At 41.8% G+C, this 130,843-nt stretch overlaps 1 protein-coding gene across 2 annotated transcripts; it reads left to right on the plus strand.

Moving 5' to 3' along the window:
• Positions 1–20,461: 20,461 nt before the first annotated feature.
• On the plus strand, positions 20,462–119,936 carry LOC128797626 (protoheme IX farnesyltransferase, mitochondrial). Of its 2 annotated transcripts, none has more exons than XM_053960363.1 (7): positions 20,462–20,577; positions 21,738–21,862; positions 23,328–23,652; positions 30,811–30,935; positions 85,667–85,737; positions 103,440–103,672; positions 117,672–119,936. In XM_053960363.1, exons 1-7 carry the CDS (start codon positions 20,535–20,537, stop codon positions 118,112–118,114), a joined length of 1,365 nt encoding a protein of 454 aa, XP_053816338.1. In that variant the 5' UTR covers positions 20,462–20,534; the 3' UTR covers positions 118,115–119,936. The 2 variants fall into 2 exon arrangements, with proteins under 2 accessions (XP_053816338.1, XP_053816339.1); XM_053960364.1 differs by lacking the exon at positions 20,462–20,577 and adding an exon at positions 20,871–20,908.
• The last annotated feature ends 10,907 nt before the right edge of the window (positions 119,937–130,843 follow it).

A 130,843-nucleotide genomic window follows, 5' to 3' on the forward strand; every position in this document is an offset into this window, starting at 1 on the left:
TGAGATGCCTTCTCCCCTCTGGAGCATTCCTCTGAAAGGCAGCCTTTGAGCTGCAGCGGCACAAGATCCTCTGTCACACTAAAAATTAAATACATGAGTGGCGTCTCTCCAGATGGGAAAGTAACATCAGATATTGTGTTAAGAGGAATGATGCAGAAACTGAAGATTTTGCTCCCTACTTCCTCTTGCCTCCTGGAAATCTCATAGATACTTTCAGGCATCTTTCTGTGCACTTAATGAGCTCCTCAGCTACAGCAACAGCTACACTTTGTCTAATACAGGGCAGTGACAGATAACACTAAAATCACACCACAAAATGAGCTCATGCAACCACTACTTTGCTAGCAGGTAAACCAGGCAAACATGTGAGATCCTGGCATATGTCCACAGTGCATTGGATTTGCTGCAATTCCTGGTTGTTTCAAGGTATCTACACCTCTTTTAAATTTCTTCAGGAATTATGACTCCACCTCTTCCCTGGGCAGCCTGTTCCAATCCCTGAGAACCCTTTTGGTGAAGGTGTTCTTCCTAACATACAATCTAAACTACCCCTGGCACAATTTGAGACCCTTTCCTCTTGTCCCATCGCTTGTTACTTGGGAGCAAACAAATGCCCTAGAGCCTTTGGTGGTGCTGGGACACCCTACTGAGGCAAAGTTTGTGTCCCTGCTGGAGACATGTGTCCTCTGGACAGGCACAGAGCAACCTCTTACAGCTCAGGGTGTCCTCACCACTTGTTTGGCTCTATCTGACATTTTTCTGTAATTAGCACTCGGGTTTCAGATGACAAATGAATAGGTTTTTGCCCAAAGGGTCAGCAATGAGGACAGAGATACTACTGGGCTGTTTTTTCAGCCCCAACTCTAAAGCTTGGCAAAGATAAAAATATTCATTAGCTTAGCTAAGCTTCCCTTTAGGCTGGAGGACAGTCAGTGGCTTCTCTTCCCATTTTACACATGTGCAGACAGCATGCACCGGAAAAGGGAAAGGCAGAATTAGATCCCAATCCCATGAATTCCAGGCTTCAACTTCCAGACAGCTTTGCCAAACACGGATAAGACCACCCTTTTAGAAGAACTGCTGGGAGAAACAGATTTATAGGTTTTCTTAAGATAAGGTTCCCAACATGATAAATCAGCTTTCCTTCTTTTGAGCAGGGGCTATTACAAAAATGAGGTCAAAACGGAAGTCTGTCCCCTTCCCCTGTTTCTCACTTACTATGCATTGGAATGGCATAGGAAAAAAAAGCCCCAGAGTTAGTGTCTCCGGCCTGGAAAGACTAGGAAGCCTTGCAGCAAGCCCAGTCCTGGCAGTGCCAGAGGAGATTTGGGCACCGTGTTTTTCCTGGGTCCATCCAGGCACACAAACGGTTCTGCAGGATCTCAGCAGTGTATCGTTTCTGGGGTTTGAAATATTCTTCCCCTGCTGCCGAGGAAGAGAAGAAAACAGCCCTTTGAAGAGGCTCTGAAACCCAAGTAGAGCGAGAGAGGGAACATTTACTTTGAAGTACAATAATGTTTAGGTTACAGACCCTAATTCCCGAGCCCTGTCCCAGCAGGGTGTCTCAAAGAAAAGGGCTTTCAGAGTAGGGCTAGTTGCAAGTGTGATGCATGCAAAAGGCTCCCAGGGAAATCCTCTCACATGTTTCTGTACAAAGATATTTTAAAAGCAAGAGTGAGATGTCCTGGATAGGAAATACATCCTAACAGATGTGTAATATCACTAAACCTGACTCTAATATAATCTAAACTGCAGTTTGGGGTATTAATGCTTTGTTTATCTTTAAGCATAGATGGATATTTTTATTAGCATTGCTTTGTTGATGCAGATTATAGAAAGGTTAGTCTGGAGGGCAGATGTTTGTGTATATACAAAGTGTTTATGCTGGGGCAACTGATCAGAAGGATGCAGCTTTTCTGTTACATTTCAATTAGAAAATTAAACCTTATAAGCACAGGCAACTGGGATTTGCTGTTCAGTCCATATGGCCAATTAGAATGAGTCACAAAAGCACCTCCTCCACCAACCCATGCTTTGGGTTGGATATCCTGGTCACCCTTGACCTTCTCTGGGATTAGCTCTGTGTCAGTGCTGTGAGAGGAGGGTGGCAGTGGAATGGGGTGCTGAAGGTGCTGGGGAGCCAGGGAAGAACAGCAGATACTGGCAGAGGGATGGGTGTAGAAAAATCTATCTACTTTCACCTAACTGCTCCTCCAGAAGTGACTTTTCCCATGTACAAAATACGAGCAATCTGCAGAACTAGAGACAATGTCAAGAGGTCTTTAAGGAAAAATATTTCCAGGGGCCCGGAGAAGAGAGGCAGCAAAGTGGAAACAGAGAAGTGATTCATGCAGAACAAGGTGTCCTCATTCATTTATGGCAGTCTGCTCTCCCTGTAAATGATATCCTGCTTGGACAATGTGGGATCTTTCTTTTAATCTGTCCCTGCATCAGAAGAGATCTTGCAACTGAGACTCTTTCATTTAATGTCACCTTCCATCATGCCAAGAAAACCCGCAGGTCGAAAGGAGTGTTTGTAAATACTTGTTTACTGAAACTACAGGTAAACCAGCCTCTGAGTCATCCCCTCCCACAGCTCTGTGTTTCAATTCTTCCTATTCTTAGGCAATAACGTCATGCTTTCACTACTTCCTGATGAAATTAGCAACTAGAAACTGAAGCACTGTGGGTATGTGTGAGCGAGAACAAGACAGGATGTCTGCTTGGGACCAGGAAGAAAATGCTTTGCCTCTTTAACCTCCTGAAAAGAAAGAGATGAAGCAAATCAGTAAATACAAATGATAGTTAGGCCTAAGAGTGAGAGACTTGTTGGCATATTTAAAAACCCTAATTAGCATCACTGCTGCTGACATGTGGGTATTCCAGGGACCCATCTGGTCTGGAGATAACCTTGTGGACTTATGAAGGTCCAAACATTCAACAGGGTATGTTCTTCTGCCACGTTTCCCCTGGAGCCCCTGTCTCTGTGAGCCTCATGCAGCAGCATCTCACAACTTCAAAGCCCATCTTTTGGAGTTAAATCCAGATTGGTACATCCTCCTAAAGGTCAGTACTGATGTGGTCTCATAAACATTAAGGGGCCATTAGGATTATCCAGGACTTCTCTGTACTCATTTCTGTCAGAACCACAGCATGAAAAAGCATACCATCTGGACCTCAGAAATTCCAGTGATGGGAAAATCCATCTTAACTTTTGAAAATTCTTCCAATAATTAATTACAGTCACTGCTAGAGATATTAAAAAAAATCATCATGGTTATAGTCTCTATTTTTTTTTGTTTCATCTTTCAGGCCATCTGAGGAGAGTATTGATAAATGTCTCAGGATAACTCTGGTTGAGAAGATTTTCTACCACTACCAGGTCAGAGAGATTGAAACAAGTCATATTGGTCAGATAACCTGCCTAATGAAGATGATGGATGGAATTATAAAAGGTTAATTCTCTGCAGGAGAAGATAGCTGTCCTGGCGAGGGAAGCAGGGATTCCCTAACTTGAGGGACTCTGACACACAGCTTTGGATGGAGGGTGGCTGAGGTGTAGTTATCATGAAAGAAGGGGTTAGAACTGGGTATCTCTGCAAGGAGACGCAGCAAGGGCTTGTGCTAATGTGCTGTGTATCAGGAGAGAGAGAGTAATGAAGGAAATTGGGCTGGGAAATTGGCCTGTGCTCCTAATTCATGGTGAGTCCTGCCTGCTGCTGCTGGGTAAAGGTGTTTCTATCTCAGCACTTGAAAGCAGGGTACCTATGGCCAAGAGCAGCTGAAGGACCCCCATCTGCTCCCCATCCCAGCTAGAGCACTCCCAGGGACACCAAGTCCTTCAGAGAGGGATGCAAGGACACAGAGAGAGTCCAAGTTGTTAATCACACAGATGTAGAAAACTCCCAACATTTGTAGACTGGAAACAAGACTGAGATGAGCTACACTGATCTCACAAGGCCGGTGGGAGTAGCAGTTTCCCACTGCGTATGGTTTCTGTGGACTCTTGATGCATGCTTACCAGTACCTGAACACACACGCTGGGCTGGTCCCAACCTCACTGCCAAGGCAGAGTAACAAAGGCAAGAGCAGAAAGGGAACTTCCTGCACTTCATCTTGAGTGCAAAATAGGCCTGGGTCCTATGATAATACACATGGATTCTGCCTGCAATTGTTGCATCCAGGTGTCTCACAGATGCACCATAAAGGAAGTGTTCTTTCCAAACACTTCTGTAATTTCTTGACATAGACATTACCACTGTAAGAAGCAATATCCTTTCTAAATCCTTGTTTTCACTACTCTTTACTGTACTATCTCAGACTGATGTTAATTCACCCCTCCTTTGATCTGAATCCTGGACAGTTAATTCCCTTGATCTTGTGGAAGACTTCCCCATGCACTAATTCTACCATGTTACCTTATCCAGTGTAAGAAACAGCTGATTCCGATTATCACAAAAAGTAGCCCAGCAAAAGTCAAAACAGGGTAGCACATTAGACAGCGTAGATTCATTAATTACTCAGTTTTGTCTTTAAACTGAAAATATCACTAATTAACACTTTTCCACTCAAGATGAATATCTTTTCCCCAACAGGCTGCAAGTTCATCAAGTAGGGGTAGAGACAGAGTCTTTCCTTAAGAACACTGTGCCTTCCATTAGTGAAAGTTTAATTATGAAAACAATAATTTGTCCAATGTTGAAAAGCTGCAAGGAAAGAAAGAAAAGTCAATACATTTGACCTTGCTTCTGGGAGAGAAACTCCTGGTAGTCATTACAAGTCAACTGTGGAAGTAGCAGCACATGATTTTAATGGATGTTTCTTAAACAAATTCTTTCCAAGAGCCAACATTCTTCTGTCCTTCAACCCACACCTGAAGAAACGGGGAATGGAGATTGTCTGCCACAGCAAAAGTCCTTTGCTTCCTTGGTTATCTGAGAAGAGAGCAGAGGGATAAGTGGAAAGTAATTTATCAGACCTGCAGGGAAACAAAGCTCATCAGGATTTCCTTGCAGTTGCAAAGACAGCAGCAATATATTCAAATGTGGTTAAATGACACACTCATTTTTCTCACTTAGGTCGTGGTTCTGGAAAACATCTTGGAAAAGAATTTCAGTATGTGCTGATGTTTAAACCTGGGTGTGAACCCCATGCAGACTAGTGAAACTCAAGCATGTACTTTACACATAAGCATGGATCCACTCAAGTGCTGTCCTCATTAGAGCTGGTGTTTAAGTGGCTCCTTGAGCTAGAGCCTCCAGCTTTGAAAAGGCTGTCCTATTCTTCATGTGCAATGCAGAGAGAGCTAACTAAATACTTGCTTGTTGTCTATAGCACTGACCAGAACCACCTCAAGTGCCAGGGCAGCAGACATAAGCAGGAAAATTGACTCTGGTCATCCCTGGAGTCATTTAACTAAAACACACATTTCAGTGGAGCCAAGTGTTCAGTGGAGCCAAGTGCTTTTCAACTCCCATGGTGTCAAAACAATTAGCAGATCACAGCACTGCTGATTCACTGGTGCTCCAAGAAAAGCATCTGGCCAACATATGGAAATTTAACACAAGCACTGAATAACCTCCTCCTCACACCGTCAGCTGGACAGAACCGTTAGGGTGATTCTTATATCACAGGACAGGTTTTGCAATTCAACTTAACCTTCTGAAAAGACATCACTGCAGAATTCCAATTACATATTTATATAATAAGCCTGTTTTCCATGCATTACCCCTGTTAGAATTCAGAGAATATAAAATATTCTGAGTTGGAAAGAACCCAAGAGGATCATCAAATCAAATTTATTTAGCAAGTTGGGGATTTTGATTTAGATTAGATATTTGGAAGAAATTCTCCCCTGTGAGGGAGCCCTGGCACAGGCTGCCTTGAGAAGCTGTGGCTGCCCCATTCCTGGAAGTGCTCAATGCCAGGTTGGATGGGACTTGGACCAAACTGGAATAGTGGAAGGTGTCCCTACCCACTCCAGGGGTTAGAATGAGATGATCTTCTAGGTCTCTTCCAACCCAAAACATTCTGTGATGTTTCTAAATTCAAGACCTTCTGTTCATTTGCTATTGGATACATCCCTATCCCACCTTGACAATTCCAGAAAGTATAATTTGGTACTAAAGCAATTGGTACTCTTGCTGTCTGGTGAATGAGATCATGGCTGTCAGATTGGAAAAAAGCTATAACACAATAATGAGCCTGATCGTTTAAAAGGCAAAGGCAAGGAAGCAGTCTCTGTGTGGATAGCAGGTAGCTTTGAGACAGTTATGCATCTGACATTATAATTCAGAAACAGAAAAAAAGAAATGGGGATGTGGAGGATGCTTAGTGTTCTTTGAGGGTCTTTCATTAGGGAGGACGAAAACCCCTGATGGTAGGATGGTCAGTGTATTTCCAGTTAATGTGCTTGTCCCCTTCAGTGGAACTACGATGTGTTCATCAAAGAGATCCACAGACCCCAGTACTTCTACACAGGGGAATTACCCCAGAGTTCCCTGTGTTTCCAGCAAAAGGTGTCAGATGGGGTAAATGGCAGCACCAAATATGTTGGCAGCACCAACCATGTGTATGGTTCTGTGAATACTATTCCCTCACAATGAAAAGCAAAAGGTATCTCATCTACTTTGGTGTATTGTCTATTTCTTCTGATGCTTGAATTATTATTCTAGCATGGGTGGAGCAAACTCTCTGCACACTTTGCATCAACTGCTGGGTGACTTGCTATGTTGTTCCCATCTCCAAAGGGGATAAAAGGCAGCAGGTGACCTCCAGCATCTCCCATCAAGCCACTTATGAAAAAAGCCAACCAGAGAGCAGATCTTGTCAGACACATCCTAAAAAGCTGAGCTGCAAATGCTTGCCCATCAGGAGTAGGACACAGATGGATTTTCAGATGATTATAAAAGTCCCATTCAGTCAGAAATGGATTTCATTAATCAAATGCAATTTTTTACATAGCTTCAGACCTGGCTGAAAATGTTTCTTCTTATTTTATTTATTTGCATTTATTAACACAGCTATTAGCTATGTTAATGCAACCTCAGTGGTATTTTCATTTACTCCTAACAGACAGTTCTTATGTATACCACATAGCAAACGTGACCAGAAGGAATTTGACACAACCAACCCTTCCTTTGGAATCAATGTGGGATCCAAAACAAACTTCTGGTGATCTCAGCATCACTGCCCAAGGAACCAGGCATCCTATAAATAAATACTGAATTGCAAACTTGTGGCCAGTTGAGAATAAATCTGTTTCACTGGAAGTGGAAGAGAAAGCAGAGTTCAAGGCTGCTACTGAATTGGTGGCCAAATGCCAATACCATTCACTTTAGGGCAGTATAAAATTATTCATCTGACAGGCTGACCCTCCATGCTGGGAAAATAAAGCCATGTAACTATCCTCTAAGTCTCACAACAGTGGTTCTATGCCCTGTTGAAAGCAGCCATCTCTCTCCATGGGCTATTCACTCATGCAGAACCCATGCAGGACCTCAACAACACTTCTAAAATGCTGCTGCTATTCAGTGTTGTTGTTGGGTTGTATTTCCACACCTCTTTCCTGTGCATTTCCTAGAGCTCCTCACTGAGAGCCCACAAGCTTCCTTGCTCACTTTCTCCACTGACATATTTTGCTTCACTCAGATGCTTTTCAGACTGCTTTGGGTTTGAGTTGCTTCCTTCTCTCCCACACCATGCCATGCCACACAGCAGCAGCATGTGTCCATTAGCTGCAGCTCACCAGCAGCAAATGAACTAGCTTATAAAACATGTATGGGGAAGTAAGTCATTACACAATCATATGCCAAAACATTTCAGATCTGGATTTTTTTTTTTTTTTAAGCCACACATGTAAGCACTGCAGTGCTATCTTTGCATGTAACTGCTATTTTTGTCCCCTTCACTGTCCTTGTGACAGGACATCTCTTGTCTTATCACTAACTGTCCTTCCATGGCTTTGGCATCTCTCAAGAGCATCCTGCATCATGCAGATGCTTCTCTCTCTGGTATTCTCTCTGATCCTTCAGTGTTCCCTGAGTTTTTCACCAATCATTGTCACGGACTCATTCATCATCAGTGCAATAAGGTAATACCTTAGAGATGGTGCATGGTGTGCTGGAAAAAACGCTGATATTGCAATTGGGACACCTACCAACACACTGGCACTGGCTTGGGTACCCACAGTCTTGTAGGACCCAGGTGAATAATTTAATCTTTCCTTTCACATAAATTTGTTAGCTCTTGAACACCGCATGTGTTCATGAAGGGTCACTGAAGGGAAAATGAGCTTGAGTTTTGCCGGTGTTCATTGTCAGGCCCTGTGCTACTTAGGCCTTCCTCTCTAAACTCCAGATAAAAAAATATTTACATTATTTTCTTTTGTCTAAATTGTCTATTTAACATTAACATGGAGGGACCTTTCAAGCCTTGGTACAGTAGGGCTACTGAGGCAACTTCAACATGAGTAACACTGTTTTCTTTCACATCACCCTCTATGCAGACACCTTACATGGGTTTGAGGTATGAATTTGGGAGAAGAATTGATATTTCCATTTTAGAGATCAGAAAATTTGGGGTGCTGGAAGGGATTTCCCCTGTATCAGCCATGAGGTGCCTGTGGCCATCAGAAATAGGACAAGAATAATTTGTAGGACCATGAAATATTTCTTTACTGGGAGGGTGGTCAAACTCTGGAACAGGCTTCCCAGACAAATGGTGGATGCTCTAAGCCTGTGAGTGTTTAAGAGGCATTTGGATAATGCTGTTAATAATACTCTCTAACTTTTGGCCAACTCTGAATGTTCAGGCAGTTGGATTTGATGAGCACTGAATGTTCCTTCCAATTGAAACAGTTCTATTCTATTCTATTCTATTCTATTCTATTCTATTCTATTCTATTCTATTTTCTTCACCATTTTTTATTTCCTCACCTCCAAATACTCCTTGCGTCTTGTGCAGCTGTGCCAGACAGTCCCAGCGTTATGCTACCCTGGCAGAAGAGTGTTAGTTTGTCACTCATAGACCCTTTCAGTAGATTTTTAGTTTTCCTTCTGAGCTGCTTTCTTTGAGGTCTGCTCTTGCCTTCTGAAGCAGTTAATTCCTACAGTGGCTTTCCCTCAAAATGTCTTGAACTGCTTCAGAGGATACTCTAGGGTGACACAGGAGCCAGCCCTGCTGTTTGGAGGAGCTGGTGCCCACACGTGAGTGACAGCAGCACTGTGCAGTGCCCCAATACACCCCACATTTGCAGCCCCGTGGTGACACATTCTTGTTGGTCCCTGCAAGACAGGCACAGGGATGGTGGGGCACAAATGTCTCCTGAATCTTTTGGGATCTGCACTTGAACAAGGACCCTGTCTTCCTTCCATCCCTCTCCCATGCCAGGCCCTTGTGCCTTTGTTGATGCCCTGTCACATGCCACTGATGCCCAGAGAATCCATCCCTTGCTGCTCCCTGGGTCTGCTGTACTGATTTTATCATTACACCTCTCAAATACCCTCCAGATTTTGACATTCTCACTCTTCTTTACAATTCCCTTTTGCTTCTATTTCTACCTTTACAGCTGAAGGTTTTGCTGTTAATTTTTTGTGGGCACCAGGTCAGATTTCTCCCTAACAGAAGGTGTTTGTTCCTGATCTGTCCTTATGGTTCCTCTGTGCCCTGCCTATATTCAGGTCTTTGCTGTTTTCCAGAAGTGTTGCTGTGTTGGATCAGACTGGAATCTGTCTAGCCCTAGCATCCTGTCTGTCACAGGAGGAGGCTTTGGAGTTGCAAGAAACCCCAAAATCAACATTTATAGGCCATCAACTCCCATCCCCCCAGTCTTGCAAGCAATAAGAACACATTCAGTGTCTGTCCCGCTGCACTGGTATTTTTGCTCTGCAGTTCACGCTGGTTCTAGTTCAATTTTAAATTCTAATCCTTTCAAAGAGAAGTACAGATGCAGTACTTCTCTTTGAAAAAATTTACTACTAATCTCTCTGGAGTCTGTGACAAAGAACAGTTTCTCAGCATTACCTCAAATGTTAAAATATTAATGAGGGAAGAGTCTGGTATCTGGCAAAAGCTGTCTGCTAGCACTGGAGATGGACTAAATGATCTTGTTGCCTTTGCTACTGAAAAATGAATATCTTACACAGGAGAGATTAGACAGACCTGACACCTTTAGTAAAATAGGATCTCTATTTCTACAGATGTATTTAAAGTCATTTTAATCCTGTAATGTTTTATGAAATAGCAAAGCTTTGAGTGAATCTATTTAGAATGGTCTATAAGCACTGCAGTATGGTTTTTTTGACCCAGCTCCCATTTGTAAAGTGCTGACTCTTTATATCATGTTTATATATATATATATTTATATATATATAATTATTTTCTACCCAGATGACTTTTTGAAATGAATGGCCATAAAAGGTATATGGTTGATAGTGTGACACACCAAGAGTTTGGAAACGGGCTGCCTGTGGGAATCTTAAATCTCCACTTATAAGCTGAAACAAGCAGCCTGGTTTTCCTGTACTCTTGGCATCAGTGATCCCACAAAGCCCCATCTCTGCCAGGTGTCACCTTGTACCAGGACACAGCCACTGTGGGCACAGACACCTTTGAAGAGAGACTGGCCACCTCCAGACAGTGCTTGGTGACCACTCTCGGCCTGAGTCAGTACCCAAAATAGTCCACAGGAGAGCCTGGAGGCCTTGCCCAAGTATCTGTAGTGGTTTCCCTGGTTAGGGTTGAGGACAAAGCTGCTGTTATTGAAAACTCTGAACGCTCCATCTATTTCAAAGGGGGAAGGCAAGGCAAGGTAAGCTCTAGGTTCCTTCTGGCATCTCCCTGCTGACCCTGCAGTCTAAACATGCTTTTGGTGGCACTGGGCTTCCACTGATTCTGTAGCCTATGGAAGAAGTGGTGAGTTCTGGGAGAGGAAGGCAACGTTTGTCTCCAGCCCTGGAATTTGTCCATTCATCAGTCATTCTAGGACTTGTAGATGATCCAATTGCATATTAATAACATTGGCCATTCCTCACTATAAATCAGTTATAAGTAGTTTTTTAAAAGAACATTAATTCATCTTGTTTCCCCACCCCCTTCCCCTTTGCTCTGGATTTTTATCACCCCTAGTGAGAATTTTAGGGGAAATTGTTTTGGAATGGCTATTTTCTAGGGGAGAGAATTTAGTTTTTTTCTGTTAGAAATTCAGGTCAGCCTTTTTAAAAATTAGTATCTAAAGTCAGGCTTCCAAACTCACAGCTTAATTTGCAAGTTGAACAACAAAAGGATATTAAAGAAGCTCAGGAAGTCCAAATATGCCCCAGTTCTTGATGTACATTGCCTTGAACTCTGGAGTTCCCTGTTTTTATTGCTTCAGCTTAGCCTCGACAATGCAATAAACCATTGATAAATGGCTCCAGCCAGATTTCCTGAATTTTCTTTGTGACACTGACTCTACTGCAGACAGTATATCAGGTTACCACTTGGGGTTGGTACTGTTTTATTTTATCTTCCTTATGCAAGTACAAATGGATGCATCAACCCTAAGAAATTAAAGGGTGTATGTGCAGGGAAATCTTTCACAAACCTTCTCATCCCTGTGCAAATGACTGTGATGGGCCTTACACTGGTGACTTTTCCCCACTGCAGCTCTACTGACCTCAGCAAAAGTGTCTTCTAATTTACATTATGGAGATCAGACCCAGCCTAAATTCACTGAAATTTTATGCCCCTATTAGTTGCTCCTGCTCATCCAAGGGGACATGAATCCTCCTTGTACAGGAGGACCTCAGAGAACCAGATACTCCCCACCTCAGGGCTTTGCATGTTCCCGGAGGTGCCAGCAAGGAGCACTTTCTGAGATTTCTGAATTCATATCTCTTTTATTTTGGGCTGCAATGGAAGCTTTCCTAACACTTTGTATGGAAGTGGGAGCTATCTTCATCCCAGCCCCCTCTACAGGGCAAGCAGGGAGTGGTCCCTCTCTGCCACGCACCACAAGAGTTTTCCAGCCAGGAGGCAGGACCCTTTATCTATCTTCCATAGAAGCACCACCATAAAAAATTCTCACTCACAAAGGCATGGAAGAAATCAAATGTTGCACAGTCACTGTCTCCCCGTGCTGGCTCCTGGCCATGGGCATTCACGTGGGGATGTGCTGTGTGCAGGAAAGGATAAACTTTTCAAAACAAATGTGAGCGATGGTCCAGAAGAAAGTAGGACAGATGCAGAGCTGCTGTCTGCTAGCAGAAACCCCTGCAATGGGAAGGGGCTACACTTCCAGTAGCCATTCCATTTCCATCCATAGGGAGATTTTTATGTGGAAAGAGGAAAATACAGTAACTAAGGAGCAGCAAAAAAAAAAAAAAAAAAAAAGAGATGGTGAGGAAGTTGGAAATAGCATGAAGAAGGAATGGATGCTGAAGCAAGCACGTGCCTTGCCAAGGAGGGGAGGTTTTCAGGGAGATGGCAAGGACAGCCGGATGAGTGACTGCTCTTGGAGGCATCAGGAAGGGTTTTAGGAATATATCATGGGGACACAAAAGGCAAGAGAGAAAGTAGTTCTATCAATAAATAAGGAGAAAGATTAAATTAATGGTGACTCTGAAATGGCCAAGCAACTGAACTCTCCTTTTAAAAATCAGTTGTTAACAAGAAAAATAAGGGAAATCAGTACTGTACAATGAGTTTGGAGCTCCCATTCTGGGAGCCTGGTGAGCTGTGGCACCTAGCAACCCCCTCTCTGTTAAAAAGTTAAAAGAAAGCTCTGATTAAACTCTTTATAGGGCAAATCAGAAAGGTTTCTCTTCCCTACCCAGCTAGTAGGGATCTGTTGTCCTGTCCTGATGTCATTTTCTGAGTGTGCTTAGCACCCATGCTTGTGCAGGACAGTGATCCTGCATTTGTACCCTGCAGGAGGGACCTTCAAAATCCTCTTTCACGGTAGCGTATATTTGCTCTTACACTTTGTTCCTCTTTGAAATCCTTCAGAAGTCCATCTGGGTCTCCTTTCTGAAACAGTAATTTCTGTATTGCCCAGAGGAAATAGTGGCATCACCATCCCTGGAAGTTCAAAGGAATGTGGATATGGCACTTGAGGATATGGTTTAGTGGCATTTATGGTGGTGCTGACATAACGGTTGAGCTTTACAATCTTTGGATCTTTTCCAAATCAAATGATTTTGTGATTATGGAGGTGATGGGCTAGACTGCCTTTAATTGGAATAGGGATTGTTTCACTTCCCTGAAGATGCTGATATTTCAGACTATCTCCTGAGCCGGCTAATTAAGAATTTCTCAGCTTCACAATCCCCATCTCTCCAGGTCTCAAAGGCATGTTTGTGTTTGAGAAGCATGTCTTACACTGACCCTTGGACTCTGTATCCATCTCTACATGAACACACATAGTTGGCAGGATGTTTTCATGAGCTAAATTATTACTTCTTACAGGTTGAAGTCCACCATGATGTTTATGAGAACGATAATGATGGACCTTTGGAGGTTTCAGTGATGTGCTGCGACAACACCACAGTCAGGGTGGTGGGCTCCATCCCACCACCACTGCAAGGAGCAGAGTCAGACCCTCACTGGGGACTGCTCTCTCACATCCCCTCCTTCAGCTCCCAACCTCTTACTAATGTGAGCAGCCCCTGGAAAAACCTCACTAAGGGTGGAGGAAACCTGTCTTCTGTGCTTGGGCTCCTGTGTTTCATGCCTGAAGTAATTTAGTGTGAATAGTCCTTTCTCTGTGCCCTTGCTCCCCATCTGTAAAGGGGCAATAACAGACAGCTTTTCCCTCATCCCTTGGTTTTATCTGCTTGATTTTACTTATCTGTGGCCTGGGCTGCATCTTACACTGCATTTATAGAGCACCTAATTCCACGTGGTCTTGATCGTGGCTAGCAAGCTTAATCCAGCTAATATATAGTAAGAATAAAAAAAGCCCTGGCCAAAGTCAGAACATTCCCTCTGCAACACAGCCCACAGACACCAGACTTGGATTTGCAGTGCATTTCATGAGTACTGAAATGTATTTTAAAACAATGTCATGAAATACACTGCAATAAGCTTAGAGAGTTGGTTTCTATTATTTAGAAAGGGAAAGTTTATGATAAAAAGCTGAATTTGTAGAGTAGTTTTAAAAGAACATTTATGAGGATTTTGAAAACCCAGAAAGCTTCCTTAATGCTGTAGTAATGAAGGTGCCTTAAGGGATTTAAGTTATGCAGTAGCCAAATTCAGGTCAGATTGCTAAAGTTGCTAATGTTAATGATGCATCTCCTTCAAGTTTCTCCATGTAACAAAATCAGGCTTAAACTTGACTTATTTTTGCAGAAATGGAAAAGAATTGGTCAGTAAATACCAAATACAAACTTTTTGGATAGCGTGGAAAATTACAAAGGTTTTCTGAAGGTGAATATGTGAACCAAAAATATCACATATAAGTAAGTCATGTTGGCCTGTTTTGAAAACAAAGTGTACCTTGACAACATGATGCAGGACTGGTTAATAAGTGGTGATGGCCAGACTGGTTTCACTCAGCCTCTGCATTCGGTACAGTGGAAAATAGTGGAATTAAAAAAAAAAAAAAAGTGGAAAATAGTTTTTCCTTTATAAAAACCTTCATCTTTGTTGTTCCACCTCTGACCTGTGTGACTGCCCACTGTGAAGTGTGGCTGTCCCTTTCCTGTCTCTTTCTCAGACGTTCAGATAGGGCAACTCAGTGATTATTAGTTCTTAAAACCAGGGTAGTTATACATATGGGAAATGGTCTAATGGGCAGAGCACTGAGGGTTCTTCAGGATATTTTGGGTGAGTCTGATCTTAATTTCCCTCTCTGGGTGATTGGGCTGATCACACTGAACTCAGAACTCTGAGACAAATGTGCTATGTCAGTTTTTCTATTGCACAATCACCAATATCTCCACATCGACAGCTATCACAACATTTTGTGCTCACGCACAAATTCAGTTGTTTTCAGCAGGCTTATTTCTTTCTAATTTTAATGGACACCAAACCTGGTTGCATCCAGGCTCCATTTTTCTCCAAATGACCAACAAACCTCTGAACACATATGTTTTTCTTTTCCGTCTTCTTTTTCCTCCCTCTTACCACTTTGAAGGAACAGAGGATAGTTTTGATATCTTCAGTAGCTTCCTATACTGCTGTGCACTTTTCAGCACAAACTTGTTTTATGCTTCATGCTGCTCAGCACACAGGCTGGAAACCAATATGATGAAAACTTTGTGATTCATCACACTGAGGTAGGGCCCATCAGGTCCCTCCTTCCAGAATGTGGATAGTGAGTCACTTTGAGAAAACAGCTCTCAAGAAGCAATTTTGCAGGCTCTTGCTTTGTTTCAGTGGGCCACAAAACTACCATCCCCTTGTTCAGATGGGGATTTGGTGAGACCCTTTTAACAGAACAAGGCCTGGACATTCCATATTGCTTGTCATGGCACAAAACACAGCATTTTACACCTTATAAGAATCTTTAAATTATGGACTGGTAGACCAGGCAGGGAAGAAATGTCAACCTTGATCAGTGAATTAAAGCATTCAGCTGCATTTACTGTCTTACGTTTCTTTCCGCTAGGTCAGGCCAAGCAAAGCTGATGCTAATCAGTTGAGAGAACTGCAAATGTTTTGAAATACTGTGGATTAGGGAAAGTGCATGATTTGGGCAGACATGAAATACTGTGCATAGATATAAATAAATATTGTTCCCAGCTCAGCCTCTGGCTTGTCTCCAATATGTCACAAATTCATCACAACCTGAATGGGGTAGTGTGTTAACAAATGCCTGAGAGACTATGAAAACTTCCTGGTGGGGTGCACATGCTGTACTTGACCAACTACCATTGTTTGCCAAAATTAACCCTTGGAATATGGCAGCAGCCCAGGGAAAATAAAGCTGAATTTTATGTGTGCTAAGGCTTGTCTCTTTGGGGGGATGTTCAGGAGATGAGGGTGGATGTGATAGCTGCCAGAATTAAATAAAGAGCCCTAGGTGGAAAAGAGCTCTCACCCTGATCAGAACAGCCTACATTGTTATCTGCAGAGCAGCAGGGAGAGATCTGTGATAGCTAAAACTTAACTTTTAAAAACTGTTCTGAATTACTGAAGATCTCAAAATGGCTTCTCGGTAGGCTGCCTCTTTCATCTCTTGCTATTTTTAATAGCCCATTATGAATCATTTTGATATGTTCATAAATGTTATCCTTTCTCCAAGATCTTTGCTATGGTTGTCAGCTGCTGAGGCTAATATGAGCATGGTTAGTTGGGCTGGGATGTGAGCGCTTCAAAAAATGCCTGCTTGGCTGAATGATTTATAACAACTCTGCCCTAAACATCCATAAATAAGGAGAATGTGTATTCTGCTTTACTATGCTGAGGAAATCCTCAGCCTCCTTTGTTTAAGCTGAGGAAGGTGTGCTGGACCTTGTTTGTCTCTCAGGATGATGTACCCCATGGGGTCCAGTTGGAGTCAGTAGAATCGCCACATATTTTTGAGGGACGTGGACCCACTGCAGCAGCCAGAAGTTCAAGCAGGCAGCCTCTGAATGATGTAGCTTGCCTGGCACATAAACGCCCTCCACTGTTGAGTGGTTTCTGCACAGTCTGACGACATCTCCATGAGACGCTCTTCCATGGAGGCTCAAAGTCAGTGGTGAAGGTGCTCTACAACAACTCTGCTTCCTGGAGCAGGGCTGCTCAACCAGCACCCCTGCAGCCTCCCCCCACATGTTATTCCAACCACAGGCTCTCCCTTTCCTGAGGACCTGGTGGGAACAGTCTGCAAACAGATGAATTGTCCTGACCATGACAGCCTTCTCTTGGAATCAGCTTGCTTAGGGGCTTGGATCTGCAGCTTATGGGCCAGAAACAGCTTGCAGAGTTTGCAGTCAACAGGGCATGTATAGTATTTCTCTAAAAAAAGGAACTTGCTATGTCTTAGATGTATTTTGTGACTGGAAACACAAGCAAGGCGCTCATTTACTTTGCCCATGTAGCATCCCAGGCTGTAAAATGCTGGGGAAGGACACAGATTACTGCTTAGAGCAGTAGGGCTGAGGGGTCTGTGCTGCACCTCCTGTTATGAACTCTGGTCTGTTTCTCTTATGTGACATTTTTTTCCTCAGAAATGAAATTGATTCTCCCAAAAACCAGAAAATAGAAAGCATTCCTCCCTTCACAGCAAAGAGAAACACTGGAGTTTCTCACTCTTCTCCCACAAGGACTCATCTAGTTTTACACCCAGGAGCAGGAGGGAAACCAGTCTTCCTCTCCCATGTCCCATTTGGAAAGGCTGTGCTCATTGGTGAGGTAGGTATAAAGAAATTATTGCAAGAAATTATTTCAGGCTGAAAGGCACCTCCCCAAAATAGTTAATGTGTGTGATCAGCTGTTAATATGTGCTCTGTAATTAACATTAGTGGCAGTTGTGGGGTTAAATGCCCCCTGCATCATCCTGAGAACAAATCTATAGGTGCAAAGTTTATAATCAAGGGAAGCACCGCAGATGCTGAACAACTGTCCATCTTGGCAACTAGCAAAATGTTAAAGATGCTTCAGCAATTGTTCTGACCCACAATGGTGACCTTGGAGCCCCGTGACAAGAAATGTGTCTCTGGCAACCCCCCCTCCCCCGGTCCTGTGATAGAAGTACTGGGCTTTTATGAGCTAGATGGTGGGAGCTGAGTGGGGAGGGTGCTGGGAGCTCCCTGGAAGGTCCATGCTCCCCTTCTGTACTCCATAGTTCCTGGTGCTTTCTAGAGTATTTTGTGGGGCCAGCTCCTGTGGAATCAGCACTGTGCAGCGCCAAACCTTCAGTAATGAGATCCAAAGCCTGTGGAGCCCTTTTGGGCTCAAATACAACTCTGACATTTGGATACTGGTGTCCACTAAAAATCCTAAGATTATTTTCTCTCTAGGAGTAGCTTTAGTGGTTCAAACCAAATGGGTATGTGACATTTTGTGTGCCCTAAATCCTCATTATTGTTTCACAAGGAGGTATTGCTCTGTCTCGATGTCCATGGATAACATTCTCTTTAATTAGAAAAGTAGTGTTATATCACCCCTCTCCAGGGGTGCCATTTACTGCCCAAGTGAAAGACAACGAAAATCATTAAACCTTAAATCTCAGCCCTGACACTTTGCTCTCTGACCCAAACTGCCCTAAAACCAACAACCATTCTGGCCCTCAGTGCAACTGTTGTATGCATTTGCAGCGTGATGTTTATTTTATTTTTGCAGGTGTAAATCTGAGGGCAGAAAAAAAAGGCATAAAGTAGAGATGTGGATAGGAACTGCAAAGTGATATATGTTCGGTGATGAGAACTTGAAGCAAAACCGGATATTAACTGTAAGAAATGTGAAGTCCTAATTTCTCCCCAGCTCCCCAAATAGAAGGAAATAAATGCTTTGAAGTAGGATATTCTCAGTGAATTAGAGTGAGTGTTTTCATTTTATCTTCCTAATAATGATTTAAGATGACTTTTGCATGAATTTAAGCACTATAAAGAAATGAAAGCCTGGGAGGAAGATGGTTCTGAGGAATATTTCCATGAAAAAAATATTGAGAATGACTTTCAAAAACATTTAAGTGACTTATAGCCTACATCTTCTGAACTGAAACTCTTGTGAGAAAACATTTTAAAGATGCCTGGGGGTGCAATTACATCTTACAGCTGGAGCAGTCCTAACCATTCCTTTCCCTTTTTGTTCAGACTCTGGTCCAAGGCCCTTCGTCTTTGCCCTGCTTTAGCTTTTCAACCTTTACAACAGTGCCTGTGCAGGACCAGTTGAAACAGTATAGCCAGCAAAATTAGCAATTTCTTCCTTTCAGTTTAGCAAGTTGAATCAGCTTAGCAAAGGATCCAGCCACCCCCAGAACATGTATGAGGGCAGGATGATGTGACAGCTGCAACAGCTCTTCAATGTTACCCTCTGAAATGCATATTTTTACCCAAGGAGTATAGAAACCAAACCTTCAGTCTCAAAAATTACTTTAGAAACGAAACACTTTGTAAAATTTATTTTATCAAGCATTTGGCTTTTTAAAGCTCATGTTCTTTTGGGAATGGGACTCCATAGAATTACGGAATTTATTCATTTTTTATTAGCCCTCCCTTGGCTATTTTACAAGGATTTTGCAATGGCCCAATGCACTCCTGGTCACCTTCTTGCTGTGCCAGACACCACATCCTGGCCACAACTGTTTCCTGGGGATGAGCCTGGGGATGCAGCAGAGGGAACAGCCCCAGTGCCTGGCAGAGGCCATGAGGAGGCTCCAGGCCAGGCTCTGGGCACTTCCTCATGGAAAAGGTGACCGAGGTCTCCTATCTGGCCCTAGCTCCCCCCTGAAAGCTGTTCCCTGTCGCTGTACGCCAAAAATGACACCCCGGTTCTTCACTCAGGCTCACTGGCTGGTTCGCTGGGTGAGAAACTGCTCTGGTACTTGTTCTGCAGGAGCAGTCTCACTCACATCTCCCCCCAAGAACTGTTGTTCTTTGCCATAACAATTTTTATAATAAAAAGTCCTTAATTCAGTTTCAAAACGTCTTGTTTCATTGCTTGTTTCTCCATGGAAACGGTGTGCTGACCACAAAGAGCGTATAATGGTCATTTGCATTTTCATCTCAGTGTTGATGATACATCTCATGTTTTGGACTTGCACAACTGATCTTGTTTGTACATCTAAATTTTCTTCCTCATTATCTGGAGTGTCCAGTTCTGCACTCCTCAGAAGAAAAAAGACAAACTACTGGAGAGGGTCCAGTGGAGGCCACAAAGATGATGAGGGGTCTGGAGCATCTCCATATGAACTATGGGAGCTGGGCCTGTTTAGTTTGGGGAAGACAGGGGGGAAATCTCATTAATGCATATAAATAGCTCCAAGGATGCCAAGAGGATGGTGCCAGACTCTTCCCAGCGGTTCCCAGTGACAGGACAAGGAGCAATAGCCATGAACCAAAAGACATGAAATTCCACCTCAACGTGAAGAAGAACTCCTTTCCATGGAGGGCGGCCAGAGCCCTGGAACAGCTGCCCAGGGAGGGCGTGGAGACTCCCTCTCTGGAGACATTCCAGTCCCACCTGGATGTGCTCCCGTGTCACCTGCCCTGGGTGACCCTGCCTGGGCAGGGGGCATTGCACCCGTGTGTTCCCCAGAGGTCCCTTCCAACCCAAACCATTCTGCGATCCTGTTATTTTAGGTAGTTTATTTTGTACTGGTAGAGAGGTGAAAATCCTTTTGACTCCTTCCTCGCCGCTTTTATATATTGGCCTGGGGAATTTCAACCTTCGGCATAAAAAACCCTCACCTCGGGGCACGGCCACTCGTCACGGGCGAGCAGCCCACGCAGGCGGCAATCCTAACCAGGACGGTCTCGACACGACCGCCCTCCCCGTCGGGACAGCCCCTCAATGGCCGCTCCGCCTCCGCGGCAGCGCCGACCCGGAAAGCGTTTGGAGGTCGCGCCGGGAAGATGGCGGCGCCCAGGCGGTGAGAGGAGAGCGGCGCAGCAGCCGCGGCCATGAGCGCCGCCCGCAGCTGCCGCCCGCCCCGGGCGCTCGCAGGTACCGCGGAGCCCTAGGGCGAGAGGGCCGGTGTGCGAGCAGGGCCGGGGCGGCCCGGGCTGCTCTGTGGAGCGGTCCCCGGAGCCTGTAAGGCCATGCGTGTGCCTGTCCCCGTGTGCGGGGGGGGTCCCGGTGTGCCGCGCTGCGCTGCGTGTCTTCCACACGTGTTTGACTTTGGTGCTGTCCTATGGCAGCTGCTTCCTCTCAGTGCTTATTTAGCAAGATAACCTTGTCGGTAGTGTATATAGTAGTGGGACAATACTATGTTGTATACGATGCTCCATCACCAAGGGTGCCTGAGCTCAAGCAGCGTTTGGACAGCACTTTCAAGGTCAGGGTGGGATTGTTGGGGTGTCCTGTGAAGGACCAGGAATTGAATTCGATGATCCTTGTGGGTCTCTTCCAGCTCAGGATGTTCTGTGAAAATGCATCTTACTGGTGCTCAGGAATTTGGAACAAACACCTGAAAGTATTGGGACATGCCAACAGTTCAGTTTTGGGCCCCTTGGGATAAGAAAGAAAAGGAGGGGTTGGCTTGTGTCCAGGGAAGGGAACAGAGCTCAGGAAGGATCTGGAGCACCAGAAGCAGCTGAGGGAGCTGGGGGGCCTCAGCCTGAAGAAAAGGAGGCACAGGGGAACTTCCCATTCTCCACAATTCCCTAGCAGGAGGGTGCAGCTAGGTGAGGATTGGGCTCTACTCCCAGGGAGCAAGGGACAGCATAAGAGGAAGCGGCCACAAGTTGGGCTAGGGGAGGTTTGTGTTGAATCTTAGGCAAAATTTCTTCTCTGAATGGGTTGTCAGGCACTGGCACAAGCTGCCCAGAGCAGTGATAGAGTCACCATCCCTGTAAGGGTTAAAAAAACATATGAATGTAGTACTTAGGGACATGGTTCAGTGGTGGACCTGGCCATGCTGCGTTAATACTGAGACTTGATCTTAAAGGTATTTTCCATCTTTAATGATTCCATGATTTTGCACTGTCAGGTCTTTCATGTGGAGCAACAAACATTTTCCATTATCTGACTCTGGTTCCCATTTGTTGGGGAGTCCTGTGTCACAGCTGACAACAGGCACTGTAGTCTTAATTAGAAGCAAACTCAGTGGCAGAGAAGAAACTGGAATCTGCTGTTAGCTTTTTTTCTTGCTTTCCTTTAAACAGGATTATTTCTTTGGCATCTGAGGAACACTGGTGCACAGAAGATACCATGCCGGTTTGTGCGCCTTTACCATGTGGCCAGCAGCAGATTGATTACCTTTCAGTACTTTAACTTTCTCAAACGAATGGTAAGTCAAGGAGTGTATCTATACATATTTCTCATTGGTCCCATGTGATAAGTCAAAATGGAGATTAGTTGATAAGAGTAATATTTTTCTTATCATCCAAACTCAGGCAATTTTAAGCGTCTCCATTTTTCACTAAATCAGAGTTAAAGCACTTGGTATCCTAAAATGTCTCAGGCTGGAGGAAACCTTTTGTGGCAAGGACAGTGCCTTGTGTGGTGAAGTCTCCTCCACTTGACAGGAGGCTTCTGTACCCTTGAAATAGGGCACTCATCTCCTGTTGAGAAACTTGACAAAAAATTATTTTGAAATCATAATTTATAAAAATGCTAATAAAGTCACATCTTGGCTAGCAGTCAAACAAGTGGTAGATGGAACTCATTTGTGGAGGTGGTGTGTTCTCAGTTATTTGGTTTATTTGAGTCAAAATTCCTGAGCTCATTAAGTTAATGGGTTACATTTACAGTGTGCTGTTAGTTTTAGGCATTAAAAGAGCTGAGGTTTATCATTAAACCCCTTGAAATTACATCTTCTTCTTTGACGAGTTGTATCATATGTTAGTGGATGGTAGTAATTTTTTTTAATTGTGCTGCTGATTTGAACTATATTCACATTGCTCATTCAGAGTTGCAGACCACTCTTCCTCAATGTAATTATTACTGCGTACTTGAAATCAGGATTTGTTGAAAGTTCTGTCTTTCTATGCTTCTGGTGCTTGAAATATATAGAATATTTGGGGGTAGAAAATATGAGAAGAGAATCTAAATGCTCTTTTTCTTATTCTGTGTTTATTCTGTGAGCTCTAAAAGAGAGCAAACAACTCCATCCTAATTTATTGTTCAATATATGTTCCTTTGAAATTTGTTGACTAATTAATTAACAATAAGTTTGGCATAAATAATAATAGACTAATGTGGGAAATTATTTTATATCATAAGTGGTAGATTGTAGATTTTATATCATAAGTGGTAGATTTTTTGGCTTTTTTTTTTCATTTCTTAAATATGCATAAGTTTAGTACTTATGTTTGGAAACTGAAGTTGTGTGGGAATTTGTATATTTTGCTGTTTAAAGGTGAATTTTGTTTGGTCAAAGGTTGAGCTTAATGACCTTTATTATTCTGTGAAATTGATTAGTTGTAAGTCACATTGTATTACCTGGTGGTTTTGAATATGAACAAAGAGTTTGCTGTTGTAGCTGTGAGGGAGGAAGTAAACATTCAAATGCAATTCTGCAAGCTTACATAAACATTGATTCAGTCGTGAAAGCTGCTTTTGTAATATCTTAGCCAACTTCAGAAGTCTTTCTGTGTATGAAATAAGTGTCTGAAATTCAGACTAACTCAGCTGTGTTGTGGAAGTAATTCTCCTAACAAGAATAAAATAGCAATAGTATTCTTGGTGTTAATTAAGTGAAATGGACAGAAATATCTTTATCTATTTGTTTTAACACTTCTCGTTGTATTTAGTATGTAACACAGTGCAACAAAGACCTCAGTCAACGAGCCAAACCCAAGTCCGATTCAATTGTGTCTCCTTTTCATGAGCTTCATCAACTGGATCACGAAAAAAAGGTTGTACACAAAATTAGCCCAGTTTCACCTATTCATCACTCATGGTCTGAGATGTCAAGCAGAAATGAGTTGACAGAAATGAAATCAGCTGCAGAAACTGAAGACTCAGTCATACCAGTGGGAGGTGAATGCAAGGAAGACAGACAATGGAAAGAAATGAAGCTACAGCTGGATGATTTGCCAGGAATTTTGGCACGCTTGTCCAAAATCAAGCTTACAGGTATTACAAATAATGTGTTCAGTGTTTGAAGTTGTCTTGCTTAAGTTTACTAGTGTTTTGTCTTATTTACATACCTTTCACTGTAGTACTGCTGGTTGTGAAATTAGCACTAGAAGTCCCAACGTAAGATAATCCAAGTGGTTTCCTATATTAGAAAGCAAAATGTTTTAGTCTGACCAATTGAATTTTGTAGAAGGAGATCCAATTTACTTTTCAGTCAGTGATAGTGTTGTCTTTTCAAACCAGCAATTTGCTAATCAATTGCCTTGTGGCCTTAACTACATTTTGTGTTGTTCAAGTAGTAATACTTAATGACTTTAAGTAACTCCTTTGCCAATAGGAACAATTACAAATTACCCCTTTGCCAATAGGTAGTGCTATAAATACTTTTATTTCTAAGGAGGCTCTAATTATCTGACCAAAGCCTTACATCTTGTCTATGATGTAAAGTCCAAGAACGGAAATGTAATTTCCTAAGTCCGTGCCTCGGTGCTCTCCAGTCAGTCAAGTGAATTCCTGATAACAAGACTGTTCCTTGCCCTAAAAATTTGTTATAATGAATGTTCTGAATTCAGTTAACTTTTAAAAACTTTTTTATCTTGCAATATATACGTTTTCATTGTTTGTTTTTCTGTGGAAAAATCTTGCTGACCACATAGAGTGTATAATGATAATTTACATTTTCATCTGTGTTACTGATACATCTTGTGTTTTGGATTTAGCACAACTGATCTTGTTTGCGCATCCAAATTTACTTCCTCATTGTTTTTAGAAAGCCTGAGGGCATTTATTTTGTGCTGGTAAGGAGTTTGATGAGGTGAAAACATGTATTTTAATATTTTACTATGTCACTTTAACATATTAGACTTGGAAATTTCAAACTCAGATTACATAAATCTCTCACCAGCACGTTCAGCAATTATCAGGATTATTTGCAGCAACTTTGTGGTACATACATCCTTAATTATTGTCTCATCTTTCTTTCTGCATTATACAGGTTTTGCCTTTTTCTCCTTCATGCTGTTCAGTTTTAGTAATAATTTGTTACTGTTGAGCTCACCATGGGTAACAAGGAAGTGCTGTGTGAACAACTAGTCCTTCTGGCATATTTTCATTGAGGTGATTTGATTGAAGTGTCTTATGTGAAATAAAATACTATGATAGCTGTTGAAGTAGAACTAAATTAAAAAAATTTCACTAGGTCTGGAAATGAAAACTTACAATGCTGTGATTAAGGGACCAGAGAGAGAGAAAACTGACTATTGTTGAAAGCACTTGAAATGTTTTTTTTATGTTTGCTGATGGGTAAGATCAGTGCTTGTACCACACCTCAGTGTTACTGGTGCTTCTTGAAATGGGAGTTTCAACAACTTCAGCAAGATGGAAGAGTGCCATTTTCAAGAGAAAACAATTTCATGTGATACCTTTTTATGTGGCCTCGGAGTTGCTGCAAAACTCTTCAACAGTTCCTGATAGCCTCTTCTAACTAGGCAAGCACCACTCTGGATTTAAAATAGGGTATAGAAGGCAAAGGTTAAGAATTTAATTCCCTTCAGGACTGTTGTTTTCTATGACAGTGCCTTTTGAAGTGTAAGCTTGACTGCTCATTTCTGAACACCTGTACAATTTTTAATCCAGCTTGCAAGCCTGTTGGGAAAGGGATTGTGATTTTAGTTTATCTCTGTATTCTCCTATGCCTGGAGGAGTTCTTGATCCAAGGTAAATATGGTAAAATTTACCTATTGAGAAGTTATAGGGAGATATAGGAAAAAACCTTACCCTCTTATCTCGTTGTCATCTTTGTGTTTGGTGTGCAGGTTTTTTGGAAGTGGAAAGTGTAAAAGAGTAAGGTGGACGAAGAGGACTTTGTCAAAGGGGAGTTCTATTGTTGGTCTTTATTGGTCATGGGACAGGGTAGGACATAAGCAGGAATATGATTGTGTGTAATACGTAGAGCAAGGAAAATTTTTTACAACTTGTGTAATCATTTAGACAAATTATATATTCTGTAAAGACTGTAGTGTTGTAGGTCTTTGATTTTTTTTTTAAAGAAGAATAAATTCTCTGAGGTCAGATTTTAAGTTGCAAATGTCGTACAACTCAGTTCCTTTCACCCGTGAAATTGTGATAGATCTCATATCCTCTGTGGTTTTTTTGGCAGACACTTTATTTATACTTTTTAGGGTATGGAATAACAAAAAAACAAACTCTGCATGGTGCCAAAATGGGACTTCCTTATGCTCTGTTCTTTTCCTGCTGCTGCTGGAAAGAGATTTTTTGTTTGTAGTATGAACTGTACTTCACCTTGGAAAGGAAATGAGTTTTGCTATTTCCATACCCTCCTGCTTAATGTAAACTGCAGCTTTTGTGACTCTGCCATTAGAACCTCTGCCTTAAAAACAGGAGTAGATTTTTGTTTATATTCTTTTGCCATAGAAAACAATTAGGGAACTTTTCATTGAATGTCACATAATCTACCTTTTTGGGTTCAATCTCCATCCATTCCCATCTCTGTATCCTACCACCCAGGCACTTGGAAAGCTAATGCATCTGTCTGATAGATTTTCAGAATTATAAATGCATTGTTTTCAACTTGATCCTAAAGTTGCTGTGTAACTGAAATTAGGTGAGAGATAAGGGAAGGTATGGGAATAAGAGGAAATTCTAATGATTTATAATGCGCACACACACTAGGAATTTCATGTTGTCTCATCTTCTTAAATTTAACTTCAAATTTAGAATTAAGTAATGTTTTCTCCAAGGATTACAGATGAAAACTCAGATGAACTATATGTAAAACCACAGGAAAATCAAAGTTCAATTTTTAGTTTGGGCAAACTGAGGAAAGTATGATATGAAAAATGCCGAGTATTCCTTTAGATAATGCTTTAGGTTTTGTGAACATTTCCTTGTTGTTTCCCCTGTAGCATGCTGTTTTTTTCTGTGAGAATAAGCAGCTGAAGTGGAACAGACTGTTGCATCCCTGGAAGTGTTCAAGGCCCGGTCTGGTGGGGCTTGGAGCAACCTGGGATAGTGGAAGGTGTCCCTGCCCACAGTAGGGGGTTGGAAGCAGATGATCTTCAGGGTCCCTTGTAACCCCAACTGTTCAGTGATTCTATCATTCTGTGATGTACCGCACCATGTGTCTTCAAGAAAAGACTGAACATGGCGCTCAGTGCTCTAGTCTGATTGGCAAAGTGGTGATCAGTCAAAGGCTGGACTTGATGATCTTGGACGTCTTTTCCAACCTACTTGAATCTGATTACATAGCACCTGTCTGAGAAGTGGATCAACATGTGTGGACAAATATGCTAATTTCTGGGTATTTTCAGTTTTGAAGACTAAACTAGAATTTTTTTTTATATATCTTGTTATAAGAAAATAATTCTGTTGTGTGTAATAGCAAACAGCTGGAATTCATTTGATGTATTGCTTCTGTATGGATTTGTGTCTGTGGAATAATGATCCTCTAGCACAAATGTGCTGAACCTAAAACCAGAAGCCTGAGATACTGGTACTGATTGAAGGTGTGGTTGTGAACATCCTGCTTCATCTCTTGTCTGTTGTGTATTGGTGACACGAAGATGATGAAGATCCAGTTTTGCATAATGACTCTTGACTCTTACCAAACTGCATCAAAGACTAAATAAGGGGCCTGTGTTGTGTTTGTAGGCTGAAAGTCTGATAACAGCTGCTATAGTAAAAAAATGCATTTGCTTTAGTGGAGCTCCTGTATGTTCCCAGTTGATTCTGGAATAATAGCATTTATTCTTTAAATGGTAACTTCAGTATAGCCAGAAACTTTGAAAAATATTTATTGGTTGTTACTGTTCTGAATATTGCTAGTTTACCTTTATTAACAGTTCTAAATATATTTCATATACTTGTTGAACTAGTTCTTCTTTTGTGATTATTGAAGAAGTAACTATTATCCCATCAAAGAAACTAAAGCTTTCTGGCAATTGGTTTTCCATGCTACAAGAAAAACAAATGAAATAAAAATAAGCCATTATTACAGTTCATTTTTAGCAAAGTATTTTAAAATTGTTTGATGGTAAGAAGAGGTTATCTACTCTGTTTGTAATATTGCACTTGCATTTTTCATGATTTGGTGCAGACTTGTTTCAGATCATTGTCCCAAATTTAAGTTTGCTTCAGGAATGTGGCCTTTATTAGTGTGCAGGTTATAATCTGTATCAAAACTTCGACGTGCCCAAACAAACCTGGATTTACAAAGGACATGTTGGTTAGGTGGGTAGCACTAAGCACTGCTGCTACAGTTGGCTTTCCAGAAACCAAAGTGTGAATACTCAGGAAGGAATATTTCTTCAGCTTTTGGAAAGCAACTTTCCTTTAAGGGCTATAGAAACTTTTGCAGTAAAGCAGTGAAATTGTTTATTGAAAAAAAAGTACAAATGCATTTGCTTTTCTCCTTCCTTATGTACTGATATATCACCAGTACAGGAGTAAAAGGGAATTCTAGAGTAGGATTGATTTGCTTTGGCTTTCTGTGCTTTTATTTTGGCTTGGCAACTTTTTAATTGTAGGTAAACAACATATGGCATAATGATTCACATGCTGTAAATACAAAGGATTTATAAAGGCAGAGCACATTGTGATGAAGTGGAAAAGGAATGTAAAGAACACACTAAACTTTTGGACTGTGTTTTTCTGCCAGAAACATTATAATTCACTCTTTGTCACCAATCCATCAGCATTTTCTTTTTCATCTACATTGACGTGGGAGACAAATGTCCCCTGTTAATTTTTGTTAAAGCTAAAAATGTTTAAAAGACTGAAAATAAGGCTTAGGCTGAGATCATCAGTTTAAATCTTGGCTTCTTTTTGAAGAGTGTGTATAATGCCAGCTCCCATCAACAAGTCTTGAAAGCATTGATTCCATCTATTATGCAATCAAGTGAAGTTAATTTGGCCCCTAACACACTAAACTAACAGGGATTAAAAAACAAACAGAGTCAATGATCTCATTCCCTTGATGTAATATCAATTAAATACACTTTTCCTCCATGAGGGAAGTTGAAAAGTAAATTATTGCTTCCACAGTTAAAGAAAATAAACTTCCCACTCCAAAGGGAGCATTTTCCTATTTACTGCTAATGTGTTGTATTGGAATATCTGGGCAATGAGGGACGCAGGGGATGCCTGGTGTGCAAACCCTGCCTAAACAAGAAAATGTACCTTCCTAAATGGCATATGGGAGAGGATGTACTGCAGCCTTTTTAAATGAGATCCTGATAAGTCATGCTCAAATGACTGGCTAAAATTAGTCTGGAGAAATCAATGGGAACTTTAATTAGTGCTGTAACTGTACAGTGTTAGAATTTCTTTGGGGTCAGGGTAGTGGTAATGTTACACTGACTGTTTGCCAATCCATTCCACCTTTCTTCTCCAGTAAATGAGTCGGTGTTTTCCCCTAATAAATTGGTGTAAAGTGCTGTCTAAGATAAGTTTTAATTAAATTCTTGTCTAGAAGTGAGCGTGTGATTTATTATGCAAAAAAAAAAAAGAATGTAATCAGTCTTGGAAATGCAAATGCCACTGTTCACTGTCATTTTCAGTGCATTTTTTTTAACTCTCTCAGTTGTACCAATGCATTTCATGTTTTCTTGTGCATTCCTAAGGAGGATTCAAGAGTTTGGAAACTAACACAGTTGTAATTATATAATAAATAAGATCTAGTCTTTCAGAATGATCAGTATTTTGATGCTCATTTTTCTGGCGAGGCAGCAGAATCTCTGATTCTTTCAGAGCTGCTCAGAGGGGTGAAGTTCTGTCATAGATCCACTGTATTTTAGAAGTAGCCTGTGAATCCATAACAAGGCTAAATAATTAATACCTATTATAATATGCATGTTATTATAATAATATTCAGTCATCAATGGATTTTAATACTTAGAGAAAAGTTTTGATGAGCAGCAAGTTTTCTCCACTGTGTTTTCAGGATTAAATCCTAAGGTTCTTATGCAGGCACTGTTCTTGAAATGAGCACTTTGCATGTGCATCCTTACTGGCAGGTCTCTGCCATGACATTTAGTTTTTCATTTCAAGCTGCTTAATACATAATCCAGGTATTTTCAGTCAGCAAAGATTATTTATTTGTCATTTAACTTCAGACAAAAAGGAGGCTTCATAGGAATCAGGAAGATAAGAACATTTTGATGATCTGATTTAAGATAGCTGAGGTCTAAACATGTAACTACATCAGAACATAATTTAAATACTTTCTGTTTAATAACTAATAATTTCAGATTGTAAGGTTCAAGGTCATGAGCGAGATGTTCCATAAGTGTGCTGACTTTTATAGTATAAGATATTTGTCATGTCATACTATTTCTTGCCAAAAGTGAGGTTTTTGAGACCTATTATTTGGGTAATTACAATGCCCAAATTGTATTTGGATATTGTATTTAATTGGGATTAAAACTTGGGTAATTTTTATTTTACGGATGTGATTTGCGGTACTGTACTAAAGTTACAGTTTTGCATGACAAAACTGAAATGGATTTTTTATGAGCCCACTCAAATTTTGAGGCCATTAAGTGTCGTTGGGTCTCTGTGATGATGTGATTGTTCTTTCAGCCCAAAGTGGGCATGTCAAATAGGAGCAGTGGGGACAGAGATTGTGCAGTGAAATTACTGTAGCTACATGCCCCAAATCTCTTTTTGACTCTGCACTGCTATATAATTCCTGCTATAATTTGATATAAAGCATATATCTCAGTGTGGGATTTTTTTCATACTGCTTTTTCTTCTGTGTTAGACTTTGCAGTGATGTGTGAATTATTAGAACAAATATCTGTTCCTGTGCATGTTGTGTGGGGCAGTTTGGTCCTGTAGCAAATCCATAAAATAGGGAATACAGAGACACGAGTTGTATCCTCGCATGTTCTGCTAATGTGCTCCTGCTTTTGGATTTCTTATTTCATCTCTGGCAGTTCTCCTTCGCATTTTTGATTTCTTTATGTACAGTGTTTATATTAATTCTACCCAGTTCCTGGAGCTAGTGTGAACCATAAAGATAGCAAAAAGTTAATCTGCACAAGAGTTCTTTCAGGGTTTGAAAGCCATAACTCTAGTGTTATGTACAAAGATGGTTTTTCGTTGATGCTTTGAACTGTGCTCTCACTTGTGTTGCAGCTTTGGTCGTCAGCACTGCGTCTGCTGGCTTTGCCATGGCCCCCGTCCCTTTTGAGCTCACCTGTTTCCTGCTTGCCTCCCTTGGAACTGGCCTGGCGTCCTGTGCTGCCAACTCCATCAATCAGGTCAGTCCATCTCTTCATCTGTACAGCAGACTGGTGTTGTCCTGGCTTCTGAAACGCTGCCAGGAGTGTGACTGGATGGCCAGGAGTGCCTTGCCTTCAGCTGCTGCCTGAGCTCTGAGCTGCTAAAACTGGCACCACAAAAGTAATATAGGCCTGAGAATTCAAGTGGAGTTGCTAGGCACAGTGTGTTTATGGAGAATGGATTTGATGAGATTTTAAGCCTCCCAGTGATAATGTTTATCTTGATACTACCCAAGCCTGGGTCCCTGGAAATGACAGGAATAATTGGGTAATTGGAGTGTAAGAATACCCAGTGGGGCTCCAGTCTTATGGGCTAGATTCTTCGGTTCTGTTATTGTATGACCTTGTTGGATCTGTCTTAAGAGTGGCTCAGATCCACTTAAAACATCTGTAGTGGGACTTCAGTGGGATTTTGTGCAGGCTGGGATCATGGTATCTCCTGCACATCTGCAGAATGAACTGAGAACCTCCATTGTGTGGAGGTTGTCCCATGCCAGAGATGTTCCAGGTGCGTGAACTTGAGATTCCCTGTGTTTGTCAACATGCCTGTGGAGCTTGATGCTGATCTTGGCTCTCCTGCACTCAGTTGTGAGGCACAGTGGCCCTTGGGCTCTCCCTACCTCCCAAAGGAAAGCCTAACTAATGAACAGGTAGTAACACTTGTGGTGCTGAACAGAGTTTCAAAGTGTAGTAGCCATGGCCACTTTCAGTTGTAAATGTGGCCTGGAAAAAGAAGGAGCAGTGCCACTATTGACAGCACTTCATGGTTTCAGCAGCCGCTTGTGACTGCTGGGACTCCAGTAGTGGAGGTTTCCTGGGATCCACACCCTGGAGTCAACTTGGTTGAGTTGGGCTCTTTGATGTTTACACCTTGTAACACCTCAGTTGTAGTCACGAGATGTGTTTTTTGGGATTGCACCCATCAGCACACATTTTGCTCAGTCTGAAGTAAGTTGTATTTATTGTTTTTACAGGTTTTAGTGTTTCTTTCATTGAGCTTAAAACGGAGGCAGGCAACTAACACTTTTCTCTGCAAAATGGGAAGGACGATGCATGATTTTTAATGGCTTGGAAATGTTTAGGTAGCCTGCCTAACTTGGAAACACATAGATAGCCTTGAAAAATAATTTTAAATAAGTCACACTATTTTCTGAAGAATACATTTAGTTATCATGAACGTATTTTTCACACAAAGGTTGGGTAGAAAGGCTGTCATAACTAAGGTGAAGTTTGATACAATTTTAGATGTACCCTTTTTTCCTCCCTTTTTTCCTTTACTACCTTTTTAATATTAAAAAATAAATTTATGGGTTATCGTTTGAAATATTTACTGTCATATGTACCTTCACTTTTGATGTGGATACTACTGGACGAAGATAATTAATGATGGCTTAGCTAGAGACTCCTATGCAACTTGTCTTGAGATTTTGCTAGATCTTCTGAGAGATGACATTCCCACACAAATAACTGATTTTCTTTGTCTTCAGCTTCCATGTATTGCTTATTGTATTTTGTCCCAAAAGTAGGCACTTTTTAAACTCTTGTAAGCCATTTCTTAAACTCTTGAAGTACTCAGAAGTACAGGAATTCTGTGCTGTAATTTGGAATCGGACACTTGGAATAGGAAAGGGGAGTTAAGAGGAGTGCAGTAACTTTGTGCTAGTTCTTGTAATTCACTCTTTACTCACTGCAAGTTACTCCAGCCTCACAGTGTGTCAAACTGCCTTTCACAATTTCAGCTGAACACTTTAAGTTTTCACACTTGCTCATGTTGACCCACTTTCCTGTGTAGAGAGACCTTGAAGGCAGATTACTCCTACTAAAAAAAAAAAAAAAAGGAGCAGAGTTGGTAAGGAAGCAAAAGGAAAGAGCTGTGCTTGGTGATCTGTTGTTTGTCAATGGATCCTTTCAGTCGTTGGGTGTCTTTTTCCCGGTGTTACTGTGTCTGAATTGGCTGGGAATTTAATTTTCCATAAATACTTAAAGCTTGGGTAATCCATCTCAACCGTTGGGAAGGAGCACATTTGACTTGGAACTTCCTTTATTGCCACTTTGCTCTGTCCATTGCTCCCCATACGCATCTACTTCTCTGGCAGCTCATGACTCATGTTTCCCCTGTTGCTCCTCTCTATCCCTTAAGGACCTTTTTATATGATAACCGTCTTTCCGCTTCCCAAATTGCTATAAATCTGTACATCTTTAAGGGCAACTCATCTTTCCCACTTCTTGTTTCTCTTATAAATCTATGTGCACAATTTACAGTCCCCTCATATGTCGTGGGAAGGTGAAGTGTGAATTGTGTAAGATTCTTCCCTGTGATTTAGGACAGGATGTGAGAGGCCTAGTCCTGTGAAAATGTAATGAAAATTCTGTAAAATTCATGGAAGTATTGATAGAAATTTGTAACTGGTCAGGTTCTGAGGTTTGAGGGGGTTTTCCCTTGTTTTTTTTTTTTTTCCCCTTCTCTCAACTACCTGATTTTAGCAATCTGATAGGAGCTGAGATGGTTTTACCCCCAGTGAATTAACCTGAATTAACTAAGTTGACTTAAGTCCTGGGGTGGGAGCCAGGCCTGTGCTAAGGCATACACAGACACCAAAACATTGTGTTTTATTTCTTTACAAAGTTGGTCTGAAACAATCTTCTAATTATCACTTCCTCCTTGTTTTCAGATAGTTGTATGTCATACTTGAAACTTATTTTTTCCTGCCTGCAAGAGCCAGAAAGTTGCAAAAATGTGCTTAAGTGGAGATCCTTGCCCCACTTTCACTTTTTTTTAACAAGGAAAAACAGCTCGATGGTGCAGATAGACGACTTTGTATTTTTTCATTGTTTATAGAAGTACAGTCTGAATATTTATCCAGGTATGTGTTTAGAAAAAAGTTTCACAATTCACAAATTCTAACGTTACTTTCTAAGGCAAATAGAAAGAATGCATTTTGATGGTGATTCTGTGAAATTGGATTTCACAGAATTTGATTTTTAAGGAGCTTGTGACTTACTGTTTTGTGACTTGACTGAAAAAGTCGTATTGGAAAATACAGACAAAAACTAAAAAAGGGAGATGTGGTGCCTGCAGTACAGCAAGGTCATTCTAGAAACATTTGTTTAGAATATGTCAAGAAAAGTATCTTGGAATAATTTTTGGCAGACAGAAGTTGTAGAGAAACAGACTCGGGCTGGTAGAAAATGTTATGAATCCTGGGGATCTGGATAAATATCAGAGGGTCCTTGGGTTTTCCGGTGTAGGGTCTGTGAGCTGTAAGGGAGGAATCTCCTATGGGAAGGTGCCAGAGAACAGATAGTGTTTTATTTCTCTTGTCCTCCACCGGTGTTTCTACCTCTGCCACACTCCTTCCTATCACAATACTTCAGAGTTGTACCTCACACCTAATCCAGCATTGCAGTGGCTCCCAGAGCCAGTGCTCCCTGGTTCTCTTCCACATCATCCAACACCACATTATGTCCTCTGGCCCTTTGGAATTGTACTACAACACGTCACCACTTCTCAGTCCCACCTGCTAAAACTGCTTTTGTCTTTTTTTTCCCCTCTCTTTCTAACAGCATTCTTTCTTTTTTCCATCATTGAAGTAACTTAAAATTATTTCAGACAGGTGTTCTTTATTGGTATTCTGTCTTTTGAAAATAACCCTTATTTTACAGTAGGTTTTGATTAAAAAAAAAAAAAAAATCATGCAATGTATTTACCAAGGACTGGATTGAGATACATTGTGTCTATAACATTACTAAGGTAGCCAAAACCTCCAGAAAATCTCATAAGAAGGGATCAGTCTTATTAGTTGCAGTTAAAGTAAGGAAATGGAAATATATTCTGGGGTTTCGTCTTGTAAACACTGCGTGTTAATCTTGAATCAAACAAATAAATGCTTTAGTGTTGTTGCTTATAAGTTACAAATAAGTAAACCCTTGGTTTTCTGATTAGTGAAGACTAAGTTTGTAACTTCTTTTTTGCTGTACTCCAGGCTGTCATAGAAATGGAGTGGGAGAAATTTATATGAAGTTAGTTAATAATATTTTGCTTTTTCATAGCTCTGTTTTTTGATGATTTTTGAAAGCTCACTCAAGCTTCAAGGAGTGGAGAGAATTTTATATTAGAGAGAACACATGTAATTTTTGAGACTTCTAAGATAGTCACCTCTGATTTATGGAGAAAGAGATGAAACATGAAGAGATGTTTACAACACAATACACGGCATTAAAATGTTAAAGAAATCACATGCACGTTTTATATGTCAAGTACATTCTTCTGTAACTGCAGCATGGTTAAAAAGTAGGAGAGAACTATAAAGATGAAAGCAGGATGTTTAAAATGGCTTGAATTTACTAACCAAGAGATAAATGATGTGCTTGGGTTTGACTGTACCTTGACAAGGGCTGAATGTCTTAGCTGAAGTTAAGAGAGCTGAAAATGAGGAATACGGTAAATACGTTATCCAGCATGAGAGAACAAATGTAAGTTAACATCCCTGTCCCTTCAGAGTCTGATCTGATGGCTGTGTTCTGCTCCTAAAGTCTCATCTTCTTCTGACAGTGGTGATTCCTTAGAAGTGTAGCTGTAAGGAGTGGGAAGGATGGGTTATTGTTAAAATAGTGGAGTGAAATTTTCAAGGTTTGAGTTCAGTTACCAGGCCAGGGAACCTTTATGTGATCTTTGATGTAAGACAAACTATGAAGGTAATTTAGATGTTGCACAAGGCTGAATAAAGTAAAAATAGAGCAGCCTTTCCTCCAGTTGTCAGTCCGCTCAATGGATTATCCTCTTTGAAAAAAAAAAAAAAGTCTGGTCTTCTTTTATCTAGTCTAAATCTATTGTCTTTTGAGTTTTGAAACCATCGCCTCTTGTCCTGTCACAACAGGCCTTGCTAAAAACGTCTGTCATCTTACACATCTTCTTTAAGTATTGAAAGGCTGCAATGAGCCTTCTCTTCTCCAGGTGAATGCCCTCACCTTTCCTAGCCTGTCTCCAGAGCAGAGGTGCACCAGCCCTTGGAGCATCTCCATGGCCTCCTCTGGACTTGCTCCAGCAGCAGCTCCACATCCTTCCTGTGCTGGGACCCCAGAGCTGGAGACAGCTTGGCAGGTGGTATCTCACCTGAGCAGAGCAGAAGGGCAGAATCCCCCCCCATTGACCTGCTGCCCAATTAAAAAAGAAAAGAAAAAAAAAAGTTTCAAGAACTCTGTTGCAGTAAAAAAACCCACCACCCCAAGGGTTAAAGTAATACACAGAAAGTGGTGGCTAGTGATAGATGCCTGGGTTATTGGTGAAGTGGAAAATAAAAAATAGCATGATTCTGGTAGTCACTCTGTTCCCTTTCTCTTTAATCCCAGTAAAAGAAATTCAATACAAAAGAGAACAGCAATAGTTCTGTTCCCCAAAACTAGCTATGTTTTTGGCATTATCTCCGTACCAAACTTCTCTTACCAAAGAAGTCTTTTATTGAATGTCCATGGAGTGGGAACTTTTTATTCTGATGCTAATGTTATTAATATGCTCTGCTCCAAGTAGGAGGAGCTGACCTCTGTCACATCATGCAACCCACCTCCACTCAGTGCAGGAGGTTTTTGCTAAGTAAACTCCTCAAAGTTCTTTCTTGCCCACTTTTGAAATCTCTAAAATTTTTTTTTTTTGCTCCTTCCTCTCACAGATAACTGCACTGTCATGCTGGAATGAGGGAACCCACTTTAAGTGCCAATGAGATTTGCTCCATACAATATATGTAAAAATTATATAGTTGAATGATTGAAGTGATTAAGAAATAGTCTAAAACGACTTTCCAAGGTTTTGGCTTTAGCACGTTTCCCCTCCTGCCTCTGAAATGATCCCACTGGCAGACACTTCCCTTTTCCTGGGAATGACACTCGCAGCGTCAGTCACCTCAGTCAGGCCACACTCCCACACTCCCATTTGCTCATTTGGGATTCACACCTGATGCATCTCTGTCTCTCTGTGAAGTGCCTTTGTTTTGACTGAACTGATAGCCTGCAGCAGTCGCCTGGCCTTTCATCTGCCCCCCCTCCCCATTCCCACCAGTGATCAAACAACTGGCAGGAGGGGTTATTAAAATCTGGTGTTGAACTCCACACTTCAGGACTGTCAGTGGCAGAGGCAGCCTGGGATGTAATTTACAGTGAATAATAAATATAAGAAAAGTCCAACACTGGAAGTCTGTCTCATGCTCTAAAGTGTGTTGATATATGCTGCTTTGATATTTTAACTGCTAGGCAGTCTTCATTAGTGGTCATTGAAGCATAACTTACAGCTCCAACAGATGATTCATAATTGCAGTGGTTGGATCAAGTTAGCATGGTGGAATCGTTGATATGGAGTAGGACTAGCTTAGCTTTTGAGGTTGTATTTCATGAGCAGTGAGAATGATGAGCACTAATGAGAACCAACCTCTGAAGGACCGATAAATTTTAAATGCAAAGATTATCTTTGCAAAACATGAATCATTTGACCTACAACTGAAGCTTGATGAAACGTCTTAGAAAAATACTATAAATTAATGCATATCATTGTTGAAAGAAATTCTCTTTGCTCACATGCATATTGTGTGAGTATGGTAGGCAAAGAGTCTTAAAGTGGATGGATTCACATGACCCTTAAGGACTTAGACCCCAGTCACCTCTGTGATGTTCAGCAAAGACAATGAAAATTAGTAAAATGACACCTTTGTTAGTACTTTCTGGCCCTCTGTGGCTGTCACTATTAGCATAAAGCTTCATATTCTAGGAGAGTTTGATCAGTTACTCTTGTGTTGCATCTCATATATATTAAAATCCAACAATGATATAAATAGTGGATAAAAAAATGAATTTAATACTGTGCCCCCATTTTATGGATCATCCTGTTCCTGATTTGGTAAAAACAGTTTTCTGTGGATGCACAAAGTAAGTATGTGCCATTGTTAACAGGGCAGACTCGCTTTCTCTCACTGGCTGCATTTCTGATGAGCAACTGATTTCCTAAATGAACACCAGCAAGGTGGTATGGTGGTAAAGGGGAATTTTTGGAGATGTTAGTGTAGGGACTGCAGTCCCCTTTGTCCTGCTGGGACAGAGCAAGGGAAACAGCCTCGTGGTCCTCTGTTTTCTCTCCATCTGAAATCATCCTTTCATCTGCACAGGTGTTGATAGTAGACATGGGCTGGGAGTGAACAGATTCCTATTATTCTGAAATACCAATGTGATGGACTGGAGCTTTCGGGTGCCAGCTTCAGAAGCCCATTAACTTCTGTGCATCCAGAGATCCTCGAGATGATGCATTTGGATGCAACAGGATCATTAGCACCACACTCACAGGTTCTGTGGAAATACTGGGTGCAAGCAAGGTAGGGGGTAAGAAAGAAATAATTTATCAAGTGATGAATTGTCAGGAATATTTCAGTGACATGGGGTTCCCTTTAGATCCAATGCCAGATTTTCCCTGGAAACCCTGATCAAGGCAGAACAAAGGAATTTCAAAGGGCTGAAATGAAGGAATATAAAGAGAGGACTAGACAAAAGGGAAAACGTAGTACTTAATGAGATTTATCTGGCCTTTTGATCCATAGGGGTATTGCCTTTCTAAGCTTAGAAGAGTGAAAATAACTTTTTTTTTTTGCCAGTCTGTAAGTACATTTCCAAATAGCTCAGAATTCCTTTAGCAGTGCAAGTACTAAATTCTAACCTTACTAGATAAGTAGTGAAATGTCATTTTCTTTTTGTAAATTAAATGGTGCCATATTCAACTTGTTTATTGCTTTGAATTAGATTTCTGACAGTTTCAGAAACAGCAATACAGGACCTAGTGTACTGTGCTGTACAAAAAATAGCAATAGTGTGGCAAAGTTGATGCAGGAAGGGTTAAAGAAAATTATTTCCTGATTCCCTGAAACAGCCTACCAATACCATTTCTTTGGGGAATAGCTCATTGAAACACAAATCCAGAGCATTCTTGTAGTCCTTTTTCTTTTGAACTATTTTAGGGTTCTCTTCAAATTTCCATAGTTAAAAAATACTACATAAATACCATGAGTTCAGATTCTACTTTGTCATCTTAGGAAAGGACTTATGTGAAGTAAAACCGAGTGAAAGTCCTCTTGCTTTAATTTTCCATGACTGTTGTCTCTCTTAAAGTAAAATTTAATTCTGCTTTGACTTTTAACTTTGTTCCACACTCTAGTTGTCAACTGCCTGTGAAGAGTTGACCTGCCTTGGAGAGAGCTGATTGTGCTTTGCTGCAAGCCTGGGCTGGAGCAGGCACTCGAACACTCATTTGTATGGGCTGCAAGAAGTTATCTTTTGTGGCTTTTGACTTTTTTTTTCCAGAGCTGCAAGGCTTTACACGAAAGTGTAGTGCAATGTTGGCTTTTCTGACCTGATCTGCCACAGCTTGGGACAGTCAGGTGTCCCAGTCATCACTTTCTCTGCTGTAGCTTGTAATAGAGAGAAGGAAGAAGAGGTACCTCTAGGATATGAGAAAAGGGACAGGGAGGGTCTTGGCACACCTTGTCCTAGGAAAGAGTGAAAGACCAAATGGTATAAACGTTCCCCACTGAAAAGGGAAAGGGTCTTTCTTGTGAAGTTCCTGGGACTGCTGGAACTGTGAGGCTGAAGAAATGAAACTCTTGTTTTCTAAGGATCTGTCATGTGAGGAAACTCAAAGTGACCATTTCAGGTTTCTGTAGGGGTCTGGTATATATGTGGGTAAACGTCTCTGTAGCCCATGCAGTAATCACAGAATCATAGATTGATAGAATATCCTGAGTTGGAAGGGACCCATCAGTATAATGGAGTCATATACAGGTGTGTTGGTTTTACACAGCCTGATTTTTGGTAGCTGGGGGGGCCACAGAAGTGGCTTCAGTGAGAAGCTGCTGGAAGCTTCCACCATGTCTGGCAGAGCCAATCCCTGATGGCTCTGAAGATAGACATGCTGCTGGCCAAGGCTGGGCCAATTAGGGATGGTGGTAACTCCTCTGAGATAACATATTTAAAAGGAAAATCAAAACAAAGTGAAGCACAGTTTTTTTTTTCCTAGCCAGAGAAGATGAGAAGGTGAGAACATGTGAGGGAAACAACATGAAGACACCACAAGGTCAGTGAAGAAGGAGGGGCAGGAGGTGCTTCAGGCACTGATGCTGAGATTCCTCTGCAGGCCGTGGTGAGACTGTGGTGAAGCAGCTGTGCCCCTGCAGCCTGTAGGGATCCACAGGGGATGCAGAGATCCATCCACAACCCTTGGGGATCCATGGGAGATGCAGAGATCCATCCACAGCCCGTGGGGGAGGTGCCCATGCATGAATGGGTGGATGGTTGGAGGAGGCTGTGCTCCAGTGGGAGACCTGGTGGAGAGAGGGGGCCCTGCTTCCAGGGGGCTGGAGCAGCCTGTCCTTGGAGGACTGCACCCTGTGGAACAGTGACCCATGCCCAAGCAGTTGTGGGATGACTGTTTGCCCGTGGGGGGAACTCTCGTTGCAGCAGATGTGGTAGGACTGTTGCTTGTGAGATTGGACCCACAGCAGAGAAGTTCATGGAGAGCTGTCTCCCCTGGGAGGGACCACATGGCCTCATAGGGGAAGGACTCCTCTCCTTGAGCAGAAGAAGAAGAACTCGGGTGACCAGACCTCCCATGCCATGTCTCCCTGTGCTGTTGGTGTGAAGGAGGGAGGTGATGGGGGAAGAAAAGGTGTTTTTAAGGGCTTATTTTAGTTCTCATTATCCTCCTCTGATTTTGTTAGTAATAAATTCATTTTGTACCTCTAAGTTGAGCCTGTTTTGCCCTCGGAGTGTTTTCTCCCGGTCCTTAACTCATGAAGCCTTCATTAAATTTCTCCCTCCTCTGCCCAGCTGTGGCAGGGGAGGGTGAATGAGTGATTCTCTTGGGAGCCTAGCATTTGGTCAGTGTCAAACTGCAACAACTGGACACCCCAACCATCCCATCCTGTGCCTGAGAGCTTTCTCTAAATTCTTCTGGAGCTCTGGCAGCCTTGAGGCTGTAGCTATACCCTGGGGAGCCTGTTCAGTGCCTGACCACCCTCTGGAAGAAAAATGTTTTCCAGATATCTAACCTAAACCTCCCCTGACTCAGAAAATGTGATGACACTAGTATGAAGTACTTAATTATTTCAGTTTTTCTTTCTTTTGTTACATTTATCCTTTTTTATCTTTATATAAAATTTCACTGTCCTGGTAGTTTGGCACAGATATCACAGTGATATAATTCTTTTGATTTTTCCTTCAAACTCTGTAAATGGTTTGTTGAAAAAGCCCTTCTAGGGGGTTATCAGAGTGGCAGATCATGGAGAGCATGATAAGGCGCTCTCTGACAGAAGGGAGGCACCGGTGGTTGGGTTTGGTTTCAGTTTTAAAAACTCCCTGTCATATGTAATAGCAGTTGTCTGCTCCTGTGCCAGTGTTCATTTAAACATTTTTGAAGGCACTGTAACAGGTCTTTGAAGTAGAGTGTGTGCGTTACAGCAGATACAGGTAACAGAGGAGCCTTCTCTTCATGTCCATGGTGGTAGCACTGAATTTTCTTATTTATTATCTGAATTGCAGTAGAGTCTCGAGAGTCTGGTGGTTTTCCAGCATAAGAAGGTAATGATGTGTGTCCTGCAGAGTTTGCAGTCTGGGGAGTTATAGTGTGAAAGTATGTGGGTTTGCCTCTAAAAACCAAAACACTTCTGCAAGTCACACAGTTCAGTTTTTCAGAGGGGCATAGAGGGAAGATTGAAAACTGAGTTGATTAGTCTGTAAAAATCAAAGAAGGTAGTTATTGTTGTGAGAGATATAGTCTTGAATAGAAACAAGCTGCTTTAAGCATGTAAAAACTCAAGGACCATCCATCTTTTTTCTGGACATGACTTAACTGAACCTTGGAAGTGTTACAGGAAGCATTAAGATTTGTCAAAGGTTGTAAGTGTTGGTATAGCTACATGACTAATGCAGCTGATAGTTGACTGAAAATCAACACACATCACATCCTACAAGAAGCAAGAAGCTCATGGAGAGTTGATATCTGCAGATTAATATTCTTGCTCATAGAATGTTTTTTAATTTTTCCCTGTATTGCTGCTCATGGATTGGGTTGGATGTTGCTCTAGGCACGAGCAAGGTATGTTGAATCTTCAGTTCGGGCCTACACTGTGCAAGAGCTTTCCAATATGTGATCTAGCTAATTTATGGTAGGTTCAGCACACATGGCGTGTACAACATCCATGTTGCCAATTCTTGGGGCATTTGTCAGTTGTCCTAAAAGGATCTCTTGACCCGTATTTGCTGTTTTAAAATTCATCATTTATGACATGTAGATGTGTAGATTAAATATATATATGTATAGCCACAATTTCTTGGGTTTTGGTGGGAAATGGCCATCCAAATTGCACAAAAAAAATTCAGCAGTATCCCTGGTAGGATTATAACACTGGTATGAAGGGGAAGCTGAAGTAACTTTTTTTTTTAGAAAATTTTTATTTGTAATGTTAAATTGCCATTTGCCACTAAGTGGCTTTTTAAGAGGATTCTAAGCATAAGCTGTTTAATGAACAAGTGAACCACAGCTCTGGGCAGTAATCCATTTCTTCTGGCTTTTATGAGATCTGTATGGAAAGTGAAGGAGGAGGTTAGTTTTCAATACCAAAATCATTAGGTACATCATCCAGATTAAAAAGCTCAGGGCATGTTGGAAATATCATTAAACTAGGACAAGAAATAAAATGGGACATGTGGATGGAGAGGTTAGACTTATAGCAGCTTAATAATATAAGCTTTGACTTTAAACCAGACATGTCTGCAAATTTTGGAGGTTTGGTATTCACTTCCTTCACTGAAGGCTAACTTTGCCTGGATCTGTATAGATTATGTAAATTTTTGAAGTAAACCAGACTTCTAGAAGATGAAAATCTGTCCCTATAATTCTCCTTTTAAAACTTCTTATTACAGTTGAGATTTATGTTGGTGCTCCCAACAGAGACATGACAATATGTTGTAACTTCAGAGAGTACTATAAAGGTGCTGGCATTTGAGAGCAGGCTGGATAGTTCAATCTCAAACTCATTTTTATGTTCTGAAATTAGATACTTTTAAAAATAATAACCTTTTACAAGCTGCTTAAAGGCTTGGAATGCCTTGTGTTTATTAAAGGGCATTAAAAGCAAAATATTATCTTTGAAGGGCATCCATTATAAAAGTGTTTATCTGAAATGGCCTTAGGCAGCAAGGGGGCAGATTTGTGAATAGAAAATAAAGTTCCAATGAAGAGAAGTCTCTGCTGTGTTTCTCTTGCTGCTTGTAATGGTTAGAGCCTGATTGCCAAAGTTTTTTTACCATGATTCTTGGCCTCTTCCTGGCAGCGGGAGCATGCAGCAGAGCCAGCCCTGCTTCAGGCAGACTTCTTCTTCTTAGCTGAGTTTTCCACAGTGAGGAAGGTTCCTGTTGGTGTGAGGGTAAGTAGCAGAGCCGTGTCTGGAAGGGACAAATGGAGAATATCACCTGGCAGAGTTCCAGCTGTAATGGGGAGATGTTGAACTGTGATCTGTGTGTTGAGTTCACATTCTTCATCCCTGATTAAAGTCTTCAGGGCAAGGACTGCTCCTGGTGGAAATCATTCGTGCCTCCCCTGTAAAATGATGGTTGACTTCAACTCCCTACTGGTCTGGATGTTTCTAAAGTTTCTTTTGAAGTGGAGCCAAGAGGTGATGCAGAGGCTTATGAGCAGTGCAATTTTTGTAGGGAGATTTCTAGCATTTTATTAGAGTTACTGCTAGAGTCAGAGAAAATGGATAACCTGTAAAGCACACGCTTTGTTCAAGTCGCCATGCAGATGTGATTCCATAGCTCTGGTCATATCTAGGATTAACTTGGACTAAAGTTGGAGTAGGGTTGGTTTTGTGCCAGGATTGTGCAAGAATAAATCAGTAGTATTATTACAATGTCATAATTAGTTTCTTAGTAGCATTAAGTAGGTGACAGTGAGGCAGTGTCATGAAGAGGTGTAAAAACACAACTGGCTGGAAGAAGATGTTTAGGAGATGGTTATTTAGTGTCTCTTGAAAACAAGAATGAGAAAATTTAGGTAAAGGCAAGTTAGAAATGAATAAAAGAGTGTGGTTGGGCACTGAACAGGCTTCCCAGGGAATGGTCATGGCCCCGAGGCTGCCAGAGCTCCAGGAGTGTTAGGACAACGTCTCAAGCATGGAGTGGGATTTTTGGGGTGTTTGTGCAGGGCCGGGGCTCCATGATTCTTGTGTCTCACTTCCAACTCAGGATATATTCTGTGACTGTGATTCTTCAGACAGTACAGTTACAGTGCAACTCCTCGCTCCAGGAGGTTTGGTTGTTCAAGGTTTTGGTGATGGTGCTTATGTCACATTTGAGATCTTTGGGATTTGCTTTGTTTATTTTTCAGTTTTAATTTTGTTACTGAACACTTGAATTACATTAAGACACAAAAACTGAACACAAGATCTAGAAAAAAAATCCCAACCAACCAGAAACTGAAACTCCCAACAAATCCCACCCCTAACAAACTGCTACTGAAAATTAAAGGTAATGGGCAGCAAATAGCTTTTCTATCCAGAAGTCCAACCACTGCAGTCACTCGACTCTCAAAATCTTTACTTCTGCTGCTGTCACTGCTAACCTTTTGTTAGGTTAACTTGGAAAACTGTAACCTTTCTTTTTAAGTCTGGATTTTGCTGCAAGTGCTTGGGTGGCTTTTTTTGTCTCTTCTACTACAGGTTGGGCAACTTTGTGGGGTTTTTTTGTGGTTAAAAAGAGAGGTAGGAAAGGCTGATTTTAAGTAGTTGTCCCAAAGAGAGAAATAGAATAAAGAGCCAAGTACTTAACTGCTTTGAAATGAAACATACTTATCACAAATGGCTCTTTATGTTGCTGGAGAATGTGAAGAAGTGGTGCTTGGGGATGTGTTTGGAAGATCTGCCCTATTCAATGGGATCTAGAGCAGAAGGATGAGTAGAAATGATTGATTACATCTAAAAGTAGGTTTTCTCTCTGTTTCACATTTAATTCTCTGTTAACTGCTGAGAATATAAAATTTTAACCTTGCTTCAGGCAATCATAGTAAAAGCTTCCCCCTTACTGCTTTGCCACTCTTTCCAAGAAGATCTGTCCATAGGGGCCAAAATTGCAGAGTATTTCCTTAAGCCACTCTCTTCATGGATCAGATTGTTCTGGTGCTGCTTTGGTGATACAGATTCCGTGTATAATTGTGACTGCCTGCAATGCTTTCAAAGAAACCCCTCAAATAAGTTATCCCATGACCTATTCATTGTATAATTTTGCTGACTTTGAATTTGCAGCTCAAGTGCAGAAGACTTTTTTTTTCTATGTCTCCAGACACTGGAGATATACTGGACACATATCCTTAGATACGTTTTTTTAAATGCCTATGAGTTCTGTGTGAGCATTCTTTCTGCAGGCGACAGTCATTGTATTTCAGAAAGTGGCATTAATTGTAATAATGTAGCACAGAGCTCCTCTTTGTGAAATTCAAGTCTTTTTAACATCACCACCTTCAAAGACAATAAAAATTCCAGTCTACATTTATCTATTCCCATGTGAGGAGTTACTGCGCTGTATATTGTATCATTCCATATGAAATTCTTCTGCTTAATAGTCTCATTTATACACAGTTGTCTGAGGTCAGTTTTCCATTTTGCAGTTGTCAAACAGCTGTCAAATTAAGAGACCAGATCCCAAAGTTCATTTACATTTTATGCCATTCTTTGGGTGCCTGTTTCACATCTTAATAAAACTAATGATTTATCTACATATCTTAATCTTCTTACTGCACTTGTTTTTCACAGATGTTGACATCCTCTCTTTCTTCAAGAGCAGCCCTTAAAATAAAACTTGTGTAACATTTCATTTGGTGAGGCTTAGTTATACAGCAAAAGGAAGATGGTTCTGTATCTTCAGTGTAGGCAATGAAAATGAAAACGGTCTAAATTCTGCCTCATATTCATGATGATTTGAATTCTGAACTGAGAAATGGAACAGTAAAAAGAAGGTTTTGAAATGTGCTGCTAGAAATTACAAAAGAGAAAATCTCCATTTCATTCATTCATTGTTAGTTTTGGCTAATAATTACCCCAGCTATTGATTTCCTCCTTTAGCTTTAGATTTTTTGTACTTCAGTAGGAAACCAAAATAAAAAGGACTTTGTTCACAAATCATCTTTGTAGTAAAATGTATTCATTTTTCGTCATGGGGAATATCAAAGGCTATCACATGAGTGAGAACACAGAGACTGAATTGAATACTCTTTGTGGTTTTGTGGTATGATGATTCTTAACGTCGGTGAGTTCCAAGCATAAATTTTTATGATGAAGATTTAGGGGTTGTTTTCTTATTTATTTCCAGTGGTGTAATGATCAAAGGAATGTCTCTATACATGCCATTGATGTCTTACTACAAAGTACTTAACTAGCCCAAGGTAGCCATCTACTTTATAAAAATTCTTTAAAGACAGGTAGGACTCTTGGGTGTTAAACAATCATATACTTTTGAGCTCGGTGTGTTGTCAGGGGAGGAAGGCAAGAGAGGTTCTTTTACAAGCCTCAGCAGTTCTCCATAGCGCTGAGATTTAAAGAGCTCTTTTAAAATGTTGCCTTAAATTATGGTCACTGGGGGAAGTTTGTCTGGGATATGCGGGGCTAGAGAATGTTCCTGTGCCATTTCAACATCATTCACTAATGTATTCAAGCAGTCTAACTTGATTAACTCTTTCCAGGTTTGGGAAACATTCTGGTCTACACATATGTATTTGTAGCTGCTTTCCATTCTGGAAACAGATAGTTTCAAGGCTGTCGATCGTCCTTTGTGCCAGTCGCCTCAAGATGCTGTGCTTTGCTAAGGAAGGGGAAACAATATCTGCACTATTTGCTGCATTTCGTAGGCATTTCATAGGCAATCATTAGTCTTTTCAGTTGATGGGATCCGCATTGGGATTGTAATAAAACACAAGTCAATGTGAAATTGGATGCAGACTAGGAGAGAAGATAAAACCAAGTGAAAATTAATGACAGATGTAAAAGTTACTGGTAATAACGTAGTCATCTTCTTACAATCTTCTTCCAAACTACATTTTTATTTCAGCAGATGTCACTTGAAATCTTCAGGGTAAACGATCTCTGTGATTTTGATTGCGGTCTTTAATACTGAAAGTAGCTTAATTGTAATGGGTTCTGACTTATTTATGAACAGGTTTTTACATTTGAGGGCAGCTGCTGAGTTGTTCTGAATGGCAGGATGCAGAGTGCTCCAGTGAATGTCTGGAAGTCTCTTTTAATGGCTTCAGGTACCACTAGCGTTAACTCCAGAGTCCACAGAGCATCTCTGAAGCTGGGGATCTGTCTTTGTCACAGTTGGGACATGGGGAGTGGTAGGGCTGATTGCCTAATGTTCTCTAAGAAAAATTTGGGAAAGCTCAGTTTTTTGGTACTTGTTCAGCATAAACAGCACTTCTACAGGTAAGTGCAAAAAGCCTTCCCCACTTGTTTTAAATCATAAGCAAGCTTTGTTTTCTTAGTTTCTCATATAAGAAGGACCATGGTCAAGCCAAAGGCTGTCTGGTGCAAGGATTCTCTATTCAGCTGGATTCATGGATGAGCCTCTGTCTCAGACCCATTGAGTCTTCTCATTAATCTCTTTCTGGCCCTGTTGCCTATTGGCAGCACTGGAAGGAGGATGCTGGACATGGGAGTTTGTAGAAGCTGAGACTTTCTTCTTGTCCTCCATGAAGCATAACTGGGCAGCTCCCACCCACTCCCTGGGTGCCTGCAGGAATAGTGGGAATTCTTGGGGAGTGAGAGCCTGGAATAGTCTGGTTGAGGCCTCCAGCTCTTCCCCGCTTCTGGAAGGTTGAGGTTGAGGTTCCTTCTCCTTTTCATTGTCCCTTGAGCTTACCCTGCAACACTTGTTTGGAGTGGAGATGGAAAAGGGTATTTTTCTTTAGAAGGTGAAATTCCATAATAAAATTGTATGGTAGTAGATACTTAAGATGTGTACAGACATGAGGGGATAAGTCTTCAGAAGACTTTCTAGCAGGTCCTTTGTCAAAGACAATGATGGTGTCTGTATCTGTGCAAACTTCCCTCCATGGATTTGTCCAATTCCCCTTTTTAGCACTGGGACAGGCAATGGCCACTCACCTCCCAGTTGGTTCTCCATGCCTTTTACGATTTTCTGGACATCTCTTATATTCTTCCTCTCTTGTCCTTTTTCAGGCTGCTCCATCTTGGTTCTCCTATATGGAGCTGTTCTGTACCTGTGCTCGTCTTCCTCTTTGCTTGGTTTGTGAGCTTCTCTTTGGGAAAGGTGGACCCAAACTGCATTCCCAGAGGGTGGAGGCCCAGATACAGAATGATGCAGGAGGGAAAAATAGCATATCCATTGGTGACCTCGCTGACAGAGCAAAAAAATGTAAACATCAAAAAAGCTTAGACATGTTAGATAGTCTGGCTCTATTTGTTATGCTTAATGATTGAAATTAAAGGTCTTAGAAAGGCAGGAACGTTTTTCTCTCATGATTCATTTGGTTTGACCCTGAAAATCCGTGCTACAAACTGGATGCTGTTAAATTATTTTTGCACAGATCATAAAATTAACAGTAAATTTATATAAAAAGGTATAAATTAGAGTGTTCAAATGTTGTTTTTATGGCATATTAGGTTGAATTATTTTAATGTAAATGGTTTATTTCAAGGAAACTGTGAAATTGATAAATAAATCTACTCTGTTCCAGTGCTAAACATGTGAAATGTAATCTTCTTGAGTCTGACATCCCCAGGCCCACATCCTTGTGTTTGGAGTAGGATGTAGGTGCTACTAATGCGTGCAACAGGTGCATGTAATTTAGCTGTGGAACTAGTCAAAATACCTTTAATCAGTTAATGTTAAGTCAAACCATATGTGTCTAGGCTAGGCTGTTTTTCTCGTGCTCTCCTGTCAGTACTTTTGTGGCTCAGCGTCCTGCACCATCCAGCAGTGGGATGGAGGCAGGACTGGTTGCTGAAATTTTAATCTTTGTGCTCCAAAGTAACAGCTGTAGGTACTAGAAGTACACAGTGATCTGTTTCAACTTTTCTGCTTTTATGTAGGCACTGGTTTGGGAAACTGTAGGGTTGTGAGTGATGCCCTGAAAAGTACAAAGACCAGCGTGCTCCTGGGACTGGGGAGCTGTTAAAGATGCTTCAGCATCAGTCTGTGTGAGAAACATAGCTGAGACTTGAATTGGAGAGAACAGGACATTCATATGGTCAATTGCTTTCAACACCGAGTTTCTGGAATATTTTAAAACAGATGCAGTGAAAACAAAGCATGAATATCATGGAAGATGGGACCACTCACCAAACAGGCTTTTCCTGCAATGGAAATGCATAGCAACCAGAAAAGAGCTTCAATGCTTATCCAAGGCATGGATATGTTTTTACGCATGTAAAAGGCAAGTTGCTTTCTCAGTGTGGAATATTAATTTTGCCAAAGACCACTTCAACTGGGACAGAAACAGATTTGCTGGTGGACTGGGGTAGTGTGAGCATCCGACAGCACTGAGAAGTAAGTGGGTCTAGTTTGTCTTTTTGTAATTGGTGCATTTCTGCTTGAAATTATTTGCAAGGATTTAATTTTTCAGGCAGTGTATTTGGTATGTATATTCCATGTTAGCTGGTGCTACTGGAGGAGAGGTGTTCCATGGAGTTGTCTTTCTGGGTGGTCCTTCCAAAGCCATAATCAATGTAGGCATGGTGGGTCTTACCAGCGTGGGGCTCAGTGCCACAGATTTGTCATGTAAGATAGCACCAGCCAGAGCATGTGACCAAGGAGCCGTTCAAGGATCCTGTATATAATTAATACAACTAACTTTTGAAGTGGCCTTTTTCTTTTCTTTCATTTTATTAAAACAATTGGGAACATCAAGTTTTCCCTTTGAAGTTTAGTTTCATCGGCTGTACTACTGGCCTTTATTTCTGTGGATCACAGATTCAAAAAAATCAGATTATAAATTTACTCCTGGTATGTTTGTAGAATTTGTTTTCTGGAAAGCTAACCTTAATTAATGTTTAGCTTCATCTTTAGAGTCTCCTCAATGACTAGGTGCAAGCAAATGCACACAAATAAAACGTTCATTTTACAGGTATTTAAAATAGCTATGGTAGTAAGTACAGTATTAAACACAAAAATACTGTCAAAAAACTTTTAAAGGGCATTTTTATACTTTTTTTTTATCCTTTTACTTACAGTAAGTATTTTCAAGTCATTAATTTAAAGACTTACTCTTTTTTTCTGTTAATACAGTCTAAAAAGCAAATGTTGGTTACCGTAAAACTATTTTTTGGAAAACCAGCTTGGGAAGCTTGAGAAAATATATTAGGTGGCATACTTAGGCAGGGTCAGAGCAACACAAAACCAAAAAATAATTCTGATTAAACAATTACAGGAAAATAGCTTTTTTTGCTGGTTAAAGAAAAAATAAGCCAGCCCAGCAGAAAACAAGGCAGAGCTGTACTACAGACAGTGTGTGCAAGAATATTGGCATTTCTTTTATGCCCCTTGTGAAAAGATTTCATCTTTATTCTCTGCCCTCTGAGAAGACTTCAGCTCTAATGTTCTGGGTAGCAGAAGACATCTGCTCTACTTTCAGCTTTTAAAGCACGGTCGGCGCTTAAGTTGGGTAGACAGCAGCACTAATCACGTTAAGCACCGTCTCCGAAGGCCGGGCGAAGGCAGAATTAATGCATTGTTTTAGGGTGCGGGGCTGGGGCGCAGGGCAGAGCGTGCAGCTCCCTGGCAGCGCCGGCCCAGCCTGGAGCTCCCTAAATCTTGTTGGTTACACCTCGAGCAGGAGCCAAGCCGTCAAGGAGTCCCCATTCAAGTGTTTGCCACGCTGGGCTCTGGGGTAGTAAATGCTAATTTGGTGTCAATTAGAAAAGTGCCAGTGACCGGGGGTGCTGCAGTTAATCAGAGGTGCTTCTGTTGATTCCTGGCTAGGTAGGTTTATTCCCACTCCCTGTATTTTGTGCATCTCTCACCACTTTGCTCTTTCAGTTTTAAGCAACATCAGTACATTGTCTATTTCATCTCTGTTGTAGATATTACTCCAAGTTTACTTTAAGCACTATGTCCTTCAGTCACCTTATGCAATAAATGGTTGTACACCCCCTGTTTAACCATTAAATGGCAGTATAACCCTTGTATCTGAGGGTTGTTTATGGTTGTTTTTTTGAAATCAATTACAGGATTGATTGTTAAAAATGTGTAGCAGACTGTGCTACATGAACGTGTGTGTGCTTTGCTGATAAATTTACTCCAAAGTGAATCCTGGTTTAAACTTTTATCCCCACCTTAACTTTCAAAAGGTGTAAAATGTATGTTGCAGATATGTGGTTGCAGTGTTTTTGATTTTCTTTGGTTTTTTTTTTTTTTTTTTTTTTTTGTTTTTAACATTCCTGTGACAACATTGTTTCTCCAAGTTAGCCAAGTGTTAACCTCAAAAATGTTAGTTTTATGGGCAGTGTTGCCCTCATAAGACAGAAATGAATGGTTAACACTTTAAAGAAAGTCTGCAGAGGAGAAGGAGTTTGAAATAACATTCAGCTCTGGGTTTCTTGACTAATTTAAACTACTGTTATATTTTTGGTTAAAGGTTAATGTTCCTTTAATTGGCCTTTTAATCGGACATCTGTGTTTGGCTGGGGGGTGGGATCGCATTGAACAACATGCCCTCACCATTCCCATTTCTCCCTAGAAATCTCGAGGGATTCTCCAACCTTTCTGAAGTGTGCTAACAGAGCTAATTGCCGCCATGCCTGGAACGGCTTTCTGCCAATAAATAGGATAATATTTTAGAAACTAGATAAATTCTAGCATTGACTTTTGAATCCTTTGAACAGCATGTATCTGAGCTTTCGGATGCTCTTTGGAATGACTTGGAGAAGGGGAATATAAAAGAAACTACTTTTAGTTAGCAAAATAAGATTTTAATAGAAAAAGTAACCTATGTATTTGATTGTATCATGTGAAAGGTTTGAGAAAATGATTTTTTTTTTGATGTTTGAAGTTTATATATGCCTTGTGCTCTATTCTCTTGCTCAGAGTAGTGTTTTAGTTCATTGTATTTGCCTTTGCTTTAGTCGAAGTCTGTAAGAACAGAAATCAGTGGAAGATTTGTGCTGCATTTTACAGGCATAGGATGATCCTACAGAGCTAAATAGGAATATTTTTATCTGCTGCTTGGAAACAGGAGGGCAGTGACCCTCAAAAGGAGACATCTCATAGTGAAAGCATATTTAATTCATCCGCCCATTGGCATCACTGCAAACATGGGAATGGCTTTGATTTTATAATTGGAGTAATCAAAAGTGCTAGGAGACAGTCAATTTAATTTTTAAATTTTTTTTTTAGAACTCTGAATAGTGATTTGCTTGGTGTGTAGCCAATTTCAGTTTCCTGTTGAGAAGTATGTACTGTATTTTCCATTTGATTGTGTAGGCCTTTCTTACATTAATAGAAGTTGGAAACGAAATGAAACATGTTAGCAGGGAGTCTCAGTAATTTTGTAATGCCTGAAGTAACTTCTAACTGACTTAATGCTATTTATCTGTTACAGAATAATAATCTCTCTGTAGCATAATTAAAATGTGAATTAAATAATTGCTTGTCCAAAAAGATGTAAAACTTGTGAAAACTCTGTGGAAATTGCTAAAAATAGAGCTTTTAGTTATAAAAAAATATTTTGGGGTGCCTGTAGTTTTATGCCTGGTAAACACCAAGTGCTTTTTGGTTTTGAAAACCTAAATGGTTCTGCTTTGTCTCACACATTTATGATTTGCATTATGCCTATGCTCTACATTTCTTGTCGGAATAATGATTCATTTATTCTAGTGAATATGGGGCCTGTAAAATAAAAAGTTATCTTCAGTGCAATAAATAATAACAGGGAGAAAGATGCAAATCAAAGACCTGGCTTAAAGCTCTTAAAATTTTCCTCCCCAGTAACATGGACAAATACAACTATATGTGAGTGTTTTTGCCCACACTGAAAAATCTGCTTTGTGCCATGTGAGGCCATGATTTCATCCTACATGTTTTTTCTGTCCATGGCACCATGTGCCTGACAGTGGCTGGAAGTCCTGCTCCGCGTTAGTTTATTACCAATCTACTACCGTGTAGTGTCTGATTTTTCACCAGTGCCAGAACAGCCTCCAGGAAGCCACATAAAAGTTCAGTTCCCCTTCCCACGAGTGTTCTTAATATATTCCTAAGTCACATTTCTAATAGTGGTCTAAAGCTCCAGCGCCGTGTGTGGTTTTGGAATTACAGCAGCAAACCACAAAGACAAAAAGCTCCCAGCCCAGATCCTGCTGTTCCTGGATGTAAAGCTGACTGGCTTCCCTCCTTTTCTACAGTGGAAAACTTTTTAAAAAGATTCTGTCAGAATAACGTAGGATCACAATCTGGGTTGTGGAGTGTGGTGGAAGAAGAAATTATTTCCTGAATAGTTTGGAAAACTTGGTTAAGTAACTGTTGTAAGTCGCTGGGGTGTGTTGTCCACTATTACCCGTGCTGTAAGTGTGCAGAGGTTTGTGGAGGTGCCCACACACCTCTTGCTGTCTGGAGCTGGGGGGGGGTGCATGTTGTGCTTACACAAGCTGGATCCAGGCTAGAGCTTATTTCAAACAGAGAAAACTGCCCTGGATCCAAAATCCAGGGATTTTGGAGAAAAGTCAGGGCTTCTAGCAGTGTTTTCCCTATCTGTGTTAAAATACCCAAACATATTCTGCACACACTGCCAGAAACGCTCTGTTGAGTATTTAATGTCTGGGGTTTGTCAATATATTTAAAACTTAAAGTATATTTCAAAATTATTTTTTTGAAATTAACACTTGCTCCTTCTGGGAGAGTGTGCATCTACTGCTTGAACTTCATCCTGTGCTGCTGGAAAGCCTCTGCTGTAAAAGGCAGCATGACTTTATTATTTCAGCAGTAAGAAGCAGAAGTTGTTACCTGATCAGTAGAACTTGCATGTAGGACACTACACTTTTAGAAAACTCTTATGAAGATTACTTTTTTTATATCTTAAATTTATTTTTATTAATAAATTCATTTTAGAAGTTTTTTTTTTTTTTTTTTAATGTATATAGTGGCTTGTTAAGACTATGGCAGAGCTGTACTTAGCAGATGAAATTTGTTTTCTCTTGCTGTGCTGGCACTGTTGTGATCCCCACGAAGCCCAGAGGGGAAAGCTGCAGTGTCCAATCCTTGGAATTTGTCCTCTCCCATCCCAGATACCTCTTGCCTGGAGCAGGGCAGACACCAGTGTCAGGATGGGCTCAGGGATATTTTACTCTAGCAGTGTGAGATGTTGAATCCATTCTTGTGTATTTTTCTTTGGCAGCCCCTTCTCCTTTTGTGGTAACGCTGACAACTGTGCAAACCAGCCTTTCTCATCTGCACTTTGATACCAGTCAATGATTTAAATCTCTGAGTGAGCACTGGAGGATGAAAATCATGAGCTGGCTGGGTTAGAATACCAAAGCTGTTGCCCTACATGGTGATGATGCCTATGTCCTACACCTCCAGTGTTGTGGCAGGGCTGGGGGCCCGGGCACAGGGAATGAGTGCCGGGGAACGTGAGCGAGACACGCTTCTGTGGGCAATTATCCTGCTGTTGGGTGGTGTCAGCTTTTAATTCAAGTTAACAGGGTTCTTGCATGACAGTTGCAAAGTTATATTTAGACCACACTGGTGTATATTGCTTACAGGACTTCATTTTTCTATTTTAATTTATAGAAGTGCTCATCTTCACATATGGTAACATTTTTTCATTTTCCAGTAATATAGATAGCAGTTTTGACTATTACATTATACAGGATATTATGGATTATGTACTTTAGTTGGTACTTTTCATAAGAGCCAGGATTTCTGCATTGACTCTGACTATTTTGAATGGTTAATTTGAACAGTCTTTGTGTGTGTTTTTGAGGCTGCTGGGAGGGACAGATTACAGCAAACCCTTAAATCATAGGTAGCTCCATACAGAATTAAGTGCACGGCTTCAAATTAACCATGTTAATTATCAACTTCAGAAGAGAAAGTTGTTTTGTCTGTGCTCTGACTTTTTTTTATAAAGTCTGTTTTCTTATGTGAGAGATAGTATTTTAATGGATAAAAGATGCACCAAAGTATTTACCATTCAGGCTTCTGTGGTTTTGCTTCACTGGCTGCTCGCTGAAACAGGACTGAATTTCAGATGAGAGCTGGGTACTCACCCAGATTTCTTTACAACAGCCATGGTGTAGAATTAGAAACAGACCACCTTGTTTATATCCTTATATCAGCTCCGTTTATTAAATCCTTATGAGTTTTAATTTACAAATATTTAAGAATTTAATCATTTAATCACAGAGGAGGAAAGGAGAAATTCTGAAAATGGTTTAAAGGGGATTTTAAGGGAGCAGGATGTGTCAGTGTAAATACTTGGATATGTGTCATTGGAGGTCCATACATGTGGGATACAGGACAAAGTTTCCCTTTGGTTTCAGGTGAGCACACACTCACCTACCTACTGAAGAACCAGAATGCTGTTCATCCTCTTTCTTTCATATCAACTTTTCTAAGGGATTGTCTGGACTGGGAAACTGAATCCCATCTGGAAAATATTCTAGATTTTAGGGCTGCACAGGCAGAGTCACACATGACTGACCGCTGGAAGGACAGTGGTGGCAGGAGTTGAGGTCCTTCAGCATGTCTTCCCTGGAGCCTGTCCCAACTTCTCATGTGTTGTGCCAACATGAACTTTACCCACCTATTTTACAAAGGGAGAATATTAAATAACTTGGGGTTCATTGCAAACTTTTCAAAACAGCCTTGAAGTTTCATGGGTGTGGTTCAACACTGAGGTCCAGGATGTCCAGTGACAATTTTGAAACAAATCCTTTAGAAAACTTTTCCATTTTAAGTAACTTCTACTGAATTTTTGCTCTTTCCCTTAACTCTCTTTCACATCCTAGCTTGATGTCTCTGGGTTGTGGACAATGAAACCTCTATCTCTGCTTTGTGTAATTTCTAGTGAGAAAATGAATCTATTTATGGGAAAATTCTGCAGAGAGAATGTGTAGGGATTGGTGAAGTTAATTTAGTTTGCGCTTTAATAATTGTGTTAAGAATGAATTTGCTTCAGATTTTAAAGTACTTCATAAACTAAGCTCTCATTTTCTTGGCAAGGAGGCAGCTATCTAGACTGTGTTGCACATCAGAGTGGGTATTTTCCCTTGGTGATTTTTTTTTTCCTCATTTGGGAAGAATTATTTGTTAAGCATGAAATTGCATTTAAGCTGAGAAATGTTTCTTAGAATTAGCTTAAAATGTGTGAGTATGTTAGTTCTTTTTAAAGGATGGCATTATAGCATTTTTAATTAATGTAAAAGATGCATCCCATAACTCAGAGTGCTGTATGGAGACTTCAGGTTCTGACATCTGTAAAATATACAGAAATGACATTTAATCAACCTCAGCTGTATTCTGTATGAACATCTATCTGGAAAATGGGTTTTGTTCTTCTGCAGCCGTAGGCTGGGAGGTGGTGTTTATGCATTCTCCTGCTAAAGGTTTATAAGAAGTAAAATTTGAACATGAGGGGTCTTGCTTGGAGCAGTCCTCTGGTGAACAACCACAGGTCTTGTATTTCCCCTTGATTAAGTGGTGTCAAGATCAGTTAAGCAGAACAACTTCAGAATTTTCAGTGTTGACCTAGCATTGGATGCCTAACTTCCACACCTCCACCAGACAGGAGCCATTTTCATACTTGGTCTGTAGTCCATTGAAAATTTGGGATGGAAATACTGCTGGGCTTCAGGGAGCTTGGAGAGCATCTCCTTTGTCATGCCCCATTGTGTATGTGCAGGCAGGTGTGAGCTGAAGGTTTCTGAGAGGGAGTGGTGTTGAAAAAGTGTTTCTTGGCTGTCCAGCAATGGAGATGAAAAGCCAGTTCCTCTCCCAGACATGGTTTCCAAGCACACTGGGGCTCTGCAGGGAGCCTGGGTTTGCTCTCTGTGTGCCACAAATACATTCAGCCCTGGAAAAGGAATGCTGCTGCACCCAGGAGGGCATCAAGTTTGTGGAACCTCTTGGTGCTGTACCTAGGGATCGGTTTAAAAAACTCAACAAGCTTAAAGCTCTGAAAACCAGCTCTGAATATAATCACCTGTGGCTTAAGCATGGAAAAGTATGTTCTCAGTGGCAATTTGATAGCTGAAGTAATTTTGCATCTCTGGGGTATAAAATATGCAATGCTGAGGGCCCTGTGCTGCTCTGCAGAGGAAAGAAGAGTGTTTTTTTTATCATTCAGGAGGAAAAGATATGTCTAAAATCCATATAATCATGTTAATAGCTACTAGCATTTAATAATTTAAAGGTTTAACCCTATAGGTGTGACCTGGGTAAAAGAGAAGAGTTTGAGTCACAGAGCTGCTGTGGCAGCCCTGGTTTGGCAGCCCAGATGTGTTTGTCACACCTGGAGTAACGCATGGCTGTGCCTGAGCTTCTCTGCAGTTCTAGGTATGAGTATTTTAATCACAGCTAATATGCTGTTGTGCTTCAATTACTCTCCTTGGAAGCTTTTGTTACTGCTCTGGAGTAATAAGGAATTTTTATCTCCATTCCTGAAGTAATGCATTTATGACATTATATGGAGGCATTTGCGTAATTCAGCTATTCAACAATACTTTTTAATCACTGAAATCTCAATTTTTGCAATCAATCCTCTTATCCTTGCTTTCTGTTGGATTGATGTAGCTGTTACTTTGGATACTGGAAGCGGAGGAGTTATCTTTTGGGTAGACAAGTGATTGATTTTAGGCATTAGACATTCACTGCAAAATTATAAATATTTACCTTTTCCTACTTCTACTCCAAAGTGACCTAGAGGCTTTCCCAAACAGGTTAGTTGCTTCAAAAAGCTATTAAAAACATCTTTATACTTTCTTTGCCATAATATTTTTAAAGAAGGGTGGCTGGGCAGTTGGCTGTGTGGAGTAACTTTTCCTCTTCACCATATGTGCATAACTCTCATTATACGCGTAGGAGAACTACATGTGCGTTGAGGAGAAAAATAGGTCCCGAGTGTCAGCACTGTCAAGAATTTTTTCTTCCACTACATTGCTTTGCTTTCTTTCTACCTACAGGAACTTTGCAGCTTTTGCACCTTGTTATCCGCTGCCAGTCAAATGTCACATTTTCTAATTGCTTATTCTGAGCTGCCATGGTGCTGTGAAGGTTTCAGGAGGATTTCTCAGCCGTGTGTATGTTGCTCTGAAAATCTTGTGCCACAACACAGAATTTCAGCTGTAATAGGAGAGAGAGAAGTCAGGAGTACAGCAAATACAACATTATAATTTGGTCTTTCCTTTTCTGATATGACACACCTTTCTGATGCCCGCCTGACACCAAATGTGAACAGCAGAGCTTCGCTTCCTTCTCCCCTTTGTTTAAAAATGTGACACATAAAAATCTAAGCTATAAATAAAAATCATCTCTCCTACAATGTTTTAAGAGCTATTTTAAACATTCATATAAATAAAAACCAATCTAGTGTTTATTCAGCATCTTTGCCCTCATAAGAACATTGGGGTCTTTTCAGAGAATCATGCATTTGTGGAGGCATGTAGAGATAAGTTTCAAAAAAATATTTGGCTTAGTGAGGATCGAGATTCAGTAGGAAATATGACGCTTGACAGAAGAGTAGAAATATGTTTCTGTGATTGAAGGTTCAGTAAGAGCATTTTGTAATGCACAAAGTTCAAAATATTTTTTTTTCAACAGATGTGGATTAGTTTTTTAAAAGAAATGTGAGTTGTGGAAATCAGAGCTTTCCTTCTGTTGTCAGTTTGCTCCGTTCTGCTTAAAAATGTTGTTAATATGTCTGACACAACTTTCATATTTTTCTCTCTTGCTTTCTTTGTTTCCTCTTGCTTTTCTTTGAAAAAGGTAAAATAGGATTGCTTAAGGAAATACATAATATTGATGACTGTTCGCATTGCTCAGGAGAGTTTAATAGCTTTGGTGGTTGTGCTGTTTGCTCTGGTGACCTTGGTAGACAAAAATGCAGTGGTTACTTCTAAAATGTCTTTAACTGGTTTTGCTGATTTGACTTTGGAGTTTGGGGACTTAGGTGATGGATATGAAAGGTTTTTCTTTCTTTCACCAGTAGCTGTGATTGCCTGTGGAGACATGAAACCACCATATTTCCAGTTAAATCCACTATGTGGCTTGTAAAAGAATTCCTCTCATTTGGAAATCGAGATCTAGGGAAAAAAAAATCAGTTCTTAGTGGTGTTATCCAGGGCTTGGACTCAGGGATGGGGCATAAGGTATTGTTTATTAAATGCCCAATGAGTTTTGAGCTCTGCATTAGTATGACTTAATCCTGCCTTTTGTCTGGTTTAACACTAAGCTTTTACACTGACTGCTTAGCTTCAAAATCAGTTCTAAAATGTGGCTGTAATTTTATTGGGGGGAGAAGTGAAGGTCCTGCTTTTGATGGCAAGATTGTCTAGACCTGCCTATGTATGTGCTGCTGGCAGTGCTGGTGCCCATTTCTAGCAATAAACACCTAAATGAGCAGCATAAATTTAACTCCTGGATTTCTGCAAGGAATCAATAGCAGCACAGCTTTGTGTTGTATAAACAAGTATTCCTGGAGAAGCTGAGGTTCCTTGGGTAGTAAGCAGGATAAGGAGCACCATTCTGGATGGTGAGATAGCTGCAGGCAATTGAGCTAACAGAAAAATCAATACAATTTCTGGCCCTTAATCATGGTTTGCAAAGATGAGAGGTGCCCCCCTGTGTAATAGTGCTAATTGCTGCAGAAAGCACCTGCATTAACATTGTGCAAGTAAGCTGTATTGAGAGGGGAGTAAGTCTGACAGGAGGTTTTATGGAAACACAGCAATTTCATACATACAAAATGTTAGGGTTTTTTTTGTGTACGATAGTGTTGTAAGGCTATCTTTTCAGTGTGAGGACTTGTCAGGCAGGTCATGGCAGAGAGTAACCCTGCTTGCAGAAAACAGCTCTGTTTGCTCATCCCTGAGTGCTTGCAGGATAGAGCTCCACAAAGGTAATGCCTTTAAGCCACTGTTAGATCCCAGCAAGTTTTGGTGGTTTTATTTAGAAGTTAAATCTGTGTGTTACTCACACATGCTCTTATATGTGAGATTTCCTTTAGGTTTTACTACCCATTGTTTATTCTGATGTTTTGTGAACACCTAGAAAACACAAATACATCTTTTCATGTTTGATTCCCAAAAGTTTGCATAAGAAACTAGATAACGAATAAAATTACTTAAGCTCCCTTCCCAGTCTGGCTAATATGAGATTATTTCTGTTGGTTTTCACTAAAACAAAACTTGAAAATTATAGGTTCTGTAGCTCAGAGCAAAAAAGCAGATAGTGTAACTTCAGCAGAACCTTTCCTGTCATCTGTTTTTCTACTTCTCTCTTTTCTATCAAGGCATGGCTTAAGAAATTCCAAGAAGAAAGCGTGGATGTGAGGGGGCATAAGCATGTTTGCTACGTCAGTGATATCTGTAAAATTTATAATCCTGAAAAATCAATGCAATTCAACCCAGAAATATTAGCAGATTACAAGCTAAATTATTTTACTGAGGGGAAAATTACTATTGCTGTCTCTTCTAGACAGTGATTGAAAACTGTGTGCAAAGTTGTATTTTAAGGCTTGGGTTCTTAGAGTGTACAAAGCTCTTGAAATCAAGGGTTTTTGTTGCTTGCAGTTGAATCATCTGTCGTGCAGCTTTAGATGAGTTAAATCAATAGCCAAAAAGCTATATTGCGGTGTAATTTAATTAGAATTGTAAATAATTTGGTCGAAATTATAATTCATTATCAGCTCATTAGTGTACGTGCTTGTAGGAAAAATGTCTATAGTTAAAGTTTTTTAAATAAACCAAACCCTTTCTGTTGAGCAAGAGCTCTGGGAATTCCATTAACTAACAGGAGAATCTTGTTCTGTATCTTCTCTGTCAGCAACTTGCAGTGTTTCTCAAAAATATGTGAAAATCTACTGTTCCTGTTAACATCTGCCACTTAATGTTTCACATGTTCTGCTGTGTTATAAATAATTTATTATATCTGTATATTTTTATTTCACTGTAATGATTGTATGCAGGGGATTATACTGTGAAGGTACTATGTGGTGCAGTAGTGGAGGGAGTTTGGGTTTCTAGGATTTGTAATAGTGTTGTAGGGCATAAATCCCAATCCAAGTGAGTCCAGAGTGATCTTTTAATTTACTTTTGAGCTGATATTTTAATTGCCTCCTGTTATCTTTGAATTATTTTATAAAAGATCATATATTATTGATAACTCTTCGTTCTGCATCATTTCATTGCTAGTCTGTAACTGTTTCCAGTTGACTACAAGAAAGAATTGCTTAATGTGTAAGCTGCTGTAGTTCTCCCCTATTATTTCTTGCAATGACCATTTTTTTCTTTGGGGTGTGCCATATTGAACATAATTCCTTTTTAGCTTGAAACCAAGGTTTAAAACTATTGCAGTACCTACAACTGAAAAATTTCATTCATCCGTTTCCCTGTCCTCATAAAACTATTTAAGAAACCACAAAGACTTGGCCAAGAACTCCAAAATTATAAAATTTGTTGCAAGATTAGTGAATTTATATAAATCTACATGTTGATTTTTAATACTCCTAAATTAGATCCATCTCCTTGAATTTACAAAGAGAAATCTCCTTCCTCACCAAAGCCTTGGCTGTAAATCACTTTCCTTCCGTGTGGCCAACACCTGATTGCACATGCCATCACCAGGAAGATTTCGGCACTGTTCTTTGTTATTTAATGATTGAAATACTTTTTTTACCTGCTTCCAATGGCCAGAAGATTTATAATCCTTCGGGGACCTCTGGAGCTACAATATTTCCTTTCACAGTTGCTCCTTCTCCGATTGCGAATGGTACTTGCAGGGTAACTCAGAGTATTTCCTCCTCCTACACTTTCCTTTTCCTGAAGCCTGTTCCTTAACATCACGTGTTCTTTGCATTTTTCGAAAGTCTTTCAAAATGAGAATGAGAAAAAAGAAAATGGAGAAAATATGAAGAAAAGTAATATAAAGTATTATATTAAACTTGGAGATTATCTCTGGGAGTGAAGCATCACCTCTTGGAAAACCTCATGCGATCAATGAAATTATGCAGAGTTGGAAATCTTAGGTGAAGCATTTTAGGAAAATGAGTTCCAAAGAAATCTTTGTTTTGGCTGAACAACCGATGAGATGTCCTTTAAAATATCTTTAATCGTCATCTCAATGGTTGAAGACCAAAATATGTTAACCGTAAACTGAGATGGTTTTGAATGCACAGGAGTGGATTTAAGAGTGTGTGGTACTTCATTTCAGGATGTGGGAAATCATGTGTCTGTAATAAGGACTGTAATAAGGAAAAAAAATCAACATTGTGTTTTCTATATCATAAGCATATAATGTTTTCTTGAGGGAATGAGCTTTCACAAAAGGGCATTTTGAATTCAATCACTTTTCCCTTCTTCATCATCAAGAAACATTATTGTTAGAATCCTGAATCTCGTAATTTGCCTGGTGCTGTTTTACTCCTCTTTTTAGTTCACTTTTCAACTTGAGTAGTAGTGCACATAAATTTCATTTATTTTTAGTATTTTGTCACTCTGAAAATCTGTTCTGTTCTCCTTCCTTCCACATTGTGACACTGATCCAATCTAAACCTCACTCGTGCAGGTTTTTTTGATTTGGGTTTGAAAAACTGGAGTCCTAAATATTATTTTGGGTAATTGGATGACATAAAAAGCATAACTTATTAAGCACTTCCCTTCCTTAAATTGTTACACTAATATATAGGATTTAATATGTTTTTTCCTGTGTATTTTTTTCACTGCTTGTAAATTTAATTGTTTCAGTCAGTAAGCTGCTGGCTGCTGCTGATAATTCTGTTGATTGTTTTAGGCAGTGTTTGTATTTAACTCTTACACATAGTATTAAATTAAAAGTGGCTATGCCTTATTTTGAAGCACTAAAAAGCTCAGCATGTGACCTCAAGATCTGATCCATGGCAGTGGCACCAGGACTGGTGCATCCCTTCCTTGGACAGGTCCCACTGCAAATGGAACAAGCTTTCCCTGCCCTCCCTCTTCTTTTCCCATTATTCTGGAAGATGGCAACATACAACCAACCCTTTCAAAACATAGCACCTGTTCTGATACCATGTCATAGAATTTCACAGGGATTTTTTTTTCTTCTTCTTTTCCTCCTTTTTTGAGAAGCAGGCATCAAGTAGTACACAGGTCAGCTAAAATACTGGGAAAATACTCAGCATCCTATTCATTATGCATGGCAAGTGTCCTTCATGCTGTGGGACTTATCAGCAATTTCAGACCTTTCAGCAGCTCCTCCTGTGGTCCCAGTCCTGCCCGTCTGTCATGCAGGCTGCCAAGGTTGCCCCATCTCTCTATCATTTGATATGGGCTGAGAATGACAGGCAGGGGAGCGAGGGCGGCCGCAGGCAGGCGGTGGGACTCTGAGTACAGCTGCCGAAAGCTGTCAGGCTCTTGCCAGCTCATCCCCTAAATGAAGATCTTCCATTATGGTCTTTCTCTGTGGCTAGAGACTTTTCCAAATCCACTGTGTGCTTTTCCAGAAGCCCTGAACAGAAGTTGCTGTTTGTAGGGATGAAAAGCATGGCAGAGGTTTTCCCTTTTGTGCCTTCAGCATTCAAATGCATCTTAGCCGTCTCATCCCCACACGCTCTAGCATTGTTCAAAGCCACTTTTGTGTGTCCCTTTACATCATGTTTGCTTTTCTGTTGTTTATTTTATGCCATCTCTCATGTTCTGGAAAGCTTCCCCAGTGCTATTGGACAGCCACACCCTTTCTCTTTTCCCCCATCTCCCCTGATCTCCCCAGACTCCCTTTTCTCAAAGTACAGTTTGAAATGAGCTATAACATTCCCCCATATCCTCCTCCCATTTTGGCTTACCCTGTTTTGCCTGTTAGGGCAAAGCCCTCCTCCTCCTTTTTAATAACAAGCAGAATGCTTCAATTACAAACCTTTCCAAGTTGCCAAGAGTCACAGGATTAGTTTATAAACCACTCTGTCAAAAAATAAAAATTAAAAAAGTGGTTTGTGTTGATGTAGCATTAGAAATATATATTATTATTTACATCATAATCCAAGGCAGTAGTAGCTGGCTCCCAGTGTGCAGTTTCCTTTTAAGCTTATGATATAGGCACAGGACTTTTGAGTTGAAAAAAAAAAAGCCTAAGGAAAGGCCCCCAGAATACCCAGCCTATGGGGTGTGCTGGGAATGTTAGTGGGGCACCCCCCTAACAGCCTGGCAGGGTGAACCCAGACCTCACATACCCTTATAAAGAAATATCTTGTCCTAAGACATTTATTCATTAAACTGTGTTTATCTTGCCTCCCCTACTCACTCTGCAGACTAAGCTACTACACAAGTAGTCCTATTTTTAATAGGAACATTCATAAATAAATTAGCCTCAGGGGAGGCCAGGAAGAGGTTACATCTGCAGTTATAGATGGAACAGCTCCAGGAGGCCAGGATGATATTATTCACTGCTTGGTTCTCTATTTCTGCTGACTGCTTTGAAATGCACAAAAGTCACAACAACTTCAGCATCAAGAGCAGCTTGTTTTGCAGTTGGAAATCCTGATTTAAAATAGCATCAGTACAAGTCCTGCATTTTGCTGGAAAATGGGCACTTGGTAGAGCCTTTTTCTTCCCTGGGTGCCCCAAGGAGGTAATGCATGTGCTGATGATAAACCCAACAGGTGCCAGGGTTGGTGGGTACTGGAGCCAGTTGGCTTTGTGCCGGCAGCGCACAGTGGCTATATTGTGTCTCTAGGTTTTTGTGTGCTTCCATGTCCTTGTGAGGGATGGTATAACCCAGTTGAAATACATACTTAAACTCCTGAGGGATTAAGTGTGTTTCCTTTGCTTTACAGTTCAGAATTTTACAGTTTCTTTGTTTGGGGGTTCTCAGATTGCTTAATGATTTTTTTTCCTCCTGGTTTTGCCCAGATGTGTAGAATAGCTGTATTTGAACCTTACTAGGTTTGCCAATTTTATTACTCAACATATGGTATATCCTTTTATTTTTGTCTAGTATATCATTCCTCTGCTGACAAATCCCTTAGTATAGGCTTTTTCCTTACTATTCTTCAATGGTTCATTTTGTGACTTGTCTGTACTCCAAAATTCAGCTTTTTGCTAGTTATTCAAGGAGACAAAATGTCAGATGTTTTGCTCCTGTGTGAAAAGTATTGTTTAAGCTGTCACTTACTAGAAGTACCACGGTCAATTACTGTTAAAAGAGCCCTTTTTCCCACCTCCCTGGGAAGCTGTTGCTCTCTGACATAGGAGAAGCACCAGGAGAAGGCCTGAGATTATGTGGGTGCTGCATCAGCTCAGGAGCACAGGTTACATCCCAAGCCCACGAATGGCTCCTCTGTGGGTCTGCTATTGACCGTGCTGGAGACCCCAAACTTCCTAGTGAGGAAGATGAGCCCACATGGGTCTGCTTAGCCAGGGCTGCTGGTGTTTGAGATGCACCATCAGCCCCAGCCTGGATTCTTGCAGTGGTTTGTGAAATCAGTGTTTATTTCCACTTCCAAAGCATTCCCAAACCCAGACTCTTATCTGTTCTTCTCTTGGCTGTATAGGGGGGTTAGAAATGCAACTGACATGGGTAAGTTGGTTTCCCATGGTACAAAGATACATTCATTGCTCCAGGCATTATATCTGTACTTATGAGCACATTATAGTCCATCCAAATCCCTGCATCATACAGGGATGGCTCATCCTTACATATTTATTCTGTATTTATAGTGACCAACATTTGCAGAGAATGTGAGCAGGGATTGTTTTCCTGGTAGGCTTGGGAGCAGATTCTTTTGCGGTTTACATCTCTATAAGTCAATTAAATGACATTAGGATATTCTTACATCAGCTTAGTTCTCTTCCTGGAGTCAAAGTATAAGTCTTAATAAGGATGGTTTTACAAGTGATTTTTCTTTATAAAATTTTATTGGTGTTTTCTTCTGAGTAGTTTCTTAAGCTTTTCTTCCTTTGTAGCAAAGTCTGTGTGTAAGAGACTTCAGACTATTTTGTTTGAGAGTCAGAGACTCAGAATAATTTGTAGTCTGCTGAAACTATCCCCAATATCCTATTTTCATAACTCTTGTATAAGCTTCCCAATTCAGTTGTAAAGGCACAGATCACTTGAATTCTAAAATTTATTTCCTGTGCAATAGAAATAAAACATGGCTTTCTCTTAGCAAATTGTTAATGTTTGTATCTGAGTTTGAAAGTTATAAATTGCTGTCTGGTGCTAATTGCCAGTAATAATAATAATAATAGCAACTGCTCAGGTAATCTTCCATATAATGAGAAATAAAAATTACTTCCTTAAATCATGCCTGATACTCACAGTGGAGTGGTAGATGCCTTGAGAAAAGGAATAAAATTCTGCAGCTACCAAATATGTCAGTCATGTATCAGACAGGAAGACCCAGTTAGAAAAATCCTTTTCTTTTCAATCTCTTTAAAGAACAGACAGAACAAGTTGTGTTTTGTCATTATATTATATATTTTTCAAAGCACTAATAATATCTGGCCTTCCCTTATCTGGAACTCAACTGTTGAACTTCCCAATAAGTCTAGTTATTTGTAGCTGACACCCAAACCACTGAGCTGTCATTCCAGCATAATTGATTCCTGACCTTTCACTGTGATTAGGTTGGCTGAGCTTTTGGTTGCTGTACTGGGGTTATCCCATTGGTGATACCTATTGGGATGTCTGCTGGCTCTTTCTGCAGTTATTCTCACAGCAGACACTCAGGGTTAGTTTTTTTGCCAGACTTTTCTTTCCTACAGGCATTTAAATTAGGAACTGTGAATGAGGGTGAATACTGAAGACAAGATGAGCCATAGATACAAGTGGTGGGGAGCTGGACAGCTCTTTTTTTTAGCCATATTTCAGGGCAATGTGTTGTTGAGGCAGACAACTGGAGTCCAGCGTGTATTTTAAAATCAAATAGGCCTTTCACAAAGGCACCAAGCTGTGGCAGTGTGACTGAAATATGGGGTTTGTAGGAGTGATAAGTAAGAAGGATCAGGAACAGCCGTGTCCTTCACTAAAACCTTGCATTGAAATTTCTCCTTAAGCTTCTTTCTCAACGTTCCTGCCATCCTGAGAAGTTTTATTTTGCCATTGGAAAGACACCCAGCCTGTGTTGCAGTTGTACCAGGCACTGTGCTGCTGGAGCTGGGCAGAGTTGCTGGCACCTCATGCTGCTCCCACCAGGAATTCCTCAGCCTCTCCAGTGTGTCTGGGCTGAGAATGGGATTGGACCCATTGTTACAGCTGAAGCAGCATGGCATTAATAGCACACAGGATAAATTTTTGCTCCAATAATAAGATGTAAAAATCTTTTAATATGTGTTCTGTTTTTAATGTGTCATTTGGAAGTCCTCCTGCCCAGCTCTGTGAGTGAGGAGGGTTTTTCCAGCTCAGATTCTTGGGAAGGCTCATCTTCAGGTGCTGGTACAAGTGCCAGCAAAACCTTGGGTAATCCCACAGCTCCTTGCTGTCTATTGCCACTCAACTTGTGTTTTAAATGACTTAAAAAAACCCCAAAGTATTAGCTCTTAAAGCTTTATCTATTCAGAAGTGTTTCTATTTAGTATAATTATACATCTCATACTATTATATTTTAAAATAGCAGTATTGGAGGCTGCATTTGGTGGAGACCTATTTTAAGTTTCAGTTGTCTGAATTCTGGGGGGTTTGTGTGTGTGTGCCTAAATTACAACCTATATGAGTGATGGTAGTGCTGCACTCTCCTAGGAGACGTTAAATTCCTATCTGGGTATTGGTTGGTAGGACATAATTTGTCTCTGATAAACTGTTCAAGGCCAGGTTGGGTGGGGCTCTGGGCAACCTGGTCTTGTGGAAGTTGTCCCTGAACATGGCAGGGGTTGGCATGAGATAATTTTTAAATTTCTTTCTAACCCAAACCATTCTGGAATTCTGTGATTACTAATAATGCTTAGGTCTCCTGTGCCCTATGGCAAGTCCAGAAGGATTGGTTTCCTCTCCTCAATATACCTTTGGATGAGGGCTTTTTCTAGTGCTGAGGGTTTTTTTAACTTTTTACATATTTCATTGTGATGACTGACTGACTGTTAACTTATGTAATTTATAAAAACTTCCGAAGAACATCCAAGAAGATAATCCTCTCTTCACAATTTTCATTTTTATGATGGGACAGCATGCTGGGGGCCTGGAGAGTAATCCTGACCAGCACTGTCCCTATCTCTTCTGGTTTTACAGCAGACATTGCAAAGTGCTCAGTGGATTTATATCTCCCCAAATCCAGCTTGCCTTCTGATTTTCAGTAAATCTCACAGCCACTGCAGTCCCTCAAAGGTTGCTCAGTTATGGGAACATTCTCAAAAATAACAGAAAACTTGCAAGGTCCCGGAAATGCCTTTGGATTTTGCCATAATTCAGTGAGCCATTAGCAACTTGCTTTTTATTTACTAACACCACCTTATTTACATATATTTGAGTGACTGTGCATTAAAATATATGTCTTTCCAAACAATGACAAACCAGGAAAATAATTGAGAGCTAGATAGTTTCATGAAACTTTCGAGCTTGTGAGGCATGAGGATTTTTTCCAGCCACAGGCAGAATCGTTTTAAGGCACTGGGGTAATTTAGATTAAGAGGTGATGCTTGGCCTCAATGAGTTCTGGATTTAAATAGGTAAGTGTGGGAATTAAATAATAAGAACATGAAATGACTTCTTCAGGATCACTCTGTGGGTATTAACACATGACCTGGGTTAAAAGCCAGGATTTTGCTTTTTAGTTCAGAGTTTTATCTACTCTTGGATCAAGCCTGAAGGTTTCTCAGGCAGAAGGAACAGAAAAGGAAAAAAATCTCATTTTCTTAGAGCATGACTGTGCAGCAGTGAGAAAAAGGCAAATGCAATCTTGACTCAAGCAAGGCATTTCCATGGAGGCTGGGAACCATTAATGCCATTAGCAGATAGCCATCTGTAAAACTGCACTATTCTGGTCTCCCATATGCAAGAAAAATTAATTCAAATGGGAACAGGTGCTGAAAAGTACTTGCTGGGATGTGGGAGGGAACAAGGAGACAGACTTACGAGAGGTGGCTGAAAGAGCTCGGCTTGTGTGGCCTGGCAGGACAAAAGCTGGTGTGGATCTGATTGCTCCATAAATATATCCAGCGTATAGGACCAGGAGGGAAAAGACCTTGCTGTGGATGGAGAGCAGTGTTTGCAAAATAATTAGTGGGTTGAAATTAGCTGTATGTAAATTTAAGCTGGAAATAGGATGAAGGTTTCCAGTTATCATAAACTTCTCTAGCAATTTATGAACCAGTGATCCCTTGTGTATCACACAGATCCCTGTGTTCCAGAGGCAGCGCAGCCCCATCCCCTTATTTAGAACTTTGTTCACCCTCTCTTTGTTCAGCCTCCACAGCAAGGCTGAGTGACCTGCTCAAGCTTTACACCCAGCTGTTTAAAACAAAAAACTCCCATAAAAGCGTAGCTTGTTGTCTTGTCTTTTGATGAAATTACCAAAAAAGTATGAAAGTTGTTTAATAGGTCCATTATTTGCTTGTTTATTCCTCTAATAAGGACTCATTCCATTTAGAAATCTAGTTTCTGAGGATTTTTTCCCTATGAGTGGCTCTGGACTGAATTTAAAATGTGGTATATTTGCATCATACAGAACAATAGCTATTCCGTACAGCTAAAATCTGTCACGTTTCTTCAGTCCAAAGAGCTGATGCACCTGCCTGGACCAAGAGAATTAACTAGATAGAAACTGGGAGCTTGGGGAAGCTTCCCTTGAGCCCCTTTCTTGTGCTTGAGGTTTTGGAGTTTGCACATTTTCCAGATCATCACAACTGCTGTGTGTGAGGAGCCCTGCTCCCTGGCAGAGCTCAGAGCATCCGTCTCGTCCGTCTCCAGGGTATCCCTGGTGCCTCCTCCACAGGCGCCGCGGCTGCTGCTTGCGCAGACCCGAGTGATTGATGGTGCCACCTAATTTTAAATTGCAATTGAAGCCTTATTAGCCTGTGATTGCTAATCAGAATGAAAGTTGGCTTTTGTTGGCTTTTATTACTCATTCTACTTTGTCCATATTAGTTACAGGCATAATGTGATTTCTGCTCTGCTTTGCTGATATATGGCATTCCCAAGGGATCCCCTTCATTAAAATCTAGACTTCTCTTTACAGCTTGACAAGTTGCTGTTACAGCCACAGAATGCTTTTTAATACTTTATAGTTCTCAATGCAAAGAAACTTTATGTTGTTTTCATAGGTGAGGGTGACATAAATGTTGAAGTGCCTCCTGTTACTTGATATTTAATTATGAAAGCATCCGCTGGAAAAATAGTATGAGCCTGGTGTAATCAGCACTGGGGCAGCCCTGTTAATCTTTTCATTTGGTCTAGACATCAAGGATGCTTTGTACTAGTCTGGCTGTAGCCTGATAATCTAAGACCTTCTGGACTACACATTTCGGTACTCTTTATGAAGGGAAAAACTCCTCCATAAAACCCCTTAGGTTTGTGTGTTCCTCAGGCTGATAAATGCCTGTTTGATTAGCTCATGGAAAAGTTATTTGGATGAACCTGACCATGGAGGCAGCTTGGCTCTGTGTTAGTGCCTTGATGTCTGAAAGGGCAGCAGCCCCTGGGTGTCAGGACAAGGGTTCTGCTTCTGCTTCTCATGGCTCTTTGAGCTCAGATAATTCTGACTAAACAGCATTTCCATGTTACTTAGAAAATATTTTTGTAATTAGTTACATTCCTAAAGAGATCCACAGTTCCTGGCAATCGCTTGGAAGCAACAAATGGGTTTCCTTGCTCTTTTCTTCTCTTTCTGTTGTTAAGTAGCAGCAATTCTTCTTGTTACCTATTTTAAAGCAATTTAAAGATTCAAAATAAGCACCATAATAATTTCCAACAGTCTGTTTTCCAAAACCTATCCACATACTTACTTCTCATGTACCACAGTCCAGTTTTAATCTGTAACATGGTTTATGTCAGACCTCTGCATCTTTAATTAAGGAGTGGGTGGGAGGGCAGCAGCTGGAACCCCCTTACCTGTAAGATGCATTGAGAAAGTCATTCAGGGTCAAAACAAGGGAATTCTTTCTCAACAGTGGCCAAAACTGAATGCCCGAGGAAGAGTATCAGAACATAAATGAGGTCTTGTGTTTTTGATGAGTATTTTAGTTCTTTGCATTGAAAAATTTAGATTTTATCTAGCCTGGAAGAATTCCAGTACTGTTGAAAGAAAACTCACTGTCTGAATAAAACCATTGTCTGGTCTGGCACAGTGCTGGGAAGAGCTGGTGTGGCTCCTCCTTGGGGAAGTAGTGATGATGTGTGTGCTGGGATGGGTGAAACATGATGTGCCTGAACTCGCCTTTGCTGGAGCAGGAGCAGCTCCCGGTGTGCCTGTGCCAGTTGTGCTGACCTGCCCCAGCCAGTTTGTATTGAGATAAAACCCAAGTCCCCTGTAATCTGATGTGACCCTAGAAATAGATAAGTGTGAAATTAAGGAAATACAAGCTGGGAATGCATAGTGGAATTACTTTTTGTCCTCTGGATAAGAAGGCAAAGCCTGGCTGTGGCATTTCTGCAAATCTGTCACCATGGACTGTGCCCAGGGTGAAAATCCAGGCAAGGGAAGAGAGTTGGAACCCCACAGGGGTGAGACGATGCTGCATTGCCAACTTTGCTGGTTCATACTTGGTTTGATTTTGTGCTGCTTTCTGTAGTACCGTGGCTTGATGGTGCTGGAAATACCAGTGTTCTGTGTTCAGAGAGTTCTGTATTCATTGTTCTATGTTCAGAGAGTTTCAGGGAAGGTGCAGATACACATCTGCACTCCTGGTCCCACTTGCCTTTTTTTGTCTCCCAAAAGAGTATCTTCTGTAAAATGCAGATCATAATCTACTTATTTGTGGGGAGGAAAGACAAGAGGATACAGCAAAATTAAATAATGGTGGGTTTTTTTGTCTTTGCCTTATTTTAAACAGTCAAGCAGGAGAAACAGCCCTTCTAAAATACATTTATATAGAGAAGGTGAGGCCCTGGCACACATTTCCCAGAGAGGCTGTGGACTCCCCAGCCGTGGAAGTGCCCAAGGCCGGGTTGGTTGAGGCTTGGAGCAACTTTGTCTAGAGGTAGGTGTCCCTGCCCATGGTAGGGTGTTGGAACAAGATGGGCTTTAAGGTTCTTTCCAAACCATGCTATGAGTCTACAATTCTGTATCTGTAAATATGGTTTGTTTTGCAGTCTATGACTTCTTGGAGCAACATTATCTTTCTTTAATCAAAGGCTGTGTTTGCTAAGAACCAAGTGGTGCTGGGCAATGGGATGGTTGACTAAGGTGAGGTTTGACTGAAGTACTCTGGAATGAGAGGAGAAGCACCTCAAGGAGGGGCTTGGGGCTTGACTAGGTCTTTCTGTGGCATCTCAGTATTTGCAGGTCATCCTGCCTCTCCCTCTCCTCTTTCTCTCCTCTCTTCTCCTCTTCTTCTCTCTTATTAGATCTCAGTGCCAGATTATCTCCCTGCCAGCTTTTAGAAGCTTGGCTTAGTTGTCAGCAGCTTGTCTGCTAATAGGCACAACTGTTCTCCATCAAGGCTGTCTGAGCAAAGCATCTGGTAATGTGGAAATTCAAAAGAAATATCGCTGGTGAAACCCAACAGAGAAAACCTGTGCAGGTTTGGAGAGGAAGCTGCCAAGCTATAAATATTTATATACTAAATGCATATGCTGCTGTGTAAATGAAGTACTTGTAAATCCTATGAGAAATCTTCCAAACCTGCCTTGGGTATGGTTTAGTTTAGAAAGTCTATTTTAAACCTTTATTTGTATGAGCATATGTTTAGACAGACACTGCCAAGGAGTGTGACAGCGGTGAGTGCCCAGCGTTACCCTAGGACAAGGCACGTGGCACAAAGTTCCTTTTTCCTGATGGCAACTTTTATTTTTCTAGTTGCTGGTCCTGGGACCACAATCTTTTGGAGCTATTTGTGTAATTTCTGATTGTTTTTCAAAACTGGAATATTTTTACATAGTGAAACTGAGTTTACCTCAACTTTTTAGACAAGCTCCTAAGGACAGAGCTAATAAATCGTATTTACTAAATCACACAATTCTGTGAGTTATTTCCATGATTTGTTCAGTGTTTAAATGACTTGTAAAATGCACTTAAGTGTCTTTTTAATTTTAATACTTCAATTAAATAAGTAGGTGGGCTTAGCATTACCTTCTGCAGCAGTTTTGGTAATATAAATATTTGTGCCCAGATATTTATAATTTTCAATGATTATTTAATTTTTTTTTCCTCAGTATAACATACATAGTAACCATGTCCTTTGATCTTTTTATTTCTGCTTCCTCAATAAATCTTAGTTCATAAGGAGCATTACTGAGTGTTGCAATTCATTTCATCGCTGCATATTTAATGATTATCATGTAAGAGCATCTTGGGACTTGTCTACACAGGAACTACAATGTAATTAAATGGGGGTATACATTTAAGGACTTGCCTACATAGGGAAATTCATTTGAATTTTAATATGATGTGAATTTTTAAGCATATTGGTTTTTTCTTGGGATGTATTTTATGGGTATTCTTATTTTGGAGTAAGAACTCCTTGTTACAAGCTTGTTTTGGAATTGCAAAGTTAGTGTTTCTCACACACTTTCCTCACTGAAGAACTTGAAATCTGGTCAAAAGTAGATGTTTCACCATGTATTTTTGGTTGTAGAAGTATGGCAATATTTATTTGAGTTTCAGTTTGTAATATTGTTTTTTTTTAATTGCAAGAGTTTCCATTAGAGCAAACAATTTGATTTTGCAATTCTTTTTTCAGAGGACCTAATAGCTTTTTATGTTTTGATTTTTGTAAATTTTCCTTTTTCATAGGTGCATATATGTGTTGGGTGGCACCACATATGGATCTGGGCTTGAGGATAGCAAATTAAATTCTTTGTTTTATTGTCTACTTGCCAGCAATGATCAGTGTAACCTTGATGCTGGACTTCCAGTCCTTTATTTTGTTCTTCTTCTTACACAGAATCTCAGGATAGTTTGGGTTGGAATGCACCATAAAGCTCATCCAGTTTTATCCCCTGCCATGGTGGGGGACACCTTCCACTATCCCAGGTTGCTCCAAGCCCTGTCCAGCCTGGCCTTGGACACTTTCAGGGATGGGGCAGCTGCAGCTTCTCTGGGCAACCTGTGCCAGGGCCTCCTCACCCTCACAGGGATGAATTTTTTCATAATATCCTAGGTGAACCTACCCTCTGGCAGTGGGAAGCCATTTCCCCCTTTCCTATCACTCCATCTCCTTGGATGAAGTCCCTGCCTTTCTTTATATATGTATCCTTTCTTGCCTAAATAAAGATGTTGATCCAGGATGAGATACTATAATTCACTTCCATTACCAGAAAAAGACTTTTCATGATTCTGGGTTTAGTTTCATGGAAAAGGAACACAATGTCCAAAACTCCCATGGTGCAGTCTGGCTTTAATGCCTTGCACAAAGTGCCTCAGTCAAGTGTCCTGCTGAATCCAGATGGTTTTTTTCCTTTTTTTCTTGTGATTGAGCAAAGCACTAGTCCCAACCATTCAGCTTTACCAAGACCCGTGTAGTCAAAGCTTCCACATCCCTATGGTGGCACCAACAGGAAGGAGTTGGAAATACTCCCCCCAGAAGCTCTCGGATGGATGAACACTGGCACCTGGGGGAAATCAGACCGCTGAGATGCAAGGTTGGTTGGTTTTTTTTTACCCAATAGATACTCAGAAAACTTCATATTGGGCTAACACTTAGCAAACAAAGGTGACATTTGAGGCACCTGGAAGACAAACCTGACAAGAGTGGCATTTCCATGTCAATATTAAAAACTGCTGGGAGTTCACTGCTGTGGTAATATCCATGGCATGAGCTGCAAGAGCTTGAGCCCTTTGGTTGGGCAGGGAGTTCCTGCTTTAATAACCCTTTTCTTGTGTGCAGTTTTGGACACTTGCTTTGATGTGGAGAAGTGCTGCTGTAACAGCACTCATGAGCAAGAAGCTGCAGTGTGGCGGAAAGGAACAAAAGCTTCCCCCGGTTTGTGTGGAAAGCACTAATTTATTCCAACATATTGATGCTCATGCAGTGCTTAGAACGAGTCTTGCATATATGTCATTATGTTTCTTTTTATGCTTATATTTTAAGAATGGCCTTTTAAAATAGAGAGAGTTATCCTATTTTATCCATATCTTTGTCTGCCTTTTGGCAAAAATCTTCCTGTTCCCAGAAGTCAGATTAAAATTAATGATGTTTTTACTTCTAAGGTTTTTGAAAGGATCACTGGCACAAAATAAATAAAGTAAGTAGTGAGTAGGTCATTATACCTTAAAAAGAGGGGAGGTAATTTAATTTGGTGTCTTAATTGGTTTCCATGCTAAAATTAATAGTGTGTGGAATCCCTCTTAGTAAGATGACTCAGAACTATTTATTTTTCAGCTCCTCTTTTCAGATTGATGGGTGTGTTATCTCAGCATTTGAGAGATGCAAGCAGTACTGGAATGACAAACATTTCTCGACAGCTTTAGAAAGATGGATGGTGTGATGACCCTGCAACGGGTTTGGGTGTTTGTGTTTTCCAGTGGGTGATTGTGACTCTTGCTTCACTTTCATTCTTAATGAAGGGGGAAGGAGAGGTGAGACCTAATAATGGGTTTGAGATGTCTTTTGTAATCTGACCTCTCAGTGTACAGGTTTGTCATCCAGCCCTCAACAGAAGAGCATAGTGTTGGTCATCCCCAGTTCATGGTCCCAGTTGGTGCATTTTGCTTTTAGAAAAGAAGATGGTTACTTGATTCTACTGCAAAGCTGGTATGAAGTTATTAGCTACACCTTGGATATTTATTATTGTATTGTTATTGCATTGTTACTTTATTTGGCAGTTCTACACATTCTGCATAAAATCATGTTTTAATGAAGAAAAATCCCTTACCAAAACTAACCTATTATGGCCAAAATCCTTACGCTTGACCAGAATCTTTATATCTCTTCCATGTCTTATAATCTGCAGAGTTGTGATAGCCCTAGGAGGAGAGAGAATGCCTTGAAAATACAACACATGTGGTTTACCACATCAAATATCTGTGAAATTAATAAGAAAAAAATACATTATTAATATATTGATAGCTTTCTGGTAAGTTCTATACAGATGGAAGAGAGTGATTTCCTTTAATTTGCTTTATTGCTAAGATTTAAAACTAAATGAAACCATTGTCATACAAATGAAGTTACAACATTGCATTGATCAATGTGCCTGTGATATTCTCCCCTAACGATTAAAACTCTTTAGTGTATTAGAAACTGGGCTCCTTTTGGCTCTGGGAGCACACAGTGGAGGGAAGAAATGGGCTGTTCTGCCAGTGCAGTGTAAATCCTGAAATGCCCCTCAGGGTTCCTTTGCTCTCTTTTTAGATCAGAGAGTAGATCAGATTTAGAGCAATAGGAGAAAGTTTGGTTTAAATTTTGTTGCAAAATCTCTACTACAGACTTGATGAATTCCTTAAGTGTGCTGTATATAAAAATATGACTTGAAGTTCTCCTTGGTATCATCTCCTAATATTTAAAAGCAATAATTCCTGAGGAATTATTTTATTAGTAGGTTTGAGCTATGGGTAAGTGGAGCAGGTCAGCTCTGTGACATTTGGACAATGTTAGTATGCTGCATTGCTCAGGCACGTCAGTAAAGGCCTATGCCACTTCACACCCTGGTTCACATTTAAACTTTTTTACTGATTCTGTTGCAGCATTCCTTCATTTCATCCATTGTGGCTTTTGGGGCTTTGAGGTTTTTAATATTTTGGCCAGAATGAGCAGTAGATTTTCATTTTGCCAAATATGGCCAGACCAAAGCAAATTCTCTTTCACAGATGCCAGGAACTTCAAGTATAAAAATTAATTTATTTCTGAAACTAAAAGATATTTTGAACAAGCAGTTTATATGTTTGCACCAACTGAAATAACCTCTGCCTCCCCAAAAGCAGACAAGCCTGCTGCTGTATGTACAATGCTACTTTTGTCTGTCTTGTTAAGAAGAAAAGCCTCACTAATAGGATGTGTCAGCCATGAGCAGTTAAAACCAGCACATCTCCGTGTGATATAAGAGAGCAGTTTATGGATTAATATTCAGATTCCTGGCAGGAAGTACATTGCAATGGATTAGTATTCTTATCATTTGAGTGACAATTTATAAAAAGCTGATTAAAATGACCTGGATCTGGGACATATGGGTTGGAGCCAGGAGATGTGTGGAAGTGATTTAAATCTCACCTTCCTACTTCCCTGCTCTAATCTCCTGGGCAAGAGCAGAGCACAGCATGGCTACTTGATTTTATAGCTCTCTAGTAGTCACAGGGGACTGAAAGCGGCTGATACTGATGGTCTGGAGGGCTCTTGAGTGATCTACTCCTTCTACACCTGCCCTGCCTAAATCCAGGAGCTCAGGACCCTGCTGTAGTTACTAGGCAGAAATAAAGTGTTTGCAGCTCCTGCCTCTGTTCTCACTGGTCTGGAGGAGATCTGTGTCTCCTGGTTGGCTCGGGATCTCCTGCTTGACTTAAGTACTGCATTCAGCAGCAGAAATACTTCCCCAAGAGTTCCTCAGTAACAACTTTATTCCACCACAGGAATTTGTCTAAGCCATCTTCAGTATCAGATTTTATCTGCAGTGTTGCTCAAAGCAGCTGCACTGTGTCCAGAGGACCTGGCCTGGTGTATTTTAGGATATATAGTAACTTAAACCAGATACTGACCTTGTGCAATACCTATCTTCAGCAAAGAGATTGTTATTTGAAGTTTTGTTTATTTTTTAAATTATACGTTGGACTCATGGCATGCAGGCATTGTGACAAATATGATTTAATGCAAAGGAATCTTTTGAAGCAAATATTTTTGCAAAGTGGTTCAGGGGATATTTTGGTAAGGCATAAAGGTGGTATTTTTCTTCGACCCCAATAATGGTTCCTAAAGTACATAGTAATAAAGTTCCTGAAGAAACCATGTTACAGATGTCACATGCTTCTGACATCCATTTAGTGATGATAATTCATCATTAAAAACTAGCAGGGATAGGGAACAGATGTGGGGTGATCAGAGCTCAGTTGTGGAAGTATGTGTAGGGAGGTGAAGTTGTCCTTTTTATTCCAGGGCAGCGCAACACAGATAAATGTTGCTTCATTGCCTTGTCTCCATAACCCTGGAAAGAAAGAACACTTTAACCCCTCAGTGTGAGACACCATTGTGGTGCTGCTTCTCTTCTGGGGTACATGATGCACCACACAACAGTGGGAGCTGCATAACAGCTTCCCTCTCTTCTTTTTGTGTCCAGGGTGACCTGACCCAGAGATGTAGATCAAAAAGTGGAAAGATCCAGAGGGAAATTAGCTGATTTTTGGCCAGATCAGGTCATTCTGTGTGTGCAGTTGGTTTGGTGAGCACCAGGGAAGGGCATGTGTTGTTTATCTAACTGAAACCCATTTTTTTTGATTTTAATTTTAAGTTGAAAAGGGAGAGCCCAACAGCAACAAAATCCAAAACGATGGGAAGATATTCAGTGCAGCATGTCTTGCACTTGGAAATTGCCTCCTTTGATCAAGAAGGCAAAAAGCATTGATGGGCAAGTGTCTTCCTGGAAGAGGGGCTCAAGAAAGGCTTGGAGAAAGGAGCTTTGTTTATGGATGCATTAATTGTGTGCTAAATAAAAAGGACTTGGTGCTGGTAAATGTTATTAGGTTTTTGCAGCTGGCCAGAAAGCAATATTCCAATAACAGAGGTTATTTCTCCAGTGTGGATCACATGAGGTGAAGCCTGTCTGTGGTATCCAGCTTTCATTTCCCCTGAAGCCACGGCTGACCTCTGTGAGGCCTTGGGAATACACTAGTTAGGTGGCTCATGAAGTCAGCAGTTTTCAAGATGGAACAGCTTTTAAGGGCCTGCTTTTATTTTTATTATTTCATTTTTGTTACACTATCTTCCTAGCAAAATATGATTTTAATAAGAAGAGCTAGGCTCATTGGGGGTCACCTGACCTGCTTCTCATTTACTAAACCAGGAGATTCATGTCTTTTCTCCCATTTCAAGCTATGGGCTTTGAAAAAATTAGGTTAAATGAGCTAGTTTTTAATGCATTGGTACTAGAAAGCTTGATTCAAAGATGAAGACGAGAAAATTTTTTATGTGGAGTAAAGTAGATAAAGAATTTTGGTACAAGTGCCATGTTATTTAACTTAATTATCATTAATTTCTAGCTCCCTGCAGCAGGCTTGGACACAGCAGGCCCAGGGTCTTTCCTTCCATCCCCACTGCTTTTCCTCAAGTGAGTGCTACAAGCTCATCCATACCTGCAGAGCCAGTGGTTTTTCCAGCTGGGCTTCCCTAGTTACCAGCAGTGTATTTCAGGATGTGTCCATCATCCTCTCCTCTATCCTGACTCCTCATCACTGTGACAAGCCCCACAGATGCAGCAGCGTTAGGAACATGTTGCTGTGACACTCCACATTATCACAGCCGTGATACAAGGAGCTTTTCAAGCTCCTTGTAATGGCACTTGTGGTATCAGCAAAGGATGTTGTTTGGCCAAAGTGCTGAGGAAGAGCCCAAGCTGCAAGAGCTCAGTGACCACTTGTTTTGTCGGTCAGAGCCACTAAAAGGATTTGGATGAGCTGAAAACAAACGTGGAGCACTGTGCCAGGCATGCTGGCAGCTCCAGCTGCTGCTGCTAGTTAGGGATACTGAAATACTAAATGCCATGTAAAGCAAAATGCCCAATTCTGCGGACAGTGTCTCTGGGAATCCTTGGAAAGCCACACTTGTGAGTGGTCAAGAGAATAACAGCGTCACCTCTTGAGCACTTAAAAGCAGAGCTGGCATGACAAGTTGTTAGTCAAACTGGTCAGATGGGTGCATAGCAGTGAGTCTGCCTTCTCCATCCCGAAAAATCTCTAAAGTCACAAGTATCAACATTAGCAATTTCCTCCTGTTGTATTCCCTGTACAGAGCAATGGGCTTTTAAATGCTGGCTAATAATAGGAATGTGTCTTTTGTGGGGGAAAAAAATAATAAACTGTGTCAGATCCTTTATGTGGCAGACCTTTCCACTTTTGTGGGACATGACGGTCTGGGGTTTAGCTGCCCTCCTCTGTAACATGTAACAAGTAACACTGTTCAGGCTTGCATTGATCTTGTTTTTAATTAGAATCCTCTTTGAGATGGAAAATATCAGAGTAGATCTATAGTAAGACTGGGAACTTCACTGCCAGAGGGTTTTCAGATACGGCCTTAAAAAAAAAAAAAAAAGAAGAAAAAAAAGCTAATTCTAATCCTTAAAATATTTGCCTTGCTTTATTTTCATATCTTGAAGACAAACAGGTGCTGTGTGCCCTTTATGATTCTCAAATATACGATCTCCAAGCCAGCAGTCTCCAAAGCCTTCCCTTGTTTGTACAATTAGGGTGGGATTTTCAGAATCACTCAGTGTTGGTCTGTCTCTGCTCTCATTGAAGTCAAACTGCCATTGACTTCAGTGAGAATCGTGTTAGATCAGCACATGAGTGCTTTTGAAAATCCTTCCCTCCATTTTTTTTATTCACATCTGTGTACAATTGAGTAAAAAGACTTTTGTAATATGCTTTAATTATTCTTTGTCATTTTCATATAAAAGTGATTGAAAAGAAACCATAAGGAAACCTATAATAATCTTGACTTTGATCTTATTTGCCATGACTTATATGTTATGTTTTTCTTCTCCATTTATGTAATTATATATTACTTTATGACAACGTAAGATAAATCACTGAAAACATGAGGAACAGAAATAATTAGGTAATACGGAGAGGAAGAACAGTCTCAGAGGAAAGTACTTGACTCTTCTTGGTCTGGTGGGTTTCCAGTGTTGCTTGAAGCTACTTTCTTTTGCCTGCGTGAGAAACGTTGGAGACTTTGTGTAAAAGGCTAGTGCTGAAACCTGATGAATTTGGAGGCTGCATGGCCAGCTGCGAGGAATGACTTTCTGGATGTCATCTTCCCAGGAAACTGCAGGTTATTGCCCAGGTCTCCACAGTCTGCTCTGCCACTGTGCTTTCCACACAGTTTTGGTCCATCTGCTCCTCCTTGGTTCATGCACCTTTTTGGTTTCCAGCGTGTTTCAGTGGTGTTTCTGGTTAACTTTTTGCTCTTGGGCAATACCAAAGAAAACCAAAGAGAATCAGAGCTTTCTGTAGCTCAGTGGAACTGGGAGAACTGCAGAAACACCTAATTCAACAAGATCAATATTTGCAAGACTTGCCCTACACAGCCCAGCTTCACCTCTGGCTGTAGATATTCACTGAAGTGCTCTAGGGGGCATCCAGCTGTAGTGGTTTTTATTTCTATTGTATTAATGTTTGCTTGGGTCCATAGCAAGAGTTTTTAGCTGAGGAAGAGCTTTGGACATCACCTATAGCTCATCTCCACCTCCCCATGTGGTACATAGCAGGGGGGATGTTGGAGACCACCCGGAGGAGGTGACTGCTTCACTCATTAGAGCTGAAAATTTACTGGAACTGCCCTTCTGGGAGGCTTTGAAGAGAATTATGTAGATCCAGAGGGCAATTCTGTTGGCATGGAAGCCTCCTTGGATTCAGGGGTGGTTTTGCAATGGGAGGACCCCAGAGTTACCTTGAATTAAATTGTCTTCTAATGGCAGGGTTCCATTCCATCTTCAGACTCCTGGGATTATCGCTTCTGCTGTAAATACGTGTTCAGCATTAGAGTAAAACGTTATGTCAGTACATGGCACACTGGTTGCCTGTTTCAGCTGCCACTGTTTCCACCACATGTCACCGATTAGAGCTGGGCCAGCAGCCAGGCTGGTCCGTGATACACTCGAAATCCAAAGTAGTCTATGAAAGATGTTTATTAGCTGAAGTGTGGCAGATCTGTTTGATAAACTCTATGGCATATTGTTCCTCTTAGTGTACTCTGTTGGTGTTTTCATGTGAACAGGAGTCAAGGTGTTGGACTGTTGTAATTCAATAGATGTGATCTCTCCTGCAGGACCATGGATGGCAAATGCAGAATGTGCTCAGGGCTCCACTGGCCTAATTAACTGAGAACTGTCAGGCCACTGTCTTGTGAACTAAATTGGTGGTCTTGATGTTCAACATCCAGAGGGTGTTGAGGCACTGAACAGCCCTGGAGGCTCACCAGGGAATGGTCACAGCCCAAGGTTGCCATAGCTCAAGGAGTGTTAGGACAACGATCTCAGGCACAGAGAGGGGTTCTAGGCATGTCTGTGCAGAGGCAGCAGTTGGACTTGATAATCCTTGTGAGTCCCTTCCCACTCAGGAGAGTCTGTGATTCTATGAACTGATGGAAGGAGCAGAAGTCACCTGCAGGGGCACTGGACACACTGTCCTCTTTCCCTGTCAATAGTCCTGAAAGTGCCAGCATCATGTTATCTGCAGCTGCAAGGTGTTGTTACAGAAATCTTGGCATAGTCTTAATAAAATTATTAATCTGTGAGCCCTCCAGAAGGTCTGAGTGCTCAGCCACCCTCTGCAGGCACTGCTGGTTCCAAGAGGTATCTTGAAATTAAACTTTCTTTAAGGTTTCACTTATAAACAAAATGGAAATCAACGTGAAGAAGCTGAAGGACAGAAACGCCATGGGTGTAAACAGCTTTGAGCAGTAATGTGACAGCTGTGCAAGGAATTGTGAGATGCTTAAGATATAATTACTCTATATTAATGAGATGAGATCTTCACAAAAAGCATGATGAGCCTGCCAGAGAAATAAACCACAGAGTACTGGCTAGCCTGATTTTTTTTTTTCTTTGCCATCATCATGTTTTAAATGTTTGTGCATACTGATTAAAATTTAGGTTAGGTTCTTGAGAGCTATTGCCAAGTCTTGTCACTCAGGGCTTTTTAGATGCTGTAGATTTAACCCTCAGTCTGCCCTTTTGGAGGCCAGTTTCCCAGATACTGAGGGCAGATAATATTCTGCCATGTCCAGCTGAACTGATGCATTCAGACTTCCTGAGGAAAAAGCCCCTTGAGTGCTTCTAAAGTATTTATTTATCTAGGCTTCATCTTACTGAATTTACTGTTTGCTGAAACAGGCAAACTCTGTTGGCCTGGCATGAGATAATATGTTTGACTTCACTCTTTCATTCTTATGGAATGATATTTGAGATGCATGGCTTTTTTCATTTTTTCTAGAATATCAGGGGAAAATAATTTTAAATGGAGAGAGAATTCTGCTGAACATCTGGGAGCAAAATGGGGAAAGTTTGATAAATGACATCTTGCTGACATGGAATAGCAACTAGCTCAGTGAAGGAATCTAGGGCAATGCAAGGAAAAGGATTTTATTAAGTTTAGTTCAGCTGGAAGTACAGCGCCATGCTGTATGCATACGCTTGACAGTAACAGATTATTCAAATTGTCAGATTTAAAAACGTGAAAAAATTCAGTCTGAAGTCATGCAGTAGTCTTAATTTCAGGAGCAGCCGTGTCTGTATACAATAGACACAGACATATTTGACTACTTAAGTCAGCAGAGGAGATCCTTGTTCAAAATTTATTATTTATTCAGAGGTTGATTGCTATATTAAATATATGGAAATATTTGATACACTAAGCATGGTATCATCAGCTTATAATTGATAACCCAACTGCATAAGTTTAAATTCTTTCAGGTGTTGACTATTCAACTGTTCTTCATTTTAACCATTTTGAGTCTGAGACACATTGAGTTTAAAACTTGCACATTATTTTGATTTTTTCCATTGCACACAGATACCTTTATGTATAAGCTTTAATACTGTCAAATAAGCAAAAATCTCTTTGCCTGCACAATTTTAAACTAGAAGTAACTCAAGGCAGTCAGACCTTTGCAAGTAGAAATAAAACCTGTGACTTACAAAAAAAAAGTAATCGTAGCCCATATATTTTCTGGAGAACAGACTTTAGTCCTATAGAGTTTTTTTCCCTTGTATTGCTCTACCAGTCTGATGTCAAATGTCTTTTTTTCCTCCATTTATCATAATTGCCTCTGAAATATAACAGTGAAACAAACCATTAGCAAAACACTGAGCTGTCAGAAGCAATCACTAGTTTCAGATCCAAATGGGGTGCTTTACTTGCTCCGAAGAAACTTGTGTCTGTATCCTACAGAGGTTCTTTGTGAAGTATCCAACACTTCCAGGTTAGTGTTGAAGTTGAGAAGATCTGACCTGTCCCTCCAGCATGAGGTGGAGGGCAAGGACCTGTCAGTGCTTTCCTTCCACACCAGGGTCTTCACCAGCTCTGGTGGTCATTGGGAATGACCCTGACCACTCCACATCGGCCATAGCCCTTACTTGTATTATTGTTTTGCACACATAAAACTGACTGGCTTTAGATTTGCCTGGATGGCAAAGTGCATTCAGTTTTTCCAGTAATATTCTTGTAAAACAGATACTGCAGAAGCTTGAAGGAATTCTGAGTGGGCAGATAGTGATGCCTGAATTTTCCCATAGGCCATGTTTAAAGTCAGATTGGGGTGTGACATTAAATAACACCATATGGTGTGTTCACTCCCTCCTGCTCCAGCTGGAGGCTCAGAGGAGTTTCAGTAGCATTTTATAAGAGTTGATTGATTTTAGGGTAGGTTACAGGTTTTGGCAAGGTAGGTGATCTTGGAAAAACCTTAGTGTTTGTCTTTTAAAGACCAGAAGGTCTTTAAAGAACATTTGCAGGGACAATTTGTACTAATATAAAACTGCGATCAGGAAGCTGAGGGGTGCTCAGCCTGAAGAAAATGAGTCTCGGGGGTACCTTGTGGCTCTGCACAAGTCCCTGACAGGAGGGTGCAGCCAGGTGGGGGTTTGGCTCTCCTCTCAGGAACAAGGGACAGGGTGAGAGGAAATGGCCTCGCCTGGTGCCGGGGGAGGTTTCGGTTGGGCATTAGGGAAAACTAAGTCTTCATTGAAAGGCTTGTCAGGCGTTGGAAGGGGCTGCCAAGGGAAGGTGGTGGAGTGACCATACCTGGAAGTGTTTGGGAAACCTGTGGATGTGACACTTGAAAATGTGGTTTAATGGTGAACACAGTGGTGGTACTGGTTGGACTGGATGATCCTAAAGATTTTTTCCAACTGTAACGATTCCGTGATTTCCGTGTGTGTATGCAAATGTAATTGCGTATTTCTAAAAGATGTGTCAGACCTGTTGAGAAAAGAACTTGGAATCAAACTGTACTTCAAATGATCAACTTTTGGGGTCTTGTACAAACTATTTTTGTCCTCTGGGTGATTTTCTTTCTAAGGGGATGCCAAAAGCATCAGTGCAGACTATGAGAGCTCCATAAAACCCACTTACCATTTTCGTTGTATCCTTGAACCTTCAAAAACAGAGATTAAATCACCTGCAGATGGAGACAGGACATTCCATGCATGGCATGTTTTCCAGTATCCTTTCATTGTGATTCTTCCTTTCTTTTTTTTAATTACAGTTCTTTGAGGTTCCGTTTGACTCAAATATGAACAGGACTAAAAACAGACCACTGGTGCGGGGACAGATCAGGTAAGGCAATGCACACCTGCTCTGGCTAAGGAGGAGTAAACCTTTTATCTATTTCCAAGTTTCTCTCCCTCTTCAGATGACGAAAAGCAGCACTTTAAGACAAAACACTTAAGAGAAATGCACCTCTCTGTTCCTTGCTATTTCTTCATGTTTATAACTTCCATGTCAGCAGTTTGGACACTCACAGCTGTAAAATACTGAATTTCTCAATACAGTAGAATTTCCCTCCATATTACATATTTCTTCATGTTTGATGATTGTGTATGGTGTGGCAGCATGCAGTTATGTTCCATTGAACTTTTGTTTTGTAATAATAAATCTTTAAAAATTCCCAATTAAGAACAAACACAAAAATGTGTTGCTTCTACATGTTTAGCTGGTTGAAAACTTATTGTGGCATCTTAGGAAATTAATTTAAAAATTTGTTATCATAAATTTTGTCATCATCTACCAGTAAATTCCTCCCCCCACCAAAAAATAAGTCCTTCATTAGCATAGGAATTTCCTTTAAAAAAAGTCCTCCATTCCCTCTGTTTTCTGGATTATGTATCAGTTCAGTTTCTTTAAGGCTGTTTGGCAACTAGAAAAGCAAAGTGAAAAAGAACATCAATAAAAATGCTCTAACTTATTTGCAAACTGAAACTGAAGGTCCAATTCATAAATGATTCAACAAACAATTTTAGTATTGCATTTCCATGATATGTGCCAAAGAGTATTTATAACAAAATTATGTTTTCCCCTAGGCTTCTGTGAACAGAATAAAGAGTTGGTCCTCTTTATTTCTGTGTTTTATCCATCACCTTTGGAAGGCTGAAAAAAAACATGATAGATGAAATTACAAGAAAATTGAGACAAAATATTCAAGTGAACCTTGGGGGTAAATTCAGTCTTGTGGTAAATAGTTAGAGCACTTCAATAAACTTGTTCTGATTTGTTCTCAAAGGTGGTGCTAATTGCAGATTCCTCAGTTAATTTTACTTAAAAACATATTTTAGGGACCACTGCAGTGAGGGCATCTTTTGGATATACAATAAGTCAGGCTTAATTGTGTGGTTCAGGACCTGCACTTCTGCCTCCCTTGCATGTGGCCCTTAGGCCCTGGGAGAAGGAAGACTTATTAGGAAAAAAAATGATGGGGGGATTTTCTTTTTATTATTATTATTTTATTTTTATCATAGTCTGCTAACATGGCTTGCAGTGCTTCTGGAGTCAAAAATATAACTAGGAAACTTTCTGTCAATTTCTGATTCAGAAAAAGCAATTTATTTTATGTTTCCAGTGTCCTTAAGTGAACTTCACTGTCATCTGAGTGCACCACAAATTGGCAAAACCATATTTAATGGATTTTCTTACTTCCCCCCTTTTCATATTTGCTTTCACCACAAAATGGCAATGTTGGGGACATTGGGCAATCACTCATCAATCTATCTACCTGCCTGTCAACAGCTAATTTAAAGTTCTTTAGTGTCACTTCCCTTGAATAATGCTGCTCTTGCTCCCTGCAGACCATGGAGTATGCAGACCTTGACTGGGGTTATTTCTTCTGTGGTGTGCCAGAGGAGAATAAACCGTTGCAAGTGATCTAACCTTGTTGTATTTTGCCACATATTTCTTGGTGTTCCTTGAACTCTTTCCTTCCTGGCCGATAAAATCTGTAAATGGTTATGCTAAAACCAGTTGAAACCAGAAAAGAGAGAGATGGACAAATAATACATAAGAGACTGGTGTCTTGGCTCTGGAAAGCAATTCAGAGAATTTGGGGAGTTCTCGCCCAGAATTTGTCTGACATTTGAGTTCTGACATTTTCTTCTCTTTAGCTGCTTCATTTAATGAAACATTTGCTGCTTTTTAAATTCTGCTGTGTTACAACATCTGTGCTATCCAGTGCAAATGAGACATTATTTTCTAATCCATCTTCATTTGCACTCTGTAAATATATTCTCTTTTTTCCTTGCTTTTCTTGCCTTTTATTTATTCGGCATAGTCGTTGTTACAGAACTGGACAATATGGGTAGCAGTTTTTGTCCTGAGTTTGAGATCCTTTTTAAAGAGAGAAGGCTGTTAACTCTCCATCATGTTGGCTCTGCAGCTCCTTGGAAAGGCTTTCAGTGGTGGCTTTGATGTGACTCCTGCCCACTGAAAACTGCACTGAGGCCAGTGAGAGTTTTTCTAGAGGTTGTGCCATCACAAAGAGAATTCTTACATGCTTTGAATGTACCAGAATCCAAGTGGTAACCCCAGTAAGGTTCTTGGAGTTACTGAGTCATGCAGTCCCTGGATGAGCTGTTGTCTCCATTTTAAGTAAGACAATTCACAGAGGTGGCTCGTTAAATGGAAATGTTAAGGTTTTGTAGAGAAACTATTTCCATGTGTTCTGCTTTGTTATCTCTGCTTACAGCTTCAGCTCCCAGTTTGTTCAGGGTTAAGACTAGCTGTCCAATCCAAGTGATCTTGCTTCCAACAACATTTCTCCCCTTCCTTTCTGCTTGAAGTCTTCAGTTTGAGAAAACACAAGTCTGCCTTGGGTTAATTTTGCTGCATATGCATTCATGTGGTTCCCAAATCCCCCACATGTCACTGTGGACTTGCAGTTTCCTTTGGCATCGATGAGGAGCATCAGTAGCTTTCAGAGAAAGGCTCTATGGCCCAGGCTGCACTTTGAGGTGTGGACATCTGGCTGGAGACAGTATTGTTCTCTTACTGGTAACATTCAAGAAGCATCTCAGTTGGGCAGCTTTGGCCTGTCCATCATTCCCTGTGAGCCAGGAGCCAGTTCTGCAAAGATCTCTGGAAGGGTGGGGTTTGGAAAAGTTATTTTCCTCCATCCTTTGTGAAGTCCCTGTATTGCATCATCTTGATGGCTGAGAATTACTTAGGGGCTCAGTGTGCCCCTGCTTTATATTTTATATATTTGGGCTGGACAATCCATAAAGGCAATGGCACAGACTGGTTCTGCAGAGCTGGGGCTGCTGAATGTAGGGAAGACAGCACATTTACCTTATTTGCCAGCCCCCAAACCCACCTCTGGTGCCCCCAGGGAATCTTCTGACACTGTTGGGACATCTGTGACAAACAATACCAGATAGTTCGTTGACTGCTTGGTTTACAATGTTCTATTTAATTTGTAAGGCTCTGAAAAAAATGTTCCCTTTGAGCCATGAGATGTAACCATCCTTATTCTCTAGTCAGAGAGTAATCAGAGACATCCTGTTGCAAAAACAAGAGTAGACCCAAACACAGCATGCCACTGAGTGCCATCCATCATCCTGCCTGCCCACATCTTCCTGCCTCCTCTGACCCCTCAAGTCTTGTTTGGAAATGCAAACAGCTTGAAATGTTCTTTATACTTGGACTGCAGTGGTTAAGTCCTTAAGCATATTTGTGTTCTGCATTATAATAACAGCTGATACTGTTTCCTTCTATGAATTCATTTGGTGTCATTGACAAGGAAAAATTTCATGTGCTCACACAATCTTAGATTCATCTAAGTGGCAGCAGCTTTTTCTGATTTCCTGTTGGGTGTGATTTATTCCCTTGCTTTTTAAGGTAATGGATTTAATTTTCCTGCAGATTAATTTTAACAAATTCCTGGTATGAGCTGCAGTAGCTGAGTGAGATCAACTTCAAGGGTGACCAGTGTTGTGGTCTGTTATGTTGTGCAAAGTGACAGGTTTGATCACCCTTTACCTGCATACACTCCTAAACATTGGCAGTTGTATGAACTTAGGGTACTGCTGGATCCACTGTGGTAATCGCTCATAAAAGACTTCATAGTTGTACAAGGATAGTTTTTAATCTTAAAAGAAAAAAAGACCTTGAACGGTATGTTCTAAATAACCAATTCATGGCCGTGTAGACATTGTTCAGTTCTGCTCCTGCGCTACTTTGCAACTTAGAGCTGTTTTCTGTACCCAGTCCTTTGGCTTCGGACTCAGCAGTGGCTGCCTGGAAGTGGGCCTGGGGCTTCTCCTTTGCTTACCTGGACCATGAAGCATTGTACAGGTAGCTTTAGAGGGTGATCCAGGCTGAAAAAGACCTCAGGAGAGATGAAGACCCATCTCCAGCTCACAGCAGTCTCGTCTCTGAGGAGGTCAGACCTGATTCCTCCAGGTCTTGTTTCAAAACCTTTCAATATAATTGCTTCAAACTGCAAAAGAGTAGGTTTATATTAGATCTTAGGAGGAAATTCCTCTCTGTGAGGGTGGGGAAGCCCAGGTCCAGGTTGCCTAGAGAAGCTGTGGCCAACCAAGGCCAGGTTGGACAGGGCTTGGAGCACCCTGGGATAGTGGAAGGTGTCCCTGCCCATGGCAGGGGGGTGGAAAGAGATGAGCTTTATGGTCCTTTCCAATCCAAACCATTCTGGGATTCTATGATAAAACTAACATGCTGTGGAATTTATTGCTATTCTCCTTATGCAGATTATTTGTGCTCAAGCTATACTATACACAGTATATAGCTATACTATACACATGTAAGAGGTTTAAGTCTATTAAAATGGCAGAAGGCAGCACAACACAGCTAATGCCTTGAATGCTTCAACACAAATGCTTGTGTTGTTTGATAAATATTTTTTCCAAGAATCCCATTAACCTTTTCCCTTAGCAATGCCCAAGGAGCTGTGTTCTGTCTGTGAGCTTTCCACTTCTCATGTTCACAGTTGATGTTTACTGCAGTTAATGGAGACAGTAGCACTTCTACTTATTGATATTTCTGAGTGCAGTGTTGACTTGGCTCAGTTTGAACTATAAGTCAAACTCTTGAAGAATCTGACCAAAAAGGGCTCCTGCACTAGTACTGTTTCTCACTAATATTTGTGAATTGTAGTCACAATTGCATATATGGAAGTTGGATGTTCGTGAACTAATAGAAAACTGCAACATGTGAAATTTTATTTATTCAGAAGCACATTGTAACTCTAGACTATTTCTATGTAAAGCTGAGTTTTTCCACTCTGCTGCCTGTAGCAGACCTACTATTACAAGTGTAACAAAACCACTCCACGCTGAAAAAAAATGTGTGCATTTTAAAACACAATTTTCCCTGTAATCACTGTGGATAACTCAGGGTAATTAGCTTGTTTCTTCGCTTAACACTAATGTAAGTCAGGAGCATTCCTATTGATGTTAGTGGAGCTGCACGGATGTAAAGCAAAGGAAAATCCATGTCCTAGGCTTACATTGAGACTTGCATTAAGTGTTTTGCTAGCTCTGGTTAAGCCAGAGATTTAAAAGCGCCCCAGGGGTCTTGGTACAACTTTGGGTCCCCTTTAGAGATCAGCCCCTGCTTAGGTGGTGGCTCTGCTCCCTTGGGTGGTCATTTCAGACAGGTTTCATTCTACTTAAGTTAAAACAAATAAAACAAAAACTCCATAAATCTACACTTCTTCAAGAATAATAATTTTTAAGAGATCAGATGCTTATTCCCTGCAGGGGAACATTCTGATGCTTTGTTTAGAAAATACCTCATTTTAAAGGGACTGCCCTGAGATCTTTTTAAATGATAAAAATGTTTCTTTTTTCAGTGGGAGGCTTTCCTCTTGTTTAAACAGGGCACAATTCAAAGCAGACACCATCACAGCAGCCTTCTCAAGAATTTCTTATCCTGCTTGTATTCAGGCTTGATTATTTAAAAGCAAGTAAATGCATTCCTTCCCCACCACCACCCTCCTGCCTTCATTTTTTTTTTCCTGTGTTTTCCAGGAGCTGTCATTGACTGTGTTTGGTAAACAAGAAATTAAAAAGGCAGCTTTATATTTTTGACATGTACAGTTCCTTGTAAAAATGTACTTCTTGCCTTTTGAACAGCGGGGTATTTAATTTTTTTTTTTCTGGCTTGGCCATGTCACAGAGAGGTATGGGGGGAGAAACCTTGGGGCTAAAATATAGTTTAATGAGAATAAGGCCCACATCAAAGGATGGTCTAATGCAATGATATAATGCTTACTGTGTCTCTTTCCCAAAGGGGATGTGGATGACAGTACTTATATTTCAATTATCTATTCACTGCCTGCATGGGATGTTGATTAAATGGTTCTGAGGTATTAGAGGCCTTTTGTAGAATGCACAGAAAAATAGTGATATTGCACATTCTCCTCAGATCAAAATGTGTGTTAGGAGGAAATTATGTGGCTCTAACTACATATATATTTTGTTTCTTAGGGCAATAAAGAAGGTTGTTTTATTAACTCCACATTTAAATTTGCTTCAGTTGAATTGAAGCAATTGCTGGTTCTCCAGCTCACTCCTGACCAGGCCTCATTCTGCCACAGCTCAACCCAGACATTCCTTTGCAGGCAGCTCTGTTTGGTAAATACATATCCTGCAGAAACACTTGACCTCTCGTGCCTCGCTGCTTTTTAGCTCAGTCTATGGGTCTTTACCCCCAAATTATTTATCTGAATCTTTAATTGCATGCAAGACAGTTGATAAATCGGAGAACATTGTGCCTTGCCCCACATTAGGAAACATCCCATATGCTCCTGTATAAAGCTGGAGTCACGGTGCATTTGGCTAAATAGCTGCTCCATCTGCTTGTGGAGAACACTGCAGAGAAGTGATACGGGCTCCTAATGGAGTTGTCTTATCCTCTCACGTCAGCTCCTCGCCTGGGGGCTAGAGCTACAGGAACTGGAGGGAATCGAGCCATTGTGCGCTAATCCTGCCATCTCTGTGTCTGATATGAATGGGCCTCTTGGACATCGATTGCAGCCATTGCCACTTTTCTTCTTTAATTGACTAGCAATGAGTCATTATCTCCAAAGGTGATGTTAAAGTGAGTTTTTACAAACAAACAATATTTAAGCTTGAAGCCCAGGATCCTTCCCCCATCCTGGGGGCAGTGTTCTCCTGATGGCTTTTCTTCCAATATCTGTCAAACATTTCAGGTTCATGTTTGTAAATTCTGGCTTAATGCAGTCAAAACCCCAACACTGTTCCCTGTATTAGTATTGAACCTTGTCTGGTTTGACCACAGCAGCATCATCGTTCACCCTGTGCCAAATGGTGTAGGAAATGTCACTGCTCAACAAGTCCATTGTGGAGCTGCCTCTGATTAGAAGCTGCTATGCCCTGAGATCTGTGTACAGTGAGTTGGAAGTGCATTTCCCTCTCTGAAGGACAGAGTTTATCAGGTCTCATGCAAGTTATAACTTACATGTTACCAGCTTCGCAAGTCAGATATAATAGAGGTTTTTCTTGCACTTTAATCAGCTGTGTGAACACAGATGCTTGCTCTCTGGTCTCTATGACTAGAAAAGCTGCATTCCTGAGGTTGAGATATGTGGAGAACCACTTTGATATGTTTTATTCAGTTCTTTTTTTGCTAGGGATGTAAAGTCACAGGGAATATAAAATTATAAATCATGCTAGAAAGAAGCCACAGGGACTCCTATTGCTGCCTGTGTGACAATAATTATGTTCCATTCATGCACTTTGATTGTAGGTGAAGGGTTTTCCATTTTGTTTTTCCACTAAAAATGCCATAACTCTAGATAGAACTGTAGATAATCTACCTAGATAGTAATACAGGAATCCCAAAATACAGTCATCCTCATCCTCTTCACCTCTGAGATGAGACTTGGCAGCTAAGACTTCTCTATAGAGTGTTCCCATGATGTGGGTGTCAAAGGCATGTTTGCAGTGGGGCAGGGGAATCTGCAGATGGGCAGAAAGGATATGGCTGAACTTGAAATTTGTCAGGCTCAATCTGCTTCATTGCTCATCCACTGGCTGGTGTCTGGAGACTGATCCTCTTCCCATGGCAGACCTTTGCATCTTGTCCTGCTCTGTTTTGCTGTAGGGAATAACTTAATTCCTTCATTTTCATTGCTCCTTGAAATGTATTTAGAAGCAGTGTTCCTGTGCTGAGATGACTGGACTATCTCTCTTCTGTTTTTGAAGAGCAGGTTGATAAATACCGTAGAACATCAGTTTTCTCTGTCTTAATGGGATTGAGATCTGGCCTGAGACTTCTTTACCACTGCTTTCCAAATCTTGGCTGAGGGCTCAGCAGAAGCACATGTTATATTTAATCATCCTAAATCAGAAAAATATTTCTGGAGAGACCAAATTATCTATGTTGTTAGTCAGGTGGTGTCTGGCTCTTAAAGAGAGAACTGAGATTTTGAAGTAGAATAAATGGATCACTTAACTGCCATACTCTAAGGTTAGATCAAAGAGGAGGATTTAGTTTAAGTATTATGGGGGACATTTTTCAGATTTACTGTAGGTTTGTCTTGTAAGCACTTAAAAAAATATTTACATTTTCATGACTGCAGGGAAGCTGTGAATATAATTAGTCACCCTTTCACTCCTACCTCACAAAGCCATATACCACAAGCGTGTTGACGCTCCACAGGGTTGCTCAGGGTTGTTATGATTAACATTCTGGTGTGGATATCAAGTGTAATAAAAGCATAAACATGTTGTAAGTATAGGTCCTTTTCATTTGTAATTCTTTACTTCCAAGTGAAGTGATGAGGACCAATTGGAGTGTCTGCTTAATAACAAAGGGCAGCATAAAAGTTCTAATTTTGTCTGAACAACAAGTCTCCCTATGGTGCACTGAGCTATCTCATTCCATACCTGGGCTCAGACCTCAGGGCAGGTGCATGAAAAAACAGATCCTGGTATCATTTACAGGGAGTTAAACTGAGAGCAGGAGATGTATAGGAGAAAGCTTGATGCTGAGGGTGGGACTCTTGATCTCCTTCCTTAGCTGAGTTAAAATTCTTGCATCATCTTAGTGAAACCTTCAGCAAAATTAATCAAGCCAATTTTGCTTTACTCAAGCATAAAAAAGAGAGATGTGTCCCTTTCAGGATGAAATGATTCTTTTAAATCAGCCGTGTTTGTTTATGATAGTTTTAAAGCACCTCGATCTGGCAGGGGAGTCAAAACATCTGCAGCCTGGGCTCTTGAGCAGTGAGGGGAACAAATTGCCCCCACTTTGTGTAAAATACAGTTTTGATCATGCTTTTGTACAAGGATACACGCCTGTGGCAGGGCGGCCTGGGCTACATACTTAGTCTGTTTCTTCTTTGGGAGAGAACTGAATTGAGGCAGACGGGCAGTATGTTATCCTAGTCTGTGTTTATTTATACTAAATACACTTCTGAGCAAGTATATTTGATGGCAAAACCAGAGCTGGTGACAATTGAGAGGCAAAGATTATCCACCACTCTCATACTTCCTCTTAACATTGAATTCTTCCTCAGCTCAGATTTTATGTTACAAGTTAGTTTTAGAACTTTTCCATAATTTTCCTCTTTTTTTTTTTTTTTTTTTCACATCTGGGGAAAAGTACTGTCCAGTCTGAGATTAGCAACATCTTTATCATAGTCATTACCAGAAATCAAATTACAAAAAAGACACGTACAAAAACACAGGTAGACAGAATTGCAACAAGTGTTTTCTGTCAGTCTTAAAAATTGTGGTATACCCAGTTAAAGGGGATTTGATACAAATTTGATATAAAATTCAATACTCATTGTACTTGTAGACCACAGCAGCATGTTTTTGGGGATGAAATACCAGACAGACAGAAATACCAGACTGACAGAATGTAGATACTACTTAACCTGTGAAGAAAAAAAATTAAATAATTCACTAAGAAAAAAAAGAAAGACTTGACAAAGCTCCCCATGTATTTGTCTCTCTTCAGTGCTAAATGCTAGACAAGCTGTATTCTGATATTTGCAGTTGATGGAGAAAAATTGAATTCCCAATTAAAAGTGCAGTTTACTCTCACATTTTAATTTTAAACTGCATCATCCTTCATCTCTTCTCATGAACTTTCTTGCATGACTGAAAGAGAATAAGTGAATATCTATTAAGATCTTTCTCAACATTTTCTCCTTTAAAATAGTACCATTTTAGCTCATTGATACATATTGTTTGGTTTAATGTAACTCTGGTACTTTGTGACTTTGAGCTTCAATCAGCTGGTTCTTGGGCTTTTCATAATACTCAGCCACAATGTACCTGTAAAAGAGAATATCAAAAGTGAGAGCATGAATTGCTTGTGTTAAGTAAAGCTTCTGACTGATGCTGAAATAGAACTACATGAAAGAAATAGAGGTCTGGCAGTATGTCCATTCTGCTGGTGTTACAGCTATTTTTTTTTTCATTTAAATTGGAAAGAAATCTTCTCTTGAGACTAATCCAATCTATAATTGAAAGTTGTAGTTGAATGTAAAAATATTTTGCTTTGAGTCCTTAAAAACCGCAGCCTCAAAACTATACTAATTAGGGGTCATGATGTATTACAGAATCCCAGGATGGTTTGTGTTGGGAGGGACCTTAAAGACCATCTAATTCCAGCCCCTCTGCCATGGACAAGGATGCCACCCACTAGATCAGGTCATTGTATAACCACTTTGATTCAGAATCTTACATCTGAATGTGGATGTTTTTTCTATCAAGTAGAGCTCTCAGTCTGTCTGTAGAGCTCTTTGAGAGTTTTATCTAATTTTTTTGTAAAAAAAATTTAGAATCATTTTAGTAAAGTCATCAGCAATGAAGCTACTGATCCACTCAAGTTAGTAGTGTTGTTACTATGATAGAGCTTTTACAGCTGACAGTGGTCATGGATATGGTTTTCATTACTAAATTTATAAATACACAGCCTGAAAGGATTTGTGTGGAAAGTTAAAATTTCATTTCAGAGTTGGTAGATTGCCATCATTCAGCATTCTGCCATGATTACTGATTTATTTTGAATGCTCTGGACCTTACCTTGAACATAGACAATTTTTTAACCTTCCATCAAAAATAATTTCAGGGATGCTGCCGCCATTGCTATTTGGGGCAAAATGTCTTTTTCCAGCCTTCTAGCTCCTTTCTTGCAGTCAGCTGAGTTGTCGGCACTCACGCCAGCAGATGACCCCATTGCCAGTTCCAGGCATCTGTCCATCAGGGGAGGCAGGGCTGGAAGTGACACAAATGCAGTCCAGATGTGTGCTTGAAGGGGATGGGCCTGCATCCCCGTTACCTCAGCTGTGGGAGCAGGAAGGCTTCTTTTAGTCTTCGTAACACCCTCGGCGCTTTTCTGTCTTCTCCAGATGGGATGGGGTTGCCTGCTCTAACTCCTGTTGTTGATGGCCTTTCCCAGTTTTTCTGGTAGATCTCTAAAAGCTGCTGAGCAGAGTTCAGCAGTTCTTGGGTGCTGATCTTAAAGAAAACAAATACAAGTTAAAAAAAATATTTTTCGCTGCTGCTCCTCCCACTGAGGGAGGTGATCAAGGCATAGCCCAGTACTGTAGGACAGTCATGCTGACCACAGGCACAGTTCCTGACCTGGGACTTGTTTTCAGCAACTCTTATTGTTGCCTGGCTGCAGGAATTGAGAAGATGCCAGGAGATGAGCAAAACTAAATCAGCAAACTAAATCATAGGGAGGAGTATGGTTTTATGCATGGATGTAGGTAGAAATCTCCATGGACATCCTTTCCCCTTCATGACTGTGGGCTTCTGCAGCCACAGAAACCATCAAAGGGGTCGTACTTGAACTTCTGTTTGTGTAACCTCTCATTGCTGTTGGAAAAGAGTGAAACCTTCAGACTGATGCTTTTGTCTGAATTTGTAAGTGGCTTCAGAACCCTTAAGAACTTACTGCTGACCTGGAAAAAATTAGGGAAAAGAGGAGGGGGCTTTCTCCAGCAGCTTTGTACTGATGAGTAGTCTGGGGACATTTTTAGTACCTAGAGATTCCAGAAATAATAAGCAACTTATGATGCTTCCTCCTGAAATCTGATTTTAATTATGGTTTTGGAACAGCACTGGACTCATATCTCAGCTTATGATGGTGAAATGTAGTTGCAGATGAGGATCACACTTGTGTTCTTTGTCTGCCAAAATACCTTCTCTTGAGCTCCTGCTATTTTCAGCCCATCTGTGCAGGAACCTGGTTCAGGCTGTCCCTCTTCTTATTACAACAAATTGTTTTGACACTGTATGCAGATAGAATTTGGGCCCAGAGTAGCAGTATTGAAATTAATTTAAGTCATTTGTCTCACCTCTGTTGTCTCAGCATTGTTTACCTGCCACCGTGGAAGATGCTGAAGTCAGGGACAGTTTAGTACCATTCCTGTGGGTGAGCGAGGGGAAGAAGCACAGTGGTCTTACTGAACCTGTGTCTTGGATGACACAGAAAACTCACCAAAACCCAAACCCAGTTTTTGTCTCATCAAAAAGTGGGTAAATTGCAGTTTATTTAAAGGGCAGAGTCTGTGCAGAGTATTTGCTATTACTAAAATCCCGCACAGAGGAACACAAGGGTATGTATTTGGCTTCATTTGGATATGGAAATTACTCTAAATAAAGTTTCTTCTCTTTCCACCCTCATTGTCTCACAAGCCCATGCCTGGATTCTTCCTTCACTGTCCCTACTCTGGTTATTTTAGAGCATCACCCTGCATTTGGCAGAATGGATCCATGCTCTTGTGGCACGAGGGACCATTGTCAATACTAATGAGATCTAATTCAGAATAATCAACTGGGAATTCAAATGTTCCAAATCCATTAAGGTACTCCAGGCATGCTGCAGCTAAATAAAAGAGCATTGTTGTTTGTTTTTTTTTTTTTTTTAGTTTAGTTTACTACATGAAGGGTCTATGAAGGGTTTTTGACAGATAGGGAGAAGACAGGATTTATTACCTTTTGTATTAGGCTTTGAATCTAATTTTCAAATATATGCACTTCAGCTGCTTTTCATGTATGTTTGGTGTGCCCAGTTTCCCATTTAACACATGGTCACAATTAAGTTTCTTATGTATTTACATAACATCTGAACATGAATGGCATAGTACTGCTGATTGAATGAATGCACCTATTCAGGAATCATATGTGCTTTGTGTCTGCACTTGTATGGGAGTGTCAATCTGTTCATAGGAATAGGTTAAAGCATTAGATGCTGATACAGGAATTTTCCATAATTTCAAGTACTCATAGGTTTTAAGAGGGAATTGTGTTTTGCTCTTTGTTGGTCTTTTAAAAAATTCATTAAACTTTTGTCCCATTTTTAACACTGTTTTTTAGATTGTAGTTCAAACTCTACTGTGACAGTCATCTTCACAAAATGTTTGGGTAAAGACAGCACAGAAAAGCCTGTGTAAGTAGTCCCACTGTTGATCATTATAGACACGAAGCTTGCTAATGCTGCTGTGAAATAGGTAAAATACTACATTAATTTTGTAGACGGGCAAATGCTTTAATTTGTTTTCACCTCTTAATTTTTCCAAATAAGGCTGTGAGTCAGTAAGTACTATTATCCATGGTTCTGATCCTGTTAAATCATTTATTTCCTGCACATATGTGTAAGCTCATTATTTGCGTGTAACCAGAACATCTGTAAGTGGCAACTAGTTTAGGGGTTATATTATTACACATGAATTAAAATATGCTGCTGCATCATCCAAAGCCTCCTCACTCCTCTGGATGAGGGTCCACGTGGATGTCTCATGGTCGTGTATGTAGGAGATACCTGAATAGCACCCATGTGGAATTCCTCCTGCCTGTTCCCATTCCCCCCAGCAGCCCTGGGCTGTCCTTGAGCAATCCTCCCCAGCCCAACCAACAGCATATCTCCAGAGCTGAATGAGGAGAACGTGGGCCTCATCTTCCTCCTGCTTCTCATTCTCCTCTTGGATGCTCTCAGTGGAGTGTGACTGGGGTGGGGCCATCTTGGGTGAGCTCCCTGGGAAAAGAAATGACAACACATTTCCTTTGCATCAGGAAAAGTTTGATTATTCACTAGTCAAGCTGAAATTCTAAAAGCTTTTAGCTGAAGATGGATGTCTTTTAGCACTTTTATTAGGTAGATTTTAGCATATTTGTTGAAGAAGAGAAGAGAGACAAGGCAAAACTACTAGGTTTTGGTTAGCCTTTAGGAGGTGCCCTATGTGGTGACATATTGGGTATTTTAGAGTTGAAATTTGAAGATAACTCATTTGGCACTTGCAGTATTTTTCCAAAGCCTGATTTTAATCAGTCAAATAACTGAAACCAACTCCTCCCAAGAATCCATCATAAAACCTAGTTTCTTACTCAAGATGTTTGCTTTCTGAGCTAGCTCCTTGGCCAGTTTTCCAATGGAAGATTGCCTTTTTTCCCATGGGAGTGATTCCCTCAGCAAACATGAACGCCCAAGTGAAATGAGGCATATGTACCAGCGTCTGTCACCAGCCTGCACTTACTGCATGGGATGGTTTAAGGATGAAGAAAACCATCAGAGACCCCTCAGCCACTTTTGAGCACCGTGTGAGAATTCCGTGGCATTGGGTTACCCAAAGGCTGACATGGGCAGCATGGTGGCATGAGGCTGTAGTGGGAGGAACTGTGTGAATGTCAGGTGGTGGGGTAAATTCAGTGACAATTCAGTGTCTCAGCCTTTCTCCTGCTCCAGGACGAGATGCTGATCTCCAGTGGTCCCTTGATGAGATGTGGGGCAGCCTGGCAGTGGAGAGTGCATTAAATCAGTGAGCATCCCCCCATCTACCTGAGTACTGACAAACAACATCAGCGTGGACATGCACACTGGTCCCTAGAAGATATAAACTAATAGAAATCAGAATATGCTTTAAACTCCTGTGATTTAAACCTAGGCTCAGTCTTGTTTTAACACCTGCAGTATCACTGAAGCAGAAAAGAGCATCACTGAAATTTCTCTACGTTTTCCTAAAATATTTTCTTTTTTGCAGTAAGGAGTTGCTTATATTTCTCCTAACCTTATAAATATGACAAGTTTCCATGAGAGGGAGCTGAATTCTCTTCTACCTCATTTTTCACCATGAAAGAAAAGTCCTGATTTCTCATTGCAGCGTCTATGTGATGCGAAGGAGTATTTTAAGAGGCAGAAATAGCAAAGCTGAGTCATCAGATCACTGTATGACTTTATAATCTCAGTTGGAGTTTTGGGAACAAGCCTTTGTAAGTCAGACAATTACTCTTCTTTGTTGAGGAAACACTAGAGAGAAATAGAAAATGTGGTGCTCTTAGGATGTCTGAAAATAAAGTAGTTCAGCTGCTTAAGAGGAACCACCCCATTGACTTTATGCCCTCCCCTGAGAGCATTAGGACAATTATAGACACTGATCAAACTGCCTCAAATTGCCCAGAGAAGTTGTGGCTGGCCCACCCCTGGAAGTGTTCAAGGCCAGGCTGGATGGGTCTTTGAGCAGCCTGGTTTAGTGGAAGGTGTCCTTGCCTTTCAGAGAGGGGTTGAAACAAGATGGGCTTTAATGTCCCTCTCAACACAAACCATTCCGTGGTTCTGTGGTTACGTACTGTGCCTCCAGAAACTTCCCTTAAAGAGGCAAAAAGGAAGGAACTGAAAAACAAAAACGTGTTCTTATCGACCAGGATCACAGCACATCTTTTGAAGGTCTCAGCCACCTAACTTCACCCCTCCCTTTTGCTAAAGCCTTATTTTTTAAAGGTATTTTTCTGATGCGTTGGTTGGAAATGAAGGCAGCAGGCACCTGGGATCAGGGCTGGCACCGAGGGCTGTCGGTGCTGCAGGGAAACAATGAGGCAAAACAGGGTTCATCCATGCAGGAAGGCTTTACACTCCCACCCTTTGCCTTCCTGTCTGAGAAGAGACATGAAGGGCTGGGGCCTGCTCATGGAGGGTAGTGTGCATTTAAATTGGAGACACGTAGATAAGTCTTCACTCCTTATTAGTGAGAAAAGTGCTCGTTGCATTAGATCAAACTGTGCCCTCATTTATGTCTGCGAGCCCTGCAGGGTGGATGTGGGCAGCCCAGCCTTGTAGGATCATACTGATCTTTTGTTGCCTCGTGAGTGAGTGTTGTGTGAATCGGGTGTTTACTGCCTTGACTGTATTTTATTCAAGAATCAGTTGAGATAGATTTGTTTAACCAGACTTTCACTACAGAGGGGCAACATCTACAAAGTACTCTGACGTTTGTGGTCGGCATTGGGACCAATGGCAGTACAGGTTGTGTTTTGCACAGGAGCAAAGGAGCTCCTGCACAGGAGCACCACAGGCTGCAGAACCAGAGGGCACAGCTCTGTATGGCTCCTTTCCTGAAAACAGCCTCACATTTTATACATGTCATTGTCAGTGAAAGGCGGTGACGTTCCCTCCCTCGACTCCTGCTGTATTGGTAACGCCAGGGCTGGTAATGCTGAGTAGAAATGTGCACTGTGCACACTGTGTTACCTAAAATCTGTTGATGGTTTAGAAAAGCTGGATAAAATTACTTAGTCAATTTAAATTGAAGGCAGATCTTTAGCCTAAGATTTGCTCATTTTAGTTCTTCCAGGTATTTAGAATCTCTGTACTGCATTGGTCTAACAAATATCTTAAATATAAAAATTTGACTGGTAGGAATTTTTGCTGATAAAACTCCCATAAAATTCATCCCCACCAGCAAATTTTTCTTATTTTCTTATGAGGGTAGGAGTGGTGCTTGCAACACCTATTTTAGGGTTAAGGATTTGACCAGAGGGCAGAGTGGATTGTAGAGCACAAAGGCTGCATGGTTTTCAATTAGACAAAAGGTGTAAAGCTAAACTCCATGCAGAGACCTTCATTGCAAGCACACATATTTTCTGGTTTTACATGGGTGACTGTGAGTGTATATTTAGCCACATGGGTTATTAAATACAACTAATGTAATGGCATTTTCCTCCTTTCCAAAGGTTGCCCACACCACATAATTTCTTGGGGACTTTTCGTTCTCTCTTCCTCTTATACCAAACACCTCAAACAAGCACACAAGCAGCAAACATGTTGATCTGGCACAAGGAACCACAGCTAAAGCTTCCTCAGGGTTGTGGCATCCTGCTGCCTGTCAAGTATGGTTCTGGTAGCCAAACAAAAAAATCTTTGTTCATCCTATTTGAATCTTTGTTGTGGAATTTATTAGCAGAAGTTTACATAGCTCTAGCCACTTTCTGACAGGTTTTAATATGAGTTTCCAACCTTCCTTGAGCTCTCAGCTGATGCACAGTAGAAATGCGCAGTTAATTTGCTCCACTCTAAAATATCTAATTTGCTCCAAACCTAAAATATCTTCAGTTAATTTCAGTCATGCTTACAAGATAGCCAGTTTTGATTCTGCTGCCAGCATTGTTTTGTTGTGCTCCCTCTACTTAGTACAGTGCATCAGATAAATGGGGGTGTAGAGCATTCAGACTTTTTTTAGTAAAGGATACTTTATACCTATTGATGTAATTTCAAAATTATTGAATGTACTCCTTTTCTCATAAGTGCTTATTAATTTTGTGTCTAACCTGGTTTTGTTTTGAAGGATCCGTTGCATAACTGTAATCAGTTAAAAATCTGACAAACTGCAACCATTTTAATTTACTCTAAACTCTGAGTGCTTTCTCCAATGGTTTAAATTCACTAAAATTAAAATGAAGGAGGAAGATCTGCTGAAAGCAGCAGTTCTCCATAAGGGAGAACAGTTCTTCATTACTTGCAGAGCTTGAATTTATTTGGTGAACACAGTGATCACAAGATTAAGAATCACCTCCATTGCAGAGCTGTAGCAAGATTCTTCACATTTTGGAAAAGCTTTTGTTAGGATGGGGGCTCAAACAGGAAAATTTAGGATGACTGAGTAAAACAATGACAAAAATTCAATCTTAATTTTGGGGGGGAGACCAAAGGGAGGGGACAACAGCCATTCTCTAAGGCCAGCTCCTGTTCAGCATGTGCCACATGTCTCCCCACAGCCCCCTGCTCGCTGTCTGCTTTGCTGCCTCCTGTGGAATCCCGGGAATTGCCCTGCTCACACTGGGAGTGAACCCACTCACCGGGGCCCTGGGAGCCTTCAACATCTTCCTCTACACCTGCTGTTACACACCCCTGAAGAGAATGAGCATTGCCAACACGTGGGTGGGAGCTGTTGTCGGGGCCATTCCCCCCATCATGGGCTGGACTGCAGCTACTGGGAGTCTGGATGCTGGTGAGTATAAAACCCTTTCATCAGGGTGAGTGGTTGTCAGGGTAACAAAAAAACCTACTCAAAAGGCAGTGAACTTTGTTCTTTCTGTTTCTTGACCTGACCAGGCCAGGTTGGACACAGCTTGCAGCAGACAGGTTTAGTTGAAGGTTTCCCAGGCCATGGTAGAGGGTGGAAAGAGATGATCTTTAAGGTCCCTTCCAACCTAAACCATTCTGTAATCCTGTGGTAAGGCTTCAAAAGCAGCTAATTTTGGTAACATTCTCCTTACCATGGGTATTTCAGGGCAATACTGAGCTAATAAAGCAGCATGACCTATTGAATATGTGTTCTGACCATCTTAAAAAAAATCCAGAAGGAAAATAGCATCTTTGGTGGTCACATAGGAGAAAATGTTACATAATTTCAGGATTCAAACCATGTTCAGGATTAAAACCATATCCAGTAAGATCCAACTTGCAAGGGGCTTTCAGCTGGAAAATTCCTAGATGTGTTTTACTGTCTTTCCACAAGCCAGAAAATATCCTGGGAAGATTAATTTATTGGTGTATTTCTTAATTACCCATTGCTAAACTCTAAGTTATAAATGCTCCTTCCCTCCTCCTTGAAAAGCAAACAAAGATTTCTATTTTAGTAGCTGTGAACCATTTCTACATCCTTTCTTAAAACACTGATCTCTTCAGCAACTCAACTCTGACACAATCGGGCCTTGTTTTTCCTGCCAGCTAGAAACTTAAGAATCAAAGTGGCTCCACAAACTTATAGTCTGAAGCAACTAATGAAGTGCAATTAATAGGTCTGTTAAGAGCTGGTTTAGCGCACACTCATCCCACAGGGGGGCATATTTAAGACTTGAATAATACTTTCAACAACAAGGCTTTTAACCCGAAATTATCAGAATTTGTGCAAAATCTGTTCTTTTTGCACTTCCTAATAAAAGTCAGTCTGAGTTGGCTTTGTGTCCCCATGTTCCCACACAGATCTAAACCAGAGCAAGGATGGAAGGTGTTGTGTTTTTTTTTTTTTCATTGTGTGCTGCTTCTATACAAATATTTGCTTCTCTGAAAGTTACTTAGACCTAGAAATTTTATGTAAGAGTATGTATAGTGTCTTGTGTTAAGGACTGCATAACAGACATAGTTAGCAGCTCTGTACTTTAGAAGAGAAGAGGGAACATGACAAAAAAGGCATTGAGGGGCTGGAGCTTGTCCAGGGAAGGGAATGGAGCTGGGGAAGGGGCTGGAGCAGCTGAGGGAGCTAGGTGGGGGGGCTCAGCCTGGAGAAAAGGAGGCTCAAGAGGGACCTCAAAGGAGGCTGACAGGAGGGGGCAGCCAGGTGAGTGTCAGGCTCCGCTCCCAGGAAACAAGGGACAGGAAGAGAAGAAACAGCCTCGAGTTGTGCTAGGAGATGTTTGGACTGGATATTAGGGAAAAAATATCTTCACAGAAAGGGTGGTCAGGGATTGGAACAGACTGCCCAGGGTAGTGATCATCACCATTCCGGGAAGTGTTCAAAAAATATGTGGCTGTCATACTTGAGGACATGGTTTAATGGTGGACATGGTGGTGGTGCTGGAGTGATGGATGGACTTGATCTGGGGTTGATTAGACTGGAGTAAAGGAGACTCAGAGGTGACCTTATCATTCTCTACAACTTCGTGAAAGGTGGCTGCAGTCAGGTGGGGTTGGTCTCTTTCTCCAGGCAGCAACTAACAGAACCAGAGGACACAGTCTTAAGCTGTGCCAAGGGAAATAGAGGTTGGATATTAGGAAAAAGCTTTTACAGAAAGGGTGCTCAAATACTGGAATGGGATGCCTGGGGAGGTAGTGGAGTCACCATCCCTGGATGTGTTTAAAAAAAGCCTGGATGTGGCACTCAGTGCCATGGTCTAGTTGAGGTGTTGGGGCTGGGTTGGACTCGATGATCTTAAAGGTCTCTTCCAACCCAGTGATTCGGTGATTCTGTGTGATCTGAAAGGATGTTTCCAACCTTAACAATTCTGTAGAATTAATTTAAAACAAAATGTATATTTTTAATACCTTATAATTCTTGCTGCAGATACTTAGACCTTGACATCGTTTGGGGATTTCTGTGTTGGTTTTGCCACTTTATTGCAGAGTTGCTGTCTGAGGATGACTCTCATGTGCCTGTGCTTCACCTGCACAGTTCAGCCTGGAGGAGCTGGAGTGCAGAGCTGCATGTCTCCAAAAGCCCTTGCTGTAGAGGCCAGTGAAACCCCAGCATGTTAAACTGGCACTGATTGTCATTATCTTTAATTTGTCAACTTGCTCTTTGAGACCTATTTCGCAAAGAGGAAAGCTGTCCCTGTACAGCAGCAGAGAGGGCAGCAGGGAGCCCCACTGGTGGCCAAGTAAGCTCTTCCTCTCTAACTTGCAGCTAAAATGTGGTTATGTGTCCCTGTGCCTGTTCTGCTGTGGAGGAAATGATCCCTGGCAATGGTGCCACCAGTGGAAGATGATAACTTTAAACCACCCAGACTTTGTCAGAACACAATAATCTGGTGCATAACTAGTGTGTTATGTATAGCTAAAACTTTTAAAATCACCTCCCAGTCTGTGTCAGGGAGGACAGGTGGCTTATTTAATAGAGAAAAAAATGTTATTGAGCTGATACTGGTGTTTGTAATGAAGCACACCTGGGGAGAATCCTGAAAACAGGGACTGGAATGTAATATTTTAGTGCATTGCAGTATCAAATGAAAACAATAAAAACCCCAACACAAACCCTACAAACACTTTTACAGAGAAAATAAATAACTAGAAGAAAATGATGGCATTGTAGACTATGATTTTCAGTGTTAAACATTCTACTTTTGCAGTAAGAGAGTTCAGCCCCTGGCAGCATCGTATCCATGTGGAATCCATACACAATGTGCAGACCTGTGTCCCTTCGCTAACCAGCTTGGTCTCAGTTGTTGAACTCATTAATAATGTGTAATTAGTGTGGAGAAAACCTAGTTTTAGGTAGAGGTGTGAAAATGCCTTTGCACCTCATTTTGAAAAATCATTCTACTCGATAACAGAGAGGAATGTGAAGGAAGGGAGTCAGGAAACTAATGAGAAGGAAAGTTCTCACTGCTAAAGTGGTGGGTATTTGAGTTTACATTTTCCTGTGGATTTTCTCTCCTTGTAATCTTCTCACAGCAGCCACATTGTTGTACATGTTGCTGGTTATAGGGAAAACAATATTTAAGTGTAGCCCTTTCATTACCATTTGTGGGGGGAGCTGTGTGTTAAACTGTTGTGTGTAACAGGACAGCCATGTCTGCTCCCTTCAGGAGTTCTTGACATGGATGCTGTGAGGTATCTTGTCCTTTGGGGGAGTTGGAGACAGTTCCTTAGAGAGTGTATTTACAGGTAGAAATCTGGGACCCTCATATTTCCAGTGATGCAAACACTTGCTGTAATTTATACAATAGTCACAGAATCATAGAATGACTTGGGTTCATAAGGAGCCTTAAGGACCATCCTGTTCCAACCCCTTGCCATGGGCAGGGACACCTTCCACTAGACCAGGATTCTCCAACCTGGCCTTGGACACTTCCAGTGATGAGGTAGCCACAGCTGCTCTGGGCAGCCTGTGCCAGAGCCTCACTGCCCTCTGAGCAATTTCTTACACTATACATCTTTGCAGATCTCCTGGTACTTCCCAGGAAGGTTTGGTTCCATTTCTGCCCCAATAGGTAACTTTAACTGTAACTGCTCCTAAGCCTGATTGAACATCCTGCCCCCATCCCTGGATTTTGTGCCAAAGTAATTTAGGGAATACCTCCCATTTCAAAAGCAAAAGATAAGATTGTCTCTGGGAAGATGTGGAATTCTTTGTTGTGGGTTTGGGGAGGTTGTGTTTTTTTAATGGCAGCTGCTTGAAACTGATGAAAGATGGGGAATGTTAACGTTTCCTCGCTGGGGGAGTGAGTGCAGGTGAGACGGTCAGAAGTGCATGCTAAATGTAATTTATCACATGGATGTCACTGCCATGTATCTGGGGTATTTATGCAGAACGTAACTGCTAGCCTGTGATCTTCAGTAACACGTTTGCTTCCTTGAAAGCAGATTTCATTGCTCCTTCTTAGGACTATTTGTTTCTGAAGACTTTTGTTTTTCTAGTAAATCAAGATACCTTCAAATTATTTTGCAAGGGAAGGACTAGCAGGAAAATAATGACATTCACTTAAGTGATAGCAGAGAGACAGGAAGATAAGTCAAACCTGGCAGTGTCCCCTGTTCTGTGCCAGATCCCCCTCCTGCGTGGGATCCACAAGCAGAAGAGCTCCTGACTGTGCCACAATGCTGCTGAGCTTGTGCACAGAAAGAAAGAAACAGAGCTGTTTATTTTGGTGTGTAAGAGTGCATACATGCTTTAAATTATCCTCATACTGATGTTCTTTCTCTCCGGACTAATGTCCATTTAAACTTGTTATTTTTAGTTAACACAAAACTGAACCTGGAGTAGATTCAAATGCCACAGCCCATTTTTTGCCTTCCACATTTTCGTATCCCAGCAGTCACATCACAGAAGGGTTTGGATTGGAAGGGACCTTATAGATTATCTTATTCCAACTCCCTGCCATGGGCAGGGGCACCTTTAATTAGACCAGGTTGCTCCAAGCCCCATCCAACCTGGTCTTGGACACTTTCAGGGATGAGGCAGCAACAGCTTCTCTGTGCAACCTTTGCCAGGGCCTCACCACCCTCACAGCCAGGAATTTCTTCCTAATATCAAATCTAAATTTCCTCTCTCTCAGTTTGAACCCATTCCCCCTTGTCCTGTCACTACATTTCCTGATGCATAGTTGTTCTCAGGCTTCCTTGTAGCCCCTTCAGATCCTGGAAGGTGCTGTGATGTCTCCATACAACCTTCTCTCTTCCAGGGTGAACAGCCCCAGTTCTCTCAGCCTGTCCCCATAGGGAAGATACTTCGGTCTCCTTATCAACTTTGTGGACTCCTTTGGCCTTGCTCCAAAGGACATGGTCCCATGTCCTTGTTACGCTGGGGGCCCAGGAACTGCTGTACTTCTTGCCCTGACTGTGCTCTGCTCAGGCGCTGGAGACTGGATCCCACTGGAGGCTGGATCCCGCCGGCGAGCAGGATCGGTGTTGCGGAGCAGAGCAGTTTGGTGCTGTGGAGTTCATACAAACCACCCAGTGAGATGGAAATGACAAGCAGGGCTCCTCAGCCTAATGTGCTTATCAGCTAAAGGGATTTATTCTGAGTAGGTGGTGGCAGAGCAGATAAGGGCCCTGACAGTGCGGCAGACATTGCAGAGGCTCAGTGGCCCAGGAGCCATAGGTATTACTGCACCAAAGAATGTTTATCTAAAGAGACTGTTTAGTTTATCAGATGCTCCACTCCTGGTCTCGTTCCCCTGAAAGACATCTTGTACTGATTTTCATTCATTTTCAGAAATTTAAATAATTCCTCGGGGTCTGGAATTTATAGACTCAGTATCAATTGTAATCATGTGGAGGCTGATTTTTAAATTGCCTTTACTTTGTAATTCAAATTGTGTTGTATGGTAGACATTAATTATGTCAGCCAGCATCTATTTACAAAAGGGGATTTAAAAACGGGCAGTTCTTATCAGCTAGTGACATTTGGCAGATGGATGGTTTCAGTAACAAAAAAAGGAGAATAGGGAAGAGGGGGGCCTGTGCCCAACCTGCCAAAGGCTGGAGTCTCTCATACCTCCCCTGGTGTAGCACTTGTCTGCCAGTAGGAAGGAGAGCAAAACAACAGCTTAATTGCATGCAAAATTAGCTTGAAGATCTTTGTGTCCCTTCCAGTTAAGCACTTGGAGCTTTCAAAGCCCCTTGATGTGGGAGCAGGTCTGGGAGCCAGCCACCAGAGCAGGGCAGCTCCAGCATCCCACTGCTGGAGGAGAGGAGGCTCCAGCTATAAACTCCCACTGGTAAACTCAGCTTTTCAGGGTTTCCCTTCCCAGATGAAAGAGCAGAACTTGTGGTCTGTTCCAGAGGAAACAGAGATATTCATGTCACTGACATTTGAGACTTGGAGCTGGGGGCCCAGGAGTATGCTTTGTGGGGGTAAAACTGTAAAAATGAGGCAGAGGGACAATACTAGTGAGCAGCTGGTCTGAATTTAGGACAAAACCAGTGGGCTATTTTTTTCTTCCTTTCCATCTTCATAAAAGACAAAAGAAATGGCAGCTCCACTGCTGGGGCACCTGGGGACTGACCCCACAAGTTCACAGGCAGCATACCCTTTGCCTGGTTCTCTACCCCGTGTGTGGCTGATGGGGTAGCCCTGTGCCCCTAGGTGTGGAACACGACACCCACAGGGAAGTCAGGATGGGGAGATCTGCAGGAGGGACTTCCACCCTTGGGCTAGTTGCAACCCTACCAGAGCCTGAAAGAGGTGGCTGATGAGGAGCCCCTGCATGGCTCTCCAGATTTGCAATCCTCTGCTGAGTCTGGTCCTTTGGTAAATGCTTCCTAAACATATTTGCAGAAGACTGTTATTTTCGTCTTACCCAACAGGCTCTTCTTTTATGGCATCTATTGCTGGGGTTAGCTAAGGTGAGGTATATATGGTGTTGTTTTCTCAGCCTTGCCTGTGTAATGAAAGGTGTTTCCCTGTGAGGCTTTTGGCTGCAATAACCTGTTGTGTGTCACACAAGAAGTGCACATGACTGTGCATGACTGTGCACATGAGGTGCACTTACACAGAGCTTTTTTCTACGTGGCGAGCGTACCTGAGGACATCTGGCTTCCTTCTGTTAAAGGCAGAAGCCAGAAACACTCACTCAAGAAGTTGAAAAATCCCACAGCCAACTTAATTTCCTATTCCTGGGGGATGCTGAGGATCCTTTTGTTTTGCGGACAAGCCAAACACACGGCCAACAGCCCCTTCCCTTTCAGTGCTGCTACAGAGGAGTCTATTGCAGCCCCTAGATGCTCCTGCTCCACAGGCGTTTTGTGCCATCCTTCAAAAGAAACAGCTATTGAAACCCCTGACCGTGAAGCTTTTGAGTTTTCCAGTGTTTTCCTTGTCGCCCTTGGTTTCCACAACAGTGTAACCTTGGAGGGGCTGGGCCATGCATCCCACAGTGACAGCGGGGACCATTGTCCCAGCCCAGGGACCTTGTGTGCAGCTTCAGAAGTGATACTTTCCCTTTTTCCTCTCAAGGCTGCTGTGCCGCTCTCGTGCCATCAAGAACAAGCAATAGCATCTACTTTTGTTTTCCAGTGGAAGCAGAAGTGCTGATTGTTTTCTTGCTATGGTGCTGATGTGGGTAAAGTAGAGGGGAATTGCATCAGTTTGGTTAAGGTTAGTGTCTAGGTAATTCCCAAATGTCTTTATGTTTGAGAAGGCTTCATAATTGCAAATTAAGATGTAAATTTTGACAAGCTAATCCTGTTCCTAATTCTAAAGACAGTGGGAAGAATTAGGTAGCTGGTAACATTTATTTTCAGGAGGGATGATATCAGGACAGTATCTTGAACACTTGTAACTGGAGGTCAATTGATTTAACAATCATTTTCCATCACCAAAGCAAGCTGAAGCACAGGCAGTAATGATTGTATCTTCCAGCTGTCCTTCACAAGCAGAAAATTCAAGCAAGAGCTGAACAAACCAGTCCTTCTGGATCAGGACATAGCAGTGTGTTCTGGCCATGACTCTCCATTGTGAATCTTTGTACCAATACCCCCAAATGATCCTTTAAGATTGTCCTGAACCTGAAGTGGGCAACTAGGCTTTGACAAGATTTTAAAACCTTTCTTTATCCCCAGAATTGCTCACAGTTGCAAATCTCCAGGGAAGACTACTGTGTTAAACTTGTGAATGAGCACAAAAAAAAAAGACAGAAAGTAAAGGGTTTGGACATGTATTCTTTACATTTCTTTTGAATGTAACATCCTGTAAAACTTATATAGGACTGTGGTGAAGAGTTTGGGACTGGTTATGTTAAAATCTTTGGTAGAAAAGGTGGAAAAGGCTGCCTGAGACAGCATGGGTGCTCACAAGCAGGTGGATACAGCTGGACCAAGTCAAATCTCTGAGCTCTAATCTACCTTGTCTGGGTTAAAGAGGAGTAATTTGTTCAACATCTTTTGAGGGAAGAGAGCCAGTTGTGTGCTATCAAGTAAAACGGTGTGTGGTTGTTTCCTGACTATGATCCATTAAGAGACTGAGCTTAGACTGCCAAAGCCTTCCCCTCCCTACAGCAGCCAAACCCATACCCGTTTCCTAGAGACAAAAGGCCGGTGCTTTCCTCTCTTAAGTCACAGCTACCAATGTCTGGAAATAATTTTAAAATTCCTTCACATTATTCAGGGCAGAAGAATTACTAAAATTGTGCTTAAAGCAAAACAGCATTCTTAGGTTGCCAAGGCAGTAAACACCAGCTTTGGGAAATGCAGTTAAGATTTCAACATCTGTTTTGGAGCTGATATTTAACTATTCCATGTTTATTTTAATGCCTGGTTGGCCACTTTCCTGTTATACATATGCAGCACCAGAGCAAAGACAGAAGGAGCAAGTCTGTTCTTGAACTGATGCTACAGGTAGCTCCTGTTCCTTATTTTTTTTTTTTTTTGTTATATTGATTAAGTGAATAGGTGTTTGTCCTGTCTGCAGACTGAACATGATCTGAGAGGTTTCAGAACCCTGTGCAGTAGGAGAGCACTGTGTGTTCTTTACAGTACAATAAGAAGGGCAAAAAGAGACCACATGTTGCGCCTCTGCAGTGTGTTTTCAGGAACAGCAGTCCCTGTAGATAATCTGGGACATTTGTCCTGACTTGTGTGGACAGGCTCATGTTCACCTGCCTGCCCAGGCTGGCCAGACTCTAGCTGATCCTGCTCCTGAGTCTGGAGCTTCCACCAGCACACACTGTGCTCCAGCCTGTGTCCTTCTGTAGTTCAAGGACTTTGCTGGAAAAACCTGTCTTCAGAAATTTTCTGAGAGTTTCAGCTGGACCATCGCAAAGTGTTGTGCCTCATTTAAGCTGAAATAATTCATCAGTGGGTGAAACCATCATAGTGGCTCCATGTGCCAACTGAACAGGTATAAAGCTCTTTGATGATGAAAGGTATTGCCAGCATGAAAGAGGCATATTTCAAATCGTTACTTAAGAGAGTGGCATCCTCAACACGAGACAGGCAGAATTCGAACGTTATTTCTGACCTTTAGTGGTTAAGAAGGTAGGTTTGCAGTCCTCAGGTTGCTCAGTTTGCTCAGAGAGTTATGTTGGCACTGATAACTCAGCAGCTGTATGTACTTACTCTTTCTTGAATAGATTTTGTATGGACTTGAACACTGTCCTTTATGGGACATGAGAAGTTTGGGCAACCAGCATTTGCATCTGGAGCTTTTAATCACTGTGTCACTGATGTTGGTGTGAGCCCAGGGTGGGCAGGACAAGGAGCTGTTGATGCCTGAATGCTCTGCTCTCCTCTCTGGATGTTAACCAGTGGTCAGAGCCCATGGCCTTCAAGGACTTACACCCTAAAAACCATTTTCCAGCCTCCTCCTCTTAGGGGCTCTTCCTGCCCAAGGACTTAGTCTGGCTCCTGCACTGACATTGCTCTCTCATCTGAGATTTGGACAATCCAGCAAACGAGATCATAATAAATTGCTCTAGAAGGAACAAACCATGAAGTTTGAATCAAGATTTATGAAGAGCCACATGGCCTTCTTGACACTTTAAAGAGCAGAACTTCAGAAGGGTGTGCTTCTTGCTTTTGTAATTCTGAAAATTAGACTATCAACTGCTGCAGTTTGCAAACCCAAAGTCACTAGTTGCTTTTGGAAGACTCATCTCACAATTCTTTCCAAATCTTATCCAAATGTATTGAACTGTAAAACATCCAAGCAGTTGCTGAATGACTGTGAAATTTAGTGTCCTGTTTGTCTTAGGAAAAGTGCAATTTATGAAGCTTCAGTATTTCACTAGATAAAAATATCTTTACAGAAAGAAAGAACCATTTTCTACCTTCTTCAATGCCAGCTGATATTTTTGCTTTATCTTATATATTAAAATAAAATAAAAATCTCAGCTTGTTCTTGTTTATTATAAAGGAGGTCTATTACTATTTAAATAAATCACAAAGAAAAATTTAAGAAAAGAAATAATAACTTAACCTTAAAATTCATGAGGAATAATAAAATGTGTTATTTATCTTGAGCTCTGTGTGTGCTTTAGGACCTACCTGGTTCTCTGTGATCCTGGAACTTTTGAGATGATTTAAGACAGTGAAAAAATATGAAAGAATAGGAACTCAGGAAGAAGGTATTTTATTCCAGTTTTGCACACAAGAGTGAAAGAGTTCTGGAGACCTGGGCCTTATTTTCTTTTGCTGACTTCATTTTTTTCCAAAATCAAACAGGACTGATCTGACAACTTACTGGGATTTTTAAGTGTCTGCTGCATCTATCCCAGGTTCTCACACTTGGAGAGAAGAATTGGTCATAAATGGGCTCAATTGCAGCAATTAAAAATTTGACCAAAAAGTCTAGGGAGTTTGGAATATCCACAAGGCAGCCATGTACTTGTGGTCCTGCAATTTATGAGCTGTTGCAGAAAAGCAGAGAGATCTGAGTTCCTGTCAGTCTGCCTGTCTCAGATTTCCACAAGGTGTGGAGGAACCAAGAGACCCCAAGGTGCTGGGTGTCCCTGGGTGTCCCTGGGTGTCCCCTGGCTGTCTCCTGCTGCCCAAGCAATGACTCTGCTCCGACAATCAGCTTTGCTTTTGCGAACCGTGTGCCAGGTTCATGTGTTCCAGTTGGGAACAACCTTGTCTGATGTTCACTTAATTATAAACTCTGTAGAGAAAAGGGAGATTTGCAATTATTAAGCTGAGTTCCCAAACTGTTGGGAATGGCACAGAGGCCATAGAGTAGACTCAGCTCTGTTTAGAACCAGATTAGTCTCCAGAGTATGTCTCGCTGTAATATTGCTTAAAAACACTGCTGACTTAATTATGACATAGTTAACATTCATCTAGTAATTAATGAGTATTACAGTGTCTGCTCTGGGCTTGACAGGATTCCTACTGTGAGCTCATTTGATGCTGACTTGTACTGTACCATGTGCTGTGCTTTGCAAGTCATCAGTCTTATGTGGCACTTAAAAATCTCTGACAACCTGACAATCTCCGCATAAGTCAAGGAAATTGTAGGATGTCCTAGCACATGGGAACCAAACAAAAAGATTGGGTCAGTTAAAGTCCTCATAATGGGCTATTAAATTGTTTCACTGTTCAGCTTCTCTGTAAAATATCAATTATCTCAATGGTTGTAATGTAATCAAAGTAATTAAATTCCAAGGGCTTGCATGTAAAAACTAGAGCTTTGTAAATGGGAATCCAGCCTCAAGTATTTCAGTTGGTCTGTTTGTGTTTAAAAGTTTCTCCAGATGACTTTTTTTAATGGTGTCATAGTTAGGGAACTGTTAAAGGGCTTTGTGTGTTTGAGGTTTAGGGTGTGTTTTGAGCTTGGCTGCACACATTTGAACAACTGAATAAGCAAAACCTGCGTTAGAGCCGAAACACAGGGACGCAGACACAGGTCCAGAGCCGTGGGAAGCAGGAACAGCCTCTGCTCCATGTCTTAGGCCCTGGCTTCATCTGCTCAAGACTCATCAGCTGATGGATAATTGTAGCTTACCTTTACCTAAGTTCTGAACAATGACAAGCTAGTGTCTCTAAAGCACTTCAGATGTGATATTTGAAAAATACCGCTCTCTTAGGTGTAGCACATTCAGGATCTTGCCTCCATTAATGTGTTTTACAAGAATAGGAAAAAGCTACAGAGTGACTTACGATAAAAACATTTTCCCTGTTGTGTCTCCTGATGTAGGCAGAGCTGCTCCTTCAGTAAGTTTAATTTTGGTTTATTTCAGCAGAGCTGCTCCCTCAGGTTTCAGCAAAACTGAATCAAATACTGTTCTGTTAGGGCCAAAATGACTTTTCCGTCTATGATATTATGAAATTATTGGTAATTTTTGAGTACATAATTTTCAGCTGTCTTAATAGGTTCCAATTGAGAAAAGGTGCTAACATTCACATCCAAAAGATCTACTTTAGAAGGATTGTGTGGCTGGATTTAAAGCATTTTGGGCCATAGACCAGGAAATGGAGTGACCTAATTGTGGCCTTCCAGTACCAGATAGGGCCTAAAAGAAACATGGAGAGAGACTATTTACATGGGTCTGGCGTCACAAGGGGAAATGGCTTCACACTGACAGAGAGTAGGTTTAGATTAGATGCGAGGAAGAAATTCTTCCCTGTGAGGGTGGGGAGCCCAGGGTGCTCAGAGCAGCTGTGGCTGCCTCATGCCTGGAAATATCCAAGGCCAGGATGGAAAGGGCTTGAAGCAACCTAGTCTAATGGAAGGTGTCCCTGCTCATGGCAGGGAGTGGAATGAGATGATCTTTAAGGTCCCTTCCAAACCATCCTGTGATTCCCATGAAATCACCTGGAATTCATGGCAGACAATGTTCTGAAAGCTGCACCACACAGGGTGTGTGTCTCTATCTCTGTGCTTCATGTAATCAATTTCCAGAGGTACATACTCACTTCACGGAGTATTTTTTACTCATTCAAAAAAGCAGTGAGATGGGTCTTTTACACCACTTCTGCATTTATAAACTGCTGGAAACTTGCATGAAGTCTAATGGAGAGTTCCTTCACTGGTGATAAGGCAGGGAGAAAAAAGGCAGTTTTGCAAACCAAGATTATTACTAACTGCAAGACAGCGCTAGTGTCAGTTGTGCTGTTAGAGACAAGAACTAGGCATACACAGCTCCAAGGAATAGATGGAGAGGAGATCTGAACCATGAAGCTGTTCAGAGGGCACAGTGACTTGGGCTTTGTCAGAGTTGCTGGGGAAGAATTTAAATACCTTAACCTGTTTGCAGGTAAGTGTTGCTGCTTCTCTCAGGTCATTAAGATAACACTGGATGCATGGCTCCATTTGGAGAAGAAGTTTCCATAAAGAATGAGCTCATGGAGGCAGGGAGATACAAAGAAAATATTTTAATGGGAGAACAGAGGCTTTGGGAGCTGGGGAAACAAAAGGAAAACCTGGGAATGCCCATAACATTGCAACAGCCTTAGAGGACAGCCTTGGGGTCTTCAGATAAAATTAGTGAAGGGAGTTTGGTCTGAGGGCCTCCTGGAGGCTCACTAAAATTAGCACATGAGCTACTTCTGCTTCAGTAAACCCTGTACTGTGTCCGAGGAAGAGCTGTGGAAATGTGGTGGTTCCATAGCTCCTTTTTAAATGTGAAAGTAGTTAATTGGTGTGAATAGAGTTACTTGATCAAACTGATTAGAGGTTTCTGCAATTGGTTGGAATAAGTTTTCCATCTCCTGTTAGTTCATTAACAGCTTCTGCCAGTTCTGCCCCTTGCCCAGGTCCATGATGGAGCTTGTCCTGTGCCAGGAGCAGTTCCCTCCCTCATGCAGTGGGCTTGGCCTTGCTCCAGCCTACCAGGTGTGGTGTTCCCGAGGTCTCAGGAGCAGCAGATTGTCCTCCTTGTCCTCTGTCACTGAGCTGGGCTCCCTGTGTCTGGTTGATGCAACCATTGCTCTGCCCACTAGCTCTTTTCTTCTCTGGACACACCAATTCAGGAACCTGAGAATAGACTCCAGAGGCTCCCAGGAATACAGTCTGTTCCCCAATTTCATTCCTACCAATCTTCCCTCAGGCAGAGACAGTTGGTGCAGGAACCAATTAGCAGTAGTTCTTTAGAAGGAAGTGACTTGCTGAAATGCTTTTCAAATTAAGTGCTCCAAAACCAGATAAACCACCATGCTCCAGCCCTGTGTGAATGCCATGAGAACCAGAGGTTCCTTATGTCATGGGGCTGCCCTGTCCCTGTACAGAGCAGTGCCACCGGTGTGCAGTGTCACTGGTGTCACAGGTGAGTAGCACTGCAAACAGGGTGTGACATCTGAGGTCTGTGTGTGGCACTTCCTGCAGGGACTGTCTAACACTCTCTCTCCCACTGCAGGTGCATTACTGTTAGGAGGGATCCTCTATTCCTGGCAGTTCCCTCACTTCAATGCCCTGAGCTGGGGTCTGCGGGAAGATTACTCCCGAGGAGGATACTGTATGATGTCTGTCACTCACCCAGGGCTGTGCAGGCGGGTGGCTCTGCGTCACTGCCTGGCCTTAATTGGACTCTCAACGGTGGCTCCTGTCCTCAACATCACCACATGGACTTTCCCCATCATTTCACTCCCTATCAACCTCTACATCTCCTACCTCGGCTTTCGGTTCTACAGGGATGCTGACCGCAGCAGCTCCAGGAAGCTCTTCTTCTGCAGTTTGTGGCACTTGCCAATGCTGCTGCTTGTCATGTTCACCTGCAAGAAATCAGTCCTGGAGAAGGAAGACAAAGGCGATCTACCCGGGGGAAGTCATGAGATGGCTATGGAAATTAGATTGCCTTAAATGTCAATACCTGTCATCCTCATGACATATAAGGTAGTATATTTTAGTGATTGCAAGGGGGAATCCTGTGGGAATCTGTTAGAATCTGCTTGAAGAAGAATCATTTGTGCCTAGCGACCTCTTCATGTGGTAATTTTGTATTTTCTTTTGAAAGGGAATGGTCAGGAGAGCTTAAAGCATTCGGGTCTCGGGCCCCTTAACTCATCACAGGTTATGATTTAGCCTATGCCAGAAGCACATCACTTTGGGATGGCTTTCCTAAGTCCCTGTGAGTTGTGGTCTCTGTCCTCATGGGTAGTTGAGGTAATTAAGTTAGGAAGTCACATGAGCACACGTGCTGCCATCAGCACTGGCAGCCTTGGTGAATCCATCAGGAAGTGACCAATGAATGATTTCTCACCCTTCTCCCCAAGCACCCTTTCCTTTAATTAAAGCTTTGAAGCACATGAGAGGGTGAACTCTTCTTCTCTGAATCTGTGCCATCCCTGCACTGGTATTACACCAAAGCCCTCAGTTTTGGGGGCTTTTTTCAATCAGCTGCTCTTCCCAAGGTTCCTATTCACCTCAGTAGATTTTTAGGTCTCATACACCTGGCACAATGCTAAAGGAGTGAAGAAAACTGTCTTTCAGCACAACACACACAAGCATTTAAACAGCTCTCCTGTAGCATATCCCTTGGACACACTGAGCCATTCTACTGTATTTCCATCACAGGGAACTTCTTACTCCCATGTGGTTTTACGTCATTAGTGTTTGAGCCCTGTGTGTCAGATGTTCAGCTGGTAAAAACCACCATTACTGTTTATGGCAGAGAGGCTGTGAATTGTGGAGGAGGTGAGAAGCATATCCCAGAGCCGGGTGGTTGTAAGGCCTTTCCATGTTAATGTGTCTTATGCCAGCCCATTGAGTCTCAGCATCCTTGGACAAGCTCAGGACTGGCATCAGGGGCTTGAGCTGTGTTTAATGTCACAGTGTGGGTGGTGGCTCAGAAAGGCTTCACTCTGGGGGTGATTAATAGGTAAGGAAACGTATTTTACAGAAAAAGGGCTGGGGATTTTAATCTAACAGAATGTTCACTTGCTGATGTAGCCAGTGTCTCTCCAAAGCAATTATTGTGGATGGTCTCCCGAGAAGAGTGCATTATCCCTGTTAAATGATACACTGAAGAACATTTCTGGTCACAGTTTAACATGCTTTTGATCCTGCTGCTCAGCTGTGGCTCACCCTCATCTTGCCTGGAGCTGTCTGTGACCTCCTGTTGTGCTCCCAAACACAGCAACTTCGGGGGCAGTCAGAGACAGTGATAGTTTATTGTGGTAGTACGTGTTATGACTTGATGTGTTTTCATGCCAAGATTTCTTTCCCATGTGGAGAGGGACTGGGCAGCAGGATGAGCACTGATCCAAAGATACAGCAATACCTGAAAAGGAAGACACTGTCTCGAGCTTGTTCTCAAATAAAGCCCCTCAGGAAACATCACAAATCTTTCACCACAGGTGTGTCACACTGACATAAAACCTTCCCTGGCTGCTCTCATGATCCAAGCCTGGCTCTTGGTCTCAGTTATGCTGGTGTAAATCAGGAGTGACACGGTTTAACCTCTGTTTTCTGGCAGAGGTGCTTGCAGGAGCAGGGCCAGCTGCAAGATTTGGTGACTTGAGTGATTGCAGGTGACAAGATGGAGCTCCCTCACTGTCTGACAGACTCTGCTGTGCTCAAGTTACTGTGGGTGACACTTTGTGGAACTGTATGGAAACTGTGCAACTCCTGAATTTGTTTTAAAAATGCATCCAGTCTTCTCTGCAATAAAGTGCATACTGTCCAAAAGAGACGAGTGCTCCAAATCTGTCTTAAACTATTCACTTCTTGTTGAAACTCTGGTCGGGTTCAGTTAATTGCAAAGGTATTTGGTAGTTTTGGGGCACTTCTCAGTGCAGCAATGTTCTTGACCACTGCAAGAGTAAGGACAGCTTGTGAAATACTGATTTATTGTGCAAGCAGCACAAAATAAATCACATGTGAGTGGAAGGGGTTTGTGCAAAACCAAAGAATTTGGTCAACCTTTAGGTAAGAGACAAAGCTGAAAAGAGCAGATGGCTCACAAAAAAACCCACAGATTTTCCTCCCAGAGGCAGAAAGTGGTGCTGAGGCAGGAGGGTTGTGGGTTTCTCCTAAGTCCTTGTAGAGCCAGGCTTCAGATGGCCTGCAATTCCCGGGTGCTGCTGGGGAATTCCATTCTGATTAAAGGTCTCAAGGACGTGCCTGTGGTTGTGTTCTGAAGACAGTCATCTTAATTTCTTGGGTCAAAATGTGTAACATTCACAGGGTTTAGGGCTGGACAAGAGCTTTGTAATAATCACTGAATGTCTGCAAAATACAGGTCACTGGGCTGCACCAACATCTCCACACCCAGTGGGTCTGGCCTTGAGAGAAAGCATGGCTTTAGAATCAGTGTATATGGGATTTAAATGTAAGATAATATCTTATTTAAATTTCTTATTTTAAAATAAACACTTTCTTTACCTAGAAATTGTTCTCAGCTCTGCTGCACATTGGCCATGTGTCAGCATACGGACATATGCTGCCATTTTACTGCCTTTAGGAAATTTTGCTGTTGCATGTGCTTTGCAAACAGACACCTTGACAAAGTGAAGACTTAGCAGGAGACGGATATTGCAGTAGGTGCTCTCAGGTCTCTTTTTCGATATTGCTGGTGCCACTATGGTAAATGAAAAATTCTGAACTGTCTGCCATCGCCCAGGGTTGTTTGTGGTCCCTGTGATCCCCCAGAGAGGACTAATGCTAGCCATCCCCCCCTCCAGAACTGCTGATACTGCTGCCCAAATTCTGCAAGGGAGGAGGCAGGTGAAGTGCATGAGGTGCCTTGCTGGGATGGCTTTGCACAGGAGATAAGCCTGGGCTTTCTGCATTTCTGTGCTGGGCTGTGCAAACATCAGGCTTTGAGGGCTCCTTGGATCTGGAACAGCAGTTCCTGCATAGAAACGCAATGTTGTTTTTCCCTTATCCCATTTTGATAACTTGAATATGGTTGTTTGTCACTCTTTATCCTGGTTACTCAAGAACTCCCTATGAACTGGTCCTGCAGAATCACAGAATGGTTTGGGTTGAAAGGAGCCTTAAAGACCATCTTGTTCCGACCCCCAAGCATGGAATACCTGTTCTTTATGTGGTAGTAAAAAAAATAGCAGTGGTGTGCTGTATCCCTCCTAGCCCTTGGTCTGCTGGTAGCTGAGAGGGTCCCATCTTGGTGTTACTGTCAAAGGAGGCAACTCTGCATTGCCAGAAGCCTGCACTGAAGCTTATGGAGGAATCTGAACCAGTGACTCAAGAGGATGAAGCTGGGTTTTGTCTGTTTGGACTTTAAATCTTTTGTGTGGTTTTGTAGATAAAACAGTAGCCCTGAGGCTCAGGAGATTTTCATTCTTTCCAGATCTCTGTAGAAGAAATGAACTCCAGCTGTAAAATAGGGATGGAGATGCTTCTTGTTGGAGGAGGGAACAGCTCATGTCTCTGTCAGCCCACACCCATTGTTCTGAACAGCCCTGCAAGGTGAGTGCTGGGTAAGGCTTTGAGGAGTTGCAGGGAGACTGGGTCCCCTCCTCTCTCCTTTGCCCTGACGTTCAGCAGATCACAGAGCAGAGCACTGGCCTGGCAGGGTGGTGTGCGGAGCAGAGCTGTGTGATTGGGAGTTGCCCTGAGCTCTCAGGTTCACAAGGAGCCCCAGGCCTTGTGTGAGCTGTGTGTGGTACCCCAGCACAGCAGGCATCCTGGTACCCCTGCCAGGGAGGCATCCCAGCACAGCAGGCATCCCAGCACGGTAGGCAGTTGATGGAACAAAACGCTCTGCTCTTTGTTCCAGCATGAGTGAAGAAACCTAATCTTTGTGCTCACAGCACTTTTCCTTCTCATTTCCCCCACTGGGCTTTTTTTTCTCACTTCCTGTATCAATCTCCAAAATAATCTGCCCCAGCAGAGTCACACATTCACACTCTCCTGGCTCCAGCAGCATTTCCCATTCAGCCAGGCCATGGCATTTCAAGGCTTACACAAAACACATGTCCTTTTCAATTCTGGCAGTCCCAGGAGAGTAGGAATGGAAACAGTGATACTGTTAGAAATCATCATTACAGATAGAAAGCTCTGGAGAGCTGCTTGCTCTCCAGAGATGATTAGATATTCCCTCTTCCTTGGAAATGCAGGGTGTTTACAGAACACTTTGCTATTAAAACAGAGATATCAGCACTGTTTCCTGCAAGCAGCTCTGCTGGAGGTGGTAATTCTATATGGTCCATTGCAGGCTGTCCCCAATGGCATTTTGAGTCATGGAATTTCTTAACCAGGCCAAGAGCCAGTCCTGGTGAGGGCTCATGGGATGCAGGGTGCCACTTGTGCTGTCCATGGGACCTTGAGTCAATTATTTGCCTCTTGGTGCTGCAATTCCTTCTTCCCATCATGGCAAGGTCAGTGCTGCAGGGCAGGGCTTGTCCCCCAGGGGCATGTGTCCAGTACTTGGCCTCGCCCAGGAGAAGTCAGAGTCTGCTTCTAATGTTCATCATCTCCCAAACAGCATGGGGTTAATTTGAAGTCAAAGGCCACAACTGTGTTGGGAGTCCAGAAGTGTCATCAGTGATGACCTTTCTTCCTGAGATCCCTCAGACTGTACCCTTCTGGATGATTCCCTCGAAGTTTTTTAGTCTGAAAAAGTCTTCTAGTGCTCCAGCAGGAGGTCTAGTGAGCTTCAGAGCTGCCTTCTGAACCCTTCTGTTCACAGAATCCCACAATAGCTGGGGTTGGAAGGGACCTCTGGAGATCATCTTATCCAATGCCCTGCCAAGGCAGAGTCAACCAGAGCAGTTGACACAGAAACATGTCCAGGTGGGATTGGAATGTCTCCAGATACAGAGACTCCACACCTTCCCTGGGAATTCTAGTGCTCTGCCACCCTCACTGGAAGTAAGTTCTTTCTCATATTGAAGTGGAACTTCTTGTGTCATAGTTTATGGCCACTGCTCCTTGTGCTGCACTGGGCTCTACTGAAGAGTCTGACACCATCGTCCGTCACCTCTGCTTTTCTGCTTCCAGACTTTACCTGTTTGCGCTGAAGATTTTCCAGCCTGGGTCAGCACCTCGGGCTGCTTTCCAGTATTTCGAAAAAGTACAGTTCATGTGTTTCACAGAACAGAGTTGGCAAAACAAGCTGTTTTCCCACAATGTGGAGATGTTTTCTACTGTTCCTAACCAGTTCTGGCACCCCCAGGTCTTGGAGCGAGAACTGACGATTTGGCAGCGGGCTCAGGTTGGCGCATGAAACCATTCTGGGAAGGTGCTGGGTGTTTTTCCCGGTGCCTGAAAGGCTGTGGCTCCCAAATGCTTGTTTGAGCATTGCTGACCCTTCCTAAGAGATGCTGTGCATGTGGTGGGCATGGACTGTACTGGGGAGCTGGTGAGGAGCTGCTGCCATGGTTTTGGCTGCATGGCTGCTGCATGTGCTTTGGGAGGGCACAAGGACTCAGAAAAAGGTGCTAGAAAGGACCTTTCTAGCCTGACCCTCACCACTAGTGCTGGAACAGCTCTGAATTCATGCCTGTATTCTCATTTTTGTAGGACACCTGACTCAGTCTTGCCCACTGAGTGAGTGGGATACCCAAAGAGAAGTTTCCATGTGTCTCCAAAGTGTGGGCAGCCCTCACGACCGGGGCTATTTGGCAGTTGAGGTTTTTCCCCTGGTTTTGCTGTCCCAGATGCATCCCATGGTCCTTTCTGCCCCTGCTCCCCTTTTTAACACTTTCTATTGTAATTACAGATTCCTTTTCATACATTTTTTTCATGGAATGTGTTCTGTAATGCACGTTGCCTGTGCCCCTCAAAACTGTGGTTGTAGCTAGACTCTCTGTTCTTCAAGGGAAATGCAGACTTTGGGGAATTGCCCTGGGGGTTTGGAAACAGCAGCGATCTGATCTCCCACACTGACCAAACTGTCCCTAACTGGGATGACCGGGGACATCTTGCCTGTCTTCCTCACCCATAAAGCAAACAGGGAAAAGCAGGAAAGAATCATACCTGCGGGTAGGATACACAGAGACCAGACCATGCTGCCGGGGAATCTCCCAGCATGGCAGGACAAGCTCCAGCACTGAACTTCTTCAGGTTCAGGATTGGACACACGGCACTCAGAGCTCATTTGCAAAGAAGTGTCTGGCCCAGAGACGCATCTTTTGGTTTTTTGACCAAGGAGAAAGATCAAGATTTTTGCTGCTGAGAAAGGCTGGGAGGTGTTTGGGGTTTTTTTTTTTGTTTTTTGGGGGTTTTTTTGTTTTGTTTTTTTTTGTTTTGTTTTGTTTTTGTTTTTTTGGGGGGGGTTTTTTTGGGTTTTTTTTTTGTGTGTTGTTTTTGTTGTTTTGTTTTGTTTTCGGTTGGGTGGGTTTTTTTTGTATGTGTGTGTGGTTTGTTTTTTTTTCTTTTTTGTCATGGACACTGTATCAAATTAAAATTGAAACCGAGATGCAAATAAAGTAATTAAGGCATTTCCGCAGAGCTTCCAGGGAAGCTGCTGGACAGCATCCAGACTGGGGAAAGGAGCAGCCTGGGTTTATCAGCTGAATTCCAAGGTTTGGATGGATATTTATTCTGCAGAGCTGCCAAAGCCATCCCTGCACTGAACCACGCCCAGCAGCACCAAAGGGAAATTCAGGCATGCCAGGGGTAAGCAGGATGGCTGGGACCACATAGTCACCCAGCAGCAGAGAAGGAATATTATTTAGGTCTCTTCTCCCTCATCTGATTGCTCTGGCCTGGTTGTTGCATTGCGCTTGGTTTTCAACAGGAGCAAGGACTAGCAGGAGCTGTCAATATGTTGGGAGTGAGGCTGATTAACCCTCCTCACTTCAAAAATGAGGATTGAGAAGAGTGTAGTGGAAGCATCTGCAGGCAGATGTTCCCATGCCATCTCTTCCCTATGCTGCTCAGAGCTCTGCACAGGGTGTAGGTCGGCCCCCCTGCCGTGGGACCCCATGGACCTTGGCCAGGCCAGGCAGTGCCTCCAGGGCTGCCAACTGACAAATGCTTCTGTTTTAGGGTGGGAGGGAGTCTGTCCTCTGTGGTGTAACTGCTGCTGGCAGGTCTGGTCCCCAGGAGTCACCCAGCACTGTGTCCCACGCTCCTGCCGGGAGCAGCATCGCTGGGCTGCCTGCAGGGATTGCTCCTTGGGGTGTCTGGGAGGTCCCCGTGGGTGAGGTGAGGAGCCATCAGGCTGGAAGAAGTGCAGCTGAACGAGGGACCTGCAGACCTGAGCCTTGGTGCCGTCTGTCTCTGGAGCCATGACAATGAGCCGGCGGACTACAGAGCTCAGAGCTCTGGAGACGGTCCAGAGCCGCCCGCCGCTTGTGTGCCTTTCTCGCAGTGGGGACTGCAGGAGAGCCGCGCTGGACAGACGGACAGAGGGACAGACGGACAGAGGGGCAGAGGGACGGGGATTGCTCCGGGCGGCTGCCGGGATGTGCGGGCCGAGTCTCGCTTGGCCGCGGTGGCGGGCACTCCCTCTGTTGACTTCTCCCGAAGTTGCATCCCTTCATCCAGCGGTGTCCCTGGCTCTGGTAATAAATAGCACCTTCCGTAATGTCTGTAGCCCTCACTAAACCACAGACCAGACTGATTATTGCTGCTTTTGTAGTCTTTGCAGAGCTGTTTTTATTTATAATTGCACCCCGCTGGTCTGCTCATAATGATTTTCCCGGCTGCATCCCATGCGGTCCACTGCTGCAAAGCCACATTTTCATAGTAGCTGTTGTTGGTTTTAATCACTTGTTATTTGGATGATATATTAATAGCAATATCTCTGTGAAGCTTTAGAGTGTTTTCTTTTTCAAAACATTTACAATAAAAGCTAAGTGTTAGCCCTAGTAACACATGTGTTTCCTTTGGCTACCTCCTCCAGCGATGAATCCCATTAACTGAGTGCACAGTGGAGAGCGTGTCTCACCCCGTCCTGTCCCGCCTCCTCCCCAGAGCCTCTCCTGAACCTCTGATTAAAAGGTGTTTGGGACCACAGTGGGAATAAGGGTGCTTGAAAGGCACCGTGTGGTTGGAGGGGCGTGAACTTGTAATTGCCCATGTGCAGACTGTAGGAGGCTGTAATAATCCCAACTGTACTTTGCAGATATTAATTTGTGTCTTGTGTTCTCCTAAACCCCAAATAACCCATCACACCTTATTTTCCAGCGAGGAAGGGCGATGAGGCTGGGTGGTTTGATGCTCTTGGAGTGAGAAAGCACTAGTGAAAACAGAAATAAAACCAGAGCTGTTGCCTCCTGAGTATCCTGAGTCTGTGGGTGGGGAGGAGTGGGGTGATGCTCTTTATTTTAGCCATTTATGGGGGAAACCACCCCCCCCCCAGCAAAACCTGTCTTTGCTGGAAGTGGTTAAAATGGAACATTTAACTCACTGGGGCTGGTGCCTTTAATTTCATTCAGAAGGCGACTGTGAATGGATTCTTCACCCACTTCAAAAGGCTGTGGCAGTGTGTCCACTGTGGTGCAGGTCATTCATGGACACTACAGGAGATGTGAAAACATCTGCTAGGTCCATGCCTGCTCCTTTCAGTACAGTTATTCCCTTGCTAATAATTGTCTGTGTTCTGTCATCTAGAAAGGGACCTTGTGTTCCTCCCAGGTATTCTAATGCTAATTTGTTTAGTTAAAAAGAAGAGCCTAAACAGATGTGAACCATTTGGTTAGGTTGTAGTTCATTTGTTAGGAAGTGCAAAGGATTCTTGGCAGGATATTAAATATTACCTTGGCCAATCACAAACACTTCATATTTCAAGAGAGGAAGGGAGGTAGGGACTGCACTCCATAAATCAGCCTTTTCAAAGAGACAGAAAAAGGCAAACATTTGATAAATCTGTGTCATTATACTTAGAGATCAAAGGGGGTTTTACATATGTATTTATGCAACTGGCAACCTAGGAGACAATAATAACAAACATAGATCTCTGACAGCTTTACAAAAATAAAAATTAGCCGATTCTAATCTGTAATTATCTGGGAAATGTGTGAGGTAGGAGGTTGCTCGCACTAGAGCTTTGCTGAGGCAGTGAGCAAATGTTAAGTCATTCATAAATACATTAGGAAGTTCTGTGGGCAAGAGATTGCCAGAGCCACTGGGTGGTAGTAGGGCACAGCCACTGCATCTGCAGCCCTGGTTTTATCCATGGAGCCCAAATTAGGCAGGCAGGGGCTACCAGAGCCAGAGGTCACCAGGGAAAGCAGCGTTTCCCTATGTGCCTTGATGAAAATCATTCCTTTATGATGAAAATACAGAATGATGAAAATATATAATGATCGAAATATGTAGTGATGAAAATCATTCCTTGATGATTTTCCAACGAATTACCTACAAGGAATCTACCTGAAGAATCCCTGAAGGCAGGAAAATTTCCATCCGTGGGGTCTCTCCTGCTTGGCCGCAGCATGGAGTTACAGCTGCATGTCTGGTACCTTCCATAGCCCCACATGGCATTGCTGGCCTGGATGAGCCCTCCCACTATTCCCAATGGCTGGTTCACTCTCTAAAGCTCAATAAGTACAGGATTGGAGCCAGAAGCTCAGGTAAGTCAGGGAAGAAGCCTGAGAAGACCCCAGAAGGGGGTTGCAAGCAGCAGAAATAAGATAAAGACTAATGGGGGCTGCAGTGGTTATTGCTTTAATCCAGGGCAGAATTTAACCCAGGGCAGATGAACTGAAACTTCTCCAAAGCAGCAAGGGCCATCGTATCTCCCAAAAGAAGGAGAAATCCAGTTGTGTTAAGATAATTTCATGGACAAAGCAATGCAGCCACAGAAATTAGAGACGGAGAAGTAGCATGATGTCATCCCTCCTTTCCTTCTGGCCAGTTACCGGGCTGATTTCCTATTCTCTTGTGCTGGTTTAAAATGACTTCAGCAACTTGGTTTCTGCTCATTCCCATGGGAAACTTCCACAGTCTATAGATTTCACTGGTAGGAAACTCTTCTTGACAGTCAGACTATATTTTCCTTTACTCAATTCCATCACATCACTCCTACTTACGCCTCCTTGGAGCACCCTAAATGCTCTGCTCCATTGAAGTCAGTGCAGTTATGTTAGCAGTAAATTTGGCTTATGGCACTTGGAGAAATAGATATTAAAACCCCAGGGATGAATTAGGGGGCAAGGGGAGGGAGGGCAGTGGGGAAAAGGAAATGGTTTCAGGTTAAGAGAAACAAGATCTCCTCTTACATCTGTACAGCAGTGCTGCCCGTGGCCCTGGTGGGAGCATGCCCAGGACAATGCAGCGGGACACTGTGAGAGGCAACGATGTCCCTGGGGTCTCCCTAGGATGTTCCTGGGATGTCCCTGGTCAGTGGTGGGGTTATGAAGCCACAGCTGAGGGCTCTAAGGCATTATATGGCACTTGGACTCGGGTGCAGAGAGGTTGCACAAAGCCCTGGGCACTTGTCTTGCCAGTGGCTGAGTTTTGAGTCCCAGTGATGGTACCCACAGTCACCTCATGGCCTGTCACCCCCAGCTGGGATGGCCACTGCCTGCTGGCCCGGCAATCCTGATCCAAGAGCACTCACTGCAAGCTGCGCCTCTATGGGTTAAAGCACATGTGTTTTTCAGGACAAAATCCCAAATGTCCTCCTGCCTTTCCCCCAGCTCTTACCTCACTATTGTGATGTTAGGACAAGTCCAGCAAATGTGTGCAATGGTGGAGAGAAGGCTGTTGACAGACCCACAAGATTTATCCATCAATGATCCTCAGCTACCGTGTGCTCTGGAACAGCACAGGGTGCTTTGCAGAGGACATGTGTGGAAGAGGCACAGGGAGGATTTCCTAGGGTGGGAAAAAGTGGAATAAAGAAGTGCAGGACTTCTCTTCCTGGACCCTGCAAGGGGGAGAGGGCTGAGATGGTTCTGTGACTGGGGAACATCTCAGAGTACTGCAATAAGGACAAAATCCCATTATAGATACATGTGGATGGACGAGGAACGTAGAAGTCTCACACCAAAGCCCTGCACCTCAGTGTTCTGGGTGCTTTATATTCCCAAAAAGGGGGTGGTGTTGGCTGGTCACCTCCTATCTGGCCAAGTCACTGTACAGCAGAGCACTCTAGGGTTACACGCTCTAGAGTAACTCATTTTCCCATGAGCATGCACTTGATTAGCATCATGAAATGGTTAATTACTTTTCTCAAAACAGAACTTTAACCATGTCAGGAAAACTGCATCCTGTCTGGACCAAGAGCACAGTGACTTGATTTTGGGTGTCTGCACCTATTTATCACCCCATCAGGGCTTGTTTCTGCAGATCTCTGAAGAGCAGCTCAATTAGTTATTGATTAACCAGCCAGCAAGACAACCACTGGTCTGATTCTAGGGCACGGAGCAAACCCAGCTGTGCATTTCTGGTTGCGCCCAGACTAGGCATTTCTGGTTGTTTCCAACACTGTTTCTTCAAAATTTTTCTTGCCCTATGCCCCCATCCTTGGCCACAGCACACATGCTTCTGTCACAACTGCTGCCTGGAGCATGTTAAGCAAATTCCAGGAGCCAAGAGCAAGTGTTGAGCCCAGCTGGAGCCCTGCTCTTGAGATGGCAGCAGGAATGGAGGCGACCTGTGTTCTGCCAAGCAGCTGTGCGGGCTCCTGCTGCTGCTAGTGGGTCAGTCTGGAGGATGGAGCCACAATTGGTTCCCAGCCCAGTGGTCAAAACTTCTTTCACCCAAACTCTGTGCTCCAGGGAGAGCCCAGCCCTCCTCCTGACGTACCTCTACATGGATGTTGTTTCTGATCACTTACCCATTTGCCATTCCCAAGGGGAAAACTCCTGACATCCAACTGTTGAAGATACAATTCCACTAAAACCTGTCTTGGGGCTATTTTTCTTAAAAAGCCAATCCAACTTTTACAAGCTACAGCTGACAAATATTAAAAGCTTAAACCAAACTTTCTGTGACACTTATCCTGGCTGATGCTAGTGGATGTAAAGAACAAGAATTATTCCATCTGAAGGGTTTCCCTGTTAGCTCATGGGCGTAGGAACATGCAGTGGAGCAACCCATGTGTGGAAGCAGCAGATTTTCTGTTTGGAATTGTACAAAACACCAAGTGCAGAGGTGAGTAAACCTGGGTGCAGGAGAGGCATGCATGGAACGATTGCTGCCCACAGCTGTGATTCATGCATTGCCAGGAACTGTCCTCTTTAATTCTCTTCACAATTACCCATCTGGGCCAGCTGGCAGAGCTTTGCCAGCACACAGGGAAACTGGAAAGCAATTCCTCCTTCCTCCTGCCACAGCTTGGCACCTCCATCTCTCTCTGCTTGGTTTGGGATCACCCTTCACACCACAGAGCCCAGCAGTGCCACCTATTTTATCTGATAGCAAAGAAACATTGGAATTCTTTGCTGTTGACTCTGTAGTTGAAGTACAAATGTCATCCTTATGTCATCCCAAAATCTACTTTGCAAATACGTGGTCCTGGGAAGAACAGAGATGAGTGACACTGGTACTGATGGAGATTTGGGTGGCCCAAGCTCTGTGTTAACCCGCTGAGCAGCTTTTAGAGAAGTCATTCACCTCTCAGGGTCTTATTTCCCCTCTTCAATCTGCTTGGTTTCATTAGTTTGTAAACTCCAGTTTGTAGTTTCAGGTTATTTTACAAGATTCTCACAACGCAGCCAGTGTGATGGA

This window comes from Vidua chalybeata, chromosome 19, assembly GCF_026979565.1.
Source record: "Vidua chalybeata isolate OUT-0048 chromosome 19, bVidCha1 merged haplotype, whole genome shotgun sequence".
NCBI classification, from domain to species: Eukaryota; Metazoa; Chordata; class Aves; order Passeriformes; family Viduidae; genus Vidua; species Vidua chalybeata.

Bases quoted from the DNA above. Each gene is read 5' to 3' on its own strand.
- LOC128797626 (XM_053960363.1), top strand. From the start codon at position 20,535: ATGAGCGCCGCCCGCAGCTGCCGCCCGCCCCGGGCGCTCGCAG. The intron at 20,578-21,737 runs GTACCGCGGAGC...TCCTTTAAACAG, and splicing joins CCCGCCCCGGGCGCTCGCAG to GATTATTTCTTTGGCATCTG. The intron at 103,673-117,671 runs GTGAGTATAAAA...CTCCCACTGCAG, and splicing joins TACTGGGAGTCTGGATGCTG to GTGCATTACTGTTAGGAGGG.